General features: G+C 37.3%; 3 protein-coding genes and 2 long non-coding RNA genes across 8 annotated transcripts; 1 reads left to right on the forward strand and 4 right to left on the reverse strand.

Moving 5' to 3' along the window:
- Positions 1-8120: 8120 nt before the first annotated feature.
- LOC127811162 (uncharacterized) lies at positions 8121-9111 on the reverse strand. Its single transcript, XM_052350868.1, has 2 exons — positions 9104-9111; positions 8121-8991 (listed from the first exon to the last, which is right to left on the reverse strand). The coding sequence occupies exons 1-2, from the start codon at positions 9109-9111 to the stop codon at positions 8121-8123; spliced, it is 879 nt and encodes a 292-aa protein (XP_052206828.1).
- A 13527-nt stretch (positions 9112-22638) lies between these two features.
- Positions 22639-52795, reverse strand: LOC127811576 (uncharacterized). Of its 4 annotated transcripts, none has more exons than XR_008025733.1 (5): positions 52653-52795; positions 52488-52561; positions 51065-51306; positions 24111-24192; positions 22639-22975 (listed from the first exon to the last, which is right to left on the reverse strand). It is a non-coding gene; the product is annotated as an uncharacterized LOC127811576 (long non-coding RNA). The 4 variants fall into 4 exon arrangements; XR_008025734.1 differs by having other exon boundaries at positions 51065-51321; XR_008025732.1 differs by lacking the exon at positions 52488-52561.
- A 7994-nt stretch (positions 52796-60789) lies between these two features.
- On the forward strand, positions 60790-62052 carry LOC127812323 (uncharacterized). Its single transcript, XR_008025850.1, has 2 exons — positions 60790-60870; positions 61618-62052. It is a non-coding gene; the product is annotated as an uncharacterized LOC127812323 (long non-coding RNA).
- An 8872-nt stretch (positions 62053-70924) lies between these two features.
- LOC127812321 (uncharacterized) lies at positions 70925-72805 on the reverse strand. Its single transcript, XM_052352748.1, has 2 exons — positions 71726-72805; positions 70925-71488 (listed from the first exon to the last, which is right to left on the reverse strand). Exons 1-2 carry the CDS (start codon positions 72594-72596, stop codon positions 71067-71069), a joined length of 1293 nt encoding a protein of 430 aa, XP_052208708.1. The 5' UTR covers positions 72597-72805; the 3' UTR covers positions 70925-71066.
- Positions 72806-75503: 2698 nt separating this feature from the next.
- LOC127811974 (ADP-ribosylation factor GTPase-activating protein AGD5) lies at positions 75504-86602 on the reverse strand. The gene is made up of 11 exons (XM_052352199.1): positions 86311-86602; positions 81570-81628; positions 81326-81416; positions 79292-79346; positions 79098-79188; positions 78742-78979; positions 78340-78559; positions 77903-78081; positions 77376-77618; positions 77213-77274; positions 75504-75991 (listed from the first exon to the last, which is right to left on the reverse strand). The coding sequence occupies exons 1-11, from the start codon at positions 86359-86361 to the stop codon at positions 75832-75834; spliced, it is 1449 nt and encodes a 482-aa protein (XP_052208159.1). The 5' UTR covers positions 86362-86602; the 3' UTR covers positions 75504-75831.
- Positions 86603-101836: the final 15234 nt, after the last annotated feature.

Below are 101836 nucleotides of genomic sequence, written 5' to 3' on the forward strand. Positions count from 1 at the left end.
TACAAATTAGAAGATAAGAAGCAAAAAATTTTACATTTTCTAAAGAAAAGTGACAGTGAGGATGGAAGTGGATCAGGTAGTAATCTTGTAGCTACAGGATTTAGTCAGGCAGCTTGTAGGATGGCATGTGCCAAAATGATTGTCATTGATGAATTGCCATTTCGGTTTGTGGAGCAGGAAGGGTTTAGATCATTTTGTAGTACTGCATGCCCTAAGTTTGATCATCCTTCACGCATTACAATTGCTAGGGATATAATTAGTCTCTACAATGAAGAGAAGAAAAAATTGAAGTCATTTTTTGTTAAGAATTTACAAAGAGTCTCTCTTACCACTGATACATGGACTTCTATTCAAAATGTTAATTATATGGTGCTTATAGCTCATTTTATAGATTCTGAATGGAAAATGCAAAAAAGAATATTGAATTTTTGTCAAATTTCAAATCATAAGGGAGAGACAATTGATATAACAATTGAGGCATGTTTGAAAGAATGGGGGATTGAGAAGGTTTTTACAATCACAGTTGACAATGCTGCTTCTAACAATGGGGCTATTGGGCACATGAGAAAAAGATTACAGATTTGGAAGAGTGCTGTTTGTGATGGGAAATTTTTACACGTGAGGTGTTCGGATCATATTTTGAATTTGATAGTGGGTGATGGCTTAAAGGAATTGGATTACTCTATTATGGCTGTACGTAATGCAGTTAGGTATGTTAAAGCTTCTCTTTCAAGATTGGAAAGATTCAAAACTTGTGTGAAGAATACATGTAAAGAAGAGAAGGCTCTTGTGTGTTTGGATGTGCCAACAAGATGGAACTCCACCTATTTAATGTTGGATCATGCACTAAAATATGTTGATGTATTTAACTTGTTGGAAGAAGAAGATTTGCTTTATTCTCAATATTTTTGTGAAGAGGATAAAAATGGAAAAAAAACATATTGGGCCACCAAATTCTACAGATTGGGAGAATTGTGCAATATTTTGTAAGTTTTTGAAGACTTTTTATGATGCTACCCTCACGTTTAGTACTTCCTTGAATGTTACTGTAAATAATTATTTCCATGAAATTTGTAATGTGCTTGGTAGACTAAACAAATAGAGTTTGTGTTACGAATCAATCTTGAAAGATATGGCTTCTAGCATGAAGAGAAAATTTGATAAGTATTAGGGCAACATTGAAAATCAAAATATGATTCTTTATGTGGCAGTTGTACTTGATCCTAGGTACAAAATGAAATATGTGGCATTTTGTTTGCACAAACTTTATTCTGAAGATGAAGTTCAAACCATTATGGATTCTATCAAGAGCACTCTAGGGAAGTTAGTGAATTTTTATGCATCAATTGAATCAGATGAACAAGGTGGGACAACTTCTAGACCTAGGTTTCCAGTTGTGGATCCTAATGAGGATGATACTGTTAACATGTTTAAATCCGATTTTGAGAAAGAATGTTTTCAAGATAATGCTACTGAAATAAAAAATGAGCTTGAAAGGTACCTAGCTGAGCCAAATGAGGATATAAGAAACAAAACTTTTGATATATTGGCATGGTGGAAGGTATCTTCGACAAAGTTCCGTGTCCTATCACTGATTGCTAGAGATGTTCTTGCCATTCAAGTGTCAACAGTAGCTTCTGAGTCAGCTTTTAGCACTGGAGGTAGGGTGCTTGATTGCTTTCGAAGTTCGTTGAGTCCATCTATGGTAGAAGCGTTGATTTGTTGTCAGAATTGGTTGAGAGCTACATCTTTACCATTGGATATGAGCCCAGTATTAGAAGAGCATGCTACTTATGAATCTGCTGAATCTGGTAATTTTTTATCTACTCATCAAACATGTTTATTATTTTATTTGTATTAACTATTAACTTTAACATTTTAATTTTCTAATTTTATTGTTCTCCTTAATATTGCAGATAAGTTCGTTATGAAAAAAAATTTTCTCAGCCTTGATTAGTGATGAAGTTGAAGACTTTGGAGCAGGTATTGATATATGGTTTATTATTGTTGTTAGTCATCTAGATTTTATTGTTGATAATAAAACTCCTTGGAGGAATTGACCATAGGATTCTATCTTGATTTTCTTTGGAAGGGTTAGGGGTGTGTTTTTTAGGGTCTTTTTAATTATTCAGATAGTTGGAGAGGGAAAGTTTCAATTTTTATTTGTCATATTTTCAAGCTTCAAACCTTTCAAAAGTTTCCATTACCTCTTTGACATACTGTCAAAGGATATCATAATTTCTTTGAGTTTGAGACCCCATATGGTGTATAATTTGGTATCCATAGTTTACATTTTCATGGATCTAACCCAATCCTCATGGTATTAGTACTAGGCTGGAGGCTGTTTGGTAAATATAAATGTGATTTTTGAGATAATAAAATGATCTTTTCTGGGTTCTCTTCCCATATCTTAGTAACTGCGTTTCAGGCATTGTATGTGATATTGAATAAACTGAAGAAAATTTCTTTCAACATACAGCTTATGGTTTTTGAGGATTTGGAGGTTCCTACACATGAGACCAAGAATATTGTGAACTATGTGAAGCAGTGGGAAAATGCAAAGAAATTCCTGCTAGTAAATGGTGGTCCAATAGATGAAAAGCTAAAGCTAGCTACACAAAATCTTCACTACTAACACATATTGCCTTCAATTGTAAGTGGAAAATATTTCTTTCTAGCTTATTGATTTATTTTAGTTACAATTGGAAACTCCCAATTTCAGGTGTCGCTTAAGATTTTGTATCCTTACCCCTACTTGCTGCATGCAATATTGGAAGAACGATATTGTTATACGAAATCTGATAATAGGAAAACTAATCATGAATTTTGCATCTCTTCCTTCGCCCTATAGCCTGGAATGAATATTGAATAGTGGTGTTTGTAAATTAGGAATTTGTTGCTGGTAAACAAGGATTAAATTAGCTGTTAAATTCTATTTTTAACTGCATTATAAGGTACTCATGTTGACCATATGGATTAAATTAAGTTAGATCAGTGTAAACAGGGAATGCAGCAAAAACAGGGAAATTAGTACCGGTTCGGTTCGAACCAAACCAAACCGAACCGGCCGAACCGGACCAAACCGACCCAGACCGAGCCAAATGGATAAATCTGAACCCGCGAAAATCGAACCGAACTGAACCTCAAACTGCGATTTGGTTTGGTTCGGTTTTCCGCACCAAATCAAACCGATCGGTTTGATTTGGTGCAAAACCGACTTTGCAGTTTGGTGTTTTAAACCGGTTTAAAATCGGCCAAACCGAACCATGAACACCCCTAATTTATTTGGTCTTACCCTTGCCTGGAATGATGCAAAACAAAATGAGCCACAAGGCCCAGTAAGTATAACTTAAAGAAACTGAGAATGAAAATCATGGGTATCGAGAAGCAATGAGAATCATGAATAACATTTAGGGAATTCACGTCACACCTCTTCACATTGCTTTAAATGACAACAAGACGAAACATGCAATCATGCTCATATGCAATCTTTTAAAATCAAAACCATGGGATCGAAGTCCATAACATATCTATGGGACCGAAGTCCATAACATAACCATAGGACCGAAGTCCAGAGTCAGAATGGGATCGGAGTCTATCTCTGAGCCGAAGCTCTCTCTGTGGATATATCCCGTGGACCTATTCGCTGCGCGCATTATGAAACATTTATGCATTTTAAAAACCTTTTCATGTACATGCTCATGCACCATCACAACCATTCATATTTCTAATGATTTCTAACACACGATTACCAAAACAACATACATAAGAGGGAAAAACTCATGCAAGACAACATCAAAGCCTTGCATGTCCTCAAACTTGCCAGATAAAGCATCATTCCCAAAGGAAGATAGGGCGAGACAATATCCTATTTGAGGATTTAATGAAATTTAATAAAATCTAACCAGAAACAAGACGTCGAAGACGTAAAAGCTATAGAAGGTTAAAAGGCTTGCATATAAGAATAACAGTGAAGTATGAACTTACATCTGAAGGAAAAAAAGATATCAAATGGAACTTGCCTCCGAAAAGAATAAGGAGGAAGGAGAACTTGCAAGAAAATGAAAAGAACTTGCCTCTTAAATGGAAAAGATGAAGAAGAACTTACCTTAGATATTTTCTTTAAGTCACTTTCTAAGTACTTGATTTTGCCGATATCACGGTCAAAGCTCTTTTAGCAACATTAGACATAATTGGTATAAGAATTATTACAAAATAGGTGTTAAACTACCAATTCCAACCCAACCATAAACTTTAATCACCTACCTTTATTCGTTGTTGCCTTTCCCAATTACCTTATATCATTTCATAGGTCAATTTAAGCCTCAGGGGGTTTATATAGGTCATTTTTTCCTCAGCGCCTGCCCTTGGAATCGAACCCGCGACCACCCTTAGCCTTCTCTCATGAGCGTGCTATCTACTCTACAACATTCCTTACTTAATAATGTACATACTTTTATATTTAAGATGATCTGGCCACTAGTTTTTCAAATTACACTTAAATCCCAAATTTTTTTGAATATTTGCTAATACCCCTTCAATAAAAAATACATTAATTTTAATATCTTCTACCTAATACCTTACACCCATATATTGACATTAAATCATAGATAAATGGGTCATTACACTCGGTGTTGTCGATTCACAACTCCGTTTGCTCAGTGTCGTTGTCGATTCACAAACACAAACTGGGATGAGTCGTCGTTGATTCATGAACACGTATCAACATTTTCGTGCTTGGTGCCACCGTTTTAGTGCAACATGAATTGTCGCTACCCTTTATAACTTTTGATTCACAAACACAAACTCCAATTGCTCGGTGCCACTGTCGATTTAACGATGAGGAATGTGAGACTAAGGTTGGTTGGCGGCGAGGAAAGAAAGACCAAGGTCAGTCGATTGTGAAGAAAGTGAAAGGTTAATCTGGTTAAGGAAGATGAGAGAGGTCGGTTGGGTCGAGGAAGGTAAGAGGTCACCGACATTGGTAATGTGGAAGAAGAAAATGATGGTGCTACCTTCACGCACCTCAACTGCGCATGTCTGTTTCACCTGCCATGCTTACTCGATCCAAGTGTGTAATTGTTAAAAAATTGGAAGTTGAACGGCACAATAGGTTTAACTTGAAGTTGAAGGGGCCAAATGGGCTTTTACCCAAAGTTGAAGGGCATTTTTATGCCTTTTTTTTTTTTATTTGTAAGATCCAATATATGCTTATTTTGAGATATGAGAGATAAATATATTTAAAAAATGTCAGATAAAAAGTCACTTGACTTCTTTTTCAAGAGTCGCTAGATAAATTTAATAAACACATTAAAAATAACAAAAGTTTGGAATACTTTCTATATCTTAACTTTTCCTATTTATACCTTAATAAGAGCAACTCCTACGGGAGTTGCCATTAGGGGTGCCATCGGCGTAATTGCCGAAATGGCACCCGAAAATACAAAATATCCACTCCAACGGGAGTGGCAAATGAGGTTGTAAAATGGGAACTTCTCTCATTTGGTGCCATTTTTGCAACTTTTAGAAAGAGAAAATCAGATGTTGCATTTACCAACGGTCAAGAAACCAACGGCTATATTTTACATTATGTATATATATATATATAGTTACCTGAACAGAGGAGGCGGGCTAAGCAAGAGAAACCAGAGACTTCTGCGAGGACGAACAACACTGAGTGAGAAGAAGAACAAGGCGAGGGCGAACAGTGCCAGCGAAAGGGAGGACGAGGGCGAGCTATGAGTTGATTTGCAAAAAAGAATAAAATTTCTGGATTGCAAGGGCGAAGGAGCGAGCTGTGAGCAGCTGAAATTAATTTCCAGAGAAGATAAAGACTTCTGGATTGCGTCAAAAGCGAGGGCAGCAATTCATTTGCGGAGGAGAAGCTTCTGGAGGCCAAGGTATGTTATAATATATAAATATATAATCATTATAAATATTTACAATTGATTTGGAGAAAGGAAAGTTCTGGAGGCACCCAAATATCTTATAATATATATATATATATAATTATTAAACTGTTTACAATTGATTTGCTAGAGAAAGGCTCTAGAGCGTCCAAGTTTATTGTAATATATATATATATATATAAATTAATTATAAATGTTTCCAACATATGTTATATATAAATATATGTTAATTAATTATAAATATTAAACAGTATGTGGGGAGTTGTAAAACAATTATTGAAAGTTAATTATTAGAATTATATATATTAATTATAGTTAATTGTTATATTTTGTTTTATTTATTAATTATTAATCATATATATAAATGTTTTTATTCTAGTTAATTGTTAGAATTTAAATTGATATTTTTAGGTTAGAATTATATATTTTGATTTTAATTTAAAATAAGTATTTTAGTTAATTGTTAGAATTTAAATTAATTGTTAGAATTTATTTTAATTTATTATTTTATGCTCATTCTTTAAATTGATTATATTTTTTAATTATTTTTTAGATGGATTCTCAATTTGACGGTTCTTTCACTAATTTGCTTATGAGTAACACCGATTTATATGATAATACCATGCAGCCCAATCCCACAGTGTTAGAGTCAGTACAAGATGAAGTCGTTCCAAGAGTGAAAAAATTACAAAGGACAAAGAACTTCTCTCAAGAAGAAGATAAATTAATTGTGTCTGCGTGGCTTAACACGAGTAAAGATGCAATTACTGGAAATGAACAACAAGGCGGTGCTTTCTGGCATAGAATATTGAAATACGTAGAACTTCATGGAGGCAATCAAGAAGAACGTTCGCAAGCTTCTATTAAAAGCCGTTGGACTGATATAAATGCAAAATGTGCTAAATTTGTCGATTTTTATAGCCAAATTGAAAGACTGCGACAAAGTAGACACACCGAGCAAAATAATGTAACGATTGAGTTTTTTTAAATAGACATTACTATGATTTAATATTTGAACTATTGATTAGATTTCATATGTTTTTCAGGTTGATGAAGCAAAAGAAATGTTTGCTAAGATTATTGGAAGACCATTTCAATATGAACATTGTTAGAATATCTTGAAAATGGAGCAGAAATGGACTGATAATCTCACCAACAATAAGAGAGCAAAAACCCATTCTACTAGTAGTCCTGCTGAATCAAATCATGATGAATCTTGTTATTCAACTCCACATTTAGGGGATGACATTGAACCATCGTCTACTCCCAACCTCAATAGGCCATTAGGCAGAAAAGCTTCGAAGAAACAACTTAAAAACAAAGAGAAGCAAATAGGGGCTGAAGATATACCAGATTATCACCACTGGAATCAAAGAATGGAAGTGGAACGACAAAAAGCGGAGCGGCATGAGAAAATGTTTGCTCAACAGGAGATAGCATTGGAGCAACATCGCAAACAGTTAGAAATTGAAGAAATGCAATTAGAAGTTCAAAAAAAAGAAGGTAGAAGGTGAAGAAAAGAATAATGAATGGCAATATGAAATGAAGATCATGGAAACTGACACTACTGGTATAGACCCAATTTCTGCAGCATATTGGAATAACTTGAAGATAGAGATTATGAAAAAATGGGGTTTTACTTTTTAGTCATTATTTATTACGTTGTTATTATTCATGAAAAACTATGTATTAAGTTTGATTACTATAAAAGTACTTTTGAAATTGACTAAAAAATCTTGAAATTGAAGTTGAACTTTGATTGTTATGAAAGTACTTGTGAAATTGAAATACAACTTGAAATTGAAAAATGGAATTGAAAATACAACTTGAAATTAAAATTGGAATTGAAAATACAACTTAAAATTGAAATTGGAATTGGAAATACAACTTGAAATTGAAAAATGGAATTGAAAATACAACTTGAAATTAAAATTGGAATTGAAAATACAACTTAAAATTGAAATTGGAATTGGAAATACAACTTGAAATTGAAATTGAAAATACAACTTGAAATTAAAATTGGAAAAATTATTATTCGCCATGGTGTTCCCACAAATGCTCGATAAGATCTGATTGTAGTTGAGAATGAGTTACACTATCTCTAATCTGATAATGGGTTTGCATGAAGTCTTCCAATTCTGGTGTGTACGCATGCGACACTTCTACAGACGGATTTGCATCACTTCCATCAAAGTCATTGTTACCAATATCTCATTCATCCTCAATGACCATGTTATGCATTATTATGCACGCTTTCATAATATCTGCAAGTGTTTCTTCATCCCAAAAGCGTACTGGCCCACGCACGATTGCAAAACGGGCTTGAAGTACCCCAAATGCCCACTCTACATCTTTTCTTGCCGACTCTTGTGCTTTAGCAAAATATTTTTTCTTCAAACCTTGTGGGCAGGGAATTGTTTTTGCAAATGTTAACCGGTTTGGATAAATACCATCAGCTAGATAATATCCCATTGTATACTCATGGCCATCAATTGTATAGTTTACTGGATGAGCATGACCATTTGCTAATAATGCAAAAACAGGGGACCAATCTAGAACATTGATATCATTCAGCGAACCAGGAAGTCCAAAGAATGCATGCCATATCCAAAGATCTTGAGAAGCCACAGCTTCCAAAATGATTGTCGGTTCATGACAATGACTAGTATACATACCTTGCCATGCGGTCGAACAATTTTTCCATTTCCAATGCATGCAATCAATACTCCCTAACATTCCGGGAAAGCCACGTTGTTCCCCTATTTGTAACAATCGAGTAATATCGCTATTGTTTGGTGGCCTCAAGTAATGGTCACCAAACACTGCAATAATAGCTTTCACAAGCCTCCTTAGACTAAGTATAGCAGTGCTTTCTCCAATTCTGATGTATTCATCCACAGAATCTGTCAGTGTTCCGTAAGCAAGAATTCTGTAAGCAGCTGTTATCTTTTGAAGGAATGACAAACCAAGAACTCCAACGACATCTGTTTTTTGGATGAAATATGGATCGTGTTGTTCAACCTTATTTGCAATTCGAAGAAAAAGAGGACGACGATCATTCGGAATCTCCTTCGAAAAAACCCTTCATATACACAAGGGGTTGCAAAATAGTCACGGTAGAGTCTTTCGTGGCCTTCAACTGTACCACGATTAATTGTTCTACGGCCTGGAACAGAACCACAATGCCTTCTTACCCGTTCATGACTAGACCCTTCTGGTTGAATCATACAATGTATCTAATTGATCATCATCTTCTTCCTCAATATTGAGGATCCCTCCTAAAATATTAGGATAACGATTCATATCGATGAATCAATGCAAATATGAGAGGATGAATGATTTTAGAGAGATAATGTAATATAGATGAATGAAAACATGAGAAAAATTATCATATTTATAGATAAATTTGAAATTTTTGAATTTTTATTTTGGCGGTTAAATTTTAAAATTTCAAATTTAATTGTTGAATTTTGAAATTTGAATTTTAGCAATCAAAATTTGAAATTTGAAATTTGAATTTTAAAATTTAAAATTTTAATTATATTTTTTAATAAAAAATATTAAAATGGCACCCCTATTTACAACCTACCATTGGAGCAAATGTAGAATTTAGAAGTGCCATAACACTATTCAAAATTGTAAAATGAAATTTTAGCACTCCAAAATAGCACTCTCCCTTGGAGATGCTCTAAACAAACACTATCTTAATAAATAAAAAATTATAAATAATATTTACACTATAAAATATAAAAAACAAAACTATCCCTCCACTCATATAGTCACGTTCTTTCAAACTAATACCATTAGTATTGGTATTTTTTGAGCCATGATTGCTCCCTTTTACCGCGAAAAAACCTAACCAAACGCCTTTTTAAGCTAAGCCATGCGGACCCAACCAAATACTTATAATAAATTGCTAAAAAGGATATTAAAGTTTTGATAATTTTTAATTTTATAATAAATTTTTATTTTTCAATAATATATCAAACTTTGTGTTTAGTGTCAATTTTATAACACACTTTCAATATTTTTAACAATATACCAAATTTTATATTAAGTAAATTTCCCAAAATCCCTTATAGTTGGACCATTTACCCAAATACTTCTCGTGATTTAAAAATATCTTTAAAATTTCTTATAATTTATTCTTTTTTTAATGGAACTCTAGTTAACTTAAATCAATATTAAATTATATAAATATATTTTTAAATTACAAAAATATTTTTTAATTAAAAATATAACTATAAACTAAAAAATATGTATGTCTATATCCATATATATACATTAAATACGTTTTAATTAAATTAAATTATATATATCTATATAAGTATAGCATATTATATGTATATATATGCATAAATATGTATATTTATATAATTATATCTACTTAAAATAAAAAAGTAGATAGTTTATGTATATTCTTAAACATAAACACATGGTTTATGTTATAGATACTTTTTATCTATATATTTGGATATATATCCATAAATATATTTTTTAGTTTATAGTTATATTTTTAATTAAGATACATTTTTATAATTAAAATATTAATTAATCAACTTAATTAGAATCTAATTAATATTATTTATAACAACAAGGTGTCTGGACAAAAAGAATAAATTACATGAAATTTTACAGAGATTCTTAAATCACAAGAAACCTTCTTGTAAATGGCCCAAATTATAGAGATTTGAGCAATTTATTTATTATAAAATTAAAACAAAATTTAAAGTTTAACATAAAAAAATTAAATATTCGTTATGAAATTGAAACTAAAAATTAAAAATTCGTTATATGATTAAAATAAAATAAAATTTCAATATTTTTTGATAATTTAGGCTGCACAAAAGGATAAAAATAAGGGGTTTGGAGGAAATTGCCGAGAAATGAAGGAGAGGCGCTTCAGCCTACAGCCTACAGGCACTAAATTCAACATAAAAAAAAAAAAAAACCTTATACTTTAAGGCATGAGATCATTCAACTTTTGCCTTTCAATATAAAGCAAGCTCACTTCCTCAAATTTTATTGAAATTTAGTTAATTTTTAGTCAATTTTAATATTTATTTATTGATAATATCTAATATTTATTATTTATTTTAATTAGCAAGGTCCCATATTAAATAAAAAAAATACTATTTGTACTTTTTGATCTACACTTTGAACTACACAATATAGTTAAAATAACAAAAATGTCTCTTACTGAAATTGGTGCGACACAAGGAGCATTTTAATTATTTACTTACATGTGTACCCCAAAGTATAGTCTTTAATGTACAAGTAGTATGATCCTTGAAATAAAATGAAGATTTTGCACAATATTCTTAAGTTTGACTAAATTACATTAATTATTCTTATGTTTTGAGATACATCTCTAATTTCCCTTGAGATCAACTCCTATACAAACACATGGTTTTTTATCGTAAAGTTTGATTTTCACTTGAATCCGATCCAATATCAATATAAGACCAAACATTAGTTGAGAGTCATTAACAATAATATATTTTTAATTATAATTTATAATATTAAACATCAATAATAAAGACATACACTTTCTTTTTCTTTTCTCTTCTATTCTCGCTTCAACACCCCCAATCCCTAGCTAGAAGAAAACTCTAACCTCTCTATGTACTTGCCTTTCTCAATCAATCATCTTCTTCATATTTAGACCACCAATGACCATTTGTAACATCTATTTTTTTTCTCAATTAAAAATAAGATAAAAAATTTCTTATTTCAAATTAATACCTATTCCCTATATTCAAATGTGAGATTGGGTTACACAAGAGAGCTATTAATGGGATAGATTTGCCCAGTTGGCCACGCGGTCATGCGACTCACATGAGACATATGCTACTCGACAATTTGTCAAATTTGTAATTATGAAATTATTGAGACGCTCATGTAAAATTTTTAAAATTTTGTAGAAATTAAAAAATCCATAAATCAAAATCTTGTAAAAGTAAAAACTCCAAAGGGCATCATTTGACCCATCAAAAAACTTCATGAAGTTGACTATTCGCTATTACATTGTTGTTGTGACACATTTCAGTATTTTTATTATTTTAGTGATCAAACCTTTGTCTTTTTTTGAATATTGATACATCATTGGAAAGACACCCAACTAGTTACAACATATTCAAATTTCATTTTATTCAAAGAATGTTTAACTTTATTGAGTTAGACTCAAAGTTAGCTAGTCTAATTGAGCGACTACACACGCAATCGTTACTCATACAAACATATCTCTTAAACAAAATTTGAACTATAGTGAGGCCAAATTTGTTAGAAACTATATTTCATTTTTCATCATGTGAAAATTTTTAGGAGTTTTCATGTCATTCATAAATTTTAGCAACTCACCCGAAACACACTAATGCACAGTCACGTCTCAATTTGAAGCATTTGGCCATAGTTGCATCCAAAAGTTTATAGTCAACTGATATTCCAAATATTTTCAGAAACTTTGGACGCCAAAAGTTTCACAAAACATTCTAGTTTTTAATAAAAATATAATTTAGGACATAATCAACTTATAACAACTCCATCCAAGTCCAAAATTATAGTGTCAAAACACAGTCACATAACAACTATAACAAACAAGATGTGTATATTACACAAACATAGATGGAAATCTTCTAATAAGTCTCTAGGCTTGCAATCTTTCCACAAGCATTTGAAAATAATGGAGATGCAATCATGAGTTTTGAAAGCCCAGTAAGTCTAAGCACACAAATCGTAAAATGCAACCCCTAACTGCATTCTCCAAATTTTTTAAGGTCCCAATGATCAAGGATATCCGAACTTTTTAACCTCTAACCTCTGGTATTCTTATTTTAAAGTCCTACACATTGATCACTTAATTAATGATGCTCCATAACTTTAGGCATTCTCATCTCGAGATCATACACCGATCTTTATTAATGATGACCTCTAACCTCGAACATTCTCGTTTCAAGATCTCATACATAGTCCCAACATGTTCTCATAACATTTATACAAACCAAAGAAGCGACAAAGCACCCAAACAAGAAAACCAAAAATATATCATGTTAATGAATGCTCCATGCATTATGAAAACAAGGGGTTGAGGACTTCTAGAATGAGCTACACTTAAAAAAAAATAAAAAAAAAAAATGAGAAGATGGAAGGGTCATCTCCTATTTATATTGCACCCCTAATTTTGGTATTTTTCCCTTGAAATTTAAAAATAAATAAATAAAAAGGAAAGGATGACTTGGGTGAGAGGTCCCCTTAACTATTTGGCTAGCAAGGGCTGGCCTTGCCAGTTGCTTGCTAGCTGAAGACCAGCAGCGGCCTGACCCACGCAGCCAGGCATACGGGCCATGGCCAGGTTGTGCTCGTCCATTGGCCACTTAATTAATTATTTTTTTGTTTTTTACTAGTACATATATATTTATGTGTGTGTGTATATATATATATATAGTTACCATTGTGACTAATAACTTCACTATCTCTTAATCCTAAATTAACTTCACTTTTAACATAAATTAAAATTAAATCATTGTAATCTAAAAGAAAAATTGCCACTTAACTCGTAAAACCATTTAATGGGCCATTTATCTCTATCACAAACCCAGCTTCAAAATCCTCTACTTTCAAACCACATTTCTTGTTTATTATTCATTTATTTATTTTTTTAGATAATTAATAAAAATTACAGATTATTACACCATTATCGACTAATTATTATTGTCATCAACTTCTATCAGGCTGACTGTGCTACCATTAAAATTGTTGTCGAAGACTATCACTGTGCTACCATTAAAATTGTTGTCATCATCTTCGATTGCACCACTGCCTCACCCTCACTAGGGGAGGGCTGACCCCAGATCTATCAGTTACTTCAGCCCCTTTCTCTCCCAAATGGTCTAAATCTCAGGATAAATTTGAGGGAGGGCTGCTCGTGCCTGCCCCCATTGAATCCGCCCCTGCTCACTGCTCGTGCCATCTACCTCACACCTATGTGTCTTTTTGATAGTTTTTTTTATATATTATTTATAAGCCAAAATTCACATGCAAAAAGTTTGGTTGTGAATTTCAGAGAATTAATTTATTTAAATCACTTTGAGTAGGAATAATCAAGTGGTCAAGGTGAAATGAGCTACGAGGAAGATGGGTTAGCTAGGCAAGTCTCGAGAATCTCTTGAGAAATCCTGAGGGCACCAGGAAATTAAAGCGGCTTGAAAGTCTAGGGCCAAAGTGAGAAATTAAGAAATGTCAAAAAATTTAAAAAAGGTATTTGTGGAATTTTTTGAAGTTTTGAGAGGTCCAAGTAAAATAAGAAAGGGGTACAAGAGAATTAAGAAAATTTTTGTGGGGTTTATGTGAAAATTATGAGATTTAAGTGAAATGATAAAGAAATAGTGGGCAAATACGCAAATAAAGCAAACTATTGTGTGCGTGTACAATGCTGCATGTATTTAGGGGTGTATATTCGGTTATAACCGAATCGAACCGCCCCATTTTTGCCTAATCGAACCGAACCACCATTATGGATATAACCGAACCGACTTAATACATTAATCGAAATAATCGAAACCGAATTAACCAATTTGGACTTTAAACTAACCGAACCAAAAAAATAGCTCAAAAACCGAACTGAATTAACCGATTTGGACTGTAAACTAATCGAACCAAAAATTAAACCGAAAAGCAATCCAAAAACAGAACTAAAAACACTAAAAACATCAACGTCAATAGCAAACAGTAACACTAAAAACCCATTAACAAAAAAAAAATAAAAATACACCTGATCAATACAAATATGAATTGCAAAACACCAACAGCAAACATTAAAAACCAACAAAACAGAAAAAACATTCATTGCTGCACAATTCACTAATATAACAAAACAACAACAACAGAAAGCAAAACAAATCACAAAACAGAAATACACTTACAAATTAAAAGAGAAACAACGACTTCGCAAAGCCAACAAACTTGATGAGGGAATATTTATAGGGGGCAATTTTACTGTACTACCCCTGGGAGGTTACCATTAACTCGGAGCCATGTGTGCCAGTAAAGACCAATATGCGATCGCCACGTATCAAGACTTAGGAGCTCCGCTTATCTTTATAATCTTTATTATGATTTTGAACTGGAAAGAGATAAAGAAGAAGATTAAGTCAACCAATGATATCTTTAAATATCCCAAGAATTATCTCTATTAGGGAAGATTATCTTTTCTCCCCATGGAAAGGGGATCAACCTCTCATTTTGAAATATATCTTATCTCCTAAGGGAAAGGCCACAGGACATCTATAAATAGAGGGCAACCTCTACAGGTATGGGGATCAGACTCCTAAGGGACTCATATATTATTTTTCCATTACTATTATACTCCTCAAAAACCCTATGAACTGACTTGAGCGTCGGAGGGATCACGGGGAGCGAGTCCCCACCCCTTTTTGCAGGTACTTGGTCCGAGACAGAAGAAGGTGATCGGCTCCGCATCATCAATTGGCGCCCACCGTGGGGCCCGTTGTCTTTTCTTTCTATCTACCAAGCACAATCTCAAGCCGCATGAAGTCAAATCAAATCAATTGAGAAAGAAAATATTACATATTTGTAATAATCGCATTAATGGTATGTTCTTCCGTTAATATTTATATATCTCCCTGTTTTGTTTTTGCAAAAAAAATCTCTCGTATGAAGAAACTACGTGTGGATGCTTGGAAGAAACAGAAAATAAAAAAATATCAGGAGACCTCATATGTATCAGTCATTAATGGTGTGCAATCATCAATTGGTATGTATATGGCGTCTCGTTGAAGCAGAAGCAACAGGCATTCTATAAATGATATATATATATATATTATATATCATAAGACTTTTCGTGAAAGCAGGAGCAAGTTTGGCAGAATCATAGATATTTATATATATATATATGTGTATATGTTGGAGAAAAGCTAAATCGTGGAAGCCTGGAGTAAAAACAGAGGTGTTATATTATATATATAACATTAATTGGAAGCTTCCTGGAAAAGGGGGCAATACCTAGGAGCCCAACAGCAGAAGCACAACAGCAGCCATGGATGAGCCAGATAATGGCCGCAGCAAGTAGTGAACGTGGCAGAGGATCGAGGCAAGACCGGCAGCAGAGCACGGCCACGGAAGGCCAACCACCACAGATCACGACCGCAGCAGAACCAAATGACGGATCGCGCGCTGGCAAAGGCCGTGGGCCGCGAGCCGCAAGTCCTCGCGAGTGGCTGGCATGACTGACGACAGATCCGTTGGAAGCAGAATCTGACATACTTTAGCTTCATCTTCTCCAACGCTCATTCCTTACAACAACTTCAGGAGTCTTTGGGTATGGAAAAAAATATATATATATGAATATTTTCTGGTTGTTGGGTTTATATCACAGATTGCAGAAGTTGAAAACCTTGAAGAGGGGACTCGACACCTCGCAATTGAGTTTGTCGTTACCATTGCCGAGGCTAGAGAAAGAGCGTCTGGTATAATGAGGAAGTTTCCCCAGGTTATCAATTGGTTATTGGCCATATTAATGAATATGTTGTTAGATATTGAGGACAATCTTGCTTGGCATAGTACAGACACTGAGCACGAGGATGCAGGGGATACCAGTAACTATAATGTTGGGCAGGAATGCTTGGATCGGCTGTTTATGGCAGTAGGTTGAAATACAATTGTGTTTGTTGTATCAGCACAGGTACCGGCGTATTTGGCAGTTCCCGAATGGCAGAAGCATCATATATGCTACTCCGATAGCAATTGCCCAATTGCAAAGGGTTACCGGCTTCACACTGGAATGCTCCCTCATTTTATATGGAAATCTCTGACTCAACGGATACTAAGGACTAGGAATCCCAAAAATTTCCTTTGGGTATGCTGTGAGTATCGTGGTTGGGCTAACATTGCAACAAAAGCTGCGGTAACTACAGGAACCGTAACAAGAGGGGCCTTTGATATGGTGAAGCTGATGCGCTTGAATCCCTGGTCGCTAAAAATATATATGTTGGTATTATTTAATTGCGAACGTAGACATTACGTCGAACCGCGAAAACAAAACTCACTCTGATTGCAGATGTAAGCGTTACGCCAAATCATGAAAATAAAATATTATTATTCTTTAATTGCGGATGTAGGCATTTCGCCGAACCGCGAAAATAAAATATCAAATATTCTTTAAAATCTCGGTCATCAACTATAATCAAAGCTATCATGTGCATATGAAGACCGAAGGTTCGAAAGGCCTCGACAACGAAAGTCAAAGGATTAGATGTGATTCTCGGGGGGCCCCGAACCCCCGAACACTCAAAAACAAAGGATCAGATATGATTCTCGAGGGGCCCCGAACACTCAAAAACAAAGGATCAAATATGATCCTCGGGGGGCCTCGAACCCCCAAACACTCAAGATGAAAGGATTAAATATGATCCTCGGGGGACCTCGAACCCCCGAACACTCAAGATGAAAGGATCAAATGTGATCCTCGCAGGGCCTCGAACCCCCGAACACTCAAGATGAAAGGATCAAATGTGATCCTCGCAGGGCCTCGAACCCCTAACCAGAAAACATGAACGACTCAAAGGGGACCACCCCTACTAATTAAGGCACCAGCTCGGAGGCTACGAACCTCCGCCAAACCTCCGCCAAATGAAGACCAAAGGGGACCGCCCCTACTAATTAAGGCATCAATTCGGAGGCTACGAACCTCCGCCAAATGAAGACCAAAGGGGACCACCCCTACTAATTAAGGCACCAGTTCGGAGGCTACGAACCTCCGCTAAATGAAGACCAAATGGGACCGCCCCTACTAATTAAGGCATCAGTTCGGAGGCTACGAACCTTCGCCAAACGAAGACTAAAGGGGACCATAGCCTCAACCAACGGCCTCGAAGGCAAGGCACGCAGCCTCGACCAACACAGCTTCGGCCAACGGCCTCGAAGGCAAGGCACGCAGCCTCGACCAACACAACTTCGGCTAAACGGCCCCGAAGATAAAGCAAGCGACCTCGGCCCCCACAACCTCGGCCAGCAACCCTGAAGATCAGGCATGCGGCCTCGGCCACCGCAGCCTCGGCCAAACGGCCCCGAAGATAAAGCAAGCGGCCTCGGCCCCCACAACCTCAGCCAGCAACCCTGAAGATCAGGCATGCGGCCTCGACCACCGCAGCCTCGGCCAACGACCCCCAAAGATCAGGCACGCGGCCTCGGCCACCATAGCCTCGGCCAGTGGCCCCCGAAGACAAGGCACACAGCCTCGGCCAGCGGCCTCGAAGATAAGGCAAGCGGCCTCGGCCACCACAACCTCGACCAGTGGCCCCCGAAGATGAGGAATGCGGCCTCGACTAGCATAGCCTCGGCCCTAGGCCAAAAATAACAATAAAAATATATGTACAGATTTAAGAGCAAACCCTTTTTCTACTATAGGAAAATTCTTGAACGTCACTATCACCTCGAGCGACCTAATCACCCTTTGCATGAGAAGATTGAAAAGGCACCGGGAGACTTAAGAAGCGAATTCAGCATCCGAGACTGCTAACCCAAATTTTTAGCAGAACTTTTTTACAGAGGCTCAGAAAAATAGTGACAACTACTCCTTCAGCTGCCCAACCTCCTTACTCGATCAGCTCAAGGAGTGGAGGGCAAGTGATGAGGGAATATTTATAGGGGGCAATTTTACTGTACTACCCCTGGGAGGTTACCATTAACTCGGAGCCATGTGTGCCAGTAAAGACCAATATGCGATCGCCACGTATCAAGACTTAGGAGCTCCGCTTATCTTTATAATCTTTATTATGATTTTGAACTGGAAAGAGATAAAGAAGAAGATTAAGTCAACCAATGATATCTTTAAATATCCCAAGAATTATCTCTATTAGGGAAGATTATCTTTTCTCCCCATGGAAAGGGGATCAACCTCTCATTTTGAAATATATCTTATCTCCTAAGGGAAAGGCCACAGGACATCTATAAATAGAGGGCAACCTCTACAGGTATGGGGATCAGACTCCTAAGGGACTCATATATTATTTTTCCATTACTATTATACTCCTCAAAAACCCTATGAACTGACTTGAGCATCGGAGGGATCACGGGGAGCGAGTCCCCACCCCTTTTTGCAGGTACTTGGTCCGAGACAGAAGAAGGTGATCGGCTCCGCATCATCAAAACTAAATCACAAAGCCAAGTCAAAGCATCAATGAACCAAATCACACGACAATTAAGTTGTTTGTTTACTCTTTTGATTAAGTAAATCAGAACCACACGTCGATTAAGATTAGTGATACCAATGAATTCAAAAAAAAAAAAAAAACAACGAACCAAATCACAACGAATTAAACAAATCAATCGAATTAAACAACGAATTCGCAAAAATCAAAGCATCAATGAACCAAATCGTATTACCAATCATATCGAATATGACAATCAAAACCACACTATGATTAACTTGTCGAAATCGTATTATCTTATAAAATCGATGACGGCGATACTCGCAAAATCGTTCACTCCTAAGTTGCCGAAACCAACCAGATTGTTGATGTTGATGGTGAGGAGGGTGAAATGGCTTAGGGTCGATGCTTCGACAATTGGGGGGCTAGGTCTCGGGCTATATTGGGTGTAGGGGATGGGTGTTGGACTTAGGTGGGGAAAAAGCCGACGGTGAAGGGCTTGAAGGCGTTTGGGTCTGACGAGGACGACGATGCGTCGATGGCGAGATGAGGGTTAGTCGCCAAAGACCTAGGGCTAGGGTTGATGCTTTGACGACGAGTGAATGGGGCTGGGTGTTGGGTCGGGTAGGGGAGAAACAGACGACGAAGGCGTTGGCGATGTGAAGGTTGATGACGGGTGGGGGGGTCTGTGAGGTGGTCGATCTCTCTCTCAGCTCAGGTGAGCTATCAGGTGTGATGCTCAAGAAAGAAGAAAGACAATGAATGTTGAATGGACCGACAAAATTAGGCAATAGCAGCACAGGTCGGTTAGCGCGGGTCAACACGGGTCGGTTAAGGAGGGTTGGTTCGATTTTTCGGGTATTTTTGTTCAAATAACTTAACCGAACCGATTACCCTAAGTTTTTGCAAAACACTAACCGAACCCGAACCGCCCACCATGAATAACTGAACCGGTCGGTTCGATTCGATTTAATCGGTTAAACCAATTTTATGCTCACCCCTGCATGTATCAGGTTGTTAAAAAGAATGAGAAATAGGGAAAAAGATATGAAAGAAGAAAAAAAAAATCAAAACTGGATGAAAGTTGCTGGTGACCAGGAAAAACTACCAAAGGAAGAAATCGCTAGAGAAATTGCTAAAAAGTGCAACAAAAAAAAAAAAAAAAAAGCTATCAAAGCTCATTGTGATTTAAAATAGGGGAGCCATTCGACGAGGCTTAATTTCTCCCTCATCAACGAGCTTTGAAGTTGTGGTTTCTTAGGTTAGAACCTCTATTATCTAATAAAGAACTTTCATGCGTTAATTCAAGGAAAATCAAGCAAGAAATCAGTGTTCTAGCGAGATTAATTTTCAGGTGGATTTGGCAACAAAAAAAAAAAAAAATAGGGTAGTCAGAGTAAACTATTTTCTTCAAGGTTTCAACTTGGTTTTCTTCCAATTTTTGGGTGTGCTTGACCCTAGTGATATCCTTAAACCTTGGTTGATTCTTGCATGTGGGTAATTTGCAAGAAATTTGGGCCGGGGAATTCATGTGCATTTTTGTGTAACTCCAAGGGCTTTGTGCAATAAACTAAATTATTAAGGGCTGAAAATGAGACCAAGGAAGATCTTAACGGCCAGGTGCAATTACATGTGAAAATTTTGGGGTCATGGTGTAATTTTTTTAAAATCTAGGGCCAAAATATAATTTATAAAAAGTGTACAGTTTGAGGCCCTAAAGTAAATTGGTAAAGTATGAGCTCAAATTAAAATTTTACAAAATCTAGGGCAACGATACAATTTAGGAAAGTAAAAAGGTTTTATGTAGGGATGGCAATTCGTGTTGGCGAGTCATAATCGTGTCGTGTCAAGACACACGTATAACACTTAACAAGCTAACCCGAACATGACCTATTTAATAATCGTGTCAAATTCCTTAAACCCGTACACGACACGTTTATTAAACGTGTAACACGACACGACTCGTTTAACCCGTTTAACTAAACGTGTTGTATCACCTGTTAACCTGTTTAACCCGTTTAATTTAAACGGATCGTGTTATTTCATGTATAATCGTGTTAATGTATTCAGATCAATCCACTAACATTTTAATTAAACTTGTCATTTCGTATATAATCGTGTTAACGTGTTCGAGTCAACCTGTTAACACGTTTAATTAAACGTGTCATTTCGTGTCTAAACGGGTTAGACAGGTTGATCTGCCTAAGACACGAAAATAATCGACCGAACCCAATTAATCCCGACCCTAACCCGCTTAACTCCGTGTCGTATCATGTAATCGGGTCGTATCCAAAATTACCGACCCTAGTTTTATGTACATATTGCATGGTCTTAGTGCCGTAGTGTTGATTTAAAAAGGGTTCAGCCATAAATAAAACATCTAGAAGAGAACGAGTCAAATGTGTAATTTTTAAAAGTTGGAGGGTTGAAGTAAGATTTCTAAGAATTTAAGGGTAAAGGTATAATTCTTAGGAATTTAAGAGTTAAAAGTAAATAAACCCCAAGATGGCCGATAACACAACATTTCATGTTTTATTTGATAGGGACGTCAAATCCACGAGAAGGTTGAACACATAGGAAAACTAGAAGAAACAAGTAAGTTGTTAATTTTAAAAGTGTGCACGAACTTCACAGTTAGTTAAATACTACATGATTAACACCCAGCTTCTATGTATTTAAAAACCTTTCATGAGAGTTTATGGCCATAGAAAGTCGTTAGTAGAGTTGGAGCTGTGGTATCCTTGGCTGGGTGGATGGACATATTCATGATGGCACGAAGGCCTCTTAGCTGACAGTTGGTAAGGATCTCTAGTTAGTTTAGCCAAAAGTAACCCTCGGCGAACAAGCCAATTGTTGCATGAAATTTCATGGCATAGCATGCACAAAAATGTTTTGAACCCTTACTAACTAGCAATCCTTATCAATGTACACTCAACATGCCAGATTATGTAGATAGATATCAACAGAGGGAAAGGCTTAATCAAGCTTCTTGTGGTCTTTGGGTTATAAGGCGACATGTAACTTGTTTTGTATGTTTAGTAACAACTGGTATACTTCTTTTGACAATCTAAATATAAGTGCAAGCCCTAAAGACGAGGGGAAACAGGGGGATAACATATACATGTCATCAAGCACATCTTGTATGAATGTGTAAGAAACCCAAACAAAAGTATGTTGAGCCTAAACACCTCTTTCATGTGATTTTAAGTACCTTGGTGCATGACCTAGTTAAATGTTACAAAATTAATACTAACTGATCATGTTCTGACAGTCAACTCATATCCCTCTTTAATTTTTAATAATAAGATGCTTTGAACCCAGATGGGTTTGTTAATCTTCAAACAATTCAAAGATAATCTAAGTTCGTTAATTCTAAAAGATGAATGTCCATAGGGTCAAGCTCTAGGTAGGCTGGCAAGAAATGATAAAGGTTAGAGAGAAAGAAAAAGGGAACGGGTAAAATGATACTAAAAAGAGTATCGGTGCTTTTTTTATCAAATCTCATAAGTAGTCTATGAGATAAATAAATAAATAAAATATATACTGCAATGTAACCAACCATGAATAAGAAATGGAGGTCAATTCAAAATAGAACAAATCAACAAAGCTTGGCAGTCTCCAACCACCAAATTAAGCCACCACGGCCACACACACTTGGCTAAATTGTCACCACCAAGGATTTAATAGCAGACAACATCATCTGAAAATAAGGCACAAAAACTGGATTCTCAAACCAAATTTAATAGCATATTTTAGGGCGAGGCACGTACTCTAAAAAAGCATTTACAAGCATTACATGAAATAAGCATATAGGGATCTGCATGCTGTCATTTACATTTTACAGTAGGCAACCTGTCAGCCCAGCTTCAACTATGAAAATGCGATTTACAGGACCGTGTTCTGCAGTAAAATTGAACAAAGCAAATTAGAATACCCACAAAAGAGAATTATTGCATGATCAGCATTTCTTTTCAATTTTCAAGGGCAAGATTTTATGAATATTCAGTAGAAATTAGGAAAATTTGAAAAAAAAAAAAAAAAAAAGAATCAGCCAATTGAAGCCTGCTAGAGCTGCACAAGTATATTTAACTAATGGTCAAAAGGAGTGTATAGTATATTTACCACCTGCAATGTTTCAACATGATTTCTTATCTAATTTAGCAGTCATATCTCTTCTATTAAAACAAGCTACCATTGTATAAAATATACTCACATTAATTATATGAAGAAAAAGCTATAGATTCAAATAAAAATTCTGGATCAATGTATCCTCTTATATCACTCACTCTTAGCTCATCTCACACCCCTCCAAGAAGCCCTAATCTCAATACATTTACATATTCAATTGTTGTATAGAAATCCTGTTCTAACTAAATACTGGAGTTATATCCTAAATCTACCTAATACTGGATTCTCAATCCTATGTCTACTAAATACTGGATTTGTCAATATAAATTTAACAATAATAACTAATATCGAGACCCATGTTTGATTTATATGCCTACACTGCAAATTGAAGGAGAAGCGTGTTATGTGGCAAATTTGGACATCAAATTTAACGGGAAGTGCAAGTAGGAACAACTACAATCAATGAGATCTATCAAACCCCATTGTGCATTAATGGTCCACCACATTCTTCAGTTAAATAAAATTACCAGTGGTAGCGCTTCATACATTTTCAACCCAGCTATGCCCCAGACGAACCCCCCCCCCCCCCCCCCCCAAAAAAAAAAAGAGAGTTAAAATATGACAAAAAAATAAATAAAATATGGCATTGGACCTTGGACACGGGTTCAAGTTTGAAAACAGCATCTTTGCAAGGCATAAGGCAGTGCGCAAGGAACCCAACCCCCCCCCCCCCCCAAAAAAAAAAACCCAAAAGGGGGTCCACACAAAGCAGGGAGCCTCCTAGCTTGAGACACCATACTTTTTTTATTAAATAAAATAAGAGCTTGCAATAATTTGAACAATGCAGAGACAACAATTAGTGAAATGTCTCAACTACACCAATAACACAGAACTAATTAAAACTGACCACTGCATAGATAATCTGGATATGTTCATAGAGAAAGCCCGGCAAACAGCAACTGCAATTCCTCCTCCTGGGATGTTGTTCTCTAGAATTAAAGAACGGATTAAATGAGCAGCATCATACGTCCATATAAATATGTAGCTTAGAGTATGAGAAATTACATGTTGACCAAGTATAACTGGCAAACTAATACTACTGTAACATCTTCTAAAACACTCAGAACTAGATTTAGATCCTCCGCATTTAATGGTTGAAATGGAAATTACATGCTGAAGTCTTTCACTATCAGTGCTCAGAAGATAATGGAATGGAAATACCATAATATATTTCAGATTAAGCCATGCATTTCAAGAACTATAGTAGTAGTAGTCCACTGACCCAAAAGGGCCAATGGACCTGAATAAAGTTAAAACAAGACAGTCCTGAAAATTTTGCTGTATTATATGTACAACTGAGACACATTCTAACCATGTAACCTATTTGTTTGAAGTGAGCAGATGCATGCTCAGCTATTCTCAAATTGGTGAATTAGGAGTAAATACAGGTCAAATTCACAAATTCAAATGTCAATTAATTAAATTATAAGCAAATTATCTTTCCAGCTTGCATTAAGTTGTTGCAAGTGTTGTTTTAGTACTAAAATATCTAGTAGGCTAGAGGCATATCTTCCATAGACTTTGTACATAAAATTTTCATAATTAAGGGAACATAGTATTAGTAGTGTTGGATAAAACATGATTAATATTTATGAATCAAGTTATTACTTGAAGAAATTAATATATAAGAAGTTCAAATTACTTAAATAAATACACATTGTTGCATGTGTAGATAAATATATCTACAAATTATTCTTGCTCTCATTCTTGATAAATTTTAGGGGGCGTTTGGTACTGGAGAAGTTTTTAAATTCCTGAGATTCATGATTCTTGGGAATGCTTTTGGAAATCTTTGATTCCCAGGATTTATGCAATTCTATGTTTGGATAGATTTAAACATTCTCAGGAATGTTGAGTATTCTTTTCTGAGAATCTTACATTTCTTTGTTCAGTTTAAATGTAACATTCTTGGGAATTCATGTTCTTTTTCCAAAATTACCCTTATTTAATTTTTTATTTAAAAATGATAAATTTCTTCTATTCTATAAAATATTGGGACCCACAATATCTTTAGAAAATAAAAAAAAATGTTATTTTTTTACACATTATGTATATATATGCATGTGTATATATATATAATATATGTATGTATGAATATCTACTTTAATATATATAATATTTTATAATAAATAATATAAATATATTATAATATATTTTTATATTTAATATAAATATATTACATATATATAATATATTTGTATGGGGTTATAAAAGGGTAAGGGATATTTTAGTCTTTTTATTTGTTAAAAACATTCCGGAAACTTGGATTTCCAACCCCCCTCATGGAAATCTTTTTGTGGGAAAGTTGCTTAAAAATCATTCCCGGGAATCCTATTTCCTAGGATTCTTTTTATAAAAAAGTTGTACCAAACATGGGGATACAAATTACCAACCTAACATTCCTAAGAATCTTAAAATTTCTCCTGTACCAAACGCCCCCTTAATGGAAAATGCTCTGACATCCACTATGAATCAAATTTGTAGATAAAAGTTATATCTGTTGTAAGGAGGGGATTCTTGGACAATATTATTATATACAACATAATCACAAGCCTTAATCTCACTAGGTGGAATTGGCTAAATGAATCCTACATTTCTTTGGTCTTCCTCACCTTATCTTGCTACAAACTTCCTCCATTTCATCCACTTGTCTCATAAGTGTGGAGACTACCAGTCTTCTTCTCTATATCCACACCATCTTAATCATGAACTCTGCATCTTATTTTCAGTAGGCATCACTTCAACCTTATCACATATGATCTTGTTTCTCATTTTATCTTTTCTTGAGCACATCTATCACAACATGTTCATCTCAACTACAGGCATATGTTGCATATGTTGATACTTAAATTGCCTAACATCCTAAGCTATACAACAGAAATGTTCTTATAGACTTCTGATAAAACTTTATTTTTAGTTTAAAAGGGGCTGGATGCACTTCTCCACTTTAACCATTCTACCTTGATCTTATAAGAAACATTCCCCATAAACTCCCATTCTTTTTGAAAAATTGATCCAAGATATCAAAATTGATATTTTCTTGGGATAACTTGATCTCCAAATCTCTAAGTAGCATCATTTGTATTTTCATTTTTACTAACTTAAATTTTACATGCTTAGTTTTTAACCTACTTAATATAAAATTTATTGATTCTAAGGTGTTCCTCCATAATTTAAGTTTATTATTCTACCTTCTTTCATCTCATCCACCAAGAATAGTTAAGTGCTTAATACAAATCCTTGATATTAATTCAATTGTAATTGGAAAAGGCTCAGTATCTCCATGAGTCCGAACACATGTTTCAGCTTGATGATATATGTCCTTAATAACCTTCCTATAAGCAATTCGGACCGGTTTCTTCTCTAACACCTTCCACACTGCTATCAAGATCTTGAACCTAACAAAGTAGTATCCGAGCCAAAGGTCCTTGGCTGTTACTCCTGCAAATTTTCAGCAATAATTCCGATCTAACTTTTTCAAAAGTCGAAGCAAAGCAAGCGACTCAGATTGTGAATTCTGACGACTCCTAGAGTAGTCTCGGAGGCCAGTTTAGGTTGTCGAAGGCGAGAACTAGACTAGCTTTCAAAGGCGATTCCTAGTAGTGACTTAGTGCACCCAATCTAGCAGCAATTATAAAGTGACAAAAGAGGCAAAGTGTAACGCCTCCTCATCTCAAATAGCATGATAGGTTCACACATAGTTTCCAAGAGGCGTTAGGAAACCCTAGCAGCGGAAACAATGGATCGATTCTGCTGAAATGTTTGTAGGGTTCCCAATGCAAGCTAAACATGCTCAAAACTTTCATTAAAATAACATGTAAGTCCATCATAACAAAAGAGGTACAAATCTCCATATATTTACAACACTTTTGAACAGAATTACATAAAATGGTAAAATAAAGTTTAAACGTCCTCTGAATCATTCCCATGTGCCTCGCTTGCTTCCTTATTCCCTGGCACACCAAACCTACCTGGAACGCGGAGCGTTCCAGGGACATCAACCCAAATTAGATATTGGAATCTAAGTGAGATGTTCTCAAGAATAAATAGCTCATGTATGAAAATGCAAATATGCAAAAATGAAACCCCCTTTGTGGAAGTCATGCCAGGGTGTTGCAATCACCCCCGCGCACGCCATGCTCACCTCAACACGCATATGTGACTCCGCGAGTCACTCATGGCGGCCACTAACTTGCCACAAACATCCACATGTCATGAAATGATGAAATAAGTGGAATTACATGCCAAACAAGAGAAGTAAGTGATCATGTCCACATATAACACAAGTGAATCAAAGGATGATCAATATGAAGAGCAAAGGATGCAGAGAACACTCACACTTGCTACCTTTCTTGTTGCACCACTGATTTTTATGAAATTTAGCCCTTTTAAGCTGCAGTTACATACAGTACGTGTCACCAAACTAAAATGTTTTTACATAGGATTATAGACAATCATTTAAGGAATAAACCATAAAAATTTCAGAGCAAAAGGACTAAGCATGCGCCCTCACGCGCCCCCATAAGGGTGCCCACGCGCCCCCACGCGCAGCTGCGGCAGGCGCGTGTGTCTCACGCGCCGAGCCCCTGGTTCTTACGGATTTTTGCTTCGACGTTTAAAACAGCCATAACTCCTTCATTTTAACTCCGATTCGACTTCCGTTTGAACCTACGGACTCCCCTTTCAGTGTACTACGACCCTATGGAAAAAAAAGTGGCTTACCTTTTTGGTTATTTCCTCGTTTTTAGCAATCTTCCAATCTGGTCACTCTTCTTGGTTTCCTCTTGTTCTTCCTTCTTTGGATTTCTTTCCTTTGCTTTACCTTACTTAATTTCTCTCTACGTGGACCACTCTCCTACCCCTTTTATAGCCTTATCATGGTTGCACCTTATCTCCTTTGGGTTGGTATTTTCCTCCTTGTCATAATTACCATCTTACGGTGCGATACCTGTCAAAGAGTTAAAATTGAGCACCAAAGACCAGCTGGAAAGCTGCAACCTTTGGAAATTCCTGAGTGGAAGTGGTAGCATATTACTATGGACTTCGTAACGGGGTTGCCTAAAGGACCCTCTGGGAATGATGCGATTTGGGTGATTGTGGATAGATTGACAAAGTCTGCTCACTTTTTACCAATGAGGACAGGACAACCGGTTAGCAAACTAGCTCAATTGTACATAAAGGAAATTGTCAGACTACATGGGGTTCCGGTCAGCATTGTCTCTGATAGAGATCCAAGATTTACCTCTCAGTTTTGGGGAAGCCTACAAGAGCGACTGGGAACACGTATGCAAATGAGTACTGCATATCATCCACAAACCGATGGTCAATCGGAACGAACCATCCAAACCCTGGAAGACATGCTGAGAGCATGTGTAATTGACTTCTCAAAAGGATGGGAAGAACACTTGCCTTTAATTGAGTTCGCATATAATAATAGTTTCCATAACAGTATCGGAATGGCTCCCTACGAAGCTCTTTACGGTCGAAAGTGTAGAACTCCTTTGTGCTGGACGGAAGTTGGGGAAGGGCAAATAACAGGACCCGAAATTGTGCAACAGACAAATGAGAAAATTAAGATAATCAGAGAACGGATCAGAATGGCTCAAAGTAGACAAAAGTCTTATGCGGACAATCGAAGAAGAGACTTGGAATTTCAACCAGGTGATAAGGTATACTTGAAGGTCATACCTTCTCAAGTAATATCCCGAGGAAAGAAGAAAGGGAAGTTGAGTCCTAGATACATTGGGCCATATGAGATCTTGGAGCGAGTTGGAGTGGTAGCTTACCGTTTGGCGTTACCTCCGATAATGTCCAACATACATAATGTTTTCCATGTCTCTCGACTCCGGAAGCACGAGCCTGACCCTACACAGAAGATTCCTGTGGAAGTTATCGAGCTACAAGAAGATTTAACGTATCCCGAAGAGCCAGTTGAGATTTTGGATACTAAAGAACAAGTGCTAAGGAATAAGACGATACCGCTGGTAAAAGTCCTGTGGAGACACCACAACATTGAGGAAGCCACCTGGGAAATGGAAGAAGAGATTCGACGAAATTATCCAAACCTCTTTGATTTTATGGAGACTTAAAGAAATTTCGGGGACGAAATTTATTTTAAGGGGGGGAGAATGTAATATCCCAAAAATCTAATGAGGAGTTGGATATGATGTAAGACAAAGATGATGTAGTGAAATGTGTTTAAATGCAAGTTTAGGATTTGTATGCAAATAAAAATGATTTTAAGGATTTAAGTACAAAGTAAATGTCATGGTAAAGGCTTATTGGTAAAGTTGGACATGGTAAACTCTTGTTGGAAGATCAATAGACATAATGAAGGCTTATTAAAGAAGCCTTGAGGTGGTGAGATGTTATTGGATAATTGGTACACAAAAGTCTTAAGCCATAATTACTTCTATCCTTAATTCCCAAGTAAAGAAAGTTGTAAGCGTGCTATTGGGCCACTAAAAGTAAGGGATAAGAAGGTTTGAATAAGTGAGCATGCAAGGGGCAAGTGGAAGAAGGTGATTGGGAGAAGAAAAGCTTATAAAGGAAGAAAGAATCAAAGGGAGCATTTTTCAAAGATGGTAATTATGACAAGGAGGAAAATACCAATCCAAAGGAGATAAGGTGCAACCCTGCTCCCTTTGATTCTTTCTTCCTTTATAAGCTTTTCTATCAGGGTTGCACCTTATCTCCTTTGGGTTGGTATTTTCCTCCTTGTCATAATTACCATCTTTGAAAAATGCTCCCTTTGATTCTTTCTTCCTTTATAAGCTTTTCTTCTCCCAATCACCTTCTTCCACTTGCCCCTTGCATGCCCACTTATTCAAACCTTCTTATCCCTTACTTTTAGTGGCCCAATAGCACGCTTACAACTTTCTTTACTTGGGAATTAAGGATAGAAGTAATTATGGCTTAAGACTTTTGTGTACCAATTATCCAATAACATCTCACCACCTCAAGGCTTCTTTAATAAGCCTTCATTATGTCTATTGATCTTCCAACAAGAGTTTACCACGTCCAACTTTACCAATAAGCCTTTACCATGACATTTACTTTGTACTTAAATCCTTAAAATCATTTTTATTTGCATACAAATCCTAAACTTGCATTTAAACACATTTCACTACATCATCTTTGTCTTACATCATATCCAACTCCTCATTAGATTTTTGGGATATTACACAAAGCAGTTGTCATGTACTTACTAAATGAAATTGTAGGCGGGGAAAGTGGCAGTAGCCATAGCACATGAGTTGGTTAGGTAGTTTGTAACTTTTGGCGGGAAGCATCCCACTTGACTTGGTGAGATCAGTATAAATATAAACTGATCTAACCCGATGAAGGCATGCTATGAATCAATTCAATTTTGGAATTTCCCTCTAATTTTCTCATTCTCTCTCTTTTCTCTTTCCCTACATTCAATTCTCTCTCTCCCTACCAATTCTTCTTTAAGTCTCCAAAATTCTCTAAGGAATTCTTAAGGATTCCTTGTCAAATCTCTCGGATTTGACAATTTGGTTTCAAAGCACGATCTAGGACGGATCTGATCACAGTGAATACTGGCAAATGGAGGAGAGAACTCGGATGAAGAATATGGAATTTTAGCTATAGCAATTTGGCTCTACAATAGCCGATTTATAGGAAAGAGTTGATCAATTGGAGCTCGGATCCAACCGCAATCATGAGGCGATCATTTCCATCAATCGAAAGTTGTATGGGGTGGTCACTCAGACATGCGAGAAGGTGGGAATTTAGATCAAAGAGCAGTTGTAGGGGTTCATGGTAATGTTCTCACAGCAACACCAGGTGAGCCTTTCCCCAATTCTTCTGGGACAGGGGATGAATTGCGAAATCGGAGAGGATCCAACAGAGGTAGGAGAAAATGCAAGAGGAAAGAGGCAGGAAGGTATTGGGGGACTTAATCACCTAGGGTTTCCTATGCCTAAAATGGATATCCCCATGTTTGATGGGAATAACCCCATATGGTGGATCAGACATTGTGAAAGGATGTTTGATTGGTACGGAGTCCCAAATCATCAAAGGGTGGCCTTGGTTGCGGCCTACCTCAATGATGCGCGAGAGATGATTGGTATCAGGGATGGTCTAAGGTGAAAGGAGACTGCTCGTGGCAAGAATTTGTTGTAGAATTATGTGAGAGATTCGGCAATAGAGGGATGACTGATGTGGAGGAATTCAACAAGATCTAACAAGGAGGATCAGTGTTGGAATACCAACGAAGATTTGAAGAACTTAAGGCTTAGCTTAACCACAAACCCTACCTCACTGAAGCTTATTTTGTTTCAAGCTTCATATGCTGGTTGAATGAGGAGTTGAGACCAGTGGCGAAGGTTCTACAACCAAAGACTCTCAAGCATGCAGCAGAGAGAGCGAGACTACATGAGTTAATAGTAGAAGCACTAATGAAGAAGCAAAGACTGTTGAATAGGGGTGGAACACAAAATGTGTTGTCACCCGTGGGCAAGAATCTAGGGAAGGAAGCTATCAGAGGGGTGTAGGGAGTCAGGAGCTTAGCCCTACCAGCTCCTAAGACACACAGAGAAAGGCTAATGGAGTAGAGGAGGCAAATTGGCCTCTGCTTCAGGCGTGGAGATCGGTATTACCCTAGGCATCAGGGTAAGAAGCAGCTACTGCTGCTGGAAGGTGAGGAAGAAATTACAGGAGGAGAGAAGGAGATAATGGAAACGTCTAAAGGAGTAGAGGAAGATAATAGGAAAATTTCCCTGCATGTATTGAGGGGATTGACAAATAATAAGATCATCAAAGTAGAGGGGAAGGTTGAGGACTGGAAATTGATGATTCTCATTGATAGTGAGAGTACCCACAATTTTTTGGACGAAGGGACTACCAAGCAGTTGAAGTGTTCACTGATTAACACTCAGCCACTTACAATAACTGTGGCCAATCGGAATAAGGTATTGAGTAGGTCAGCATGTGCTGGTTTTTGTTAGGAGATGCAAGGGGAAGAATTTGAGGCAGATCTCAGGTTGCTCATATTAAGAGGTGGTGATGTGGTCCTAGGGGTGGACTGGATGAAGTATGTGAGTCTTATATGTAACACCCCAAAAATTTTAAAAAGAGAATAAGTGGGGAAAGGGATTTATAATAATCAGTAATTTGTGTAATTAAGGTGATTATTTATGATTATTTGAGGACTCGTGGAAGGCTTCGACCCTATCTATATGTGGCGAACAGGATCTGCGGAGATATATTATATCTTGTAAATCGCGGATGGGCAGAATGCCAAACTCGTGGAGGCTTCGTCCCTTTCGAATATGGTTCTAGTAATGGCAGTATCTATTTCTAAACATGATTTATGAAAAGCACATCAGGGGAATATTTCATACTTCCTGTGGTTCAATACCCTCCAATGTTCTTGATACTAATGCCTCTTTTTTATTCTATTATACTTACTGGACCTTGTGACTCACATTTGCTTGCATCATTCCAGGAAAAGGAAAGGCTAAGATCGAGGGCAAGTGAGATGGTGTTGAGCTGGCTGAGCAGTTGGTGTACAAGGCAGTCCCAGCGGTTCGAGTCCTAAGGAGTTTGTATTCTCTGGGGTGCTGGGGTTTTTCTTTTGACTTTCTTTTGTGTGTAAAAACATCACTAGTGTTATCCATAAGAATACTCATCGTGTTTCCGCTATGCTAAATTACGGTGTCATGTGGTTTGCTTGAGCAGGTTTTGTCTCCATTTTGTCTTTAGTTTCAGAGCATGTTTAAAAAGAAATTAAGATAAATTTCAGGTCGTTACACTACATGCTTTGATTTTAACAGGATGGAAGTAACGTTTGAGAAGGAAGGGAAGAGGATGACTTTGGTGGACAGTAAGGAAGTAAGAATGTGCAAGATGATCACTGGAAAATGCCTACAGAAGATGCTTAAGCAGAAAAATGACTCAAGTGGCCCAACTCTTTTCTATACATGCATTGGAAGAAGGGGGGGAGGACCAGAAGATGGACAGTGAGCTCCTACCAGTTGTCAACAGCCCACCTCAAATGGAATGGGAGGTAAATCAACTTGACCTACTTCATATACTTTTTGTTGAATATGAGGATCTTTTTAAGGGGATGTTAAAAAGCCTTACCCCTTCCCAGAACCCACGACCATTCCATTAGCCTAAAATCAAATTCTGAGCCCTTTAATGCTAGAGCATATCGATACCCCCTAGCCTAGAAAACACAAATAGAATGAATGGTCAAAGATATGCTACAACAATCCTTAATTCAACCCAACCACAACCCCTTTGCATCTCCTGTGTTACTAGTGAAAAAGAAGGATGGATCATGACGTTTCTGTGTGGATTACCACCAGTTAAACGCCATAACAATCAAGGATAAATTCTCAATTCCACTCATTAAGGACCTCCTAGATGAATTGAGGAATGCAACTATTTTTCTAAACTTAACCTACGAGCTGGCTATCACCAGATTAGAATGAGCCCTAAAGACATACCAAAGACTGCCTTTCGAACCCACCAAGGCCATTATGAATTCTTGGTAATGCCCTTTGGCCTTACCAACGCCCCAGCTACGTTCCAATCTTTGATGAACCAAATCTTTGAGCCCCACCTAAGAAGTTTCATTCTTGTATTTTTTTTTTGACATACTGGTGTGTAGCCACACTTTTGACGAACACTTGACACACCTACTTTTGAGATCTTCAAAGTTAACCAGTATATAAAGAGGTTGAAGTGTTCTTTTTCTCAAAAGCAAGTGGATTACCTCGGGTACATTATCTCGGGTCAAAGGGTCAGCACAAACCCAAAGAAGGTGGCAGGCATGCAGTCTTGGCTGAGGCAGCAAGGCCTACCATCCTTAAAACCTTGAGAGGATTCCAAAGCTTAACAAGGTACTACAGGAGGTTTGTGAGGAATTATGGAATCATCAGTAGGCCACTAACACAACTGCTTAAGAAGGAGGGTTTCAGATGGAGTGCAGAGGCTGAAGCAGCATTTGAACAGTTAAAAAGGGCTATGAGTGAGGCACCGATGCTGGGTTTGCCTGACTTTAACAAGATTTTTGTATTGGAAATAGACGCGTGTGATGCGGGAATTGGGGTTGTTCTAATGCAGGAGGGTAGACCTCTAGCATTTCTCAACCAAGCATTAGCCCCTAGGCACGCTGGGCGGAGCATTTAAGAGAAGGAGTTTGCAGTTGTACCGATGGCAGTGGATAAAACAAAAGCTTCACACTCAATTACAAAAGAAAGGGATGGCTAAACTGATGGGCCTTGACTACACTATACAGTACAAGAAAGGAAAAGAGAATGTGGTAGTGAATGCTTTGTCTAGATGTCAAGGAGGAGGAGAAAAACAACCATAATTGCATTGGTGTCAGATTGGTACCAAGAGGTGGCCGCCAGTTATAACTCAAATGAGCAAGTCAAGGGATTGCTAAAGCAGATGATTTTGAACCCTACCAACAAGCCAGGGTATACATTGAAGAATGGGGTGATCCGGTATAGAGGGAGGATAGTGATTGGAGACAATAGGCTATCAAGGAGAGGATACTCCAAACCCTTAATGAGTCCCCATTGGGAGGGCATTCAGGAATCTAGAACACATCACAAGGTAAGGCAACTTTTCTTTTGGTCTAAACTGAAAGAAGCAGTGGTTAAGTTTGTAATGGCTTGTGACACCTACAAAAGGTGCAAGCATGAAAATGTGGCCACTCCTGGGTTGTTACAACCCTTAGCTATCCCGGGGCAAGCGTGGGAGTGTGTCAATGGATTTTGTGGAAGGGTTGCCTAGATCAGAAGGAAAGGATTGCATATTAGTGGTGGTGGATAGGTTTACGAAGTTTGCTCACTTCTTAAGCCTAGCTCATCCCTACGCCACCCAGGAGGTTGTTAAGAGCATTCCTCGATCAAGTTATCAAGATACATGGGGTTCAAAGGTATATCATTTCTGATCGAGATAAGGTATTTACCAATCTCTTGTGGCAAGCCTTATTGAAGTCTCTCGGGTCAAAGCTAAGCATGTCATCAACCTATCATCCCCAAACTGATGGGCAAATCAAGCGAGTCAATCAGTGTTTGGAGAATTCCCTAAGATGCCTATGTTTCCAGCACCCTAAAGGTTGGCACAAGTGGCTATCGTTAGCCCAATGGTGATACAATTCTAGCCACCACAGCTCCATTAGAATGTCACCCTTTGAAGCCTTGTTTAAATATAAGCCTCCTCTACTACTTGCTATTCAGAAGACTACCAATGTGGCAACCGTGGATGATCATCTCCAACAAAGGAAAAAGATTCTAAAGCAACTAAAAAGGGATTTAGCTATGGCTCAGAAGATAATGAAGCAATAGGCAAATAAAGGAAGAGAAAGAGAGTTTACAGTGGGGGAAGAGGTTTATCTGAGACTAAGGCCATCTCACATCAAGACCTTGACTACAAATCCGGTATCCAAGTTAAGCCCCGAGTACTATGGTCCTTTTTCCATAGTAGCTAAATTAGGTAAGGTGGCATACAAGTTACAACTACCGGAGAATTCCCAAATTCATCTGATGTTTCATGTGTCACTACTGAAGAAATGTGGGAAATGTGTGGGAGGACAATGGGTGAGTGCGAGCCTACCTTCAGGTGAAGGAAACAGTGTACCTAGAGTTGAACTAGCAGTTGGTCTAGACAAAAGGGTCATTTACAGGCAAGGAGCCCCTATAACCCCAGGTGTTGGTGAAATGGTTTCATCTTCATACCAACCATAACTAGCAGGAATACCTCCCTGACTTGCTCAAGTAGTTCCCAAGGGTAGGTAGTCAAATTTGTATTTCTTGAGGACAAGAAATTCCTCAAAGCGAGGGTAAATGTCATGTACTTGCTAAATGAAATTGTAGGCAGGAATACGAGAAAGTAGCAATAGCCGTAGCACATGAGTGTCAAGCTCGGATCTGACAGTAGGTTTTCTTCCATAAATTCGAAAGGAGGTGATATAGGCGAGAAAGATTGAGAGGGAGAGATAGAGAGAAATTAAGAAATAGAACGAGAGAAGAGAGAATTGAGAATTGAGAGGAAAAGGAATTTGTGGTGTAATCCTCACATAATTCTCCATCCTCAACCTTCTGGTATTTATAGGGGAGAGATACAAGCTGGCGTGGCAGTTAGGTATTACCCAAGCACGCGCCTGGCGCTTTAAGGAATTTGAATTATTTCTTTACTGTTTTATTACATCACTGCCACTATATGACTAATTACCATCACACCCTCGGTCTATGACAATTCCCCCCCCCCCCCCCCCTTAAAATATTTCTTGTCCCCAAGAAATTAAAGGAGGCTGGTTATTCTGGGAAACCATTGCAAGAGGTTGGAGAGATACACCCATGTTGTGTTGTCCGAATGTAGATGAGACCATTGCACAAGTACTTGAGTCAAAGGAGCAGTGTTGTTGTAGATCACGCGTTTGTCAAGCACTGACAAGGGTTCACCTGTCTCTTCTATGGCTTCCAATGGTGCTGGTAATGTTCTACTAGCTAACTCTGTCGGGCCAATAGAGTTCTTCAGAAGAGAAACGTAGAAAATTGGGTGAAGTCCCACTCCCTCAGGCAGCTGTAGACGGTAAGCCACGGGTCCCACCTTAGCTGGGATTTTGAATGGCCCATAGAACTTGGGGCTAAGCTTAGATATTGGGCATTTGCAGAATAGGTGCTGTTGGGACCTTCTGACTTTTAGATAAACCTCATCTACTTCTTTAAACTGCCTTTTTGTTCTGTGTTTATCTGCCAGTTGCTTCATTCTTTGACTGGCTAGGGTCAATTCTTGCTTGATGGTGAGTAGAGCTTCTTGTCGGTCCTTCAAATATAGGTCAGCAGACGTTTCTGTGGGAGAGTAATGCATTATAGCCGGAATAATAAGGGGAAGATAACCAAACAAAGCCTCGAAAGGGGTTCGTTTGTGTGCAGTATGATAGTTGGTGTTATACCACCATTGTGCCAGTGCCACCCACCTACTCCAGCTTCTGCGTTTGGAGATACACAGACATCTAAGAAAGGTTTCGAGACACTGATTGACTCTCTCCATTTGCCCGTCAATCTCGAGAAGATATGCTAAAGAAATGTGCAGCTTGACTCCTAGCCCTTGGAATAAGGTCTTCCAGAATTGGCTAGTAAAGACCTTGTCACGATCAGACACTACCGCCTTAGGTAAGCCATGAATTTTAAAGACTGTATCCATCAGCTTCCTAGCTACTTCAGTAGTTGTGAACGGATGAGCCAATGTGAGGAAATGGCTGAATTTGGTCAGCTTGTCCACCACCACTAGTAGGGTGTCCGCTCCCTCAGATTTTGGTAACCCCTCAAAAAAATCCATTGAGATCAATTCCCAAGCTTTGGACGGTATTTCCAACGGTTGTAGGAGGCCCGGATAGGGTATTTGCTCATGTTTGCACCTTTGACATGTAGTACATGCCATGACAAACCGAGTCACATCTTTTTTTAATCCTTTCCAGTAGAAGAGTTGTCTGACCCGCTGGTACGTGACATTGAGTCCGAAGTGGCCACCAATGGGAGAGTCATGCAGGCTTTGAAGGATTTTCTCTTTCAATTGGTCATCATCCCCAATAACTACTCTATTTTGGAACCTCAATAGTCCCCCTTTTAACAGATAGTTCGGGTCAAAAGTGACCTTTGCTGTGACCATAGTGAGTAAATCTCGGATCCAAGGAGTCTGATCATAGCTGTGGGCTATATCTTGCACCCAATCCGGAACTAGAGCTGAGATGGCATGGCAAGAGGCTGAGCCATCCCTCCTTGAAAGAGCATTGAATGCTCTATTCTCTTTTCCTTAATGGTAGAGAATGATGAAGTCGAAGCCCATGAGCTTGGTGATTCCTTTTCTCTGTAACTGATTATGCACTCTTTGGTGGGATAAGAATTTGATGCTCTCATGGTCTGTCTTAATGGTGAATTTCTTGCCTTCTAAGTAGTACCTTCATTTTTCCACAGCCATTAATATTGCCAGCAACTCCTTGTCATAGATGCTTAGCCCCATGTGCCGTGGGGCTAGTGATTGGCTTAGATACGCCCTGTCCCTATACCCGTATCACATGCAACCGTTTCTAAGATAAACTCCTTGGAGAAATCTGAAAGGGCTAGTGTTAGGGCCTGAGTCATGGCTGCCTTAAGAGATTCAAATGCTTCCTCTGCTTTCGAACCCCAAACGAAACTATTCTTTTTTAATAGGTTAGTCAGCGCCTTACTAATCATCCCATAGCCTTTTATAAACCTTCTATAGTATCTGGTAAGGCCTAAGAAACCCCGCAGCTCCTTCAATGTCTTTAGCCGTGGCCAACTCTTCATAGCTTCAATTTTGTGGGGATCGATACTAACTCCTCGTCCGGAGATGATATGGCCCAAGTATTCCACCTTTTCTTCTGCAAATGAACATTTAAACCTCTTCACATACAATTTACAAAATCTAAGGATCTGAAATGCCAGCTTGAGGTGTGTTAGATGTTGGGCTAGGGTAGGGTTGTATATGAAGATGTCATCAAAGAATACCAATACAAATTTACGCAGATAGGGAGCAAATATGTGGTTCATTAATGCTTGAAATGTAGCGGGAGCATTTGTTAGGCCGAAGGGCATTACTAAGAATTCGTAATGTCCTTGATGGGTTCTAAACGCAATCTTAGGGCAGTCAATTGGATTCATGCGAATTTGGTGGTAACCGGAGGTCAAATCTAGTTTAGAAAAAATGGATACTCCTGTTAATTCATCCAACAAGTCTTCAATAATGGGGATAGGGAATTGGTTCTTGATGGTTAGTGAGTTGAGCTATCTATAGTCCACACAAAACCTCCACATACCATCCTTTTTCTTAACTAGGAGGACTAGTGAAGCATAGGGGCTTTGGCTTGGTTGCATAAGGTTTTGGGACAGCATTTCGCTTATAAGTTTTTCTATCTCTGCCTTTTGTATAGGGGAGTATCGGTAGGCTTTCAAGTTTACGAGTTCACTGTTGGGTTTAAGATGAATGGAGTGATCAAGGATTCGGTGGGGTGGAAGGGTTTGGGGAGTGGCAAATAGATCCTTAAATTCCAATAATAAATCGTGAATGGGTCTAAGAGGATGTACCTGGCCTTCCTCCGCTAACAAGGACTTGTCCCTGTGTGAGACATGTTGGTGGTCTCCAGCAGCCTTCCCCCCAACATCCATCGTGTAAATAGAGTGTAGTTGTCCCATGGTTGTACTCCCCTGTTCCAGCAATTTCTAAATTCTTTTTCCAGATACAACCTTACATTCTCCAGCTTCCTAACTACCATGCAAGGTTACTTGTTGGCCCTCCCAATTAAATGTGACCTCCAGGGTGTTGAAATCAAACACCAAAGGACTTACGGTCTTCATCCAATCTACCCCTAACACAACATGACACCCACCCAGTTTGAGTATTCTCAAATCAGCCGAAAACTCACGCCCACTCATTAACCACTTGAATCCTCTGCACCTGAGTTGGCTTACCATCTTAGTCCCATTGGCTATTAGCACTGAAAGATGAGGCGTTTCTTGTAGGTTGCACTGCAGACTATGGGCGGTTGTTTCATCAAGGAAGCTATGAGTGCTGCCACTATCGATCAGCACAACTAGACTCCTTTTGCGGACCAACCCCTTCACCTTAATGACCCTACTAGCTACCTGACCTTGTAGAGCATGCATGGAAATTTCGCCTCCTTCATCCCCTTCAAGAATCTCATCATCTGACTCTATCCCTGCCTCCTCTTCTTCACCTTCCTCCTATCCTTCCATAGCTAGGAGAAGTTTCTTACACTGATGACCCTACCCATACTTCTCTCCATAACGAAAACATAGGCCTAACTGTCTCTTTTTGTCCGCTGATGGATTCCTAGGCTGTACGATAAGCTAGATGGCCTTACCCACGGGTCCTCCTCTCTGCCATTGTTAAGTATTACCCCTGTGATATCCCCCATTGTTGTGCTCCTCTTGGTTGCTTTTGGATGATAGCCTATGCCTCCTTGCAAAGGTTTCCATCGATAGCTCGTGCAGACGAGCTTGTTTAGCTGCTTGGGCCACCGTTGTGGGAAACAACATCTTAAATGCCGACCTAATGAACTTCTCCAAGCCACTGATAAAGCTTGAAACAAAATATTCCTCATCTAGGTAGGGATGAGACAATGAAAGTAAGGCCCTCAACTCCTCAAATCTAGTTTGGTATTCCTCCACCGTGCCTTTTTGTTTCAATTTGTTAAACTCCTCAATAACATCAGATCGGTTCTTCTCTCCAAACCTTCGACACAATTGACTAACGAACTCCGACCAACTCAAATCCACCCTACCATGGCTCCAAGTTTGGAACTAGGCATCTGCCACATCGTCTAAGTAGGAAGCAGCCATACATACCTTATCCCCTTCAGCAATGCGATGCTGATAGAACACCCGTTCACACTGGAGTATCCACCACCTCGGCTTATCCCGATCAAAGGCTGAAATCTCCATTTGTGGACCAGAATGGAGTGGATTGGTCCCTCTATGGTTCCAGTAATTCATACCTTCTCCAAATTCAGTTGGATCTCCGCGACCTCTTGGCTCTTGACGTCGCGGTCTATTTATCGGTGAAGTCAGGATGGGTGCGGATGGCATCCTTGGGGGAAAATCCGTTTGCAAACTGACATTCGGTTGCCTCACAAACATGCTCAAAGCCGCCGTCAATTGCTGGTTGAGTCCAGCGAATTCTTCCTGAATTTCGTTCACTGCGCGATCCAGTGAGACATTGTATTCCAATCTACTTCGGTGGATCTCCTCCTGCGTGTGCCTCATTCCTAACTCCATCATTTCCAATCTCTCGTCCACCTGCTCCTGATGTTATCGCAATCCCACTTCGATTGCATCCAATCTGTTCTCCAACTACTTAGCGCGCGTTCTGTCGACCATTATCAACTCCAGGTCGCTGGGCTCTGATACCAAATGTTAGGCTCGGATCTGACAGTAGGTTTTCTTCCGTAAATTCGGAAGGAGGTGATATAGGCGAGAAAGATTGAGAGGGAGAGATAGAGAGAAATTAAGAAATAGAACGAGAGAAGAGAGAATTGAGAAATGAGAGGGAAAGGAATTTGTGGTGTAATCCTCACATAATTCCCCATCCTCAACCTTCTGTTATTTATAGGGGAGAGATACAAGCTGACGTGGCAGTTAGGTATTGCCCAAGCGCGCGCCTGGCGCTTTAAGGAATTTGAATTATTCCTTTACTATTTTATTACATCACTGCCACTATATGACTCTAATTACCATCACACCCTCAGTCTATGACAATGAGTTGGTTAGGCAGTTTATAACTTTTGGTGGGAAGCATCCCACTTGTCCCACTTGACTTAGTGAAACTGATCTCACTCGATGAAGGCATGCTATGAATCAATTCAATTTTGGAATTTCCCTCTAATTCTCTCATTCTCTCTCTTTTCTCCTCTCTTTCCCTACGTTCAATTCTCTCTCTCTCCCCCTACCAATTCTTCTTTAAGTCTCCAGAATTCTCTAAGGAATTCTTGAGGATTCCTTGTCAAATCTCTCGGATCTGACAGTAGTCCAGGCGATTTTTGACTACCAATTCCGCTTATGATCACTATCAAAGCCCTTCCTCGGCCACAATTCCACATGCGAGCACATCCCAACCAGCGATTCATACCTATGATCTCACCCACAATGGCAGACGACACCCGGATGAAGAATTTCAAATCCTAGCCCCAACAATTCCATTCGACGATCTCTAATCTTCAAACTAGGGTGGATTCATTACAAATCAAATCAAATAGGAACAATGAGGCGATCGTCTCTGTGGATGGGAAGCTCGAATAGAAATTGGATAGCACAGTGGATTGGTTACGCGAGGAGATGCAAGATCAAATGCGCAAACAGAACAATCAAATGAACAATTAGATGCAATAGTTCATGGTGATGTTTTTTTTTTTTTTTTTTTTGGTAAGTAGTTCATGGTGATGTTCACGAGGCAGAATTTGGTACGGATGTAATACCCCAAGAGCTTAAGGAATGGTAGTATATATCGAGGATAAGTAAGGAAGCAAACAACACCAGTTAGATACCTTCTAGGTTGAATGTAGGCAAAAAACTCCCGGGTTAAACATGCTTGAACTGGGGAAACTTAAGGATGGGTGACCCCTGAGAAGTTCGCATAGGCCCATCAGGGTAAGTTGTTTCGGTCCTTCCTATCGCTCGATGTGGGATGTTATATGTGGTATCAGAGTAACCCGGGTCGTGTGTTGGGACCATGTACTAGCCAAAGGCTGGGGGTACAGAACCGGGGACACTGGACGAGGAAGAGCTAGGACCAGTTGTAAGGTCGCATGACAAAGACGTCATGTGCTCAAGGGGGAGAGAATATAATACCCCAAGAGCCTAGAGAATGGTAATATATATCGAGGATAAGTAAGGACGGAAACAACACCAGTTGAATACCTTCTGGGCTAAATATAGACAAAGAACTCCTAAGTTAAGCATGCTTGAGCTAGGGAAGCTTAAGGATGGGTAACCCCTAGGAAGTTCGCGTAGGCTCATCAGGGTAAGTTGTCCCGGTCCTTCCTATTGCTCGATGCGGGATGTTGCAAAAGCCATATCTAGAATTTCCTCCTAGGGAATGGATTGATCTAATCCTTCCAAGATTTGGACCAAATCCTAGGACAATTGGTTTCGTGGAATTGGAGCTAGAACCTGATATGTTTGGAGAGAACTTCGAGGAGAGAGTTGTTGGAAAGCGGTAGGGAACACTGGCTACACAAAATCAGCCATGTTTTCCTATGCCGAAGTTGGACATTCTGATGTTCAAAGGCCAAAACTTCAAATGGTGGGTGAGAAGAGAGAATGTTTAACCTTGTACCATGTTCTAGAGCAACAGAACATCACATTGGCCTCTGCTTACCTCAATGATGTAGGGGATGCCTGGTTCCAGGGCAAGATCAGGGTTAGAGATGGTTGCCAATGGGCAAAGTTTGTGGATGTTGTATGTGAAAGGTTCATAGACCGAAGTATGATGGTTGTTGTCGAAGAATTTAACAAATTAAGGCAAGAAGATTTCGTGCAAGCCTATCAACTAAAATTCGAAAAGCTAAAATCCCTAATGTTGAACATCAACACACATTTCACTGAAACCTACTTCGTCTCAAGCTTCATCAGTGGCTTGACTGAAGAATTAAGGCCAATAGTGAAGATGTTGCAGCCAAGAACCGTCAAATAGGTAGCAGAGAGTGCTAGGCTGCAAGAACTTACAGTAGAAGCCTCAATGAGAAAGAACATAATCCCGTAGAAAGGAATTGAGTTAGGGAAAGCACGGGTGTCCTCGGTGCTAGAAATTCGAATTATGGAACCAATAAGGGAAAACTCTTACAAAAACCTCCCCAAGACCCATCCCCATCCTATCAGCCGAATATGACAAAAGATAATATTACAGAACAAATGAGGCAGATGGGCCTTTGCTTCGAATGTGGAGAAAAATATTCTCCTGGGCAACGCTGTAACAGGCAGTTGTTACTTTTGGAAGGCAAAAATGAAGAGGTAACAAAGGAAATGGAAGCCACTGATGAGGGAGAAGGAGGAGGAATTTCATTACATGCTTTAAAGGGGTGTCCCTCAAAGAAAATCATCAAAGTGGAGGGTCAAGTGAGGGATAAAAAGTTAATAATATTAATTAACAATGGCAGTACACACAATTTTCTCAATGAGAAAATTTCCAAGGTCTTGGGTTATGAGTTACAGAAAACATTTCCTTTGTCAGTCATTGTGGCAAATGGAAGCAAGGTGTACAGTAAATACAAGTGTGTTGACTTCAGCTGGGAAATGTAAGGGGAAGAATATATCACTGAATTACAGCTATTAAAGTTAGATGGATGTGGCATGGTGTTAGGAGTGGATTGGATAAAAACATTCAGTCCAATAATATTTGACTTCAACAAATTGGAGTTTACCTTCGAGAAGGGAGGAAAGAAGATAACTCTCACTGGAAGCTTGGAGATGGGAACCTGCAAACTGATTTCTGAAAGGAATTTACAGAGAATTTCAAGATTCTTCCATGCAAGCTGTGGAAGAGAAGAAATAGAAACAACTGATATTGGGAAGATGGATGTCTACTAATAAAGGAAGTCATTATATTTCTTGAGGGCAAGAAATTTTAAGGGGAGGGTACTTGTCAAGAACCCTCATGTTCTATAAGGGGATTCCTTATTCATTTTTGTATAACAGTTGTATGCAGTTGTACCTTCAAGTTGCTGCTTGAATTGTACCTTGTAGTTGGCTTGGCGCCAACGTCAAGTTGCAACTAGGCTTAGTATATAAACACTAACCCAGCTAACGAGAGGTATCGAGAATTATATAGAATTTCCAATCAACTCCAGATCTCTCTCTCAATTTATCTTGCTCTCAAACCTTCTTTCTCTCTCGCTCCCTCATGTTATTCTTATCTCTCAATTCTTCTCTCATTTCTCATCCAAATTTTATTCTGATTCTCATCAAATGAAGAGAATTGGCCCGTCAGGTTCAAGATCCTGACAAAAGTTTCTATAAGAACTTTGTCATAGGCTTTCTCTAAATCTATAAATATCTTATGCAAATTTGTTTCTTTATCTCCAAGCCTTTCCATTAGATGTCTCAAATTATGTGTTTCTTTCTCTTGTTTTAGCCAATTTATATTTATATTTATATATATATATATATCTTTTTCTCCATCTTTTTTGTTTAGACAATGGTATAGATTTTCATTAACTTTTGACGTAGCTCAGCAAACTACCTTTTTCACTTACATTTTTGCTAAAATATACACCTCTTCAAATTTTCTTTGTTGCAACATGTATGTAAAGTCTTCTAGTAAGCTCTTCTAGTTTTTTTTTTTTCGTACACCCCTTCATCTAACCCCCAAGACTCTTTGATTTGAAGTTTTCCCTTTTGACTCTCCTGAAACCATTTTTTCCATATTTTGAAAAAGAATAGCCATCTCAATTCACATTTTGATTTTTTACTAACCAATCTTTTCTACCACAATTTCTCCTTCCAGTAGGTTGGTTACCTTTAAAACCCATCATTTTATTTTTGGACTTCATTTGGTATCATCTTACATCCTCCATCTTTTGATTTTAGTTAAGGATCATAAGCCTATGTTCAGTGGTTAGTGTAGAAAGTGGGCTGATAGATGTAGAATAAACAAGAATAAGCCACTAACTTACTTGATTATGCATGGTATTACACTCCCCATTAATCAGGATGAGAATTACACTTTAGGAAAGCTACAAATAATGGAAAGATATACTATACACTGTACAAGAAAACAAAAGATACAACACAGGATTAGGAAATCTCTAAAACTGAATAGCTTTCTAAATATGGAGGATACGATCATAGTTGATTTTAGAAAGATGACTTAGCATTCATCCCATTCCATAATTCTGTGGATTATTCAACACTCCCCCTCAAGTTGGTGAATAAATATCCATCATTTCCAGGTTGCTTGTAAGTTCTTCAAAATCTTTTGATAGGCAATCATTTTGTTAGTAAATCAGCTAGCTGATTTTCTGAAGAGACAAAAGGTATACAAATCACCTTATCTTCTATCTTTTCCTTGAGAAAGTGATGATTAATCTCAACATGTTTAGTGCCGTCATGTTGCACTGGATTATGTGAAATGTTGATTGCTGATTGATTATCACAAAATAATTGCATGGGACCATTGATAGAAACCTTTAGATCATCCAATACAATCTTCAACCAAAGTAATTCACAAAAGCCAAGTGCCATTGCCTGAGCCTCTACCTTAACATTAGACCTGGCTACTACACCCTGTTTTTTACTCCTCCAAGACATCAAATTTCCTCTCAAAAACACACGGTAACCTGTAGTGGACCTTCTATCCATAAGGGAGCCTCCATAATCAGCATCAGTGTAGCCTAGGACCTCTAGTTCCTTCCCTGATTTGAATAATAGACCCTTTCCCAGAGTTGCTTTAAGATAACACAGAATTCTTCTAACAGCTAGCACGTGTTCTTCAGTAGGATGATGCCTGAATTGACTCACCAGGCTGATGACAGCAAATGCTATGTCAGGCCGAGTGTGAAATAGGTAGATTAATCTACCTACTAACTTTTGGTATCTCCCCCAATCAACCAATGGACTGTCACTGTGACCTAATTTCAGGTTAGGTTCCAAAGGTGTGCTAGTTGCTCTGCCACCAAGCATCTCGGTCTCTTCTAACAAATCCATGGTATATTTTCTTTGGGAAAGAAATATACCTTCCTTAGAATAGGCAACCTCTATCCCAAGAAGTACCTAAGTCTGCCAAGGTCCTTGATGTCAAACACACACGTCAAATGCTCCTTTAGTAACTTTTGTTCACCACAATCATTTCTAGTGATAATTATATCATCTACATACACAAGTAAGGCTGCTAGAGTATCTTTCTTAGAGTGCTTAATGAATAGAGTGTGATCCCCCTGCTTTGCCAATATCCCATTTCTTTCATAGCCCTTGAGAACTGGTTAAACTAGGCTCTTGGAGATTACTTTAGCACATAAAGGGCTTTCTTTAATCTGCATTCACTCCATTAGTAAATCCTAGCATGGGTTCCATAAAAACCTCTTCCTCTAGGTCACCAAGCATGAAGGCATTTTTTACATCTAGCTGCATCAATTCCCAACCATAACAGCTAGCCAAAGAGTAGAATCCTCACTATAGTCATCTTAGCCACGGGTGCAAAAGTTTCCAAATAATTTATACTGTAAGTTTGAGTGTAGCCTTTGGCTACCAATCGGGCTTTGTACATTTCCAATGTTCCATCAGCATTATATTTCACATTAAACACCCATCTATACCCTACTGGTTGAACCCCCTTTAGTTTAGGCACAATTTCCCAAGTTTGATTCTTCTCCAAGGCCCTCATCTCCTCATGCATAGTTTGTACCCAATTCTAATCTTGTAATGCCTCTTCTACAATCTTAGGAATAGCTATGGAATCAAGAGGGGTCAGAAAATTCTTGTGATTTGGGGACAACCAGTGATAGGAAATGAATTGGGTAATAGGGTGTTGTCTGCAGCTCCTAACCCTTTTTCTAATAGCAATAGGAAGATCCAAATCATAATGTATAGGATTAGAACAATTAATGGGTTGAGAACCATCAAAAGGCTGAGTGAGTCCCAAACCTGACTAAGGGATAGATGATGGACCTTGCTTAGCACATGGATTGGGTTGTTCCTTCCTTTTGTATACATATGGTGAGCCCTTGAACCTGATAGGAGATATTTTGGGCTTAACAGAGGGTGGAGAATCAAGAGATGTTTGTTGGTCTCCTATTTCTGTTGTCTTTGAATTAGGAGTAGGTAAAGTTGAGAGATTAGGAGGAGAATGTGGCCGATATGACTGAGACACTTCCATGATAGGTGAATTATGATAATCAGTAGCTATAATCTCCCCCATAGGACTAGAAGTAGAAGACTGGAAAAAAGATTGATCCTCCACAAAGGCTACATCCTTAGACACAAGAATTTTTTGAGTAGGAGGGTGATAGCACTTATACCCTTTTTGGGTATTAGAATACCCCAAAAAGACACACCTAAGGGCTTGGGGGTCAAACTTATCCATATGATGTTTAGAGACATGAACAAAAAGCTACACACTCGAATAATTTAAGAGGAAGGGAGGTATGAAGATCAATCTCTAAGAAGTAGGAAGAAAGGCACTGAAATGGGGTAAGCTGATTAAGAACTCTTGAGGGAACCCTATTAATCAAATAGGTTGCAATCAGTGCTGCCTCACCCCAGAAAGATTTAGGGACTATTAATGCAAGAGAGCCCTAGCAACATTTAGGAAATGCCTCAGCTTCCTCTCAACAACTCCATTTTGCTAAGGGGTTTCAACACAAGAGAATTCATGAATAATTCCCTTTTGTTGGAAAAATTGATTGAGGTGATGATTAAAATAGTCTCAGGCATTATCAGTTCTGAATTTTTTGATAGAGACCACAAATTGATTGAGGATCATCCTATAAAACAAGGGTAGGATGGTGCTAACGGCTGCTTTGTCTTTGAGTAAATATACCCATGTCATCCTAGTGCAGTCATTAATAAATGATATTAACCATTTAGCCCCAAAACAATTGGGAACTCTAGAGGGCCCCTATACATCAGAATGTACTAAGGAGAAAGGAAACAAAGAAAGTTTATTGTTAACAGCATAAGGTATTCGATGGTGTTTAGATAACTCACACACATCACAGTGAAAAGAATTGACATCAACACCTTTAAATAGATTTCAGAACATGGTCTTAATAAAGTAAAAGGTGGGTGCCTCAATCTAAAATGTTGAAGCCATACATCAGAGTGAGTAGAGGTTAGCAAAGAGGAGTGAGTAAGGTTGGAATGGTTCCCAGCAGGTAGCTCTTTTCTTCTTTATAGGTAGTACAACCCATTCAATGCCTTAGCAACACCAATCATCTTCCCTGTTGTTAGATCCTAAAACACACAGCCATGAGGTGAGAAATTCACACAACAATTAAGGCTTTGGGTAAGCTTGTCAATAGAAAGCATATTGGTGGAAAGGCTAGGTACATACAGGACATGTTAGGCAGGTAGGGATGGGTTCAAGCGTACATTTCCTTGCCCAACTATTGGAATAGCTTGGCCATTAGCAATAGTGATTTTTTCGGAGCCAGTTATTGGTTCATAGGTTTCAAAAAATTCCAGATTAGGTGACGTGGTCAGTTGCTCCAGAATCTAAAATCCATAGTTCATCCCTAGCTGCATATGAGGCAAGTGAAAGCTCAGAATTAAGGTACATACCTGCTTGAGTTAAGGAAAATTCACCTTGGAGAGTTTTAAAGAAAGATTTCAGCTTCCCAATCTCTTTTGCATTCAATTCTCCTAGGTTTGAGGAGGTTGTTGAGTTAGTCTTTTCAGTTGTCTCCTCTATTTCTTCAGTGGAGAGATAGGCTTTTCCCTGATTCTTTGGCTACAAGTTCTTGAAACCTCCCAGTTTGCTTAGAACTGCCTCTTTACCATGCAATTTGAAGCATGTGTCTCTTGTGTGTGTAGTCTTTTTGCAGTACGAGCACCAAAGCCCTTCCTTTGCCTGCTTTGATGAGAACTACATGTCCCCTGCACCTTATTAGTTACCATAGCCGATCCCTCCATGCCATGATCAGAAAACATGGCTACCCTTCTATGTTCTTCACTTCTCACTATAAAAAAGACCTTATTTAGTGATGGCATTTTTTCCTTGCTAAGCCCTTGAGCCCTTACTTGATCAAACTCAAGGTTGAGACCTACCAAAAATTATACTATCCTATCTCTTTCCAACATAGAGGTTAAGATAATGACATCCTCACTCCACACCATTTTTATATCCTGATAGTGATCTAATTCTAGCCAAAAACCATTCATCCAGTCGTAATATTCAGTTACAGTTAGAGCCCCTTGCTTTGTACTATTGATTTTAGTCTTAATCTCATACACAACCAATGCATCTTGCACTTTAGAATAGTTCCTCTTCATTGTTTCCCAGCGGCATATAAAAACATATAGTTTTTACTTACATCTGGAAGCATGGCAGTCCACAACCAGGACATCAACATTGAATCCTCCACATTCCAGGCAACAAAGCTTGGATCTGTCGCCTTAGGGGCTGGTTCGGTGAGGTGGGCTATCTTTCCTCAGCCCTTCAAAAAAGTCCTCACCAATTGGGACCACTGAAGATAGTTTCCACCATCCAATCTGTAGGAGTGGTGCATTCCCGGTAGCTCGTTGATTGGAGCTCCACCGAAAATCAATTCAATAGGCATTGCTTCCCTTGTTAACATAGGAGAAGCGGTTTTGGAAATCTCCGACATTATAGGGAGATATGTCACCAATAAACAAGACAAGAACAAACAAAGGAGGGATTGTGGCAATGAAGGCTCACAAGAGGACAAATTGAGGCAATGAAGGCACACTAATTAATCAGAGGTCTTGGCTCTGACACCATGTAGAAAGTAGGCTGATGGATGTAAAATAAACAAGAATAAGCCACTAACTTTCTTGATTATAAACGGTATTACACTCCCTATTAATAGGGATGAGAATTAAACTCTAGGAAAGCTACAAAAAATGGAAAGATACACTATACACTGTACAAGAAAACAAAAGATACAACACATAATTATGAAATCTCTAAAACTGAACAGCTTTCTAAATATGGAAGATATGATCAGAGCTGATTTTAGAAAGCTGACTTAGCGTTCATCCCATTCTGTAATTCTGTGGATTATTCAATAGTTGGGCATTCTCCCAATAAAACTTTACAGTTCTTATAACATAAATAGTCCTCTTGTCTCATAAGAAATTAGTCTATTTGGATAATTGACAAGCCATTTTTATATGTCACCCAAGTGTTCATCTTGCTTCTCGAACCTAGTATTAGCTATGATGGGCTCATATGTCATTGAAAAATCTAGAACAACTTTATGCTCATTATTACTTTCTCTAAATCCACAAGCTACATTCATATCTCTATACCCATTCACTTGTCTACCCATATGGCCATTTAACTCACCTTATCAAACCAAAACAAAATGTTGCCACACTCATAACTAGCATGTTAGCTAATAAGATTGTTTCCCATAGACTACTTGCTAAACAAAAGAAATATTAATGTGTCAAATGTCCTCTATTTCTATTATTCAAATGCATATCAAAATAGCCAGTATATAAAATCAAAATTCATATACATTTAATATAACATGTGTAGACAATAGAAACTTGAAATTTATAACCCTAAGTGCACACACATAAAAGAAGCAAATTTGGGTACCTCAACAGACAGAAGTTGCAATATTTTGTTGAGAACCCGCAAGCGATGAGTTGCATATGAGCTGTTGGCAGGAAGTTGATTCATTCTCTTGATTTCTTCATGTATAGCTGCATTCTTTTCTTCACATCCCATTTTCTTACATCTATCTTTATCCTGAGGGCTAGTGATACTCTTTCTATGCTTATTATCAGCAACTCTGTCATTAAATTTGTGAAAGGTATCCATTTCCACAGTGCACCACTCTGCGAAATATTTGACTATGTTAAACATTGGATTGTTAGTATCAAGCCAGGAGTCAATGGCAACCTATCACCATCATTATTACTGTAAATAGAGATTTGATTTCTAATATTCTATGCATACTTTGGCTATATGGTGGTAATTATGTGCTTAGATTAAGAAGCCCAATTTGTTGAGCACTTGAGCTCAGATTAAGGAGTCCAATTTGATGTTATTACTCCTATTTCACACAACAAGAAAGAACTCAATAGGAGATCTAAAATTTTCCAGCAAACCCACAATTTTGACATAAGAAGTTTTGAAATTGCATAACAGGAACAAAACATAATTAAAAAAATAAATATGTTAATAAATAAATATGAAAGACAACTTCTACTAGATAAGACCAAAATCCTTAACAGGGATTCCATCATGAATTGTTATTCTGTATGATGAGATTTTATCCCCCAGAATTAATTTATGCTTATACCAGTTTAAGCCCCTCCTTAAGAGTGGAAATAAATTTAACAGAAATAATTTAAATATTTCATGAATTATAATACGAGCAAGTTAGGATTAAACAAACACATAGATTTAATACTTCCTAGGTAATGCACGAGATACAACAACAACAAACAACAATCCCCAGCCTTAATCCCACTAGTGGAGATACTGATGTAAATAGGTAGCTGGAAGAACAACTGGAAGAGTCGGAAAAGAATTTTTATCTTTTCCAAGCGTGATGAAGCTAATGGGTTTCCAAAATGATGAAAAATTAGTTTTAACTGAGCAATCAAATTATACTGAATTCAGGTAAACAAGTCTCTCTATTTAAGATAAAGAGTTTGGACTTATTTCCTACATGATTTTAAGAAAACTCGATTATGCATTAACTTCAATGGCAAGAGGCGCAAGCAACTGAGATGAATATATAAAATCAGACAGACTCTGCGGATCAATTTGGTCACTTAAGATAAGAAATTAACCACAAGCCTTCAGCAGCAGATATATTAACGTTCATTTTAAGCATTCAACTCAAACAACTTCTCGATCAATCCGTGCTTACCATCATTACAAACAAAACGAAAAAGTAAAAACAGTGTGCTTCTATTGGGAAGATACGAAGTGCCTGTATGTTTGATTAGCGAGGACATGGAAAGAAATTTAAAATCATTCAAACAATAAGAAAGAAAGATGACTCAACTTTTGAACGAAATGACACGATACAGGCGCAATTAAGGGCCGCTCCTGTTCCCTCCGGTCCGAAACAAAGGAAAACTGATATTTAACAGATCAAATTCAAGTGTTTTTCTTTCCCGATGTTTCTGGGCGACCGATCAGATAGTGCAGAAGACAGAAAAGATGATACCTTGCGGTTTTACTTGAAACCCTAACAATCCTCAGCACAGCATTCCGACGCCGCAGAGCAGAGAGAAGCTGTTAGAAGTTCCGAGAACATTTTCAGGACACCCGAAATCTACCCGTTTCGACCCTTTTAACGTGGGGGAGCCGTTTTACTGGCGCCGTTTATAAATAAATACCCTAATTTTTATCTCGTACTTTGTCCATGTTCGAATAAAAAATTCAAATCCCAGTTTCACACTCAACCTTTGATTTTGTGTGTGTTTGTTATATTAATAATTAATAATTGTATTATTATATTAATAACCCCAAACAAGGTGAAGAGGGCAAACTCAAGGGCATCGCCCAAATGGTCTGATAGCACCCGCTAGATGGATTTTTGTTTTGCAGACTGTATGCACATCATGTCTGAACACATCACGTATAGATTCAACACATTCAGACCTATCATACACACCTTTCATATCCAACCTTGTCGTACTTAAGCTTGTCATATATGGACTTGTCATACACAGTTGCATAATATCTCAACTTGCCACATTCAAATGTGTGACATTCAAACTTCTTATGCATGCCCATGAATACTGAATGATATGAAATCAAGGCAAACCATTGTTTAAAGGAAGAAAGTTTTTCCTCCTCAAGTAATCTTAGAAAGACAACCACTGATACTCTTGCATTTTCATCCGATTGGAGATAACACGAGATATCATGTTTTCACCCCCATTTTGAGGTTCAACCCACAAAGGCTCATTTCAAGTAGACATGGTCAAAATTGAACCGGACCGGCGGTTCGAACCGGAACCGGACCGGCAGTTCGAACTGGAACCGGACTGGCCGGAACCGGACCCGGAACTGGCCGAACCCGAACCCGAACCGGTACCAGACTGAACCGGCGAAATTCGGTCCGGTTCCGGTTCAAGGTTCCAGGGAACCGGAACCGCCGGTTCCGCGGAACCGGAACCGGAACCGGCGGTTCCGGTTCCGCGGTTCCGGTTCCGCGGAACCGGACCGTTGTCCTTGGGCCCCCCCGAACTGGAACCGGAACCGGCGGTTCCGGTTCCGCGGAACCGGACCGTTGTCCTTGGCCCCCCCGCCCCCCCTCCCCCCCCCGATGCTCCCCCCATGCCCCCCCTCCCCCCGTGCTCCCCCCGTGCCCCCCCCCCCAACGGTCCAAAATTGGACCGTTGGCTGCCACCCCGAGCCAATTTTATTAAAAAATTTTTAAAATTTTATAATTCCTATCTATATATACCCCTCCCTCCCCCACTCATTTTTCACACACACACTCTCTCTCTCTCTCTCTCTCTCTCTCAAGTCTCAAGCTATTATTCTCTCAATTTTGTCTCTCATTTAATATTTCAATTTCAATTTCTTCAATCTTCTCATTTTGTTATTTATCAATTTATTCAATTATATTGTTAATTATTTATTACTTGTTATTATATTATTTTATCATTATTATATTTTTTTATTATCATACTTTTTTCAAAAAAATGGCAAGTGAAGGTAGAAATTTTGAAAATGTTGAAAATGTTGAGTTTGAAACTCAAAATTTTCAAACACAAGAGAGTGAAACTCAACAAAAGAGAGGTGGAAAAATTTCTACTTCTGATATTTTTAATATTCATTTCAAGAAAACACCAAAAGGAGATGGTAAATTTGATGTATCTTGTAATTATTGTAATCAGGTATACAAATTCAAGCAATGAGGTGGATATGGTACTTTCGCCCGACATTTGCAAACAAAGCACCCGCTCAAGGTTGGATTGAGCCGCGATCAAACACAAATATCTGGGTTTGCTACCTCTTCAAACTCTCCTCAATTATTTCATTATAATGAAGCTAATTGTAGGTCTGGTTTAGCTGAAATGGTAGCAATTGATCACTTATCTTTTAGTTTTGGTGAAAAATTAGGTTTTACTCGATTTTGTCAAAACTTTGTTAATCCTAGTTTTAAATCAATTCCTAGAAATACTTTGAAAAGGAATTTGTTAAAATTGTTTAAAAACTCAAAAATTGAATTGATAACATATTTTCAAAACAATAATATTAATGTTTCTATTTGTAGTGATATTTGGAGTGATCATTGGCAAACTCATTCATATATGGGTATTACTTGTCATTGGGTTGATGAAAATTATATTTTACAAAAAAGAATTCTTGCGTATCGATGTTTTGATGAAAGTCATAATGCTGAAAATATTTGTAGATTAATTCAACAAATTTTACAAGAATATAGATTAGTTAATAGAATTTTTTCAATTTCTTTTGATAATGCATCGGCTAATACTGCTTCTATTAATGAATTGAAAAGAATTTGCCAACCAAATTTTGGTGGAAGATTTTTTCATGTTAGATGTGCATGCCATGTTTTAAATTTATGTGTTCAAGATGGTATTAAGTCACTTAATTCTTATTTAGATCCAATTAGAAATGTTATTTCTTATATTTGGGTACACCCTCGAACTGCAAAAGCATGGGCACATTTTTGCACCTCCAATGGTCAAACCCCAAAACGTTTTTCAAAAGATGTCCCTACTCGTTGGAACTCAACTTTTAAATTACTTAATCAATCTTTTGAATATAAAGATTTATTGTGTTCTTTTGCAGCAAATTATATTCCACAATATCCTATTTTTCCAACTATGTGGAATGTTTGTAGTTCAATTTTGAATATTTTACGAATTTTTAATGATGCTACTCATACACTTAGTAGTGTTTATAAACCAACTTCACATCAATTTTTAATAGAAGCAATGAATGTGGCCGGTGTATTAATGGAAGAAATTTATGTTGAAGAAATTTGTCATGCTGTTTTAGAAATGAGAGAAAAATGGTTACGTTATTATCAATTTATTCCTGAAATTTTTCTTGTTACTATGGTATTTGATCCTAGGTGTAAATTTGATGGTTTAATTGAGTGTTTGTCTAACTATTATTCGTTGTTAGGATTAGAAAATAATGAAGAAATTGATGTGAATATTATAATTTCTAAGGTTAGAACTTTATGCAATCAATTATATGAAGCATATGTTATTGCTCCTAGTAGTGAAGAATCATTTTCATCCATGGCTTCGCATTCCTCTTCCTCCCAACCAATGAAATGGGGTCATAAATTTTTAGATCAAAGGAGGAAAAAACCTAGATCGAGCTCACATTCGGAGCTCGAAACTTATCTAACCACAGTTTTTGAGTTTGGTGATGATACAGGTTTAAATTTTAAAATTTTGGAGTGGTGGAAAAGGCACAAGGAGACATTTCCAACTCTTGCAATTATTGCAAGTCAACTTCTTGCAGTTCCAGCTTCAACTGTAGCCGTTGAACAAACATTCAGTAGTGGAGGCAACATTTTGGACGAAAGAAGATCAAGATTGGCTCCAGAATCATTGGAAGCTCAAGTTTGCCTCGATGATTGGGAAAGAGCTAACATGCGACGTCAAGAAGAACTTATCCATTCATCATCATCTGACGAATGGGTTAATGATGGTTCAACAACGGCGACTTCCGACTCCAATGAAGATGCGTAGGATCCAAGTCCATATTTTATTTTTTTTCACATTTGTAAAAATTAATTACTTGTATTACATTTTTGTTGTAATTATTTTTTAATGAAATTAAGTCTAATTCTATTTTTTATTTTTTATTTTTCACATTTGTAAAAATTAATTACTTGTATTACATACTTGTTTAGTTGTTTTAATTATTTTTAATGAAATTATTACTTATATTTCTTCAATTTTTAGTAGTGTTTTTTTATTAAAAATATGGTTGAGAATATTTATATTTACAATTACATTTAACAATTAAAAATCGAAACCAAACCGAACCGAACAACGGAACAAGGACCAAAATTGAATACAACAATATTTAAAAAAAATTAAAACAAATTCGGTTTGAACCGGAACCGGAACCGTTGACCGAACCGGCTCAAACCGTTGACCGAACCGGTCCAAACCGTTGACCGAACCGGCACGAACCGGAACCGGAACCGAACCGTCCCAAACCGCCCTTGGGCGGTTCGGTTCAGGTTCAAAGATTTCTTGAACCGGAACCGGCGGTTCATGAACCGGAACCGGCGGTTCATGAACCGTGGCCATGTCTAATTTCAAGCATATCCCAATTAGTCACGACAATCTTGTTTTGCAAGAAGGCTCTATTATTTTGTTTTAAAGTAATTTTAATGATAAAAAATAAAATTGGTTTAGAATTTAAAAATAGAAGAGACACGATTTTTATTCTAAGATCTTAATAAGTCGTACAAAATTCTCATTAAAAAATATTCTTGGAAAATATCTCTGTGTGTCTTAAAAAATTTTTGTAAAAGTGTGTTAAGTTTTGTTAAAATCCAATCTTTAAAATAACACAAGGTAGTAAAAAACGTTGACTCTTTCTTTGAAACAATTGACTTTTTCATACCTTTGTTGTTTAAAATTTTAATTTATCAAAATCAGTCAACCTTTGATTTTATCTGTCCAAAGTTTGCTTTTGTAAGTCGACTTCTTTTTGAAAGAGTCGCAAGTTTTTGTAAACCTATTTTGAAATTTAAATATTTCGAAAGAAATAGTCGACTGATTCTATGAATCTGTCAACAGTTTTTGTTCTAACAACATTAAAACAACTAATTTTTTAGGCATTTAATGTAGGGCAACAATTATTAAATTCAATTTTTATGTTTGGCCCACCAGAAAGCTATAAATAAAGCATAAAAGAGATTGTGGGAGAGTTAATGCAGAAGTACAAGTGCTCAAAGTGGCCATTCATATTACAATCTCTCTAAGCTTTCAATCTTTTCATTCAAAGACAAAGTGTGTTTCTTATAACATTTGCTTTAGCCTTTGATTTTAATATATGTGCTTCATTATAACTAAGAAAGCTATCTCTTAGATCACTATTGATTGTAAAATTTACTATTATATTGATAAAAGGATTTGTATCTACCTAGCTTATTGTTAAAGGGCCTAAATGAGTTCAAGTAGAAGGTGATAACGGATTTGAAAATCTTTAGTAAGGAATTAAGGTAGTGGACTAGATGCTCCTCAATTCACTCAAGTATAGTTTCAATCCCATTGAGACGAGTTTGTTGAGCTATAAAAAGGCTATCCATCCTGGCATATAGGGAATGAATGGAAAAGATGATGTCTGACAAAGAAGCCTTCCCCTGAATTAGTGAAGTAGGTAGAGGTAATGGACTCGGATCCGTAGGGAAGTCTTTACCATAAAAGGGAAGCTATGCTGGATGCAACTTCAGTTAGAAGAACGTCCCTTAATGCTAGATCATCTCTTTGTTGATGATGTTTGCACATTCTCCACTAAACATTAACTTTGATACATCCCATATAGCTTAATGTGCCCTTGTTAATTATGTCACTTGAGCGTAAGACAATGAACGGTTCTCTAATGATATGCTCAATGATGTTAGTAAGAAGAAAAGAAATGAACATCTCATAAGGGAGGGAAAAGGTACGTTTGGGATCATATGAGGTAATATGATTAATGATAGTGTATGTAAGGTCAATTGGAATGTGATTTTCCAAACACCAAAGAATTTCAAAATCTTGGTATGTTATATGATCAAAGGATCCACTTTTCAGTACTATGCAGTGAGCAATTATTTTATGAAGCAACCGAGTAAGAACATCAAATTTGTTGGCTCTAGGGAATTTGGAGGAGTGATAGCGGTTGTGGGTAAGAGTATGAATGGCATGTGTGGGATTAAAGTTTGGAATCTTTTCGGACCATGATGAGTGTTTAGGTAGTCTAATTTCAATTGGACTTGATGAAGGAGGAATGGCACAAGCATGCTTGATGTTAATCTCATTTATGCAAATATATACTCTTTGAACTCGAGACTCTAAGTAATGAACTTCTCTAGTTAGAGGTTGTCGAATAACTATTAAATTGGCGTAAAAAGTTCTTACCGAATGAGGGTAGATCTTAGTGTTGGTAGAAAGAAGCCCTTCCCAACAATAAAGGTAGCTACAAAAAGCAATACCCTCAATCTCAGAATCATCAAAGTCTATCTGCCTTCCAAGAAGAACTACTCGTGACTCTAGAGACCAAAAACAATCCATTGCCTTAAGTGAGATGAAGTCGCCTACATTGGTGTCTTGCATTCGTTTGGATTGATTGTCCTCAGGAAGAAAAGGTTTGTCATGCTCACTCTCTCAATCATCTTGATGTGATTCCTTCCCAGTTTCCTCATTTGATACAATGACAAGCTCGGTAGATTCATTACATGGATAGCGTCTTTCTTGCCTCTAAATGCAGTTGTTTCAACGAGAAGGACCAGGTGACATTAAGGTCCCAACTACTAGCAGTTAACGGCGACAAATGAGAAGATAATGGTCTAGAGATGTTCCCACCCCTTATTTTTGGAGGCATGGTCAACTATTAATGGGCTAGAGATGGAGGTGGGCGACAAGAATGAAGTAGGCATAGTGGGTATGTCATATATTTTTTAAGGTAAGAGAAGAGAAATAGAGGGTTAGGGTTTGGTCAAATAAAGGATGCATATATCAGTGTGCTTGATGGATTTGGGTATGGATCTCAAACTGGAGAAGAAAAAAAGGGTAACTAGAAGAAATAGGGAAAAGTGGTCAACTATTTGGTGGTGAAATAGTTGACCAAAAAGGTCTAGTGGCCTTTTCGGCTGCATTGGTTTAAGTAGTTTGGCCGACTAAATCCTTTGGATTGGTTGACCAAAAAGGGATAGAGAGTCTTATAAAAAATAATTCAAGAGGCGGTGGACTATATTTCATGATGGGTCAACCAATTCGAAGGAATTAGTCGACCATTTTCACGCAAAAACTTGCTTAGCCAGTTAATATATCCATTTGGTCGATAAGAATTGAGAGATGTAGTTGACCAAAAATGAATAGAGGTTGAGACAAGGATTTAGGATTCACAGTAATCGACCAAAATGACACAAATAGTCAACTATGATTCTGAGAATATATTTTAGTCTAGAGTTGGTCGACTAAAACAATGAGATTTGGTTGAATAAAATCTCACAAAAAATAGAAATGCACTATGATCCTTAAGGTAGTCGACCAAAATAATAACTTTTGGTCGACTATTTTCATCCAGTGGCCAAAATGGAGAAGTATAAATAAGAGATAATCGACTAGATACATGAGATTGGTCGAGTAAATACAAATAGGAAGCTTAAAAATGATTTCAACACTTGTGAATTTGGTAAAATTTATTTCTTTAATTACATAGGACTTAACATACCTATTTATCTCTTGATTTTACAGGAATTGATCCTCATTTAAGGGATTTGTATAAGGGGCTTTGTAAATATATCAAGCAATTGATTCATTATGTTCAAGTATTCTAGAATGAAGAATAGGATTATTTGTTAATTGAATTGCACTAGTGTTGTCACATCTAATAGGGATATAATCATAGAACATACCACAATCCTCCATTTGATGCTTAATCCATAAAATTTGAGTATAGCAACTTCCATTTGCTATATACCTAGTCTCAACGATAGAAAGAGCCACTGAGGTTTGTTTCTTGCTAGACCATGAAACAAGAGATTGTCCCAAGAAGTTGACAAGCGCCACAATTCTTTTGGATTTGCCTTGAATCTAGTACATAAATAAACATCATCCAACTTTCATCTTTTTCAAAGTTTTTAAGCTAAATTTGAGAGAATAATGGATCCTTTGATCATATGAGTAATGCTCAGACAAGTTAAAATCAGTCTTAATGCTCAAGCAAGTTTTTTCTTCATCTTGAAATCATCCTTAATGTGGTAAATAAATTATTTTATTTATTGAGTTAAATTTTTTGAAAAAAAAAGAAAAGAAGAAAAAAAATAAGAAGAAGACTAGACTGGGCTGGCCAATGGGCCAACCCAACTTCATTGTGCTGTGTAAATTAGGCTGCCCAAATGGCCAGCCTAGTTAGTATATATATACTAAAAAGATGATAAATTAATAATAATAATAATAATAATTATACTACTAATAATAAATTAATAATAATCATAAGAAAACAAAAAGAAAGAAAGAAAGAAGAAAAGAAGAAGCAGCTGGATCGGGTTTTACCCGATCAATTGGCCCAAATCCGACCCAGCAAGTCGGGCTATAAAAAGGAGGAGACTGGTCTACTCTCTTTCTTTCTCCTGTTTCCTTCGTTCTTCACTCTTTAGTTCTAGTCATCTCCATCCAATTGTGCGCGGCAGCCTTGCCGTCTTGAATCTTGCCTCTCAGGTACTCATTTCTCTCCTCTCTTACTTCGAAGCCCAATGTGCTTGAGGCCTTGTCAGTAGCCATAGAACCCATCAGAACCGAAGGGTTCCGATTCGAACTTGTCGCACCCATAACTTTTATGGGTTCGATTCGGGTTCGAATCGAGCCCAGAAAGATTTTGGGTGCGACGCTGGGTTCGAATAGTTGAACCCCAGCAATTTATGGGGTTCGACGATTCGAACCCAGAAGAGTTCGAGGTTCGGCTACTCTGTGTGTGTGTGTGTGAGAGAGAGAGAGAGAGATTACATGCTCCCACTCCTTCTGGGTTCAGCTTCTCTGTCTCTCTCTCTCTCTGTGTATGTATATATATGAGATTATTTCTTGGATTAATCAATTTTTGAACTGATTGTTATTTCTTTATGTTCATAGTATTGGTCTCTTCTGCTTCAATTTTTAAGCCTGATGTTGAGCAAAAAGGGTGTCTTCTGTCCTCACAAATAGGTTCGAGGTTTTTCAAATAAATCTATTTTTGTATGGTGGATTAATTTTGGTTTGTGGATTTCAATTTAGCAATGTTTAAGCAGATCATTTGTTGTTTCCAATCTTGTTTAATCAATCATTCACTTTTCTTATCCTATGTTGGTGATATGCTCCAGTTGTAATAGTTGGTGATATGCTCTTGTTCTGAGGTCTTATTAAGGGAAACTATTAAATAATAGTTATTTTTATTAACAATTTTGCTACTTATACCCACACCCTTGCTGACAGGTTCACACACACAATTTATCGTGATATTTTGACCATTTTGCTTCATTTGGAAGAAAGAGAAGGCGCCAAACAACACACACAGCCCGCGATTTCTACTTTCTTCCTCCTTGCCGGTTTAGCCACAACACGTCGCCACCGCCCACGATTTCTACTTTCTTCCTCCAGCTACTGAAACTTTCTTCCTCTTCGTCGGTTTAGCCACAACCCACCACCACCTACTATTGAGAAACCAGATCTGCAGTCGGGAAAACGGGTTGAGACAAGATCCAAAACTCAAAAAAGGTGGAAGAAATCTCGTGCCACCGACGACAATGTTGGACCTATGTAAGCTTTCTTCCTTTATTTCCTTCATTTTAAAATAACGTTTATGTACTCATACGTGGTCAAATTAGAATACAAGAATAATTAGAAAAAAAGATAGCTTTGATTACTTTAGCTAAGTTCCTGTTTCATGTAGCATGCCCCTTGAAATATTTTGCTGAGTTTGTTGTTGGGGCGTGTAAGGTATTAATTCTATTACATGTGTTATATAGGAAAAAGATAAAGAAAGAAAGAACAAAGTTAGGAGAGGCAGATCAAATGTGTGAGAAGATATGAGAAATAAAAAGAAAAAGTAGATGAACAAGAAAACAACATAGGTGATAGAGATACCAAAGGAGGAGGAAAGCCTTAGCTACTCCATTTCACCATTTACGGGTCCGTTTGGCTAAGCGGTTTGACCGCTTTTAAGCTATTAATATAGCTTTTCCGCTGTCAAGCTTCTTTTATTAAATGTTTGGCAAACTCAAATAGCTTAAATGCTCAACAGCTTAAACGCTCTTTGAATAGCGTTTTCAAAAGTTCCTCCCCCTCAGCTTTTGCAAATCACTGTGGGAGAAAACGCTACGTTGACCATGGAAATTACCCATTTATCCTCAACCAAAACATCTATTTCCAACCAATATCCTTCATCTTCAACCTCTGCAACCAATTTCCCACTGCCACTGTCGCCCGTCGCCATCCGCCTCGCCATCACCCCCACCGTCGCCTCCAGCTCCTCCGTCGTCGTCGTCGTCGCCAAGCTCGGTCGCCGCAAGCCGGCTTCTTCACCGCCATCGCAAGCCCAGTTCGGCCGCCTCAGTCCCGCTACCGCCATCGCCGCCTCTGCTTCCAGATCTGCCACCGCATGCCGCCCAACGCCGTCGCGTCTCTACCACCTACTTCACCTCCTCTCGCGGCCGTCTTCTACGCCGTCGCCGTCCCCTCCTACGCCGTCGCCCATCTCTTTCTCTGTTGCAGACCTCCTTCTTCCTGTGTACATATATATATATATAACATGTAATACTATATATATATTATAGTTCGTATATAACATATATTATATATAGCAATAATTTTATACATAACATATAATATATATTAATTTTAATAAAATATATTTTTGAAGAATCTAATATAATATATATTTAGATTTTTATGAATTAAATCCAAATTTATACATAAAATTTAAAAATTATATATTTTTAATTATGTTTTATAATTTATTAACTGTAAGTATTTTAGCTATACATCAATTTAATTTTTTTAAAAAAATTATATTTTTTAAATTTTATCTACATTATTTAATATCATGTCTATTTTAGTCTTTTTGTCAAATTCTAATAGCTTATCAGCTTTTACAAACCAAACACATAATTTTACACTAATAGCTTAAAAGCATATTTATCCAAACACATTATTGGCTTAAACGCTACTTAATTTAAACGTTATTATACAACTTAAACACTACCCAGCTTTTCAGCTATCAAACAAACGCCTAGCCAAACTAAGCCTACATCAATTCTCTGTAAGTACATTCTTTAGCGACAAGGGCCCAACCCGCGTCGTGGGGCACACGCTGCCCTAGGCGGCCGCGGGGCATGCCCGCATCGTGCGCCTCTCGCCACGGCCTTAGGCAGTGGCCCCTCTTGCAGGTGGCTGCCCAGCATCCATCTCTCACCCCCATGGCCACCGTTGCCCACAGCGATGGCGACGCCGATCGCTGCATCTGGCGCCGCCCAACGGTGCGACCGCCCAGCGGTGCAGCGGCCATTAGCGTCGCCAACGGCAGCGGCGGATCGAATCCGCCGCTTCCCTTCCCCTGTTTCCTTGTTTTTATTTGCTGCAAATATATATATATATATATCATATATACATACATATATTATTTTTACATTCCCAGCAAAGAACTATATACAGTATATATATTTAAAATAACAAACCTTTTGTTTTGTTCTTCCAGCAGAATGTATTTACGTATATCACATATATACAAAATTATTTTTGATTCAAAACACAAAAGGATGTCCGACATACAAATAAATTAAAATTATAAGTTTGAAAAACGATGGCTCTGATACCACTATTAGAAAACATGATCTGATCATACGCAGCGAAAAAATAAAATCTGATTTTATTGGTATTACGTTTTTCAAATCTTATGGTTTGAATCGAATACACAAAACGAAAAATTATCTTGAAACAAAATCTAATTTCGTAGCCAACAACCCGCCTGATATCTCTCAAGCGTGAGATGCCGAGTCGGTCCACTCGAAACTGTTAAGACTTCAATAAACTTGAGAGAAAAAGGGACACGAAAATTTTCTCTAAAATTTCCATTATGATTCAACTGATTGATTATTTGGATTATGGGTTTAATGTTATATTTATAGACAAGAAACTCTAAAACTTTAAGTGCTATTGGACTGGACTTTAGGTGCTAGCAAAAAGCCCAATCCAACTTAATAATTAAATAAATAATCATATTACTTATTTAATTATTCTTATTTCTTTAATAAATAATTACACATATAATTTAGTAATTCCATAATTACTAAATTTGCCATTTTTTCTTTTAAAACGATTTCTATTGGGTGGGAATTTCTGGGTTCACAATTAAATTGGCAATAAATTATTAATTCTTGTAAATCATGAGTGACATCTAGCAATATGTTATGATTACCCAATTTAATGTGAAGCGGGAATGTAAACCTTACACTACGGTGCCCTGCAATATAGTCCCTTTATCATACTATATCTCGACGAGATATGAGATCACGGTCAGCAGGTCAAATCATTCGATCTCGTCATATGACCAAATCCAATAATCACACTTGACTAATATGACACAACCTCTACGGAATCTAAATTCCGTCATCATATTACCTCGGTCAAGGATTTATCGTCAAATGACCACTGGATAACATATGATATCCTCCTCGTATATCTCTAGGTGATAGATTCCATGTCTGATGTACATATATCTCGTGTCTCACTGAACTAGGCACATAGATACGTACGATTATCCCTGATTAGGACAACCATATAATATCGTTGACATCCTGATCCACCAACACACAGATATCCATGTCATCTCAAGTCTAAGGACTAATGCAAATACGTAGTTAATATTGAATCATTGACCCGTGAAATAAAACCCATGTGATTCAATATTAACAGTCCCGTTCAGTGAACTAGTTCCTTCAGCGAGCACCCACTCGTCTTATTTTTGTATCTCATACAGAGTGGTACGAGACCCATCGATCTTATCTTTCGGTATCTTATATCGAACAAGGAGGAAGACAATGTGTCGGCCTTTGCGAGTTGCTAATTATCCGAATTAGGAATTCTATGGCCAAGAACATATTTATAGTATAACGTATTGTGGATTATCCGTCTTGATTATTCTTAACAATTAAGAATGGTATCCACTTCTTATTATACTAAAGGATATTTGTATGTTCAATTCAAACCATACTGCAATTTAAATTAAACATTTAACTTGTCATTAAATAGTGTTTAAAGAATTACAAGATCAGGAACCTGAGTAACTGGGTGGCTCAGGAACCTGAGTTGTCTCTCTTCGTCCCCTGGCTCGATCTTAAAGTGGGGGTGATGCTCAGCAAATAGCCTTAGTCACTGGTTCAGCTGTGGCTGGGAGTTATTGTGGCTGGTAGTCGACACTTCTTCCACATTTATATAACTAACTGCTCATAGTCAACAAGAGGCTTCCGAGCCAAAGAGTAGGTAAAGGGCTTGGGCTTAAGCCCTACCATGATGGCGTGTAGGGAGATGGCAGGGTTGAGGTCCCTAATTTGAATGGCCTCCTGGTTAAACTAATTCATGAAAGCTAGAAACGGCTCGTTCTGTCCTTGCTTCAAGTTGATTAGGTTAGCTGAGGTTTTATGATGAGCTGGGCTGCTGGAGAAGTGGGTGAGGAAGCGAGTGGCGAGCTAAAAAAAGTAGTGAATAGAGCCTAGCTTAAGGATAGAGAACCATAGCAGGGCGAACTTCTTCAAAGTGCTAGGAAAAGCACGGCACATGGTTGGGTTTGTTCCTTCACTTTATAGCATCAAGGAGTTGAACATCATTAGATACTCCTGAGGGTCAATGGTTTCATCATACAGCTCCAATGTTGCAAGAAGACAGAATCCCTCTAGTAAGGGTACGGACATGATGAACTTCGAGAATAGGTGACTCGGAATGTACAAGGATGTTGATGGTGGAGGAGCAGGGGTGTGGGTGGCCTGGAGTTGTTGATGATGGCTGACCTTTGTGTCATCTTCAACTCGCTCATTGCATTGGTCAAGCTGCTGATTGTGGGTTAACTTGGTAACTTGGTCTTGGAGCTTCCAAATGGTTCGAATGAGGGTCTTCATAGTTGTCGGATTCTCTAGTCGATGGTTGTTGGTGGTGTTTGGGTTTTCCTGGTTAGGAGCCATGTTGTTGTGTCTTCTGGTTCTAGCCATGGGTGGCTTGTAGAGAAGATTGTAGGGATTCAACGTGTGGGGTAGGCAAGTTTTATCAGGCCCCATGGCAGGCGCCAAATGTTTCTTCCAGCCTAACGAGGTTGGTAGGACTAGTTGCAATGGCGGCGAAATGTCACGATTTGGAGATCTTCGTGATGGGGGTGGTGGCACCTACAAGCACTCTGACGCTCAAGTTAGAGAGGATTTAGGATGTCAAAGTGTTGGTAAGGCTTGGAAATGACATACATTAGCATGTCATCAGGCTGGTTTATATAGAGATGAAGGTATCTTGCGTGTCGCCGGTTGTCGTGGGAGGATAGAGGGTCAAGATGCACGGTAGTGATAGGGATTATCTTCGAGGATCTCAGATTTAATGAAGATTACGAGCTGATGAGGATCAGCGTGTGAGTTGTTCGGGGTTGATAGAATCTGTTACTGATGTAAGGATCTTAGATTAGATGGAAAGGTTATCCGAACTTCTTGGGCTACGATCTAGTCTAAGGGTTGGGCTAGGTGCCAAGCTGTGGGTCCATGGCCCAATAGATCAATACGGTCTGATAATATTAGATTTTCATTATGACAGCTTAAGATGCGTACAATTTTGACATTAATGGATTTAAATGAAGGTGGAGTCATTAAGGTGGATTTATATTGGTGAATGTGGAGTCATTAAGGTCAATAAAGATATGTTGAGGCTAATCTTGTTGCTTATACTTTGAGTGTGGTTGAAGATCCACTACAGTAAGCATTATGTGGATTTGGTTGGTATGTCCTGTGGTGTGGATTTGGTTAGTATTCATCAGAGAGATTAATTTTTCATGATTTTGTTAGAAGAAAGAATTATGAATAATTCCATATTTGAATTTTGTGTCAAGGTGGAACTTGTTATAATTGTGACTCGGAATTTAAATTTAATTGTTATTGAGACTTCAAATTTGACTATGATTGGGACTACATCTACAATTGAAGATTTATCTTTTTTGAAACTTATCAAGATTTATCTTCTTTGTGACTTATCTTTTGATTAAAATATGGATTTGTTTAAATCCTTTTATATATATATATATATCTATAGATAAGTGGTAGATCTATAAATAAGTACTTAATACCCTAGAATTAGTGCAGGTATATCACTATTATTGTACCAATATCATCATAGTGATATTTTTTTCTTTCTACCCGTAGTTTTTCCAAATTTGAGTGTTCGTCTGTGTGGTTAATGGTTTGATAGTAGTTTGTTTTCGATCCAAAAATCATAACACCTTCCTTGAAGGTCTCTTGGAAAACCAAGAAACAATCCACAGTATCCCATTTTTCCATTGAAGTAGAGTATCGGAGCATGGAAACTACTGTCTACGAATTGTCTATAAACTATTATGGATCTTCTATCTCCTCAAGGATTTTCAAATCACACCTCAACTTCCTATTTCTCTACATTGCGATATTCAAGTTGCCATTCACAATGCAGCTAATCCAGTTTTCCACAAACACATAGAGTATATTGATATTGACTGTCACATTGTTTGTGACCATCTCAAGAAAGGATTTATTCAACCTATACACATCTCCTCTAGGTCCTAGTTTGTGGATTTTTTCATGAAGCCTTTGGGTTCCCTACAACATCACACTCTTCTCTGCAAGTTAGGGCTACTTGCTTCCCAACCTCCAACTTTAGGGGGATGGGGGGATGTAGAGAATCAACATAGGGCATACTGATAAAGTGGCTTGATAGAGTATTGCTACCTCTTGCATCCATACTGAAGACGATGCAACTATTGTTGTCACTCTTGTTGTCATTCTTCATTCTTTATCATCGCCAGACAGATTAGTGTTTCTTTCCTTGTTTGTTGTATTTTTGTTATAACCAACTTAGATAATTCTATACATTCATGTATTACTTCTTTAATATAAGATTGAGAGAAAATTATTTCTCAATTCTGTTTTCTCTCTGTCCTTGCAAATTACTCGAATTTAGTAGCAGTTTTCTAGATTTTTCAATTATCTAATGTTTACTTTGTCAATGCGACAAGGTGGGATCCATGGAATTAAAGTTTTGAATTGGGAGTCTCCTTTTTAGTGCACTAAATTTAAATTTTGACTTTGACTATTCTCTATTAAGATAGCATTCGTTAAAAAGAGAGTAAGATAAGATTTGAATGTTTTTTGCATCAAAATATGGAATGATCAAGATAAGTTTGGAAAGTATTCTGAGATTTTTATCATACTATTTGTTAAATTTTTTAGAATGCATTAAGAGACCTATGGCTCATTTTTTCTTTTATCTATAAGATTTAAAGTAAATTTATCTGAAGAGATGAAAGATAAATTTATCAGAATAATCTCATATAAGAAGTTACGTGACTTTTTTTCAATGAGTTATCAAAAAAATTTAACAAATATATTAAAAAAACACTTATATCTAAAATACTTTCTCTATTTCATTTTCTTTCAACCCATATCTGAATTAATAAACAGTCACTAAATTGGATTTGAGCTTTACGTTAAACTAAACACTGAAGTTGACTTTCATCAATTAAAGAACTATCGCCGTGAGTGTGTGTGTGTGAATCCCTTATGGGTAGAGCTGTCAGCGTAAATTAAAGAGAATGAATTTGCATGTGAAAGTGGGAACGTGATCTGTATGAAGAATCCCATATATGATATGGGGTAGGAGTAGGGCTGGGCCCCCCTGCATACTATACTAGAGCCTTATAGATCCATCTCTGAATGTGGTCCTCATTTATGCCCCAATCATTTTTATATAAAATAAAATAATAGTTAATAATAACACTTTTATTTATAGCAGCAATTGATTATGTGTGTTAAAATAATTGAACCTCAAAATTCAGAACCGAGAAGTTCTTCCTGCAATTTATAGGGTGCGGGTGTCTGTCTTGTTCTTAATTATAATGAATGGGCATGGGGGCGGAGAATGGAGCTGCGCTGCAGATCACAACCCCCCACCCCCCAAACATTACTGTTCCCACTCTGCTCACTGCCTGCATGCCCATGACACTAGTGACCTGACCAGATGTGACCCAACCCAACTTCTATTTCACAATAATATTTTTAAATTTCTCGCTGAACCCAGGACACGACAATGTATTTACACACACACATACACATAATAAGTATGCACAAGTTACTCAAGAAATAACTCAACAGACCACAAGAGTACATGTACTAACGCATACTACACTCTATTTAGCTACTTAAGTCACAAATGGCAAGGTAAGGCCCAGAAATAAAAAAAACTAATATACTGAAGGCGGGAGTGTGTTAGAAATAAAAAAAACTAATATACTGAAGGCGGGAGTGTGTTAAATGTATCGATGAGATGACAAGTTCAATAATCGAATTGGACTTCATTATCAATTATTAAGGAGCAGCAGACAAAAGAAGTCTGGACTTCATGAAATCCAATTGAACCCGGATGAAACTTGATCGGGCTTAGCCAAATCGGGCTCCATTCAAAGACAATAGCAACAAATTAGGTGAGCGTATTTTTATCATTTGATGCATTCGGTCATTTTCTCAATAACTCTATTATTTATATAAATAGTATTTTTTTTAAAAATCTTTATTCATTTTCGTTAGTCTTCATCCTTTTATGGTCTCTAAATCGAAAATAAAAAATCACGGATAGAGTAAGGACCCCTAAAGTAGGAATAGTCTCCCTCTTTATGCAAGTGTGTTGAACCCCATTACTAAGATGGAAGAACAACCCTCTCAGTGATTGGTCACCTTGGTGGCTGAACCAAACTTCTAATTTCGCCACCATGGCCAATTATTATTATTTTTTTTAAATCGTCGACTCCCAATTCTTAAAGATTTTTTTTTTTGTTTATACATTTTTAATTGTTTAATGCATTTCTAAATATATAATTTTTAATTAAGAAATATATTTTTTAGTATATAAATATATATACATTTTTATTGTTTATTTTTGTCAAATAAAAAATATATATTTAGTTTAGAGAAAGAAAGAGTGATGTAGGAGAGTAGAGAGAAAGAGCAGAGGCAAAATAATTGTTTTTATCCATTTAAAAAGATGCATTAATTGTTCCACTAAAAATTTGAGGAAGTCTGCGTTGGTTGTAAGGTTGACGATGGTGCCATGCCCAACACGCCATGATGATTACCTCTGCCAAAACACAAAATACGGATCTACACCCTAGAGAGCTACCTTTTGTGTAAAAGGTGGAATTTCTCACTAATGAATCCCCACGTATTATCTTACAAATACGAGAGGAATTAATTACAATACACGACGACTTTTAAGATTGAAAACACAATATATAATGCTCACAAGAAGCCACCTTTTTATTCATTCTGGTGGTTAATTATGGTGGTCCTATTATTTATGTTACGTGTATATATATATATATATAACATTATTATTGGCTTTGTTTGGGATGAAAGAGTCACTATTTTGTGTGGAACAAAACATTACGATTAAGATTAACATTGCCCTCATGTAGATGGCTCTCCTCTCCTCACTATCTTTCGTGCATGACACCATCACCATCACCACCATCAAATAACCAAATCTTGTTTATCCAGATAGAGTTCCCCATTTTCTATCAACTGCAACTGTAAGGGAAAGCACAACTGATATTTCCTAGAAGTTTAATTAGTTAATAAATATTACAGCACGTAGTACTTTCACTAGTGAAGTCATCTCTAATGAGCCCCACGACTGATCATCTCCATGTACTGATTCAGAGATTCCTGCCTTTGCAATCTTATGTCCTCGTTGAACTTCTTGATGAAAGCTTCCACCCGCCTGTTCAACTCGTCCTGACTCGGCGAGGGATCCCTCCTGAGTTTCCCCGACAACGACGGCTCTCTCCTCAGCTTCCCCCCGGACGCCGCAAACGGAGGGCTCGCGGCGGAGCCGGCAGGCGCATCGAAGGTCTGGGATTTAGTCATGCAATAGTCCTGCGGTTGTAGGTGGTGGCCCCCACGGCCATGCGTTTCCCACGTGTCCGACTTCCTAAGGTGCCTCGTTAACGGCATGTGACGGCCCTCCGTTATCGTCTTCCACGTGCTCTCCAGCGTCTCCTGCCGCTTCGGCTTCGACACTCGCAACGTCTTACCACCACCTGAAATAGAAATACAACCCAACAATGAGCAGCGAACTATTGCCTATTGGTTCTAAATTTAATTGCGGTGTGGAATTTTTATTGATTTAATAAAATTTTAAAATTAAATATTATTAAAATTTACAAAGCCCACCGAATATAACACCCACTAAATTTAGAACCACCAACAGTTTTAAATTACTATTTTGCCCTGAAACAGATTTTATGAAAAGTTAAAGCGCAGGGGTAAATATGTACCTTCGGGTGTGGATTTCACGGTTCTTCGATGCCCAAATCTAGCAGACACCGGCGGTCTCTCGGCCGGCGAGAGCGAATATTCCTGCGAATTCCGCTGTGGAGTACTCGACGGCTTCGCCATCTCCGATTCATCCTCCGGAAAAGGTGTAGACAACGTTATCGTTTTGATCTCAATCTCCGGAACTTGAGCATCTACGTGCACGTCCGCATCAATGTCGAAGTCTCTTGCTGCAACCGCGCGGTAACCGTCCACAATCTCCGGCTGGTTGTCCACCGGAACGACGCCGCCATACACAACACCGTAATTGGCAGAAAAGTTGACAGGTGCCTCCTGGACCACTGTCTCCGGCGGTGATTTGTACTCGAGACCTCTCGCTGCAATCGCGTCGTAGCCATACGAGATCTCCGGCTGGTCGTCCACCGGAACGGCACCGCCGTAAACACCGTAATCCGAAGAAACCTTGACAGGCTCAGCCTGGACCACAGTCTCCGGCAGCGATTTGTACTCGGAACCTCTCGCTGCAATCGCGCCGTATCCATACGCAATCTCCGGCTGTTCGTTCAGCTGAACGACGCCATCGTACACAGCACCATAGTCGGCAGAAACGCTGACAGGCCCCCCCTGGACCACCGTCTCCGGCGGCGACTTGTACTGTTTCTTCTGCTGAAGCTTGGAAGACGCCACGAGAGTTAAGATGATGCAGTTTATAACAACGTAAAGATACGGAGGCCTCAGCCACGCGATCAGAGAGCTCCAGATTGCAGTTACGTCAGATAACGAGAACTCCGCAACGGCCGGAGCGGAGAGTTTAAACATCACAGCCATGCACAGAACACCCGTCGAGATTAACGCAACTTTGAGAGACAGCATGCTTCTCTGACAGCGAAGTACTGGATATCCGGTCGGAATACAAATTTTCCGGCGACTTCCAGTTGAAAAAAACGGATGGGACGAGTGAGAAATGAAGATCACGATATGGGAATTGCATATATATATATATATATATATATGATAAGGAGAGAGAGGGAGAGGGGAGCAAGGGGGGTTGGGACTGAGGAGGGACTGGGGGTGGGGGGTGTACAATGCTACGTAGAGACTTGCACACTAGAATTAATTTACACTACCTGATATATGTCCCCCCGGGGGGTACGAATGGCACTAAAAAGACAAAAAACGTCTTCACTTAAATTACACATTTTAAGTCTTGCTATTGCCACGCAGATGCAACCAAGGATGTAGTGGTCGTCGACGAGATGAGACAATAGTGGTGAGGTGAAGGCAATGGCAATCAATAGTTGCATTGGCAACCATGGGAATGAGAGAGAGATTAGAGAATAGGCAGGCAAGACAACAGCAAGGTTTGCAAATTTACAATTTAGATGAGGATATTTCTATCTTTTTTACTCCTTCAATAACGACAATGTAGAAGAACTCTACACAATCTTACACACGTGATAAAATAACAAAAATACCCTTCTCTCAAAGCACCTCCATGGAACCCACCACCATTGTCACCCTCACACCATCGTCGCCTCCACCCGTTAATCGCACTTACCGTCGCCCCACCAGCCACCACCACTAACATTTTTGGGCATTTTTCAATTGCAAATCAACAATTTTCATGACCATTGATGAAGCCTAATCGAAATTCATTCAGTCAACTCCGATCGAGTTCCATCCATGGATGAAGTCGGACTTTATCGAGGGAGTAAATCTCCATTAGACTTCATTGGGGGAGAGTATGTCTATGAACTTGGCGAAAAATAGAACCAACAGCCTGGTGGCGAGGGAAACAATGGTGCGACAGTGAACTAAAGGCAACTGCTGTCAACGATTGCTTGAGATGCTCATGAGAAAAGGGGAGAGCGGAGAGAGGAGAGAGAAATTATCTGACCAATATTAATATTTCTTCTTAGATTTTGTTATTTTGCCGGTGAATATTTGGTTTTATGATAAATTGCAAAAGAAATACGTCAATTTTATGGGATATGGTGAGATTTAGAGAAAGTAATTAAATCAGAGCATTCCTTAAATAAGGAGGCATTTTAAGTTATAATAATAATAATATCGGCGGGGGAGCGTTATTTCAGGATCTCGGCTCATTCGGTCCAATGGCCTCATCGCCACTCACTCACGTCATGATGATTCGCTTGGCATGTCCCAGCCGACCACTCCCATCTATCCATTCACAGCTAAATTAAACTCCAATTTCTCTTCATCAAAACTCACTTTCATTATCGTCCGTTGAGTACATATATAATTTATATAAGTTCCGTACGTACATCCACTTTGTAAATATATAAAAATCTCGATTTATAATGAACAAGTTTGCTCCGCCATCTGTCGTTGTTTGTACCGAATCCGAATTGTGTAGAGCCAATGGATGCAGTCTGCCTCTGCTTGTTGATTGGAGCCACGTCCACACAACAAAGGGGTTAGTTCATAGTTGGCGAGGCCTCGCTAGCTTTCTTTGACCTTTTAAGGGGCTTGAGATAAAACAAATGGATCAAAGGAGCTCTTGCCGAACGGAAAAGCTGTGTTCGTACACGCAACGCCCGCACTCGCTCGAGTCAACCTAGGACGGTGTTAAAATTCGCATCACGTTTGCCAGCGTATGCTATTATATATATATATATGCGTGGCTCCATTTGCTTCTTCTTACGGCGTAGCTTCAGCCTAGTGTTTATTTAATTTTGTGGTTCGTCAATGATTAGGAATATGGTTTAGTGTTGGAAAGAGATTTCAAGACGTTTGGAGATTTTATTTTTCAAGAAGTCTTACCTACCTATCGATAGATTTATGTTTCTATGCAACCAACTACCATCAAATTTAAAATTTTCACCAAATAACATCGGATAATGGATGTTAGTATATTATTCTTGAATTTCAATGATGATGAGTCTCTGACGAACACTCAATAAAAAATTATAAATATTCAACATAGTAAAAAGCAAACTTGTCAGTGCAAATAGTAAGTTTGCCATCCCTTGCTCTTACGTGTTTGGACGAGGTTAAAAACAATGCTATTTAAACCCATCAAATAAACCGTAGTCTCTCTCAACCAAAGCTTGAATATCATACAATGTTATTCTATTTGTGTAAAAAATAACAGAAATGTTAAATTAATAAAAATATCATACTTATTTATGTATTTTGAATACACATGATATATACCCCCTTAACTTGACCAAATCATCTTTTCTTTTAACATGAGATACCAATCTTACTTATTATAAAAAAAAACCCTCATTTCTAATTTTTATTATTTTTTTATATAACCCTATATCCATTGTAACATCATCACACCTGTTTATGCTAATACTTAGCCCACTATCCGAATTTTTTTTCTAAATATTATATTTATGGAGATTTACGAGTCACGCCATCACCTTTTATATATTTAAAAGAAACTTGAATACAAATTCAGTTTACATTACGATCACCAAACCAACTTGCCATAAAGAGGAAGGAAAAGAGAAAAAAAAAACAACTCTTCTTTAAAATCTCCTGCCCAAAATGAATACCGAAATCCAAAAGCTTGCTTGCATCTGCAACTAGACGTGAAGAAAGAAGCATAGCAAGAGCAGAACCCAAAAACTAATATCTTGTCCAGCAGTAGAGACGTTCAAAACTAGTATCTTGTCCAGGTCGCTGAAGCACAAATCTACTCTCCTCTCTCTATTTCATATTTCAAAATAACTGAGCAGCCATTCATTGGGGTTTGTGACATAAGAACCAGTAACTGGAAATTCAAGTTTTTGGTTTTAAGCCAGCAGATTATCATCTCAAATATAAATTCACATGTGCTATATATCGTAATGTGTCGAAAACAGGAGAGTGAAAGGATGATATCAATCAATCAATCAAAACCTAACTTATTAATCCACACATGCCTGCTATGCTCGTACAAATGAAGCCGCCACCCAAATTATAACAATAAAGGAAAGATGAAAGAGGGAGAAACCTGATAAACTCTGCCACCTCTACATATAGTTTACAACCCCCAGAGCATGTGAACTACCTCCAAAACGGTAGCTTTTTTCCTGCGATGTATTCCTTTGTCATGCCATGGCTAAAGCTGGAAATCAATTTCCCAGCGGCAGTCTCAGGATTTTGAGAACATCCCTTGTGTCAATGAAGAAAAATCGAAATCTTTTCCTGACTGTGCAGGAGCTGCAGATGAGACTGGGGAGACAGACGGCGTTTTACCAGTTCCAGCTGATGCCACACCATTACTAGAAGCGTTTTGCCCCATAGCATAATTGCTGGATTAGAGGAATATAGAACAAAGATGAGAAATGTTAATAACCTATGTGAATGCACCAAAGATAGGGTAGTATTTCCCTCTCTCAATACTTTCAAAATATTCAAACCTACAGTGATGAACAATTGGAAATTACATAAACTGAGTCCAGCCTACTTGCTTTCTAACGATAAAAAACATAGTGATATAGCAACGCTTCTATTGTCAGCTTGTTAGAGCTTTAAAAAATTTTATGCAGATCCACGGGTGTCTTGATAAACTTCAGATCTTATCCAGTGTTCTATTCATGCTATACATTGTCTTGATGGAAACAAGAGGATTATCAAAATATAAAACAAAAGGCCGAACAGCCATTGGTGTTTTAGAGAAATCCTGCCCCTTAGCCAACAAAAAAAGTTGCACCTCATTTGGTGAAGTAATTGTCTTTGACAATGGGGAAGCAATCTCTTATGGTCTAAAAAGGTGGTGCTGTTGGTTGCTTATGGTCTAAGTTAAGTGTGCTTCCTTCCTAAAAATTGTACGGACAATTGCTTTTTAGGCCCTTGTAAATTGGGTGAAACGCACACAACTCCCATACTTTAAAAACCGATGCATAACCCCTTACTACCATAAATTGCAGTACAAGATTCGTGTTGCTTAACAGACGTGCTGAAAAGACTCAAAGAAATTGACACACATCCTTTATTTGGTTAAATTTTTTGCATCTTTAAGTTAGCGTGTTAAACATGTGTATCACTAAGTCTATAAAAGATTGTTTGTTTCATGTTCCACATCAGAGTAAAGTATAAGGGAGTTATATATAGAGTTTTGAAGTACACGGAGGAATGTACTTTTCATTTAAACCACACAGGATAAAAGGTAAATTGCCCCAAAATTATATTTTTGAAGATCAGAAAACCAAAGAGAAGTACATCCTGGAGGCTGGAGCTCAAGGATATTCAATAAGAATTTCCATAAGAAAAACACGTGACCTGCTATAACCAAAAATGATAAAAATCAAAACTGAAACAGAAAACAGAGCATTAAAAATTGCCTAAAAGTATTTTTTTTTGGGGGGGGGGGGGGGGGGGGGGTAAGAAACTGCCTAAAAGTTGTTTCCAAATACAAAGAAGCAAAATGACCCCCCGGTTCACTAAGTTATGCACCTGGAAGCAAACACCCAATCAAAGATTTAGCTTAAAAGGCCATAAAAATGCTACCTACACCCACTAAGTTTGAATACCTTGATGGTGCTTGGAATGGAACAGAGCTCCCAACTGGATACATTTGTCCCATGCTTCCAACCTGTCTCATGAGAAAATAAAAAAGAAAAGAAAAGAAAAGAAAAAAAGTTGAGTGTTTGGGCTCAATTAATTCACAAAACAATGTCACATAAAATATTCTACCTGCTGCATGTATTTATGTAGATCATTATTTCCAGCTGTTGGCATCACCATTCCAGGAAACTGGAAGCCAACATTCTGCCAATTTTGAGTGGGCAAGTTTGTACCAGTGGAACCTGATTGTGCATTGCCAGGGAATTTTGGCACCACACCAGATTTAGCTGCAGCAGCCATAAGGAGAGACTGCTGCTGGGCTAACATTGCAAGTTGCTGCTGATGAGCAACAAACGGTGATACCATATTTGACTGCAAAACAAGTACACCATGATATAATATGTTTAGATTTTAAGTATTAGAAGCCAAAGGAATAGAATCGACCAATACAATGTGGCTGGAGCTTTTCATTGTTTAGTAGGCTGACATTCCAACCCAATCAGTAAACAGATACCAGACAACTTTTTTTTTTTTTTTTAGTTTTTCATTTTTCAATTCCCAAGCAAAGGTCAATTAGATTTCCTTACACTTAAACCAAATAAACAATTGAAGATAAATTGTAGTGGATCAATCCAGCAAATAGCACTATAACTTACTTTTTCAAAAAGGCTCATGATATCATTTTTAACATCTTTTTGAGGCTTCTCTGCGACCATAGAAGGTGTCTGTGAAGAAGAGTCACTAAATAGATCTTCAATACCAGGCGTAGACTGGACCTTACTATCAGCTGGTTTGACAGACGCTGTTTTATCAGCTGTTGATCCTTCTGCAGCAGCTGCAAGTTGTCAACACTAATGTCAGTGGATAAATAAATTTACCACACTACTACTTCAGCTTCAACAATTTTTTACAAGCTTCTCAAAATGTCCCCCTACCCCGCAAATTCCCCAAACAGAAGAAAAAAAAAAAAAAAAGATAGCTAGATGAGTGGCATGCCAGAAGATCATGAGTAGCAGCAATGATGAACACATGAGCACAGATAATATTGCTCAAGCAATCTCATTACACAAAACTAGGGGAAACTGAGACATACACTGGAAACCTGCCCATGCATTATCATCACCAGAGGTTGCTTCGGATCCGTTTTCGCTAGGACCATCAATTGACAGCATGTTGAAAAGGTCAGTAGCATAATCAACTTTAGGGGGAGAGACAGCTGGACTAGCGTCTGCCACCTGCTTTGTGGATTCAACAGATTGAACTGCTGGTTCTGAGTTCTGAATAACCTGTTCAGTCTTTGGTGCAGAAGCAACCTGTTTGCATTTCAAATTGGTAATGCCAACAATTTCAGGGCTCAGGGGACGCAGTATATAACAGGACTATTAAGTAAAAAAAGACGTACGATCCAACATGTAAGAAGGCCAAATAAGCATGCAGAGGAACTGTGAAAGAACAAAAGTACGGAGTAATTAGGTGGTTAAAGAACTCAACATACAGGCTCAGGTCCCTTTGGAGGCACTGGTATACTGAATCCCATAACAGGAGGACCACTGTCCTTCATACTAGGTGCTTGAAATTTCTTCCTCTCCTCAGATGAATTTTCAGAATTGTTGGCATAATTGTGCCCACTCATATTACCAGGTCTCTGCCACTGCACAGAAGCCTTTTCTTCTAATCCTCTAGGAGGTGGTTTTGAATTTTCATCTTTAGGAACCCATCTCTTCTCTTCATACCTGGAAAAATATACAAATAATGCATCCTTAACACTATGAGCAGTTGAGGCATCAGAGAACAACAATATATTGTATTTTACCAAGGAGAATAGGTTAACAAAGTTAAGGGTGCACATACTTTGCACGGATGAAATTCTCAATCCCAACTCTGTCATAATTCGGGGGTAACTCAGCTTCCCAATAACTATTTGCCTTCTCATTTCCCATTGCTGCATAGAAAAAGAAACTGCATTTTCATTTTTGTAATCTTAGATGAACCTCAACTGAAGGTGATTCAACTGATGTCATTAGAGACACTAGAGGGAAGCTTACATTGTATAAATGCAACCTGTTCTGGAAGCCATGTGTCCAGAGTAGCAGACCTCACCTGCCAAAATATCCAAAGAGGGACCATTAAAAAACATGCAAACAACAAAGTTGTTTGGTCTACCACAAGTTTTAGGGGAAAAGGAAATGAAGAATCTCTAAAAGGACCACAAATGATAATCTTAATGGCTTTTGATCAGGAAATTGGTCACAAAGTAAGAAACAAATAATCACATTGAAATATTATTGAAACTAAAAGTCTTTATATCACAAGCCAGATCTTTTGCATTATCACTGCCACACAACTTAGATCATGGAGGTTCACCAACACAAAGTTGGACGCAGATTCCATGGCATGGCTTGCATTATCTAATTGTTCAATTTAAGGAAAAATAGCATAAATGAATGCATGACACATTTATGATAAACAACAATCACAAGCTTTAATCACATTAGGTGGGGGTATTAATGATAAACTATAAATTGAAATAAAATAAAAGATATAAACAATAATGGAAATACTAAAAATTGCATAGAACTAATCTAATCTTTTACCGGACCCTGATTTACCGGAGATAATGAGCTTAATAAGTGATACATCTCACGTATGGACAGATGTATAAGAAATTTAATGTAATAGAAACCGTAGTGGATAAAAAGTTTAAGGAAAGCACAAACCAACAGTTTCACACACATAAAGGAGGGAGAGAGAAAATGATACAAGTAGAATATGATTGGTGTGCCTTATCATGTAATCAAATCAATGCTACAAGTTGGCATCCCTACACTAAATGTTCTTGCTTGTCAATATTCTGCACATGGTCCACCAGACGATCACAAGCTTCATTGCATAAGAACACAAATTTTACAGGTAAATGCATCCCAAACTATATTTAACTTATTTCCCACTGTTAAAGAGTGCAGAACACAAATTTTACAGGTAAATGCATCCCAAACTATATTTAACTTATTTCCCGCTGTCAAAGAGTGCAGCTCTGGATTCCATGGGAACTGCCTGATGCTTAAACATTGGGAACTGAAAGGAGGGAGCAATGAAGCTATAAAATAGGGTGAAGAACAATTATATATGATGTGTGGTATCCAATTTAAGATTGTTTATTATTCATGCTTATCAGAAAAATTGCTTTCTATTTATTTCACTGCTATTTCTGGGGGAACAAACAAATATATAATTTCTCAGGACAACCAGTTAAGTTGGAATTCTTTTGAGTCCATGGCTATTTTGTTTTTTCTTTTCATATTTTTATCTCTATATATTCCTTTTTCGTTTTCCTAGTGGGGTTTGGGAGGGGCGAGGGTAGTCATCTAATACATATGTAAAGGTGGGTGAAAAAATCAAGTGCATGACAAAAAGCATCTTCTGAGTCATTGACTTTTCATAAGATGGATATTCAAGTGTGTTGTTTAAGAAAAATAACTAATAAATGAACAAAAAACTAATAATTAGTCAATTAACAAAGGAAAAAACATATAATTAGGACATATATTCTCATTTCACCTGCTACCCCAAAAGACCTCCCACATGGCATGCAGATGCTAATAACAAACCAAGTCATGTACACTCGTAATCATAGCCAATCAAAATAAGAAATCTCATCAAAGTAAGAATTCAAGACCAAAAACCACCCTCACCAACATGAAAAAAGGAAAAGGAAAAAAAAAAAAAAAGAAAGAAAGAAACAGGTAGCTATCAAGCTGGAGACCCTCTTATTTCCTATTTTCCAAGTTCTAGTAAATGGTTAATTATTTGCAGTCTTCACCCCATACTAAGCAAAGCTTTTTTATGTGCTTCAAACCCCTGATACTAGACAACAATGGGCCAAGCTTATGCAGAGGTTCACACCCTATTTCCCTCTTATAGGATCCATATTAAACCTTCTCCAGCAAGTGGTACTTAAGTTAGTCCTAAGAAAATAAAACATGAAACTTTAAAGGGGCCTGGACAATGCATAAACACCACCAAGTTATTGATATATCTAGTCTCCAATGAAGGAACACAACCAATGAACAAAATATCACCTTTGATATATGCACTCCAAGACTTCTATGGATACCAGAACATTGCATGCATATAAAGATGCCAAGATTTACACTAGCCCATCGAGGACCCCTGCAAGAAAAAAGAGTTACTACCAGTAAATAACAAACTGTTACTACAACAAACCGAGATCCATTGTTTCTGAATCATGTTATTTCCATGTTAATATTTCTTCATAATCTCAAGACCAATATCATCAACATTGACAGTTTTCTGATAACATACTTGCTTTTGCAGTCGGCACACTCCCTGTTTTCTGGCAATCTAAGAAGCCCTTCTAGTATCTGCAAATTACAAAACTGGGAACATGAGATCAATATATATAATTGGAAGGAAACTGACTGGAAGAAACACAAAAATATAAGTTTCTTTCATAGAGCCTTGAGGGGGGAGCCTCAATCAGACTTTTGAAGGTCCAAGTCCAACTACATACTGAGAGAGAGAGAGAGAGAGAGAGAGAGAGAGAGAGAAGGGGGGGGGGGGGGGGTCCTTGAAACCAACAGTATCTGCAACCAACACAAGTTTTTCTTTTACAGCAAGGGATGTATAATCACAGACAAGAAAAAAGTGACACAAAGTGATTTATAGCATCAGAGAAGAGAAATCAATAATCGTTGGGCTATGGGATCCACCACATGTTGAACCTGTTCCACATTTTGATGTGACAACATTCAAGTACACATTGTATTGGATTTGGCAACTATTCTAAAGATCATATCGTTTGCTTATTACCAACTCCTTATAGTAACAATGACCTTTTTTTTTTAATCTATACTTGTATATATTCTGGATGGTATCAACTAAACCAATGTTTGTAGAACAATGCAATATTCAATATATTCAAAACCTTAGGCAAAAACCTTATTTTGATATACCACATTCATATACTTGAATGGCACCTGTAATTAGCTGACTTCTCCACAATCATGCAGCACGGACACATAATGCTGTAATGTAGCAGTTGATTAAAACCTTATTTTCTTCACTTGGTTTAACCAATTCCCTCTGGGGACTGATAGTTCTCTCTTCAAAGAAAAAGAAAATGGCAAGCGACATATCAATAGAACTTTTGTAGAGAAGCCAGCCAAAAACATTGACATGAGAGGCAGCATCAAGCCACAGTATTTAACATTCCCCATTTAATTTGCATATAGAAAAACAATATTAATTCCCAATTATCAACTGAATAACACCCAACTTTTAGTGCACCAAGAAGATATAAGGATGAGTGAGAAGCCTTTAAAACATTTATAGCAGACTGGGTGGAAGGCTGGTATTCACTTAACCAAAGAAACCACTTAATAATGACAGTTCTGAAGCCTCTGACTTAAGCTTTAGACACCTTAATATAAAACAAACATGAGAAAGTTTGAAGAACAGAATAAATTGATTGTTTTACACTAGTTTGGTTAGCTTAAGTTCTAAAAACAACAGAATAAATAGATTGTTTTACACTAGTTTGGTTATTTTAAGTTCTAAAAATTGCAACTTCACATTAAAGATGTGGAGTAGTAGGAGCATATAAGTCATTTCCATCAATATGACTATAATATGCCTGTAAAATTCATCATTCTGAATTATGACAAAGCACCTTCTAGGTAATTATGATATTTTACAAAAAAGTACCGACTTAAGCATAAAAAAGGCATTTATAGTAATTCACAAACAGAAAACATTGTCAAAATATGCCAACTCTGGAACTTCGTATCAACAAAATGCAAGATTTAACCACAAATAGACAATATATACATCATTAGAGAAAAAATAATAATAATGATATCAATAGAATATTTATCTACTACCAATATTAAGTATTAGAATCCACCTGCTCGGCCATCTAATTGCAATTAGAATTTTGTCCCTCCTACTAAAGTTACAATTTTCCTTGCTTCAATTAACATATTTTTCCAATCAAGTCTCCACCAAAGTTAACTAATGCATTTACTTTCTAACAAAAAATTGTGGTAGCTGATTTACTTGAGAGAGAAAATTATGCCTACCTATGCAATCACAGAACAAACTTGAAAACAACCCAACTATGACTGGAATTTTTTATTGCATCAATTAATGATAGCTACCATAGAGGCAACCTATAGAATTGCTTAATAAGCCAAATGATAGTTCAATAATCAAATTATTGCGATGATGATTAATTCATACATAAACATATCTAATTGAATGATCCAAGTACGTATAAAATATTATAAAGATAACAACAGACAAAAAGTCAACAAGAGGTGATATTAATAAAAAGGAAAATGTAATGAATGTTATCACAATTTTATAATCAAATTGGTTAGTTCTTTATAGGAAAAATTATAGGTTAAGTGTTAAGATTTCAAATAATAATTTCATATAGGTTTAATATAGCTTATTACAAATAAAGAGAGTATTAATTAATTACAAGTCTAACTAAAACTCCAATACTTACTAAAAACAATTATTATTGTTGTTTATACAAAAATGAAACATAAAAGTCAATAAACAATTAAATTTGTATTCTATTTTTTATTAGTTGCTTATACATCCCTATTTTGCTTCACATATATATATTAGAAAAACCTTGTTCAACATGTGCTCAAATGCAGAATGAGTTTGCAAGTGAACAAGCTACCTACAACACCCTCTTTATGCATCAATCAGTAGCACCTACTGTGGCGGAGATAATAGATTCTCTTTGTGAGCCAAACAATAATTTTAGTGATTAAACAATTAAACTATAAAGAGGAGCATTAATTCATAAAAACTGTAGTGATTATTAGAAATACCAAGACAGGCTGATAGTGATACCAAAAGATTCCATGAAACAAGAGAGCTGATTATGGAATGTGTTATTGCAATTTTATTGTCAAATTTGTTTGAGAATTATAGATTAAGATTCTAAAAGAGAATTAATAACTACATAACTGGGTTTAAGATTCATAATTAGTGATTCAATATGAACTACAATATCTTTTAAATGGTCTAGAGGAACTTACATAAAGCTAATGTCAAAACTTAGTAATGATTAATTTTTTTGACAGTCCAAGGTTTGGTGGTGGTGTTAGCATACATGTCTATTTTTATATATTATTGAAAAATTATGGGTGGCACAATGAAGCACATGCTGAACAAAAGAGAGCACCCAGAAAAAGGAAAAAATTGTTCAAATGCAAAACACATACAGTTTACAACTTCAAGAGAATTTCACATGCTAGGACCCTTAGGTACTTCGAACATTAGGTACCATTGACAAATACTTTGACTGGATTGAAATGTTAGATAAACAGAGAGCTTTTTCTCACTAAGATAGAATAATAAACTAAATTCAACCGTGCCTTGAACCTTATCTTAATTGCCAGGTGCAGCAGGTCTGAGTCTGGGTGCATAGATAAAAGTAAGCATGTAAAATCAAGAGTGGAATTGGAGGGAGAAGGTCCAAGTGTGAAGCGACCAGGAGTTGACAGCATATACATATCCTTTTCTTGGACCATGGCCTAGGCATATACATATACAAGTCAACTAGAGGAGATAGAAAGGCCTCTCTGGGGACTTGTCTAGACACTTTTATTGGGGGAATGTTCAATGGGACAGATCTGTCTCTCCAATTGTGGTGCCACCATCTTGGTGGGATATGGCCGCCCTCTCTCAAGGCTGTTGAGCAAGAGCTTTGAGACAAATCTTCCCCAATTCTTGGACCCTAGCCTCCAAGGCACGAGCACCTTGTGAATTGTGATCTTGATAAAGGAAAAAGGAAGTAAACACTCAACTGCCCTAATCCTTGTATGAGGTGAAGAGGAGTGTTTTAACCAGAGATGGGAACAAGGGTACTTTAGCTTCAAGGAGCATTAGCAGAAGCAGTCATTTGGCAGAGGGGCAAGGATCTTTGGTGCTCAATGTCCAGGAAAGAGTATCTTTGGCACGGGTCCATAAGCTACATCACAATGCTGGCACATGTCATTTAGTTGTTCATTGAAGAGATATCCACATGTTTAAGAAAACCTAATGATCCCTCATGGCAACGAGTAAATCACTCACATTCTGGATCAATTAGTGGAGTCCTACTTTTCTATTTTGCAAAATCAAAGGCCACAAGTTTTGTCAAACCAAAAGCTATATCTCTTGTCATTCTCTCAACTCATGCTAACCAAATAATGAATAGAAAGAGTGAAAACATACAAACATGACAACTAGTTACAGGGTAATTATGATAGGACTTATTACATAGTAACATTAAATAATACTATCTATTTCACAAACACAAAATTAATAAACAAAATAAATTCTGAGGCTAATTCGAGTCAATCCACGAAACAGCAAAGATAACAGACAGCACAATGACAAATACGAAAAAGTAAACAACTTCCATTTGGACGTTTGATTCTGCAATATCCAATCATTCAAGGAAGGCAACAATCAAGTCAATACCAAAATTAGAAAAGCTCCCATTTAGGCCCTTTCGGATACTCATCGAAACTGTAAAATTTCATAATGTTACATAATTACAAACACATACCATAAGACATACCATAATGTACATATACCATGGCAAAACGACCAAATTCAAGGCGTGGCTGTCCTTACCTAGAACCATAAGACCGAACCACATCTCATTTCTTAGACTTACACTTATGAACTTACCACGAAATCAGAATCAAACAGGGCACGGGATCACTAAAAAAGATAGCTCAGGACAACCATTATTCATTCAATTCAAACGCAGCCACACAAGTTCAAATTCAATCATCTACGCAATCGACATGAAAAAATACCCAACTCCGACATCAACCGCATACGCGATCTCTAATCAGCGGTTTTCTCATCCAAATCAGAAAAACCTCAGCAAAAGATAGGAAATTTAGATTTTCAGTACAGGACAAGCAATCATTCGACCAATCGACAACGAATTCAGATCGAACACGCATAAGATCGAAACCGAGGAGGAGGAGGAGGAGGAGGCGTTGATTAAGAGCGAAAAGGGAGAAACCTTTCTGTGCTTGGCATTGAGCTCTTTGCTAACGTTGGCCTTCTCGTTCATGTTGATCGACGATGCGCCCAAAGAGAGAGAGAAAGGTAGATGATGAAGAAGAGATTTTTATCGCTCTCTCTCTCTCTCTCTCGATTGAATTTTTTTTTTTTCTCTCTCTCTCTCTTTCCCTCTCAACCCACCGTCTGATTGGGAAGAGCAGCACCGCGTTCTAATGTACGTGAGGCGAGGGAAAGTTACAGAGACAGAGAGAGAGAGAGAGAGAGAGAGAGAGAGAGAAAGAAAGAGAGAACCAGAAATGAAACAGCGTTGCCTTGACTTTTGTTCTCTCTCTCTCTCTCTCTCTCTCTCATCTTTTGTTCGTCTCGGCACGTGTGACTCATCGTTTGCGTGAGTTTTGCCCTCTCCCACGTGTGCAGATCTGAACTTCTCAAAGATTTTACTTTCTATTTTCACTGCGAAATCCTATTTCTATACTGTATTTTATATTTATAAAATTATAATTATTTTTTTAAAATTATAATATGTTTAAAAAATTATTATTTATTCTTCAAAAATTATAACATCTTTAAAATTATAAATATTTTTTATTGTGTAAAGATATTTATATATGAGTAAATTACACTCAATACCCTTAGAAGTTCAGTAAAAAGATAGAGTTATTTTTGATATTTAAGAAATAAGAATGACTTTCTTGATATTTAAAACTTTAATTATAATATTTCTCTTATTATTGTTAAAATTATTAATATAATAAAAATACCTTCACATTTTTTCTACATTTCTCTTCATCCTTTATTATTTGATAAATTAATCAAAATTCGTCAATTTGTCGATCTCTTCTTTCTCTAATTTAGTGATGGCTAAAACATTTCAGAATCAACGAAAGAGAGAGATTCTAGTTAGTACTCCACAAAAAGAGAAGATAGGTGAGGGAAAAAATGTGATGATATTTTTCTTGTATTTTTAATATTTGTGGAGTAATAGTAAGGGCAAAAGTGTCAATACAATTATAAAGTTAAAGAAGGTCTTTCTTGTTTCTCAAATTTCAGTGTGTCCCATCTTTTTATGAAACATTAGGGGTATTGAGTGTGATCTACCTTTCCTAAAAAGTAATTGATAATTTTATGAAGAGTACTATTAATTTTTTGAAAAAGTATTTATAATTCTGTGATGGTCAAAATACTATGTTTAAATAGTATTATTTTTTTAATATAGTGTGGTAAAAAAAAAAAAGTAGAGTTTAAAAAAATTAAATAATATGTGTTGGGGTATAGTGGTAAAATTAATATTTTACTAGTTCTATATTAGAAGTCATAAGTTCAAAACTTGTTCATATAATTTTTGTTTTTTAAGTAAAATAGAGTATTTTAAAAAAGTTAAATAACTCATTGACTCGTGACTAAATTGCTCATTATATTTTAAACAGTATTAATAAACTCTTGTATATTTAGAGCCAAGAGCACATTAGCCATTACGATAAATATCGTTGTAGCATCATTAATGACTTTTGAATTCCATTAATTATAATCAAAGGCAAATTCATTTTAAACATGATTGAAATGAAAAAGAATAATTGTATAAATCTAAATTTAAGGAACTCTACTCAATTACATAACACCCAAATTGAACCCCAAATCCAAATTTAAAGAACCTAATAGAATTACAAACGTACGTCTCACAATGCTAGATGGCGATCATGAATGTTGTTTTGCTCTTTGAAACTCTTGAAAAGCAAAATAATGTTTTTAAAATGCAAGGTCAAGCTATCGACCACCTATGTTATTTGGTTGACCGGGCAAATGCATGCTCTTAACCAAGTATGGTTGATTGCTACTGCATCAAATTTGATCAACCAACTTCAACCCAGTCGACCATTTTTGTTATGTCTATCGATTGTTCTTTTTGGGTTTGCTTTAACCGATCGATCGTTTCTTAACCTTGTCGACCTTTTTTATTGCAGATATCTTTACGGCTAATTTTGCAAATCATTTATTGCGACCAACAGCTCTATTAAAGGCTATTAAATTCAAAGGATGTGAGAAATCTATAAATACTAGCATGATGGTGCATATAAAGGGTTAGAGAAACCATTGCAAGTTTCAGGTTTTATAATTTTATTTAATTACTCTAGTGATTTTAAATTTTATCTCAAAAAAGCTTTGTATATCATTTGTTTAAACCTCTTTGTTTAATGTTTGAGAGATATTGTAATGGAGAGATTTATCTCTCAAATCATCTCTTGTTGTAAAATTCATTGTACATTACCTAGTAAGATTGCTAGAGGGCCTACTTTGATAAGTATGAGGTTATATTCCTAATTGTGATACTAGAGGGTTTACTTGGGATCAACTAAGAGATTTTAGTGATTTTTTTAAGATTCTTAATAAGGAACTAAGATAGTGAATTATGCCATTTGAGCTGAACCACTATAAATTGGTTATGTCATTTTCACACTTATCTTTCAAGAGAATTTCGAACAACACATGTTTCTTCACTCTTTTCTCCTTTTATACTTGCTATTAAGAGAATGATACCTGCAAGAAATAACTTTCTCTCTCCTCAAAATAATCATTAGAATATTCAAAAATCAAGATAAAAGAATGAGAAAAAAATTAGAAAAATTTTAAAGCTTTAATAGTCAAATCTGTGCATTAAATGCATTTGTAATAGTTAGTATAACAGCTAGTTTTTTTAAGCTTCAGCACATTCTTTACTTGAGTACAAAGAGTTTGTAATCGAGTATTTTTTGTTTGCACTCGATTATTTTTAACAAATACTTGATTATTTTTGTTCTACAAAGACATGAAATAAATGCTCAATTACCACTCAAATATAATTGATTATACATCAATTTTTACTCGATTACAAATGAAAAATACTCGATTATAAAAGAATAATACTCGATTATAAATTTGATCACTCAATTACTTTCGATCTTAGCCAAAACTTGTAATAAATACTCAATTATATATAAAAGAATAATTACTCGAGTACAAAAGATATATTACTCGATTACAAAATTCAATCACTCAAGTAAAAGATACTCAGAAATTCTAACATATATTCACTCAATTATAAGAGAAGATCACTCAAGTATAAATAGACATTTACTCAATTATAAACATGAGTACTTGATTGCTTTTGTTATACCAAAGACATAACTACTTGATTACAAAAACATATTTAGTCGAGTGCAAACTCTTACATACTCGAATGCATTATAACTTGTAATCGATTATATGCTATACAAAATTGACTTACTCAATTATAATAGAATCTTATACTTGATTAAATAGATGAAATCATATACTCAAATACTTAGATCAATAGATTACTCGAGTAACATAGAATTTTTACTTTGATACACTCGATTAATTTTATGACTTACTAGATTAAAACTCTATAAAAAATTATCTTTAACATATTGTTTTGAATATCATCAAAATAATTTTCTTATCAACAACATCTAAAAAGTAACATAAACATTAAGCTCAAATACAAAACACAAGTGTTGTTTGTGAAAGTTGGTTAAAACTAACTTTCCAATCACATTCACTTGGTTACCTAAAAAGCTTTAATGGACCAAGATAATGAGATATTATCATCTCATGGAATTTCACTAAATTCTCAAAGAATAATAATTTGAGTACATTGAATGTTACTCAACTAAAATTTATTTATTTCTTAATCAAAGAAAGATCATTATACTTAGCACACATCATAACATATTTGTAATAACCGAGAATCTCTTGAGGCTATAAATGGTATCTTATAAAGGGTATAAAAGGAATTTTCAAAAGAATGAAGCTATAGGATACACTATCGTAGTCTTAAGTGATCGAAAACGACTAGAAGAAGTACCCCGAACCTTAGATAGCCAAGGAAAATGTAATTTTATCGACAAGTAATACGAGTTATGATTTTAAGCAGCAAAAAAAGTATGATTAGGAACAGTTTTCGGTATAGCTATTGGCCGGGCTGAGAAAACTGAATTAACATAGGGAACATCCGAAAAGTAATGGAGTATATTGAGGACCAATATTTTATGCATGGAACAACCCTCTAGCGATTTCGGGTTGAAACGAAGAGATTTAGGGTCAAAACGACCAAATCATGGGCCTAAATGTAATTTTCTAATTTTGCCCGAAGAAGGTCAAAACGATGATTTTTCAAGAATTTCGAGGATGAAATGAATAAGACAAAACTTTTGGGCCTTATTAGTATAGTTGGATTAGTCAAGGGTGTCATGGAAAGGGCAGAAATATCAATTGAAAAAACTTGGGGGCTAAAGTGTAATAAATCAAAAGTTGGCAGTGTGAATGCAAAGGAAAAATTCAGCCGCCACCTTCCACCGCATGTGGAGGCCGATTTCGGTGATGGGACAACTGAGGGAGGCTCGGGAGAGGTTGTATCCAGCATTAGGATGCTTGGGGACCAAGGTTTGGTTGTTGATTAGCTGAGATGTGGCCAGTTTTTGGGTATAAAAGGAGCCGAGGGTTTCAGATTTTTGGGGCATTAAATCGATCGCATTTTTGGATGTTTTCGAGAGAATGATTAAGGGGCTTTTGATCCTTGTATCAAGGAGAAGAGATTGGGAGCATTTGGAAGCATTTTGGGTTCGTTTGGAGGCCGATTGAAGCTCAGTCGGAATCTAGAGGCGATCCACCTCGCCGGACTTGCAACTGCCCGTTAGGGGCATCTTCCGATGGCATTTCGGCTAGAAATTGGTATGGTTGTGATTGACTTGTCAAGGGCTTGAAGGGGGTACCCTCAAATCGGCCATCGGAGTCGTCGACGGTGGCCAAAAATTTGGGGAAGAAAGTGGCGCGCACGGGCCACACTCCACGCGCTAGGCGCGTGAGGAAGTGTCCAACAAGGGCAATTCTAGTATTTTCTTTGGATATTTTTCTTAAATTATTTTAGGATTTATCATGTTGAAATATTTGGGAAAATGTTTGAGGAAATAATTATTTTGGAATTATCGAGGTGAAAATTGGGAGAAAAATAGAGGAAATTATGAAAAAATTGAGGAAAATGGATTTTGATATTTCCTTAATTAAATTTGATGTTTAGGAAGTGTCATGGCTCAAGGTTGAGTATAAGAACGAGTGTTTGTGACTTGGCACGCAAATTGAGGCATGCACTAGGATCGAGACAATCCGAATACGTTCGAGGTGAGTGGTTTGATTCTAGTCTTACCTTGTCTTGGAGGTGTCTTGGTGTGCGTATAATGAGTTCAGGTGAGCGATTTTACCCTTTCGAGCTTAGGTTGCATGTGACTGAACCGGTTCTGCTGAGCAGTTATACCCTCCAAAACTTGGGATTTTACACATAGGCATTTTACTTATGTACTTGTGGCATCGTGTGCATATTCAACATGTGGTATATTGCATCAACTATTTTTACTTATAAAAGAGTCTGTGCATAGCGTGTGATTTTTATATCATCGGGGTATTGGTTTTTGTGTCATGGTTATGTTCTTGGGGGACGAGATGGGGTTTTCTTGAGAATGGGACAAGGTTAATCCAGGTGAACGGGTAACACAGTAGGGCACTCGAGGATTAAGTATGTCACGGCAAGGTCAATCCCAACGGTGTGTGGAATGGATTTTCCACGGGAGGTTGAGTATGTTAGGGAGATTTCTCAAGTTAGACGTGTTGTTGTCGTTGTTGTCTATGTATGCCATGCTCGTATGTCTTTCATGCATTCAGTAAACTGTTTCATGCCATCACTTAGATGTTTTATCATCTAACTTGGGTTATGTCTTTGAAACATTCAACGTTCAAGCCAGGAATTGCTGCGAGGGCGAGGACGTGGCCAATTGAGAGCCAATAGTGTTTAGTTTGATAATTGTTATAACATTTTGGAGGCGTTAGTATTTATTTCGGTAAATGTATAAATGATTGTATGATAATGTTGTTATCATTTGGTGATTTTGTAATACGTATTTTGTTGTAGAAACACTATGTAAGAACCACGGTGTTTGATGTTAATATATCTGTTGTGTTATAATAAGTCTCATTTAGTTTTTAAGATTCTTAGTCTTGATTAGTTAAACGGGCAAGGCTGGGGTTCTCGGGATTCTATCTACATGTGAAGATTGTTCTTATGGCACCGCACGTGATGGACTTGAAAAAAAAAAAGATTCCCGGAGATTCCCTTATAGGGACGCGCTCGTGTAAGGCGGGGTGTTACAATATTTCATAGAAATATAATTACCCGAATAACTATTTGCTCACATATACTTTATCAAATATACACACATGAAACACACATAATTTAAATAGCTTACTTAATTGAGACAAAACATATATAAGATTGCAAATATATTGAGCATACTACATGATACTCAACAACAAAGCCCAACATATAACACAAATATGCATTTGCTTGAGCATCATGATATCTCACTTACAAAAATACACATAAGTTAAACAAAGCATATATATGATTTCTATTCTATAAGCCCTAAGCCATCATACACAAATACTATTAATGCATATTTTGAGTAATTCTTGAAAGATAGAAAGTTCAAAATTTTATTATTCAAATGCATTGAACTTAAACATAAGCAAATACTAGACAAGCAACACTAGGAAGTATTACTTGGCAAACATTCAACATTAGAATGATTTCCAGTACTTGAATGATTTTACTTACCAAGCAACATACATTATGTTATTTTACTCTTGATTTTGGTTTTGATGATAAAAAAACATTATTTTCTTGCTGCTTGTTGTCTCTATGCCCTAAATCATTTTATAAGATGATTTGGCTTCAAAATAAAAATCAATTTCAAATTTTGTCAATCCCATGTCAAACATTTTGTGTGCACTTGAAAAATCAAGTTTTTATATCATAAGATTCATTTGAATTTATTTTCACAATGAGTTCTAAAGTGTTGGGAAATGAAGCAAAAACCTTTTAAAAAGAAAGGCCAAACTGTCGACTGGTTCTAAGGAACTGTCAACCATTTTTAGCATTGCTATTGATCGGCTTTGATAGCCTGTCAACTGGTCAAAAGTTGGCTCTCAACCATGAGCGATCGACAACCACTGCATACAAACCAGTTGATCGTTTTTCAGCATGTCAACCAATTTTGCTCCTCATGTCGATTGATTTTCAAATTCTTATAATAATCTATTAACCAATGCTTAGAATTTGTTAACCGTTTTTCTTGCAAACTTCTCCAATAGATAGTTCTGGAACTCATTTAATGCATTAAAACTACCACCAATGGCCAAATTTTTCAAATGGCTTGTCATGCTCTATAAATATAAACCTCGTGGATCATTTAAGAAGCTTAGAGAATTTATTGCAAGCATTTAATTTTTCCCAACTACTCAAGTTCTCAATTGTTCTTCATTCTTTTCTTTATTTTAAGGCTTTGTTCTACAATTGTATTTATTGCTTCAAGCCTTGTAATTGTTTTGAAAGAACTTGTAATTCAGAGATTTATCTCTCAGATCTTATCATATTATAATTTTATTGTATTTTCCTACCAAATGTGCTAGAGGACATACTTTAATAGTAGGAGGTTGTAATTCCTAGTCTTGGGAACTAGAGGGCCTGCTTGTGATCAAGTAGGAGGATTTAGTAAAGGTTTTAAAATTCTTAGTGAGGAGTTAAAGTAGTGGATTAAGCCATTTGGTTGAACCACTCAAAAATTGATTGTTCATTGCTCTTGATTTCTTTGCCTTTATTTTTTTTTTCAAGCATTCTTATCAATCAATCTCATTTTCACTAAATCCTCTCTTTGAGGCAAAAAAAAATTAAAATTAAACCAAAGCTTTTAATCAACCAATTCATTCCCTTTCTTGGGTTGTGGTGCCATTGCTAAACAATCCTATCAATTAGTATTAGAACCAAGTTCCTGCTTTTTCAAAGGTATAACAAACTATGTCCCTTAACCCGGTGTGCTCTTTAGCGAGAGTCAAGTAGGTTTTTTAATTCTCTCTCATCACCGTTGATTGAATCTCTTTGAAGTCCTTTAGTCTCCTCAATTTGTTTTCCATGGACACAAGTTTTATTTTTAATTCTTCATTTTCGACCCCTAGGCCTTAAAGTTGTCTCTCTTCTTTTCCCTTAAATTGCAAATGCAAGACTAGAACTGACAATGCTCCTACTATCAAAATTCCACCTTGTGCTCCTATGTCCTAATTGCAAAGGTTTTTTCTTTAAGCAAGCATGGTTTATTGCGTTCGCCACAACTGTAACATCCCGTTCGAGCGATAGGAAGGACTGAACCAATTTACCCTGATGGGTCTACGCGAACTTCCCAGGGGGGTCACCCATCCCTGGATTATCCCAGGTCAAGTACGCTTAACTTGGGAGTTTTTTGCCTACATTCAGCCCAAAAGGTATCCAGCTGATGTTGTTTCCTTTCTTACACTATCCTCGATATATACTAACTTTTTTGAGCTCTCGGGGTATTACATTCTCCCCCTCTTAAGCACATGACGTCCTTGTCATACGACCTTACAACCGGTCCCAGATCTCTCCCCCTTGCATGGCCCATGTGGGATTCGCCTAAGGTGCCTACATTCACCCCCCATAGGTGCCTACACACCCCCCTCAGGACTCAGCCTCCTCGCTGAGGTTTGCCCCACCACCGCGCTCAGAGGCTCGGGGGTCGACTCTGATACCACCTGTAACATCCCGTTCGAGCGATAAGAAGGACCAGAACAATTTACCCTGATAGGCCTACGCGAACTTCCCAGGAGGGTCACCTATCTTTAGATTATCCCAGGTCAAGCATGCTTAACTTGGGAGTTATTTACCTACATTCAGCCCAAAAGGTATCTAGCTGGTGTTGTTTCATTTCTTACACTATTCTCGATATATACTAACTTTTCTGGGCTCTCAGGGTATTACAACAACCATGGCCTAAACCCCTACAAAGAATAAGAAATTGTGTCAAAATAAGCATCTAAGAATGAGCCTTAAAATGAAAATCAAAAGAGCACGAAGCTCTTACCTCGACTAATAGGCATTCTGCCATGTCCATGTCCTTGGGAGCTTACTTGAAATTTTTTCTTCATCCCAGGGTAGGATGGTTGAGTAAATCAACCTTCCTTGACCCTCAGGTCAATCACTGAATCTATATCCAATACCCTAGGACTTGTGCGAAAGTTCTTATCATGAAAACAACGCCCGTCGAGCAAAGTTATCTCCCCCTACACGGAGGGCAACTTAGGTAAGATTGATAGCTGTTGGGGATCATCCAACTACAAAACTTATCTTTTATGGTTTCATAGAGGACCCCTCATTGTCCAGAAAAGTTGGCATTTGTCTAAGGTTTCAGCATCTGGTTACACTAACGCTTCCAATGTCTCTACCTCTAGTTGCTCTGCAAAGGTAGTGATGTCTTGCAAAGATTCTGAAAGTGCTCCCTCCGTCAACTCACAAGGCTCTCTTATTGGCTATGAGATTATTGGTGGAGGGATTGATGCTTGTAGGTGTAAGGATCCAGCCTCTTGCCTCGGTCTTTTATTTCGTAAAAGGTTCCTAAAACCTTCATCTTCAGTAGCCTTCATTCGTTGCTCATACTCTCAACCAGCACAAGTACACTTCTCCACGATCTGCTCTTTCATAACATTCTTCAACCAATTCATTTTTCTCAACAAAAGGATGGTGTGCTATCTAGTAGGTGAATCAATTCCCTTCAAGAGGAACTGTGCTGGGTGACCACTACTCCAATGAAAAGGTAAAGGCTTGAGCTCTTTTTAGAAAGTGAGGTTTTTTAGGATGAGCCTTGTGTGCAAAAATCTCTACCAGAGTAAAAGGACAATAAGGACCTTTGGGGACCACTGGCTATTTACAAACCCCGACATTCGAAAATCGAATTGAGGCGTTATCATTATGCATATGCCTCTTTTGATTCCCCTTCGCACCCTTTTTCAATAAGCTCTTCATATTTTCTCTCTTGAACAATTGCCTCGCATTCTTTCTCTCAAATAATGCCCCTTTCTCTTTTCTTTCATAGTCAAGGTGTGCACCCGGAGTGAGCCTTGCCTCTTTCAAAATAACTCCCCTTTTTTTTCTACTCTTCCCTTTAACTTTTAGCCAGAGCAAAGAATGGGGAGACATTGTTGTGGCATAGCCTACTAGGAGTGTAAGAGCCCCTAACCAGATATCCCGTTAGCATAGGAAACCAAAAAATATGGAGATGTTAACATCACAACATAATCCTCAACATGACACAAAGACATATATACAACACAACACCAAGGGGTAATAGACACCCTCCAAACATGCAAAAGCTACAAGACTCCCCTAAGACTTGATGGTTGGGACTGCCTTGTACACTCTGCTATCTGATAACTTAGACACTACCACCCTCGTCGCCTGGCTTTTGCCTTCCCTTTACTTGGAATGATGTAATGCAAATGTGAATCACAAGACTCAACAAACATAAAGAACAAAAGAGTAATAGAGCTGAGGGAAAAACCCAAACCACCTGCATAACACGTGATCAAACACATACACATCCATACCATGAACCACAACCATGTAGTAAACGCATAAATATACACACACATAATGGTTCTTGGGGCCCATATAAGACACATTGATGCCCAAGTCTTAAATCCAAACCTGCGTGCTGCCATGAACTTGTAAGCAAATCAATGAGCCACTGCTCCAAAATTCGCACCACGTGCCCAAGTCCTTATACCAACATACCGAGTCAAAGCTCCAACCACATTAAACCGAGTCGAAGCTCTCACACTAACATACCTAGTCGAAGCTCCCTCGAGATAGTCCTCCCATTACTTGAGCCCGTGGATGTACATCTCATAGATAAATTCACCGCGCGCATCAGTAACCATGTAATGCAACATATAAGAAATGCAATGGCATAGTAAGCATAAACATGATACAAAACCCCCACAAAACCAAACATCAAGCCATGCTTCACCCACATAGTAATACATACGCAATGCAATGCTTGTGCACAACCCTAGTCATTCTAACATGCTCGTGCCTAAGCATTCATAGTATATGGCTCCTTAATGATGCAAGCCTGAGCCCCGACTTCACATCAACATAATTAAAGGTTGTAAAATACAAACAAGGTAGGATTGGTCGACAGAATCTTGGGCATCGGTTGATAGTTTTTGTCTTAGGGGAAACTGATCGACAACTTACTTGAGTCGATTGACAGTTTCCTCCCACAATACCAAACGATTGATAGCCTTGTCAAATCGGTTAACAGCCCCTGCAACCAACAACCCAAACAACAACATAAAGGACCCAAATTGCACAAACCAGCATGCATTCACCCAACTAGAGCCTACCCCAACATGGTTAGGCATCATTCCATGAAAGAACATAGGGAGAACCAAGCCCTATTCAACCTCTTGGAAGAAATACAACAAGATTACACCATAAAGGAGCTCACAACTCAAGAGACCCAAATGAGACTAGAAAATGGAGAATTTCAACCATAGAGAGGGCAAGAAGGAAGATGAACTTGCCTTAAACAACCTGAAAGTGAAAGAAAGGGGCAAGAAATGCTCAAATGTGGCCTTTTTCTTTTTCCTTTCTTTCTTCTTTTCTTCCTCTTGGTCGGTTGCTTCTTCCTCTCTTCCACTTTTCTTCTCTCTATTTATATAGCCTCTTAGAAGATGTAGGAATGACCTTGCATGTGCCAAAGTCTTCTAGAAGACACCCACCGAGCTCCACCACCGCTTAACCAACCTGAAAGTGGTTTGGGAAGTTGAACCTGGTAACAATTGGTTGACAGTTTTAAGTAATCTATCGACAATTTCTTCAATCGGTTGACAATTTGCAATAATCTATCGATAGCTGCTGCCTGCAACCATCTCCCTTTCTTACACACTATAAACATACACCAAGTACACTTAAATACTGCAAAACCCTAGTCCCCAATAACGGGTTATTACAAAGAGAGTCATTCCAAAGTAACCAATGCATTGGCAATCCCGGAGGAAACAATCCCTTCGGTAAAAGACCTTTTCAAGGTCAAAGTATCCCTTTCTTGAGAAAGCCCTTGATCGCCTATCATTTATCCGAGACCCGTTTCTTGGACCTACATGATTCCTCTAGTCAAGCCGTGCTCTTGAAAGAATCCAAGGAGATACATCCCCCACCTCTATGTCCACTTCCTTCTGAATGTCTTTCCTCACTGAGGGAAGGGGGGTTCTCCCGAAGGCCTTTTCATGCTTAATTCTGGGACAACACTACAGACAAGGAAAATACAACACCATTTCTTGGGAAAGAGCACCGCACCCTTGCATGCATGTGTCATGTGTCCTTGTCCTTCCTTGATCCTATAAATAGCCCCAAACTCTCTAGTTTTAGGGACAAGTCTAGACAAGTGAAGTTCGCTTCAGTCAAGTAACAACCCTAGAGCGATATTGTTCACATTTCCCCCACACAACATTTTTGCATCTTACTACTTCATCCTATATTGCGTGACGACCTCATTTGACTTAAGTATTGGAGGGCTTGCATTAGAGAAATCCCTACATGCCTCAAACTGTTTTTTGTCTTGCAGATCTACTCGTAAGATGAAAGATTTCTCGTCGTCTCTTAGCAACCTCAATTCTTTTGACTCCACAACTCTCCTGGCCAGTGGATCGAGCCTTTTTTGGGCTAGTAGACTGGGTCCACCTCGGATGACTTCATTCTCTCTTGAGTCTTGCAGTTAGGGAAGGAAGGCCAAGGAACACCTTAGGTTCTTCTGGTTGCTCATTGAATTTTCTCATAATAAATAAATTTTAATTGTTGTATCCCGACAACAACACCTATCACACAATTATCCTCATGCAATGACTAAGAAACCCCAATGCTAACAATTGGTAATAAGTCATCAGTCATCAGTCATCAACAACTAGAGATAAAGTGGTTATTAGAGAGAAAATGAGAAAAATATCTTAAATATAAGGACAAAATGGATCATTTTGTTTAATCTGTTAATGTAAAGAAAGGTGTATAATGTTCTAAAAAATACAACGGTGGTTAATGTCTTTTAACAAAGCCTCATATTGTGTAAAATTTATTCAAAATAAAATTATATAATAAATAATTACTACTGAATGAGGATGGAACATAATTAGATGAAATAAAAATCAATAGGAAATAATTCATTTTGTTTAAGAGACATATTAGTAATGATATAGAATAAAAATTGATGAAAAGTATTTTCATTCAAATCTTCATTTTTTTTTGCTTGCCCAACTCTAAAGAAAGAGAGTGAACAAAATAAAAATAAATAATTTTTTTATTGTTGTGTACAAAGAAAATTAACATTTATATTTTTATAAAAATTTAAATCTAGTTGATAAAAAAATCAAATCTAATTTCTTTTATAGATATTTTATGAGCTTATTATTGTGATTTATTATTTAATAATTTTTCATTTAACCATTATCTAATCTCTCCCTCTTTGTTATCTCGTCCACTCCTTCTTACATGCAAGAGAATATTTATCCTTAGTAGCTATAGGACACAAGAAAGGTAGGATTTTTGATTTTTTTATTTCTTTATATTTAAGCATTGGGTAATTTTATGCATTTTAATTTTAAAGAAATATATATTTATTATATTTTATCTTTAATTATCAAATATTTTTATTATTTGATGATAAATACATTGTGCATTAAAATATTTTATCAAATACTTCAAGCACGTTATGTTTATGTTACATATTTTCTTAGTATATAAGAAATTACAAAAAAAAAAAAAAATGTTCATATTAACTTATATGAGAAAATTCAAACCCACAATCTTATATTTTTTTCATGAGAGGTGGATTAATCTGTTAACCAAATGCTAGTTGTTTTAAAATGTTGCAATTTTCAAAATGGAATGGAAATAGTGAAAACAATAGCTTTTCAAAAAATATCTCTATAGAGATAAAAAATAGAAAACTGTGTTCAAAATAATTTTTTTATTTTCTGAATTAGAGAATAGACAACAAATTTTATATTTTACAAATTTGTATTAGACTTCTATTATTTCCTTTATAAATTTTAACCATTTTTTCTCACTTATTTCCATGGGAAAGCATGGTTTTCTAACAAACAGGCCTTGCTTCGGATCTTCTAATTAAGCCACACATCCTCTTTATAGCATATCCTTCAGCTTCAACCCCCTGCTTCAAAGGATCGCAGATTGTCAATCTCTTTTCTTCTCAGATTGTTGGGCTCTCGTCTAAGGTTTTCTTTGTTTTGGGGGAAAATGGCAATGGCTGGGAGTTTGAAATCATCAACAATTCCTCTCATGCAAAAGATTTCAAAATCGACTGACCCTTTCTCTACCATCCATCATTCCTTGATTCACATATCCTGAGATATTCCAAAACTTGCAATTTGTTTGCTAATTTCTTTTCTAGTTCTTATTTTGAACATGATATGTCTGCTAGTTGACGGGCTTTAGTCTGTACTTTGAACTTTTTTCATCCGACAAAAACAGTTTGTAAAGATGGCTTAAAGATATTAGTAGGCCAGCTTACAAACCATTGCAAGTGGACAATGGATGAAGTTGATTGGCTTGTTTGGTCTATAAGAGAAGGAAAATGTCCCAATGAGTTTGGACTATAGGTGGTTGGAGAAAAATAAAGGTCCAAATTAACTTGGCGTTAAGTGATGTGCCTTAATACTAAATTTAGATGACATCTAGTGTGTTTGTAAAATTATATATATGATGTATCTTTATATATATTTAATAAAAGACAGGGTTTATTATCATTCATTTCACTCCACTTTTGTTGTATGAATGAGTTCTTGAATTTCCTGTTTGAGAATCTTATTCTTAAACTTGTTAAGAATATTTGACCAGATTATTTGATAATGAGAATTCTTAAATATTTCTAGTTCTTAGATTAATCGGACGAGGGACTCTAATTAGTCGATTATGAATTGACACAATGTTTACTATTTTGATTAGTATGAGTTACTAATGTTAAGGGGGGTGAGTCACATACCATATGATACGGTAATGTCTAGTAAATTTGTGGGTGGTTGTTGGAGAATAATGTACTGAATGTGACATCGATGACTGATTACATGGCATTGTGAATAATGATCTTATCATCAAATTGCAATTATGTAACTGATCCATAAACTTGAATTGATACGGTTGTCTTGTGTATTGGTTTGCGGGATTTGCTAATTAATGCACCGAACCATTCAATTGCAAGGTCGGGACGTTTATTTATATGGTTTCATATTGCTGGTGTATGGAAACAAGTGCTCAGGGATAGAATATGTCACCCTTATTTTGATGAGACAAACGTTCTATGTGGTCTACTGTTAGTGTGACGAGAAAGTTTTTAGCTAAGGCAATATGATTAATAGAGAAAGAGTTTTCAATGTGTCATTTAGTCACACTAATAAAATCTGATACACAGTTATTGAGTTTATAAGTTTATCACACCATGACTCTCACTCGGTCAGGACGTTGAGTGATGGAAGGATTGTATTATATAGTAATCGTCAATTGTAATAGGCTCACAAGTTTGATTTCATTACCTACTATATTGTACTGGACCATTGCT

This window comes from Diospyros lotus, chromosome 10 (assembly GCF_014633365.1).
Source record: "Diospyros lotus cultivar Yz01 chromosome 10, ASM1463336v1, whole genome shotgun sequence".
NCBI lineage: Eukaryota > Viridiplantae > Streptophyta > Magnoliopsida > Ericales > Ebenaceae > Diospyros > Diospyros lotus.

Coding starts and splice junctions, on each gene's coding strand:
- LOC127812321 (XM_052352748.1), bottom strand. CDS start 72,596: ATGCTGTCTCTCAAAGTTGCGTTAATCTCGACGGGTGTTCTGTGCATG. Junction 71,489..71,725: donor CGTGAAATCCACACCCGAAG/GTACATATTTAC, acceptor TTTCTATTTCAG/GTGGTGGTAAGACGTTGCGA.
- LOC127811974 (XM_052352199.1), bottom strand. CDS start 86,361: ATGAACGAGAAGGCCAACGTTAGCAAAGAGCTCAATGCCAAGCACAGA. Junction 79,347..81,325: donor TTGGAGTGCATATATCAAAG/GTGATATTTTGT, acceptor ATATTTTGGCAG/GTGAGGTCTGCTACTCTGGA. Junction 77,275..77,375: donor TACATAAATACATGCAGCAG/GTAGAATATTTT, acceptor CTCATGAGACAG/GTTGGAAGCATGGGACAAAT.